Below are 135,030 nucleotides of genomic sequence, written 5' to 3' on the forward strand. Positions count from 1 at the left end.
GGGGCAGGGCAGGGTGCGTTTGGGTTTGTGTGATTAGACAGATGGCAACCCTAAAGGCAGGACTGTACAATACACCACTACATTAATTGTAATTAAGAACCGAAAGTGCACTTTCTTTCAGTTTCCAAGAACTCCAGCCTCCCATCCCTAAAATACCAAGAAGGAGATCCAAATGCAAAGGCAGCTTGGACACCAATCCTCTTAGTCTGACTTTACCAAGGTGTACTTGCTGTGTATGTACTTATCCCCAGCGGTCCTGTGGGAGAAGCCGGGGGTGGGGGGGACGTTGTGTGTCATGTAATTAAAGGCCACATCATAATACATATACCTAAGGGATTGGTACTGGGCATCGTAATTTTGGCACTTATGAACTGTTACTGTTATTTTAAATCCATCTAATAGTAACTATATGTCTCCCATTACCAAGGTAGCTAAGCACCTCATCATCTTTGATAGGTTTAGCCTCACAACATCCCTGTGAGACAGGGCACTGCTATTATCTGCATTTCACAGCTGAGGTCCAGAGAGACTAAGTGACTTGCCCAAGGTCACACAGGAAGCTTGTAGCTGAGCAGGGAAGTGATCTCAGGTTTCCAGGCTAGTGCTCTAACTACTGGCCCATCCTTTCTCCCACCTTCATGGAGGTGATGTACAGATAAAATCCTCCCATGCACTCTTCCTGCCCCTGCTGCCAGTCCTTTATGCCCATAGGTAGCAATAGCTGATCACAAAGCCATGCTGTGCCAGCTTTTGCAAACCCACACTTGCTCACAGGCATACAGGCTTAGGCCATGGCTCATCAGATTTTTGCAGTAACCTGATGGAAACTCTAGCAGAGGGCTAAAGCCATCATGACCTCAAATAGGTAGTGCATCCTGGGAATAAGGGGAAAAGGCTAATCAAGGCATGGAATGGCTGGTTCCTTCTCTACATCCCCTCAGGAGAGCTACTGTTCATTCGAATTCAGAACTTATTTTGTAAAACAAAGGTTTTGCGATCATGGGCCTGAAACGATCGTACCCTGCTCTCAAACAGTAAGTAGGGCAGCAGTCCGCCTCACTGGCATGGAGCCAGGCATGGGGTGTGAGCGTCCCAGATTGTCTCGCTGCTCCAGAGCACTAAAAGAGAAAATCCAATGTGACTGTAAGGCATCTTCTGCACAGCTGTGCTCCCTGGGTGAACACTGCCTGCTTCCTCACTGCTCCCTGGGCCGGGTGTGTGCATGTGTGGAAATTGCCTGGCCCACGTGGCAAAGGAAGAACACCCATCCTTGTTGCCCTCACAGCTTTATTAAAAATCCCACGTGAGGCAAAGTGAATCACTTCTTACATCACTAGCACTTCCAGCTGTTAATGTGCAATGGGCACCCACAGGGTGTTTGTGTTCTCTCTAGGATCCTGTTGGCAGAGATATTTATAGAGCACATACGAATTCAGGATGTTCAGGAAGACATCCTTATTCAGGCAGGGTGCTTAACATGAAACCTGGGCTCTCATTGAAGTCAATGAGACTTAAGCAACGTTTTTGAGCCTAAATTATATAAAACAATTCTTTAGCACCATCAATTTATGTTACACAGTAAACCCTCTCAGGAGGGAAAGGGGAGATTATCTATCTCCTCATAGACTTCAAGGTCAGAAGGGACCATCGTGATCATTGAGTCTGACCTCCTGCACATTGCAGGCCACAGAACCTCACCTATTCGCTCCTGTAATAGACCCCTCACCTCTGACTGAGCTACTGAAGTCTTCAAATCATGGTTTAAAGACTTCAAGTTACAGAGAATCCACCATTTTCACTAGTTTAAACCTGCAAGTGACCCCTGCCCCATGGTGCAGAGGAAGGTGAAAAACCCCCACAGTCTCTGCCAATCTGACCTGGGGAAAAATTCCTTCCCAAACCCAAATCTGGTGATCAGTTAGACCCTGAGCATGTGGGCAAGACCCACCAGGCAGATACCTGGGAAAGAATTCTCTGTAGTAACTCCTGCTGGAATTCATGGTGGGGAGTTGGTCTGACTGGGACACTCAGTGCCTGTGCTTGTTGAGAAGGTCCAGATGAGAGAAAGGAGTCAGTGAGTTGGAGACTCAGCCAAGTATCCTCCTGGCTCTCAGCCCTGCCTGCCAGAAGCCCTGGCACCATAAGTGGGATACCATCTGCATAGCCATCCTAGTTGTGAAGAATAATCATGTGACCAAAAGGAAGCTTGTGATTAGGGAGCCAGTGAGGTTGATGAGTCATATGTTTGAAAGAGGTTTAATAAAGTTGTGACGGGATGGGTCACAGAGACCCCCTTGGGACTGTCACCTGACGTGCTGAGATTACCTCTGAGCCCATTTTCCCTGCCAGCTTGGGACTCCAGAACTCTGCCTTGTTGAGCCAGACACGCCAGTCTGCTGAAACATAGACCCAGGTCTCGTCCACGCCCCAAAAGCTGCAGACTTTAACCAAAAACTGCTCAGCAGGTTTCCTATCTCCAGCACCCAGACACTCAGCTCCCAATGGGATCCAAACCCCAAATAAATCTGTTTTACTCTGGATAAAGCTTATACAGGGTAAACTCATAAATTGTCCACCCTCTATAACACTGATAGAGAGATATGCACAGGTATTAATCACTTACTCTGGGTTCAATAATAAACAAGTGATTTTTTTAAGAATAAAAAGTAGGATTTAAGTGGTTTCAAGTAATAACAGACAGAACAAAGTAAGTCACCAAGCAAAATAAAGCAAAAACATGCTAGTCTAAGCCTAATACATTAAGAAACTGTTTACAGATAAAATCTCACCCTCAGAGATGTTCCAATAAACTTCTTTCACATTTCCTCCTTCTAAATGGAAAAGCACCAGGTTTAAGATGAATTCCAGTTCAGATGGCATGATCACATGTCACTGTAAGACTTCCTTCTTCATTACCTAGGAGCTGGCCGACAAGTACGCAGGAAGGCTTGCAGGTAAACAAACCCATTCACAGTTCATTGATTCTGAAGCACCCTTAATGGCTTCCACTTAATATGTTTACATTAGTAATACAAGTTTATATCTTATTCCCCTAACACCAGACATAGAAATAATACATGCAAATGAATAGGATGAACATACTCAGTAGATCATAAGCTTTGTCATGATGCCTTACAAGAGACCTTTTGCATGAAGCATATTCCAGTTACATCATATTTACACTCATAAGCATATTTCCATAAAACTTTATGGAGTGCAAGCCAGTGGGGTTGATGAGTGATATGTTTGAAAGAGGTTTAATAAAGTATCTTCTGATGAAGGCTCCCAATGAGCGTAAGAGGGTTAACGTGCTCCATCTGTGGAGGCAGGGTGGGGAAAGGAACACCACCCCTTCAGTCAGCCCTGGTGACCTCTCCCTGATTCCAGCTCCTGGTGGCAGGATTGTTGAAGCGTTGCTCTATGTGCGCCTCTACCAGCCTCTCCATTTCTCCTAGGCCTCTGAATTTCTCTCACTGCCCCTATTGACTTTGCAGCTGAGTGCTTTAATTTATTCACAATACAGCATCATTACAGCTTTGGTTTTCTCTTACATTCATGACATTAGATTTTGTATTGTGACTTCTTTGAGGCAATGACTGTCTTTTACTATGTGTTTGTACCGCACCTAGCACAGTTAGGCCCTAATTCTAATTGGGGGTCCCTGGACATTTTCACAATGCCAATAATAATAAGCACATCTGCTGGCACTATGCTGGAAAACCTGAATCCCACGAAATGGAAGAGTACCAGGTCAATTGACACCACGAAAGCAGCCTTTTAGTGAATGGTAAAATGGCTAGGCTGGTAGTGGCATTCAAACTAACAAACAGCTGGACACACAGAGACGCTGCAGACACTCACACTAGCTCCATTGCACCGTAACGTGTGTGTCATTTCGTGGGTGGGCAGGGCTTTACCTATCGTGGTTATGTGCTGGTCAGTGATAGGGGACTGAAAATGACTGACAAGCTGGTCCAAACCCCTCCTGTATTCTCCCCTACAGTTGTGACTTTGGGATCACTAGTGTATGTAAAATGTGCTCTATGAACTGGCCAGAGGTGGTTGTATCTACAGCATCAGCAACAGGCAGGAGGAGAGTTCTCTGCTCTGTACAGCAAAAGCTTGAAGCCCAAGTATGGAACAGGAACAATGGCTCCAATCCCTCATGGTCCCGGCCTGCAGACCCAAAGACTTGGAGCTAATGGGTTCTAAAGCCACCCATCAGGCTCTTCTCCAGGGATTTAGTTCTAACTCAAATGTCCGGATGACATCCCCAACGCTCAGAAAGGTCCCAAGTCCCTGCAGATACGCACTGCAGCCACCGCCCCTGTTAGCAGAGAATGTCACATCCTCGGTGTGTTGTTCTGACTTATCTTCTCTGTGTCCTTGCTGGGAGCTGGGGCATCAGGGGAAGTGGCTAACACAGGGGAATTCTTTTTGCTCCCAAGCGAGGATGCGGAAGATAACCTCAGCTACTGGGGACCTTAGCCAGCCTCCGGGGGCACTATGAGTGTTACGTGATTTATGCCTGTAAAATGTGTTGAGGAGAAGAAGCCCTAAATTAGGTGCTAATTTATTATTAATAATTGCTCCTTGAGCAACTGGGCAGCAAACACGCACTCCCAGGGCAGCTAAAAAGCACCATGGACAAAGAAGATGCACCTCTTCCAGTCCCACTATGACTCAGACCACTGAGAAAATAAAGCTCCTGGGCCAACTCCTCCACTGGTGTAAATGAGCCTAATTCCATGGGCTTCAATAGCACTACACTGATTGACACCAGCTGAGGATCTGGCCCCCAATGCCAGGGGCTGAAGTTGAAGCCTTCCAATAGCAATACTGGGGGCAAACAACTGAACTAGGTTTGGGATGGAGTCTGATAAATGATGGACCTACATGATAGGGTTGCCTCCAATAGCAGGGGACTGGACTTCAAGACCCAGGAAGTCTCTTCTTGTCCTATGTCCCTCTGAAATATTCTGGCATCAGCAGGACATTCACCCAAGAAGCAAGGTGGAGAGCGGACCTTGCCTTTGAAATGAATCAAGTATCTTCCATCCAGGCAACTACTAAGTGCACTTTCTCTTATGTCAGGTCACTGGAATGGGGTGTGTTCATGAGACCACTTAAAACAAGAATGACTCCATCCCACCCATCCCCACAAAGTCCCTGTGCTTTCCCATGAGTCTGGCCATCAGGTGATGCAACCAAGCAACTGGAGAATGAGCCTGACCTCCCTCTGTAACATGTATATATACGTATCCATGAATCTAGTCACTGGAAGGGAGAGGGACTGTAAATCAGAAATCCCAGGGCAAAGACAACTGTAAGCCCTCCGTACCTCCATCTTCTTTCCTTTGAGCTAAGCTGCTGGGAGGGGAAGATGATGTGGCTACAAGACTCCATGGAGGGAAAGACTGCACTGCCTCCCACTACCAGGCATGCTTTTCTATCTGGCTGAATGCTAGGCGAGCTGGGTGATGTGCAAGTAGATAAGAGAAAAAAGAGTAGCAAAGTAAAAAGAGAAGACTCACCCTATAGAGAAACTAGGGCTGCTTAATTAAAAGAGACTATTTTTACACCGTGCCAGTTTCTCTTCGGGCTGGATCTTTTCTTCTTTGGCTTGAAGCCATCACAACAGCCATGATCAGTGCTAACTGACATTTTTCTGGATACTTTTTTTTTTCAATTAAAAGAAAGAAATAGCCTTTTCTGACACCCACATTTTTCATGTAACATTGTTGATGTTACAACCAACTGTAGGGCAGGGGTAGTCAATTATTTTTTGTCAAGGTCCAAATTTCTTGGTCAAGATATAGTCAAGGTTCAGACTCCAGAAAAAAAATTATAATAAATAAATAGATTTTGGAGTCCGTTCAAAAGTGTCTGCAGTGCGGATTTGGCTCACAGTCCACCTATTGACTCTTTAAGCAAAACTTTTATTAAAATGATTATTGAAATGCTTTGTTTACTGAAAACTACATTTCCCATAAATTAAACATTTTGATAACACTTAAATAATATCGTGAGAGTCGTCCTGACAAAATGGGTCCATTTTGAGCCAAGCAAAATGAAAACACCTTCCAAATGTCAAGTAATTCCAAAGGGATAAAGATCAGCTTTGTAAAGAAAATCAAGTATTTAATCTATTTATTTTTGTGGAACTAGGTATTATGTTTGTTGAAGTGCACTGCACTGACAGAAGCCCTGGGTACACACACCGGGTCTATTTTGGGTATGCTCATAATATTGTATGAGTTCCACTATGGTTTGTCATACCAATGGGCCACGCAGTGGTTCTTTATGATAGGTGGGTTACAGAACTGAAAATGCTGGAAAAGTATTTTGCTTATTTTTGCTTTAGAGTAGTTTGGAACACACTGTCAATATCCACAGTGCTTTGCCAGAGTGTGGGTATCACAATGCTATAATGCTCAAATTCACCACTGGTTAGTGCAGTATAAACACCTAGATAGATCAGAGGCATTTCCCTTTAGGAAGACATGAGAAGAAACACATTCTTCTCCCCGCTACACCTTGCTGCTTTAAAATAAGTTTTTTTTTCTGAATTCTGCCTGTTTGTAGTGACATTCAGACTTCACCCCCACAATTTTTATTTTTAGACTTTTCCCTCCAGGGCCAGTGAGACATACGCAGAGCAAACCCCTCCCAAACATCACTTGCCTCAGCGCCAGGAACAGGAGAAAATCCTGGATGTGAAAAAACTGCAGATTTGTCTCTCTCTCCAGTTTTTGTTGCATTTCGAACATTCTAGACTTTCATTAAAAAAACTGCAAAAAACATCCTAAGTTTTTTCTCTCTTTCTGTTGCCAAGATAGCGCCATCAAAATGTAAACAGATAGGCTGCTGCCCTGTGTTATTAACCCAGCTTGGGAGAAAACTGCCTCTAGCCAAATACTTGGGAAAGGATAGTTTTATGGTTAAGGTGCTACACTTACCTGCAGACCTGGGTTCAATTTCTGGATTTGCTACAGGCTTCCTGTGTGACTTTGGGCAAGTCACTTAATCTCTGTGTCTTAGTTCCCCACCTATAAAAGGAGGATAATGGCCCTTTCTCTGTGTATAAGTCTTTTAGGGTAGGGGCCATCTCTCACTCTGTGGATCTATCACAGTGCTGCCCCATGCTCAGCTGGTACCTCTAGCATGCTGCTATAAGGCAAATAACAAGCAACACTGGCAAAGACCTGCCCCTCCTCCACTCCATTCACTTCAAGGGGAGGTAGAATAGCTCCCTTCTGCAGCTGAGCCTACCACAATAAGGTGTGATCTTCAAAATGTAACTGGGACTGCACAAATGCTACATTATTCAGGGCAAGCAGTTTATGTTTTGTTTTTCTTCTAAATTAAAAAAAAGATAAAAGCTCTTTGTGCAGTGTTAAGGCTGCATGGTTAACATTTACCAAAAGGCAAGGCAAGAGTTAATGGAACATTAACTCCCGCACATTGCACAACCGACCCCTGGAGTGGGGCTGCCAATTGGCCTGGAGTCTCCAGGAATTAAAGATTAATCTTGAATTAAAGATTATGTCATGTGATGAAACCTCCAGGAATACGTCCAACCAAAACTGGCAACCCTAACGAGGGCTTGCTTCTCCACTGCCTTGTGCAGTCACTTACACCCAGGCAACACTAGTGTAAACGTGCTATCACACTGATTTGGATTATACTCACTTTGCATAGATGTAAAATCACTACTCAAAGGCATAAAGTAGGGGAAAATCAGGCCCTGGCTTTGACTATGGCTTTAACAACCTAAAATAATGAACATAAGCAAAAGAAACAGGGTGCGTACTACATATATGCCACATGGCCAAGTAATATTGCTCTAGCCTAGGAGCCTTCATTTGTACGTTTCTCGTGACTTTAAATTCTAACTCTGCAACCTTAATGTTGCATTAACCTAGTTTTTTCCCTTACATTTAATTATACCTTGGTTAAATAACATTAGTTTGAGAAAGGGATTTTAACTGTCTCTTAAATGTTGATCCAAGATCTTTCCTTACTGAGCTTGGTCATAAAGAGGATTTAGTAACTCTTCAATCTTTGATTAAAGAGCTTGGGTTAGTAGAGACCTGACTGTAGGAAAACATCCCCCATCAGGAATCATAACATTCAAAAACCAGTAGAACACTTCAATCTCTCTGGTCACTCAATAACAGACCTCACAGTGGCAATTCTTCAACAAAAAAACTGCAAAACCAGACTCCAATGTGAAGCTGCAGAACTGGAATTAATTTGCAAACTGGATACTATCAGATTAGGCCTGAATAAAGACTGGGAGTGGTTGGGTCATTACAAAACCTAAACTTAATTTCCCCAATACTAATTTCTCCCTACTATTACTCACACCTTTTCATTACCACTACAAACAGTTCTTTTTCTCTCCTGCTGATAAAAGCTCACCTTAACTGATCACGCTCCTTATAGTGTGTATGGTAACACCCATTGTTTCATGTTCTCTGTGTATATATATTTCTTCCTACTGTATTTTCCACTACACGCATCCGATGAAGTGGGCTGTAGCCCATGAAAGCTTATGCTCAAATAAATTTGTTAGTCTCTAAGATGCCACAAGTACTCCTGTTCTTTTTGCGGATACAGACTAACACGGCTGCTACTCTGAAACATCTCACACCTTTTTGTCAACTGTCTGTAATGGGCCACTCTTTTACCACTTCAAAAGTTCTTTTTCCTCCCTTGGTATCCTGCTGTTAATTGATTTATCTTGTTAGACTGACCTAACACTTGGTAAAGCAACCCCCATCCTTTCATGTATTTATACATGCTCCTGTATTTTTTATTTCATACATCTGATGAAGTGGGTTCTAGCCCACGAAAGCTTATGCCCAAATAAATTTGTTAGTCTCTAAGGTGCCACAAGGACTCCTCGTTTTTTTTGCTGATACAGACTAACACAGCTACCGCTGAAATCCCAGAATTGTCATGTTGCATGCTACCCTCCATCTTAATACACTGTCTTGGGTAACATTTTTTTGCTTACTTGTTGCCTTATAATTTTCTTTAGAGTTTTAGATGCAGTTTGGTTTTGGTCCTCTCTCCTCTTTTACTAATTACAGGATTTAGTTATGCTGACTCTGTTTCCTCAAGATTGGAAAAGGTGATCTAGCTATCTCCTTACATTGAGGATGTTTCTATTACTTGCTCATGCTCAAATAAGGGAATGTATTCACATGAATACAAGGGATATTACAAGTCCTGGAATGGAACACAAAGCTTTTCAAAAGCTAGTTAGGGGACAACCAGTTGTTTGTTTGTTTGTTGTTTCCGCAATAGGTATTAAAAAAGAAACACGAAATGGAGAGATTTCCAAAAGCTACAAACGGCGGCAGTTAGGCACAAACAGCCATTCAATTTTTTCTAGAAATTGGGTGTCTAACTCCTATTTGTGTCTTTGAAAATCTCCCAAGCTTCTAGTTCCCAAGCACAGTGTCTTAGAAATCAAACCGTATTTACACAGATTGATCTCCTAAAACATCCGAGCACTAGGAAACAAGAATTTGGCCTGACCAATACCCATTCTGTGCAATGTATTTTACTTAGAGCTAAGCAGAAAGATTATGAATGGGCTGACAAAAATAGTAAGCTGCTGGCTTGGATACTCAGGAGCGATGGAGTAGATAGATTCCTACTGCTCCATCTGTCATTGTCGAGGATGATACTATTACCAGTGATCCCACTCCAATAAATCAGGTTTGGGAACAGTTTTATAGTAGGCATCATACATCTATGGCTACTTACAGTCCAGTTAGAAGTGATGTGTTTTTTAGATAAATGAACTCAAAATACTTAGTGAAGAGCAAGCAGTTGCACTTGATAACCCTATTACAAAAGGGGAATTACGGTAACTATAGCTAGTCAGGTGCCAGTCTAGGAACACCCAAGGCAGCCTTGCAAAACTATCATGAAAATTTGCCACTTCCAACCATAAAATCTACTCTCCTGCCCTTTATCACGACGACTGATGAGAATGAAAAAAAACCCCGAATGATATGTTGTTCACCCATCCAAAACCACCTGTCCCCTCAATGGGAGTAGAATGTTGTAAGACAACCCAGAGTTAAATGGTCTATCCATCGGATTAGCTCGCTTATCTTCACCATTCTCTTATTAACTCAATATTAGATATATTTATGTGTTGTCAAAACAGGTCTTTCCTTCATACATCAACAAATCTCTGATTCTTGCAAACTTAGGGCCAGAGCCTAGAAACACACACAAGTAGGAAAACTCATGAGTTAAGTTACTGGTATATGTGTTAGAGAGCCAAGGTGGATGAGGAAATATCTTTTATTGGACCAACTTCTGGTGGTGAGAGAGACAGGCTTTCAAGCTTATGCAGCTAACTGGCTTGAAAAGAGACAGCTCGAAACCTTGTCTCTCTCACCACCAGAAGTTGGTCCGATAAAAGATATTACCTCACCCACCTTGGCTCTCTGGGACCAACATGGCTAGAACAACACTGCATGCAATGATGTATGTGTTTTCAGGATTAGAAAAATGAGTTACCTGTTTGCTCAAGCCACTGTGGTCAGGCCAGAATGACTCGTTCTGTAGGTGCTTCCTATCTATATTGTGTTTTTGAATGTGGCCCTTCATATTTTGTCTCTATTACATTACACTGCAAGCTGTTGTCCCAATACACGAGAATCAATCTGCTCAGCCTTCTGGCTGGTCAACCGCACAGAACGAGAGATTCGGCTAAAATACCTGCAGATTCCTTTCTCTCTAGTCATCAAGAAAAAGTATTTGCTTCTGCAGAGTGGGATTTTGTTGGTGATGCTGAAGAGAATAAATGTTGGAAATATTTTTTAATTAGACCAAATTGCTTCATGCAGCAACTTCACATTTCATAGGGAGATAGTTTCAGGTTTCTAAATGTTTTTGGCTGCACAGCAAGATCCATGAAGCAATAAAGTTAGCTTCCAATTAATTCTTTGCAGTTGAGTCTGGGAGAGAGAGCTGAGAACTGTAACACCTGAAGTACACAAAAGGAGATATAAACAATAAAAAAAATGTTGTCATTCAAACATGAGGCACTAGACGAAATTAACAAAGTAAATCCAAATGGGGCTGGTTTTGTATCATCCAATAGAAACAATCTTCTTTTACATTTATTTTCAGTTAACATTTTTAAATGCATACTCAGTTTTTAACAATATCACTCAGTTTTGAAGATCAGAGGCGCATAAAATGTCATTTTCAGTGTTCATGTGAAGCACAGATAAGGGCACCTCACAGGCACAAAAGAGGTTACATGAAATTTTTTGATGCAATTTAATTGTATTATTCTCCTACAAGGAATGTGTTTGAAAGGTACAGAGAACATAAAAGAAAAGAGGGAGGATTGTGCAGTTTTTAAGTCAATTAAGGAGTTGATCAGTGTATGCAATGAAGTGGGTTTTGTGGCTCTAATCCTGTAAATAAAAGCAGTATGTAATTTTATTCAGGTGAGTAGCCCCATATAATTCAATGGCAATACTCACATAAGTAAAGTTACACAGGAGTTTAAGAGTTTATGGGGCGTATGATATAAGATGTTATCATAGAATCATATCAACCTTCATTATCCACACATACACTTAGATAATTGAGGCCAAACAGTTCTTTATTTAGAAAGGGATCAGTGGCTAAGTATAAGTACTGTGACATGATCTGTATCCCAAACACACACACAGGCCAAGATTTTCAACCTAAAATCAGGCTCTTCAATCAGTGACAAAGTTTTTCAAAAGGGCTGAGCACTCAAAAGCTCCCACTGCCCTCTCAGATCCTTTGATCAAGTCAGGAAATTCCAAGTTGCAATTTAAAAAGTCATGATTTTTTAAATGTTGCAAAGAATGGAAAAACAGAATTTAGATACTTTTGCTTGTGAAGGAAGGTGCTATTCAATTGGAGTAATCTCACTGAAATCAATGGGATTACTCATGGGATAATGTTCTGTTTAGTTTGCATAAAGGCATAAAAATCTAACCCCTAGGAAGTCTATGGGAGGCAAAGCCTGTGGACTTCATAACTCTCAGCCTTTAGTCACAACCTCATTTCACTGCTTGATGTTGGGAAGGTGCTTATACATTTTGTGAACTCCTCAGTCTTCTACAGTGTGTTGCTCCAGTCTGGAGCGTGAACACATCAGGTTTATTATTACCCGCTACACATTCTAGAATTCATCAACTGTGGGTTCACATCACTGTAGCACACCTGTCGCCTCAAGCCAGAGAGAACGGTTCTTACACTGCCTGCAATTCATATGCAAGAATCCCAAAATAAACCCTAGAATTTAGAAACAAGATGAACCCAACCCCTCCATTCCCCACGTGGTTAGATAAGAATAACTGTGTGCATAGAGACGTTCCTTTTGTTGTGGAGAACCTTTTAAAGGTAGTACCTGCTCTTTAACAGTTATTCATATTCATTCCTACCTATTGTTTTACTGTCTTAAAAGCAAAACCTCAACTTTACAAATATCTATTTGTCTACCTATTTCTTTTTGGCCCATCTCCCCTTCAGGAATTATGCTCCAATGTCTTACTCTAGCCAACGGTTACTTTATTTCTAGCTTTTCCTCTCTTCTGCAACAATAAGCTACCCACCTATTCTTTTTCCTAAACCAGCCAACTGTTCTGACTGTAAAGGGCCTGATCAACTTTCACTGAAGTCCAAAGCTCTTATTTAACTTCAGTGGAAGAAAGATCAGGACCTTAAACTTCCCCTCCCCCTGAAAAACTTTCATCTCAAGAGGATCACCTTAACATAAAACATCTTGACTGGCCAGAGCCCGACTTCCATCTGAACAGCTTCTCCTCTGGCTTTCAGGATGAAGCTGATCCTTTTAGTAAGCACCCTTGGGCATTCATGCACAGAGACGTTTTAAGAATGTTGCTCTTAGTTTGAGTTAGCTGAAATTATAGACACACCTGTGTAAGTGTAGTATGTGTGTCCGTCCACCTGTCTGATACTATCCGACATCTGTTTGGCAGGACTATTGACAGCTAAAGTGTTGGTTTGTTATGTACCGGTTAAAGAAATTACAGTGTTCATGGAACTAGTTACACCCTTACACACATGAATGCCAAGATTTGCAAAAGTGTCTACATAAAATTAGACACCCAAATCCATATTTTCAAGAAAGCTGAGCCAAGAATCTCGTGCTCACTTCAGTGGGAGCTGTTGTGTGCACAGCTCTTCTGAAAGTCAGACACCTAAATAAGAGGTACCAACTGTTGAGACTCTTTACCCCTCTGTATACATTTAGGCCAATACAGATTTCATTGTCATGTCCAATTGTGACCCCTTCATAGGCTAGTTTCAGAGAAAACATATTATAAACACTTAATAGACAGAAAGAGTCACAAGATTATATCATACATTTTCCAGTGATTAATGGCAACAGGTCAGTAGTTTACAGTGAAGGGTTCCATCTCCTAGTCAGGAAGCTGTACAAATAATCGTGGCTCTTCCTCTCGAGCAGGTTTCTGAATCAGATTGTTGGCATGCTGTTCCCTTGTGCACTACTAGGAAATGGAGATGATGCTATCTTCACCGCACAGCGCCTCAGCAGCAGCAATCTAGCCCCTTTATACTCTTTCAGAAAGGACCAGATAAAGCATCAGTGTAGCATGGAATTAAGCTATCGTAACACCCCATCAGAGTGGAAAAGCCACTTGTTATAAAGACTTTAGTCGACAATAGGCATCTCTCTCCAGAGGAGCATAACAGGCTGCCAGTGAATGCAAGCAACACCCACCTGTTAGCGAGTGTGATTTTGCAAAACTCCTTGGTGCAGCTGGCTCATTTCCCCACCTGAGAATAAGGGAGTCTAGAAAACAGGAAGAGCACTAGTACCTGAGAGAGTCAGATCCTAAAGCCAGGGGATCCTAGGAGGAGATAAGCCTGGGCAGAAGGCTTTGCTGGGGAGGGTTCACGTATTATTTTTAATTATATTTTTGTTAATAACTGAGACCCTGGGAAGGTCTTTTTTGACTCTGCGAGCCTGCGGTTTTGTTTGGAACAGGGCAAGGACTCCACCTACATACAAGCTGGAGAAGACATCAACCTCAGCCTACACCTTTGCAAGCCAGTGGCTCACTCCTTCACAAACCAGACTTCGTTGCGTCGCCAGTACGGTTTCATGGGGGGGTCGTAGCCATTACACAAGTAGAAGTCCTTGCGGTAGGCTGCCTCGCTCCCCAGGGCAGAGCGCAGCTTGGCGGCATAATTCACATAATCCTCTTCCTTGGCATAACCACCAAACTGCCTGCAAAGGAGCCAAACATGAAGACACTGAGTGAGACAACCCTGAAATATGGTGACAAAAGGGGAAAGAGGGAACAAGATGCTAAAAGTACATAGTGATGTAGATCCGTGCTGTGGCTTTTCCCTGAGCTATCCGGTCTGAATCTAGTGCAGGCAAAAAGTGTTGGCTTGAGAGACCCCGAGACTAGACAGCTTTAGTCATCCACAGATATATAAAGCATGGGCATCACCTGTATTAGCCCCCCACGTCCTGCCCTACATCTCAACCCCAAGCTGAAGGGACAGCTTCTTGTAGTGAAGGGATAGGTATCTCCAAGCCCATTCAATTCTTGGCCTTTGTGCTGAGCCTGTCAACACAGATGTTAATTGTGGGATGAACTCTTGCCTGCTGGAACCTGAACTATGAGAGGAAGCCAAACTCTAGCTAGTTCAAGTAAGAGAGGGATAAAAAACAACAAAGGGCTGCTACTGATTCCTGCAGGAACAACCAACAGCATGCAGCTCATCTTTGTTGACAATACAGCCTGTCCCCATGGAGGCAACCAAACACAAAAGCTGGATTGTGGCAGCATTCAGACACACCGCAGGAGCTCGCAGACTGCAAAGGGAAAGGCCAGGCCAGATAGAAACATCTCACCAAGGGGGAATGGATTTGAATCCAGCATAAGTGTGTATAGCAACCAAACAAAATACCCAATGGCTGTTCAATCCTGAATGACAATTGATGGTTTGATTCTAGTTTCTAGAGGACACGTGTCCACATTACCACGTGGCACTAACTGACCCCTGAGTTAGACAGCTGGTGGGCCGTGACCACTATTTATCTATCTGTTCCTAACTCTCTCATTGTTACTGGCATACCCTCTTACGGTCTATGGCCAACAACTGTATCATCAATAATTTCAACAGAAATCTGCTGAGGGACCTCCAGACTGATATGAGAGACAGAGGAGTATTCTGCTCATTGAAAACTAACAACCACAAAGGAAACGTTAGAGGAGAAAACCCGAATGTATTTATTTTTACATCATATTTTATTCCTTTGTGCCTATTTCCAGCCCCTTCCTCCCTAAAAGAGTGGCAGCCCGATCACAGCAGCTGAACAAAACAGTGGTTTTCCTTGGCACAACAGTGACCAGGGCCGGCTCCAGGCACCAGCTAAGGAAGCAGGTGCTTGGGGCGGCCAATACAAAGGGGCGGCATGTCCGGGTCTTCGGCGGGAATTCGGTGGCGTGTCCCTCAGTCCCTCTCTTCCTCTCTGAGCTGCCACCGACGTACCGCCGAAGAGGAAGGGAGAGAGTGAAGGACCCATCGCAAAACTGCTGCTGAAGAATGGAGCTGCTCGATTGAGCTGCCGGCAATCGGCTTTTTTTTTTTTTTGCTGCTTGGGGTGGCAGAAAACCTGGAGCTGGCCCTGACAGTGACACCCCAGTGGCCAGTTAGGCCGACAGAGTGTTATTTCCTAGGGAGTTCACAACCCAGTTTCTTAGCTGAAAGTGGCAGTTGGAATTTATTCAGGTTCTCTCTCTTCAGTTTGCAGGAGCTGCCTTACAGGAAGTGACGAGGAACCTATTCTCAAAACGTTTGCTTTTGTTAGCAACAGGTTTAGGACCCTGGCACAACCGAGGTAGTGCCTGAAAGTTGTTCTTATCTGAAAGCAATTTACTGACTTAGGTTAAAAAAGTTGCTGATCTCAGTCCAGTTCCTAATAGGCAGGTATTCACTCCTCCCATATTCACACAAATTGTCACCACTATTGCACTAATATGCCACTTTAAGAGCATAAGAGCTGCCAGACTGGATCAGACCAGTGACCCATCTAGCCCGGTATCCTGTTTCCAACAGTGTCAGTACACAGCTTCAGGTGGGGTGTACAGAACAGGGCAATTTGGGAGAAATCCACCCCCCAGCTTCCTCTCCTGGCTTTTGGCAGTCAGAAGTATAGGGTTGCCCTGAGCATGGAGCTCATAGACTCAGAGTTTAAGGTAAGAAGGGACAATCGTGATCTCTAGTCTTGCATCCCTGACCTTCTTGGCTAATAGGTTAATCAGTGGCTATCCTCCAAGTACTGATCTAATTCTTTTTTGAACCCAGTTACGCTTTTGGCCATTACGACATCCCCTGGCAATAAGTTCCACAGGTTAATTGTGCATCACGTGAAAAAGTACTTCCTCTTGTTTGTATTGAGCCTGCTGCTGCCCATTAAGTTCATCTGGTGGCTTCTGGTTTTTGTATTGTGGGCAAGGGCAAATAACTTTGCTATTCACTTTTTCCACACCATTCATGATTTTATAGACCTCTATCATGCTCTCCCTAATCATCTCTTCGCTAAGCTGAACAGTCCCACTCTTTTTAGTCTCTCCTTGTATGGAAACTATTCCATACCCTTGATCATCTTTATTGCCTTTCTCTACATCTTTTCCAGTGCCACAATATCCTCTCTGAGATGGGGCAACCAGAACTGCACACAGTATTCAAGGTGTGGGCTCACCATGGATTTAGTGGCATCATGATATTTTCTGTCTAATTTTCTATCCCTTTTCTAATAGTTCCTAACATTGTTAGCCTTTTTGACTGATGATGCGCATTGAACTAAAGTTTTCACTATCCATGACGACTCCAAAAATCTCTTTCTTGAGTAGTAACAGCTAATTTAGACCCCATTATATATGTGTAGTTGGAATTATTTTTTCTAATGTATGTTACTTTGCACTCATCTATGTTGCATTTCATCTGCCATTCTGTGGCCCTGTCACTTAGTTTTGTGAAATCGCTTCGTAACTTTTCACAGTCAACTTTGGATTTAACTATCTTGATTGATTTCGTATCACCTCCAAACTTTGCCACTTGACTGTTCACTCCCTTTGTTGTCAGTCTCATCCCCTCTTCAATGGTGTGAAAAAGAAATCTGCACTGCTAGTGTCCACGTTACATACCGAGACCACTCTCATCTCCAGGATTGCAAGCTGCCGTCTTTCATAGACACTACATTTGCTTCCAAAGTTAAAAGAATTCTGTTTACTTTCTGCTGAAACATGAACAACATTAAGGGGGAAGCATTTTTGTTCAGTGGAGTAGGCTCCCTCAATCTTCCACTATTTGCACACACATCTATAACCAGTGATGAGTCAGCTGGCAAACATAACTGTATTCTTTAGAGCACCCTGTTCTTTAGGGCATCCAAACCGCAACACTTTCCAGCTGCCTGGGAATACTGAGATCTGCCCCTTACGTGGAGTAAATGGTCATTCCTTCTCGCTCTTCAATCTGAATGCTCTCATCACCAGGACGGGGAGGGTTGTCCTGATACTGGCTCGGAATCCGCAGTGAGACTTTCACTTTCTGCTGTAAGGAGCCGTCCTCATCAGGAAAGGCAGTGATGGAAACTGGCGCAGTCATGCCCATCCCAACCTCTAAGACAGATACAGACAGAGGTATTACAAGCGGAGTCCAGGCCCTTGAGAAACTAAGCATTAGGGGACAGATTTTCAGAGGTGCTGAACATTCACAACTCGGAGTGAAATCAATGGGAGGTGCCAGGGCTCAACACCTCTGAAAATCAAACCCTAGCACACAGGAGTTTCAATAAAGAGACAGACCAACGACCGATCTGGGCCAGGATCCTGTGTCCTTCAGTAGCCAGTGCCAGATGCTTTATGGATAGTTTAATCAGTGTAGGCCCTGAAGCAGAAGGCCTCAGCTGGGGCAGAACAAAACACTCCCTGCGGGAGCCAATGACTCAGAACTCTGAGCTGTTCTAGCTCCAGCCCCCAGGACTGTGTGTGATCCCACCCCAACATGGTAAGCTATTAATTTGTTGTCCTCGGAAGGTATATCCAGCAAGTTATGACTATAACTCACACTGGAGATGATTGTTTTTCCTTCTCTCCAGGCTGTCACCGGTTGTGAAACCTCAATCACTCAAAGAGAAATGTAGCAGAATAACAACAATGATCTAGCTGTCATACAGCACTTTTCCTCAGTAGATCTCCAAAGTCAGGGTCATTATCCCCATTTTACAGACAGGGACGCTGGGGCACAGAGAGGTCACAGAGAAGTGACTTACCCAAGGTCATGCAGCAGGCCAGTGGCCAAGCTAGGGCTAGACCCCAGCTCTCCTGAGTCCCAGTCCAGGGCTCTGTCCTGAAAGTGCTCTCTTACCTATTCATACACTTAGGTGCAGTACTTCTCATCTCAGTGCTATGGATTATGGCTAGAGGTACCTTCCCTCATCACCACATTTACTGACTAACTGTGCTGCTGCAATTGCTGTTCTTTCCAGAACTGCAACCTGCTCCCTCTTCCATTCATTCCCCCTCTTCCTGCCACGTGCTACTGGAGTCTGGATACCTGCCTTCCTCAGACATCTGGGAAAGATGCAAAAGCAGTTGTAGGTGACTTATAATTACGCTGTGACCCTCCCCCCACACCCTTGTTGTGGGATATTATTGAAGCACCTTGCTTAATAAGATGAGAATTGGAAATTCATGTAAGTACTTATGTAAAGCAAGTTTATTATTTACTACACTTTATTATTAATTAGACTAGCCTGTGCAATTACACTAGCTAAGATAAAAGCTACAAAGGTAATCTCTGCCATCACCACATAAAAGGGTGGGTCCCCTGCACATACAGCGAGTTAAGACACAAAAACCACACACCATATGCATACATGTTGGGAGTTCCCCTAAGAAGCCACTTAGAATGTCCTTTAGAAAATACAATTACAAATCCTTCTCAGAGACAGACAAGATGAAACTAGCAGTTGAACAAAGGAGGTCTGCAAAGTTTCTGACCCTTATCATTGGTTCCTCCCACGTATTTCAGAAGCTTCAGCACCGCTTCCTTGGAGGCCTCATCAAATTGTTTCCCAGCTACCTCCACCGTAGCAAATTTCCCACCTTCACATGTCCTTTCTTCATAGGTTACTTCTTCCTGGAAAAAGAACACAGGCAGATAACACATCCACCTGAGAGATTCAATGCTCCTCATGCCAAGGAAATTGCCTCCCTGGGGGAAATTAGATCCTAGGAACATACACTGCCCCCTACCTCTCTCCACATAACCCTCCCATGTAAAGACCAGTTTCAATGTTAAGTGGAGAGACTGACCATGGAGTTGTCAGTCTCTCTCCTGAGTGGAAGAAGCATTTCCTGCCTCTCCCCTGATGGCCTACGTTAGCAGCATGCAACAAACAGCTCTGATGTCATCATACCTTTGCAGCAGAGCAGATCTCAATATGGGGTTAACCACCGTTTGTGGTACCAATGATGACCGGGGCAGAGGGAAAAAAATGGGAGATAAAACAGGACAACTGTAACCTAGACTTGAAAGGCCTGGGTGAACTAAACACTCTAGGTCACCTTGCTCCCTTTGGAGCTGCCCTGCAGGTGAAGGCTCCCCTATCTACCCTGCATCCCTGGGAAGCACCAGCATCATAGAAAAATGCAGATCAAACCAGTTACACACAGCAGCAAGCCCTAGCAGATCACATCAGAGTTCTTCTGCAACAAGGAGCAAGTTGGATTCTGAACGAGGAAAGGCCTGAGCAGACCAGTTACTTTCACGTTACTATCCACTGAGGACTCAACGCCCTGCGGATTCTCTGGTGTGCATAGATAGTAAGGGAGGAGTGGTAGAACTTGATAGGCACAGCGTGTGTATGCATGAGTGCACGCATGTGTTTTGGGGGTGGGGAGAACAGGTAAAACCAGAACATTCTCTCTCTGCATGGACAGAATTCACAGCAATGGATATCGGCCAGAAAGAGGGCCACAATGCAAGGCCATCGTTTCTCAGCGTTTGCTGCATTAGCTCAATCCTCTGAAGCCCTCTGTTTGACAAGAGTGCTGTGTGCACCCCGTGCGGAGATAAGGCAGGCAGACAGGCCACCGCGCCCAGAACACTGGATGCAGGCGCTGTCTGCAACTTGGCCAGTTGTGCAATGGCAGTGACATAATTCCTTTAAAACGGAAGGAGAAATAAGTCACCGCCTGGAAGTCTGTGCAGGGTGATTGGTGACAGGCTGCACACCCAGGGGGAAAGGCCCCGTATTGACACCAACAAGCGGGAGTTCTGGAGGCGTGAGCAAACGTCGGGTTAAAGGAAAGGATCCCGACTCATTGCACACAGCTTCGTTGTGTGTGTGTCAGCCCCCGGGAACTGGATGGTTAGGGGAAGGAGGGGCACACGCTTCCCTTCTAGGCAGTTTACACGGGGGCGGCAGAGGCGCCTGGGGGGGGGGGGGGAGAGGGCGCATCCCCGTGTAACACCCCGCCCCCAAACTCCGGGGCAGATCTCGGGGAGAGAGGGGGGTGGTTCCTCCCTAGCTCGCTGCCCTCCAGCTCCCGGGCAGCCCGCTCCTACCTTCTCCCCTCTGCTCAGCACCTGGCAGGGCCACCCCTCCACCGACCCGAACAGGGAGTTCCTGATCATCCCAAACATGCTGCCGATGCTGTCCCCTCCGCGCCGCAGCTGCAGCTACTCCACCCCCCTGGGAGGCCCCGCCCCGGCAGCAGTCACTTGCCTCCCCCCTCCTTTGCTGGTGTGGGTGGGGACTGGGGAGGCTGGTGCGCGCGGGGCGGGGGGGGGGCACCTGACGAATCAGAGCAGAGGTGCCCTTCAGGGGCGGGTTGTCGCCCCCAGCTTCCACTCTTGCGCTTTCGCGGGGGCGACCCTCAGAGGGGAGCGGGCTGATCATGGGCTCGTGCACACGTGTGCAGAGATGCTTGACCCACGTGCCTTGGATTTTTGGCACACCCTTTGGCACCGAAAAGGACATATCCGGACATTTAGGCACGTGCATGCGGCTTCTGAGCCTAGGGTCTCTGTCTCCTGCACTTTCAGCCAGTGTGTGCCCGCCATCCGGAGGCACATCATCCTTCTCCCATCACCACCTCGGTGGCGTAGTCTGGTGGCTAACTTGTAGGACAGGCAATTAGAAGAGCTATTGCTAGCTCTGCCACAGACTTTCCATTGTGGCCTCGGGCAAGTCACTTAAGCCCAGATCCTTCAAGGTGTTTAGGTGCCTAACTCTTATTGACTTCAATGACAGGTGCTTACACATCTTTGAAGATCTGGGCCGTCAACTCTTTGTACCACCTTCCCCCGTATCAGTAGCACTGGACTACAGGGTAATATCTGCTCCACAATTATTTCTGTTTGTGTTTTGAGATCCTCAGGGGCTCGATGTATGTAAAGGAGTGGCTTGTACAAGGATGCAAATAGTTGAGCTATAGATTTTATTAATAGATTATAGGAAGGATTATAATGAGTGGAATCAGAGTTTGGAACTGGGAAAAACTGATGCCTCTGAGGATGAAGCAATGGAACAAATTGAGAAACTCTGGCATAATAAAGCACAAGATCAGATGGTATTCGTCCAGGGATGTGGAGGAGGATCTGAAGGAAATAGCAGGTGAAATACCGGAAATACTGACAAGGATATGTAATATACAGTATATGCTGAAGAAAGGTAAGTGGTCCTTAAGACTGGAAAATCATGAAGACAATGCTCATTTTAGAATGAAAGAAGCCAAGGGGATGCTGGGAATTACAGTTTCTTTCTTTCAAAGTTAATAAATGTTAGCTAAAGCCCTATCATTTATTTGGGTTTTCCAAAAAAAGAAGAACAGGAGGACTTGGGTTTTCCAAAATCTTTCAATAATGCAATAGATTTTTAAGGGTGCACATGGAAGTCAGGGTGGTTAAACACTGGAATAAACTGCCTAGGGAGTTTGTGGAATCTCCATCTCTGGAGATATTTAAGAGTAGGTTAGATAAATGTCTATCAGGGATGGTCTAGACAGTATTTGGTCCTGCCATGAGGGCAGGGAACTGGACTCGATGATCTCTCGAGGTCCCTTCCAGTCCTTGAATCTATGAAGTTAGGTGCCCATCTCCCAATGACATTAAGGGCATTTGAGTGCCTAACAATTTTAACTCCTTTCAAAATGCCAGACTGTCTTTCTAGATACTTATATGGTCCCCCTCATCTTGTTATCTGAGTGTCTCATGGTCATTAATGAAATGTATTCTTCCAACACACTTGTAAAGAAGTATAGCCCATTTTACAGGTGGGGAACTGAGGCACAGTGTAGATTAAGTGATTTACCTGAGATCACTTAGAAAGTTAGGGTGGACATGGAATCCACAGAAGGGACTTAGGAACTGTAACATTGAGCATCACAACACCTAACTTAGATGCCTAGTAACTAGGGCTGTCAAGCGATTAAAAAAATTAATTGTGATTAATCACACGGTTAACCAATAATAGAATACCATTTACTTAAATGTTTTTGGATATTTTCTACATTTTCAAATGAATTGATTTCAATTACAACACAGAATACAAAGCATACAGTGATCACTTTATATTTATTTTTTATTACAAATATTTGCACTGTAAAAAACAAAAGAAATAGTATATTTCAATTCACCTAATATAAGTACTATAGTACAATCTCTTTATAATGAAAGTTGAATTTACAAATGTAGAATTATGTACAAAAAATAACTGCATTCAGAAATAAAACAACATAAAACGTTAAAAACTACAAGTCCATTCAGTCCTACTTCAGCCAATTGATCAGACAAACAAGTTTGGTTAAAATTTGCAGGAGATAATGCTGCCCACGTCTTGTTTACAATGTCACCTGAAAGTGAGAGATGCACTAAAGATTCACATGTCCCTTCATGCTTCAACCACCATTCCAGAATACATGCGTCCATGCTGATGACGGGTTCTGCTCGATAACGATCCAAAGCAGAGCAGACAGATGCATGTTCATTTTCATCATCTGAGTCAGATGCCACCAGCAGATGGTTGATTTGTTTTTTTTGTGGTTCGGATTGTGTAGTTTCTGTATCAGAGTATTGCTCTATTAGGACATCTGAAAGCATCCCCCACACCTCATCCCTCTCAAATTTTGGAAGGCACTTCAGATTCTTAAACCTTGAGTCGAGTACTATATCTATCCTTAGAAATCTCACATTGGTACCTTCTTTGCGTTTTGTCAAATCTGCTGTGAAAGTGTTCTTAAAACAAGCATGTGCTGGGTTATCATCTGAGATTGTTATAACATAAAATATATGGCAGAATGCGGGTAAAACAGAATAGAAGACATACAATTCTCCCCCAAGGAGTTCAGTCACAAATTTAATTAACGCTTTATTTTTTCAGTGAGCATCAGCATGGAAGCATGTCCTCTGGAGTGGTGGCCAAAGCATGAAAGGGCGTATGAATGTTTAGCATATCTGGCACGTAAATACCTTGCAATGCCAACTACAAAAGTGCCATGCAAACACTTGTTCTCACTTTCAAGTGACATTGTAAATAAGAATCAGTCAGCAGTATCTCCCGTAAATGTAAACAAACTTGTTTGTCTTAGCAATTGACTGAACAAGAAGTAGGACTGAGTAGACTCGTAAGCTCTAAAGTTTTACATTGTTTTGTTTTTGAGTGCAGCTATGTAACAAAAAAAAATCTACATTTGTAAGTTAAACTTTCACGATAAAGAGATTGCACTACGTACATATATAAGGTGAATTGAAAAATACTATTTCTTTTGTTTATCATTTTTCCAGTGCAAATATTTGTAATAAAAATAATAATATAAAGTGAGCACTGTACACTTTGTATTCTGTGTTGTAATAGAAATCAATATATTTGAAAATGTAGAAAAATATCCAAAAATATTTAATAAATTTCAATTGGTATTCTATTGTTTAACTGTGTGATTAATCGCGATTAATTTTTTTAATTGAAGTAACATTTTTTGAGTTAATCACATGAGTTACCTGCGAGTAATCAACAGCCCTACTAGAAACTCATAGGAGCAAGACTATAATCAACAAAGCCAGAGCTAGACACTTAGGCTTCTATACACTGAATAGGGAGAGAGGTGCCTTAGAAGGCTATCCACAAAGCCAGCACCTAAGCTGTCCAATGGGAGACGCCAATGAGAGGAGTGTATGCTAAGCCCCACACCCTCACAGAATTAGGGCCTAAATCCATGCTGCAGGGAGGCATCTAGTGATTCATAAACCAGGGGAAGATGGCTGCTCAGCTGCCTAAGTCATGGGTGGAGCCTGATCTGATAGGCATACTCAGAGGCTGTTTACCAGACTGGACCCCTCAAGTGAGTTCACACAAAACAGCTGAGATGCCCAATTTTCCTTATAACCCAGTGGTTAAGGCACTCATCCAGGATATGGGAGATCACTGGTTCAGGTCTCCCTTTTGCCTGATGAGAAGGGATTTGAACAGGGAACTTCTATCTCTTGGGGAAGTGCCCTGGCAGCTAGGCTATAAAGTCATTCTAACTCTTTCTCTGGACCAATCAATATTTAATTAAAGTGGAACAATTTAAACAGGAGGGATTGAGGGAAACTCACATCAGACTTTTCTTGGACAACAGGAGTGAAAGAAACTGTCAATAATGACAAAGCCATAGCTGTACGTGATTTTAGTTCATTCACCATTTTATTTTCTAAGCTAGCTAATAATTTTATGAATTACCAAAAAAACAAAAACAAAGCAAAACAAAAAAACCAACCACACCTTGCAACTCCACATTAAAATTTATTTTATTCTTTAACAAAATATTATGAGTGGGTTCTGTGAGCTGAATAGTTTCACATCTGACCAATATTTTCCATCTGTACAGATTCAGGAAACCTGGCAATGGGATCTCCATACCTGAAAGATGAACAAATAATGAAAACTGACATTTTCAGTGTCTCTTATCCAGAGATCCCAAAGCAGTCAACAGACTTTAAAACCATAACCCCAGTCCTGCAAGCAACATGTGCAAGACACTACCACTAAGCAGAGTGGGAGTTCTGTGCAATACAATGTGAGAATTGATAATATGTAATAACAGAGCAAATGCTGAGATAGTCTTTATTTCCTGTTATTCTATTCAGTCATTTACTTAAAAAAATTATGAAATGTATTACTTGCAGTTCTTGACAGAAGATGAGGACACATTCATTCAGAGGTACAGTAGCATGTTCCTATCATCCTTTTCTGCCCCTTAAAATATTTTTGTTTATCATCCTTTTCTGCCCCTTAAAATATTTGCAAACAATTGTCATGTTGCCCTCGTACTAGCCATTTAGCTAATCTAGATACAATGCTCTTTCTTTTTTCATGTTATTCCATTCAGCCCTTTAATAGGGGCGGGGGGTCTTTCCTCTCTGAATTTTCTGCCAGTTTACTAACATTTCAGGTATGAACTCAACCGGAACAGAGTTCAATATTGTAGGTGAATTTCACTAGTTCTGTACAGGGCAGGACAATTACCTTTGGACTTATTTGGTCCATGGCATCACTTTTGGTAGCAATAGAAATGAAAGTGTCACTTTGTCAACTCCCTTTACCTTTTCATAAGAAGAGTACTTTTACCCAGGGTCTTGAGAGAAAAACTGTTATTTCCTGTCTTTTGTTTAGTCTTCTCCTATGTCAGACGGCAAGAGATCAGCCACTTCATCACCACTTTGCGTAATTTTCATCTAATTTTCGTTGGGTGAAATTCTCCCCTATGCAGAAGGTCCACACAAGGGCTGTCTACCACTTATGTCCCACCTAAACCATGTTGTGAGGCCTTAACTAGAACTTAAGTGATGCATAGGACCTGTGTGGCTCCTCTGCACAGGGGCAAATTTCTCCCATTGTGAGCCTATATTTTGGTCAGTGAGGAGAGGTAAGACACAGGAGTTTCATTGGCTCAGAAATCCAAATCATGATTTGTTTGTGTGCTCAATAGTCTCTCACTTTCTTCCCAAGGCTAGCAAGAGCAGAAACACTGCAGGGAGGGTGACTAAGGAAGGAGAGAGTGCATCATTTTCCGACAACTTCCTACTGCTATTCAAATGGAGTTTCACTGATCAACTTAAAGAGGGAAGTCCTGTGAGTCAAGGAAACTCCTGAGCTGTAAGGCCTTAGGAGGAGAAGTACTTCACAGAAGTTTACTGGAAAGAAAATCTTCCATTTTCTCCTAAATCAAACCCAGGTCTCTCTCATTACAGCTAAGAGTGCTAACCATCTGACTGGTCCAGAAATCCACATTAAAGTCAAACAAAACTAAATATAGTGGTTACAAGGGTAGGTATCATATGCTCACTGGGTGATAGATCTGTGCTATAACTGAACCAGGAAAACTCCTCTCAGAATTCCTTGGTTAATCATCTGGGGACAGACTGTAACCAGGTGAGTTCGGCACCTAACCTACAGAGGCACTTCTGAGAATCAAACTAGGCACCTATCTGCATCTTTAGGAGCCTAAATACCTTTGAAAATCTGGCCCCTGGTCTCCAAGACCCAGATCCTCAACTGTATTAAGGAGCCTAACTCCCACTGAAATCAGTGTGAGTGAGGTGCCTATATACATTTGAGGATCTGGGCCCAAGTGGCTTGGTTGGCCGTGTAGTGTTTTAAAGACTGCTGTCAAGATCAGGGCCTACATTGCAAAAGTGATTAGTGATTTTTGGCACCCCTAAATAGATGCTTAAAAGGGACCTGATTTTCAGCAGGTGGGTGCTTGGCACTTTATAAAAACCAAGCCCCATACAGTGTCTAAAAGTGGGCCCCCCAAAACTGAGGCACCCTAAACCACTAGCAATGTTTGAAAATGTAGGCACTGTTCCCTGTTATCCAATGCCTTGTGAAGTTCCTCCTCCCTCACACTCTAAAAAATCTGCTTATCAACAGAACATGCTTTATATGTACAGTTTATAGATTGAGACCAAAATTTTCAATTGTAGCTGCTTAACGTTACGCATCTAAATAAAAGTGGTCTGGTTTGTTTTCAGAGGAGCTAAGCAAGCACAATTCTCCCTGAAGTCAAATGCTCAGTACACTGAAAATCAAGTCACTTTTATTTTGGTACCTAAATGTGAAGTTAGGTGCCTAACATTTGAAAATTTTGGCCTACGTGTCCATAGGTATACATGATCCCCCAACCCCTGAGTCCATAGTTCTCTGTGAAGTAGGACAGAGAGAAAAAGGCATCTGATCTGCATAGAAGGAATATAGTTGGCAATCCAAAGGAAATGTGGGGACGACTGTATAGGAGAAATATACAAACACTTAACTGGATTGAGATCAACAACTCATCACACATGGGTAACAACACAGCCATCATCACAGAGCTAGACTGGGTTTGACCCAATGACCTACATTTGAAAGGCATCTCCATAACCCATAATTGCCAATCTCCTGAGGCATCCAGACTCTCACTCATACTTTATTCAGTCTAATAGTCTCTCATTGATAAAGGCTTGCAGAAGAGAGAAAGACAGAAATGTTTCTTTTTTTTTCTCTGTAAGAGAGCTAATTCCGCTGAACTCTCCTGCGGATGTACATCCTCCTCCTCTGGAAAGGGAGTCTTCTCAGCTGCACACTGCTGAGCCTCCGTCCCCTCAGGGCATTGAATCGGATAGGAGAGAAGGCCCTGCTCATTACACTGAGTCGTTCATTCAGCTCTTCCAGCCTCTTCTTCATTGAACGTACTTCCTTCAGAAGGTCATCAAGTGCCTTGGAGACGGGATGGAGGCTGTAGATAGAGGGGGCAGCACAGGTAGAATGACCACAGACCTGGAACCACTACTTAAGACAGAAAGTAAAACAACTAATATCTTACACTTTGATAGTGTCTTTCATCCTGGCAGATTCCCAAGTGAGCTATAAAATGGGCTCTAAATTTTCGGAAGGGACCTGGTGTTCTAGAGTCCTTCAGTTTTTGGGTGCCCAACTTGTGACACTTTCTGAAAATCAGGCTCCTTTATGGTGTCACAAGTTAGGCTTCCAAAATCACTAGTTACTGTTGAAAATTTAGACTATATATTCACCTCTACCCCTATATAACGCTATCCTCGGGAGCCAAAAAATCTTACTGCGTTATAGGTGAAACCGCGTTATATCAAACTTGCTTTGATCCACTGCAGTGCGCAGCCTCCCCTCCCCCCCGAGCACTGCGTTACCACATTATATCCAAATTCGTGTTATATCAGGTCATGTTATATTGGCGTAGAGGTATATATATATGTAGATAGATAGATATAGATATAATGTATTTCAGTGGTGAGCAAAGGGATATATATCTCCAAATACTGGTCTTTGTAGACCACTTCACAGCCTTTTAGGGCAGGAAGTGAAGAATAGTATTTTCTACTGAAAAAAGAACAGGAGTACTTGTGACACCTTAGAGACTAACAAATTTATTTGAGCGTAAGCTTTCGTGGGCTACAGCCCACTTCTTCAGATGCATAGAATGGAACATATATTGAGGAGATAAATATACACATACAGAGGGCATGAAAAGGTGGGAGTTGTCTTACTAAGGCTACGTCCTCACTATGGGGGGGGGTGTCGATTTAAGATACGCAAATTCAGCTACGTGAATAGCGTAGCTGAATTCGACGTATCCGACGTATCCGAGCCGACTTACCCCGCTGTGAGGATGGCGGCAAATCGACCTCCGCAGCTCCCCCGTCGATGGCACTTACTCCTACCTGCGCTGGTGGAGTACAAGCATCGATTTGGGGATCGATTGTCGCGTCCCGATGAGACGCAATAATTTGATCCCCGAGAGATCGATTTCTACCTGCCGATTCAGGTGGGTAGTGAAGACGTAGCCTAACTCTAAGAGGCCAATTAAGTAAGAGAAAAAACTTTTGAAGTGATAATCAAGATAGCCTAATACAGACAGTTTGATAAGAAGTGTGAGAATACTTACATGGGGAGATAGATTCAATGTTTGTAATGGCTCAGCCATTCCCAGTCTCTGTTCAAGCCTAAGTTGATTGTATCTAGTTTGCATATCAATTCAAGTTCAGCAGTTTCTCGTTGGAGTCTGTTTTTGAAGCTTTTCTGTTGCAAAATTGCCACCCTCAGGTCTGTTATTGAATGACCAGACAGGTTAAAGTGTTCTCCTACTGGTTTTTGAATTGCATCATGTGCCAGCAATGCCCCTCTGCCATGTACATTGGCCAAACCGGACAGTCTCTATGCAAAAGAATAAATGGACACAAATCTGACCATAACATTCAAAAACCAGTAGGAGAACACTTTAACCTGTCTGGTCATTCAATAATAGACCTGAGGGTGGCAATTTTGCAACAGAAAAGCTTCAAAAACAGACTCCAACGAGAAACTGCTGAACTTGAATTGATATGCAAACTAGATACAATCAATTTAGGCTTGAATAGAGACTGGGAATGGCTGAGCCATTACAAACATTGAATCTATTTCATCATGTTAAGTATTCTCACACCTCTTGTCCAACTGCCTGTAATGGGCTATCTTGATTATCACTACAAACGTTTTTCTCTTACTTAATTAGCCTCTTAGAGTTGGTAGGACAACTCCCACCTTTTCATGCTCTCTGTATGTGTATATATATTTCCTTAATATATGTTCCATTCTATGCATCCGAAGAAGTGGGCTGTAGTCCACGAAAGCTTATGCTCAAATAAATTTGTTAGTCTCTAAGGTGCCACAAGTACTCCTGTTCTTTTTGCGGATACAGACTAACACGGCTGCTACTCTGAAACCTGTCATTTTCTGAAACTGCCAGAGTAATTTGAGTGGGCAGAATGGAATTATCCAAGCTGAAACTTGCCAAGATAACCAGGCTAGCACCCCTAGTCTTGTGAAAGTGTCCGGGGATCTTTAATGGGCACAAATGTCCCGGACCGAAGTTTTACATCCTGTCTGAAAGACAGCACACCCGTTAGCACCATGCTGGACCATCTGGCTCAGTACAGAGTTAGAGGGAAGAGAGCTGCCCTGAATCACTAACACTGCTAGTTATACCAGCTTTTAGTTTTGTTTGGAGATCTTCCATCCAAGTCTCAACCCTGCTTAACTGGGTAGATCTGATAACTTTAGAGTCTCAACTGTTATTTGTTATTATTGTTGTTATTAATCCAGTAGCAGCCACCATGTGTTAGATTTCCCCCATATATATTTAAGTCACAGTCCCTGCCCTGAAGAATTCACAATCTAAGAATGGTAATACTATGCTATGACATTGGAGGGGGAACAAACTATACTGATACCAGTATTTAGAGGGAAATTCATGCCCCTTTTGAAGAGCCCACACATGACCTAACTACCAACTAAATCCCACTTGGACTTTAATTTGAATAGACATTGTACAGGCCTTCTGCACAAGTGAACTTCTCCCTGATGCCTAGAGCTGGGTTGAAAGTCAGAAAATAAACTGGAAATATATTGATGATATTTTTGCAACAATACTTCCTTCCTTTTTTTTTTGACCCAACTATAGAGCTTGTCAATTTTTTTTTCTAACTTGAAATTTTTGAAACAAAACAAAGCAGGGAGAAACCTTTTTGCAAATCCCTGCACCCCACCCCTCCATTTTCAACCAGCTCTGATTCTAGCATTTCCTAGACAGCTGTTTCTCGTTAGAGAAAAGTCTGCATTATGAATGAGAACCACTTGTTCTTCAATGGCAGCATTCAGTAGCATTGCTCTGAGTGAGATCTGACTTTTTATACATTGTCTATTTCCTTTCCTCTTTCTCTCTTCCCTATAGTTAGATTCATGCTTCACTATCTTTCAGTAGCCTGGGGCTACAGCAACATACGAAGACTGTGTTAAACTCATAGTGATTAGTAATTTCTGAAATACGAGCTGGGAAAATGTGAGTTGATGGACTAGAGAGCAGTTTTGTGTAACTAGAGAAGTTACATAGACTAAAATCATAGAGATTCCAGGTCTCCCCTTCACTGCCCTCTGGCCAATTCTAGATTTTCCATGCAACATAGTCCCAACTCGACTACTTTGTCCAGCCCAGTTTTCTATGTCTCACATGATGGGGCTTCCTGCTCTTCCTTTGAGATAATTTTTCCACAGTCTAATACTGGTAATTAGGAAATATTTAGCAATATTTAACCTACAGGATATTCAGCTATTCAAAAATTGTTCAGGGAGAGTTTTGTAGTACGTGCCATTTCCTCCTGCTTTGTGATGAGTAGGAGGATGAGGACAGTGGAATGATGCAACATACACAGAGAGAGGACATTGATCTGAACACTGAATCCTGCCGTTAGCTGATGGGAGTTACCTGGAGAACTCAGGCAGCAGAGTGTTAGGGTGACTCAACAAGGAGTGTTTCATTTGCCAGAAGATACTGTTCCCCCATTTCTCCAGCATACGAGTGACACTGTTAATGCCGTGGATGTTGACTTTGTCTGCTGCATTAGCAGAATGCCATGGGAAAGAAGAGAGGAGATTTGAGGGAACAAAGAAACTCATTAGCCATTTATCTCATTTGGTAGGAAGGTCCTTCACATTTTCCCCCTTAACTCTGAGGGCACTCTGGATGAGAACCATATGCTCATTTTCAGTAAATTACATTGATGTACTGAATACTCCTCTTGAGAGACTAAGTATGACAGCTTACCCTTCCCCAACAAATACCTTCCACCACCTCCCACTGCTTTACCCTCCTACTGTCACCAGACACCCCTCTTCCCCAGCCCCACTGCCCTGACTAATCACCTTACAATCCCTTCTCTCCAAAACATCCCAACCCAACCTCCCCTTCTCAGATAAGCACCTCTCAGCCTGATTCCCAGCTGCCAGGGTCCTCCTCCTACTTCTGGACAAAAATCCTTCACCAATCTCACTGGGTTCCTATCTCCTAAACATGTACTCTATCCAGCCCTACTCCTGGATGCAGGAACTCTCTTGTTTTCCTCATACATGGAGAACAATAGACCTTATTCTCAGCTGTAGGTTTATCTGTCTGAAAATACGGTAGTGTACTCAGGGCTACTTCCTCTCTCAAAACCCCTGCGTTAAACTGATCCATCCTCCCAGACAAAGAGGCCCCAATTCATCCTTGCCTCACAGACCTCTCACTCTGACAATGTAAAGGATTTGTAAAGCATCAGTCCCCTGGAGATTTCACTTTATATAAGGGGAGTACCTAGGGTGACCAGACAGCAAGTGTGAAAAATCGGGACAGGGGGTGGGAGGTAATAGGAGCCTATATAAGAAAAAGACCCAAAAATCTGGACTGTCCCTATAAAATCGAGACATCTGGTCACCCTAGGAGTACCAGACAGGTTTGGAGTCAGTGGAGCCTAGAGTATTTTCTGTGGATGTTCCCAGGATAATATAGATGATATAGATTCTTATGCCCTAGCTATTCCCAGCTGCCAGAACAGCCAGAACCAGGAAATGCTGAGAAAACCACACAATGGTTGTGCTGGGCATGGAGTAAGGGGGTGTTGATTGTGTTTTGAGTGAAGAATTATATCAGTTCATATTTTTATCCTGACCACATCTCTCCTGTTCCTAAACGATGAACGGTAACCCCGCTCCCACTCCATACCTTCTTCTGTCAGTAGGACCTAAAAAGAGCAGGCCACATTGAGGATCGCAGGTTTTACTAGGGATAAAATAAGAACTAACCTAAACCTTCATCAGCCACTTGAAGATAATCTTCTCCATACTCTTTCTCTGATTCCCCCTGTCTGTGTCTCTTACCTCCTTCTCTGTAGTTCCACCTCTGAAGCTGATTCAGAAAGTCCTTCTGACAACTACAGTTGAGTAGGAGGAGGAAGAAGAGGAGAACTGGGAGAACACCCATGATGGAGGCTAGCTGGGCCTTCAGCTCCTTACTTCTGCAGTGAGACAGATAATATCATTCATCCCTTTAATCCTTCCTTCTCTCTTCTCTTTCTATCCCTCTGATGGTAAATCCATTTAAGAGAATGCTGAGGTCAATTCAACTTCTATATAAGCAATGGGGCCTATCCTGCAATTCCCTGTAATGTCTTTCTCAAATAATTGAGGGGTACAGGGATCCCAAAAATATGCAGTAACTAATACAATATTTTTTCTTAATAATTCTTTGCAGTTTGATAACACCTTCCACCCAAGTACCTCAAGGCACTTTACAAATACTAGCAGAGTATGTCTTACTAGACCACCATGAGGTAAGGAAACATATGCCCATTTTACAGTTAGGAAGATTAAGATATGAATTGGTGAAGTGATTTGTCAAGCTTTAGAAGAAGATTATGATAGAGGCAAGAATGCAATTCACATATTTTAGGGACTAATTCAGTGTCCAGTGAAGTCAATGGGAGCTTTTCCATTAATGTCATTGGATGCTGGATCAAGCCCTGCATTCCCACACTTGTGTCTTACCTTCTATATTGTCCTTCCTCCAGACAGTCTGAACTATAAAGAGTTAATTTTCTAAGCATAATTTGGTGTTGGGTAAAAGGTATTAAGATAACTACCCCTGGAAACCAAAGTCCTCAATTTATCACCAGGATATATGTAACACAGAGGGCAGAGGGAAAAGCTCCTCAGATTCCTTCTACTCCAGGATCTTTCCCAGTCTAATTTAATTCATACTTAGCCTATAGGCCTTCCTGTGTAGAGATTATGTATAAATGTAAGAGGACAAATCAGTGTCTGTGACCTTTTCATTCTGTCCCTTTGTTAAGACTGCCAACACAGGGGTCAGGTAAACCCAGCTGTGGTGATGCAGGTAGTTTTTATAACATGGACAGCTGTCCGTCTAGGAAGTGGCTAGAAACACCAATTCTGCACATACTGTGTATAAATAGAAATCTGCTCCATTGATGCAATAGTACATTGCCAAGTTCATGTTACCATTCAGGATTATTAGCAATGATTTACGTGATCTATATTCTAGTTATTAATCATAGTCATGGAGGTGCCCATTTGAGAAATGGGCACATTTAGAAAGCCCAAATTATTGTGACATTCCATTCATACGTCAAATCGAAGACCTTACTGCAGACCTTGAAGAAATTAAATTACCTTTTCAGTGACATATGACCTTCGTCTCCTAATAGCCTGGGAGACGTTTCAGTCTAACCACTTAGCATTCTCAATGTATATCAGAAATTGAGCCAAATAAGGAGGAATCTGAATGCACCATTTTATTTCATTATATTTAAATAACTAATTATTTTTTAATTTTACATTGTGCTTATTTTTATGCCTATAGTCATATAAGGAATATAAATACAGTGATATTAATATTAAATGACACACTATTTAAAAAGTAATACATTGCACATGTCGAGGATATATTTTGTGATCAAAATTAATCCTCTTAATCATTTTTTAAATGGAAAAAAGGGAATTGTCCTTCCCGTAACACACACACACACATGCATGCACAGAGCTATTCTCGCCACAGGGTGCCAAAATGCAGAACTCTTTTTAAAAAGTTTGATTTGTACCAGAAATGCATCACTGTGGCCTGTGGTAAAAATACCTTCACTGACCTTCTCTGTACTGTTAAGTGTTGAAACCATGGCTCCCCCTTCTCTTCTCCTTTCTGAATAAATGAGCCCTAACCTATTGGGCTCATTTTGCTTATTGTCTATATAAGAAAATCTCTTTTTAAGCTTTCCCAATAGGAAAGGGTTTACTAAACTCTGGGGCTTCTAATCTCAAACCGTCCTACAATTCAGCCCAGATCAGGGAGGCTGGGTTGCTTTTCAACACATTTAAAAATATCCCAAACAAAATCTTCCACCACAATCCTTATCCCCAGCCTCCACCTGTTTCAGTAGTGGGTTACTTTGATCATTCTATATGTATGAAATAAAAGGTGATGATAAACTCTCCCCACATCTGGTATTGAAAACCCAACCTATTTGATCTCAAGCTCTTTGAAACATCAAATGGTCAAATAAAAATAAAAGACCCAGATGTTGTATTTCCAGGGCCCCTTAGACCAGTTCCCCTTCTACCCAATTCCTTGAATTCTTGAGAGTCAACTGTTATTTATTAGCATTTAAGTATTATTTCATAATAATAATTGATTTAAGGTCCCATGTCTCGGACCCTTACCCATGTAAGTAATTTTTACTCCCTTAGTTGTCCCATGGAAATCAATTCACTAGTAAGGACTACTCACACGAGTGAGAGCTTGCAGGATCATATTCTTTATAGGCCTGAACCAAAGACCTTTGAAGACATAGGCTTTGGAACAGGCATTATATTCCAAAGGTGGCATTAACAACACTATTAATGCTGTTTAAAACAATGTTAATAGACTGTTATATTTGTAATAATCAAAAAAATCCTAAATGCTAGAAATTCAGAAGACTTGCTGTAAGATTCCAACTCCATCCTTAGCTTTCATCCTCCCCACTTTCCATTTATAGGCTGGAGACCCGGACCAGTTGCCAAGCCTACCCTGTATAGCATGGTGTGTGAGGTCCCCAGTACTTTTTCTCTGTGTGTGATGATATAACCCTTCAGCCTACACCAGGTCTGGGACCTTGTCTGCAATGTTTCACAAGGGAGTCAGAGTGAATTAAGGACAGACCCTTGCAGCCTGGAAATTTGAACTCTGTGCTGGAAAGGCCCCCTTGATTTCTTAGCAAGTACCTTAGTACAAAACAGATTGCTGATGGCCTGCTCCCTGCTGCCAGTGCCACTTGGAGGGCATAGATTGAAAGGCAAGAGAAAGGGGTTGTGTCTCAATCGCACTCAGGTTACTTTGTTTGATATGGCGATTGACTGAGAGAATGGAGGTAGGGTAGATGGACTTTTTCAGTCATATGCTGCCTGAGATGCAAGGAGGCTGCCAAGCAGCTTTAGGACACACTCGCCAGCTCCACTCTTCCCTCCAGAGAAGTGGCAGAAGTAAAGCCCCCATTTGAGTGCATGGGATACTCTGAGGTCTGCAGCCCGTATATGTAAAATGGATAGGTCAAAGAGAGCTCTCTGTATCTGAAGGACAGGCTCCCCAACCTCTGTCCGGAGAGTGACCAGAGGCGGGTACTGTGGGTTTTCCTGCCTGTGCAGAAAGGGAGAGTGTGGAAGATAGACTGAGCTCTCTGGCCCACAGTGAGATAGCAGATGAAGAAGGGGGAGGGTTGATGGACTGTATATGAAGGGCAAGATGTTAGATGTTGCAGTCTCTGGTGTGTGCCAGCTGACTCGAGCTTGCAGGGATTGGGCTGTGGGGCTGTAAAATTGCCTTGGAGGTGTTTGGGCTGGAGCCCAAGCTCTGGGACCGTCTCACTCATGGGGTCCCAGAGCTTGGGCTCCAGCTGAGCCCAAATGTCTACACGTCTACACCACAGTTTTACAGCCCTGCAGCCTGAGCTCATGAGCCTGAGTCAGCTGACACAGGCCAGCTGTGGGTGTTTAGGTGCAGTGTAGACGTACCCTGACGTGATCAGTGTCTGAAGCTTAGACAATTTTGTCTAAATATTAGAACTCTCAATTAATCACAGTTAACTCATGTGATTAACTCAAAAAAATTAATTGCGATTAATTGCAGTTTTAATCACACTGTATACAAGAGAATACCAATTGAAATTTATTAAATATGTTTGGATATTTTTCTATATTTTCAAATATATTGATTTCAATTACAACATAGAGTACGAAGTGTACATTGCTCACTTTATATTATTTTTATTGCAAATATTTGCACTGTAAAAATGATAAACAAAAGAAATAGTATTATTCAGTTCACCTCATACAAGTACTGAAATGCAATCTCTTTATCGTGTAAGTGCAATGTACAAATATAGATTTTTTTTGTTACATAACTGCACTCAAAAACAAAACAATGTAAAACTTTAGAGCTTTCAAGTCCACTCAGTCCCACTTCTTGTTCAGCCAATCGCTAAGACAAACAAGTTTGTTTACATTTACAGGAGATAATGTTGCCCACTTCTTATTTACAATGTCACCTGAAAGTGAGAACAGGCGTTCGCATGGCACTTTTGTAGCCGGCATTGCAAGGTATTTATGTGCCAGATATGCTAAACATTCGTATGCCCCTTCATGCTTCGGCCGCCATTCCAGAGGACATGCTTCCATGCTGATGACGCTCATTAAAAAAATAATGTGTTAATTACATTTTTGGCTGAACTACTTGGGGGAAAATTGTATGTCTCCTGTTCTGTTTTACCCGCATTCTACCATATATTTCATGTTATAACAATCTCGGATGGTGACCCAGCATATGTTCATTTTAAGAACACTTTCACAGCAGATTTGACAAAACGTAAAGAAGGTACCAATGTGAGATTTCTAAAGATAGCTACAGCACTCGACCCAAGGTTTAAGAATCTGAAGTGCCTGCTGAAATATGAGAGGCACGAGGTGTGGAGCATGATTTCAGAAGTCTTAAAAGAGCAACACTCCAATGTGGAAACTACAGAACCTGAACCACCAAAAAAGAAAATCAACCTTCTGCTGGTAGCATCTGACTCAGATGATGAAAATGAACATGTTGGTCTGTTCTGCTTTGAACCATTATTGAGCAGAACCTGTCATCAGCATGGACGCATGTCCTCTGGAATGGTGGTTGAAGCATGAAGGGACATATGAATCTTTAGTGCATCTGGCACGTAAATATCTTGTTATGCCAGCTACAACAGTACTATGCAAATGTCTGTTCTCACTTTCAGGTGACATTGTAAACAAGAAGCGGGCAGCATTATCTCTTGCAACTGTAAACAAACTTGATTATCTGAGTGACTGGCTGAACAAGTAGTAGGACTGAGTGGTCTTGTAGGCTGTAAAGTTTTACATTGTTTTATTTTTGAATGCAGTTATTTGTTGTACGATTCCCCATTTGTAAATTCAACTTTCATGATAAAGAGATTGCACTACAGTACTTGTATGAGGTGAACTGAAAAATACTATATATTTTTTGTTTTTTACAGCACAAATATTTGTAATAAAAAATAAAGTGAACACTGTACATTTTGTGTTCTGTGTTGTAATTGAAATCAATATATTTGAAAATGGAGAAACCATCCAAAAATGGTATTTTGTTATTGTTTACCAGTATGATTAATCGCACAATTAATTGCAATTATTTTTTTTAATTGCACGATTAATCATGATTAATTTTTTTAATCGCTTGACAGCCCTACTAAATATTAAACTGTAACTGTCTCCCCACTTTGGCCTACTAATTCTGCACTCCCACGTGACAAGAGAGCTGTGTGAACTCACTAACTCAAGAGCAGCGCTTCCAGGATCAACACTTGTGCTTTCCAAGTCTCCTTTAATCCAGGCTCTACAATAAATTAATGTTGCCAGGATTTCAGTTTCCAGCCCCATCTTCCCTGCCAATTCACCCTGTCTTGTTTGTGTTAAACATTTGTTCCCAAGATACTGTGTTTTGGGTTTTTATTTTGTTTAAAATTTCCCAGGAATTTATCGGTGTTTATTATAAAATAATAAAAATCAGATGAAAATTGGTGCAAAAACTTAACATTCATTTTCTGGGTAAATATTGAGGCTAATACTGGGGCATGAGAGGATAAAAAAAAAGCAACAAATAGAGAAAAGTGAGGGTGTTTCTGACCCCACTCCCCACCCTAGAAGTAGAAATGGCAACTCAGTAAACTGGGTAGGTTTCCGAGCCACCATCTCTCCTTCCAGAGCAGGTCCAGAAGTGGAAGAGATTGAGGAGGTGAGGGTGCCATGCCTTCATGCTGCCTTCTCCACCTCTTCCATTTCTGGGCCCATCCTGGAAGGAGAGACAAGAGCTCGGTTACCTGGGCTGCCCAAGTTACAAAGCCACCCTCTCTCCTTCCTGAGCAAGGAGCCAGGTCCAGGGAGTTCTGCCACTTCATTTTTTAGGAGTTGAGCACTGATGTACACATGTGTGGGTGGGTATCTTCCACTGCATTGCCTTGCTTTGACAGACAGCCTCGCATTTACACTTAGACTAATTCATTACTAACATGAACACATGCACCTAATGGAATATGGATTGGATTTTCTTAACATAATCGGTATATTCATGTACCTGAGTGGTCCAAAATTTGTGTGAAAATGGGTGAAAAACAAAAAAGAACTTTTGCAAATTTTTTGTTAAAAACTGAAAACAAAGGGCCTTGCCGATGTGTTCTAATCCCTATAAATATCAGGTAAACAGAGACAAAGATATCGCAGGGAGATTTCCCTTGTGTCTGCCCTGAATCCCACAGAGAGAAAACATTCAACCACTCAGTTCAGTACTGTACACAACTAATGTTTTCTGCTAGTGCAGATGGGAATTTTCTAGGTTATCCAGTCCCAGTGCCAAATAGCCTCCATTTCAAAGAGGCCAACGCCTTCGGAAGCCTGATGAGTACATATTGTACTCATTACATTGGATCAGGACTCTGAGATTGCCTTAGAACAAGATAGGCTGAAATTGTTAACTCTACTTTCCACCTGCTCCTATATGCACATTGTCTTCTGATTCTACTTCTGAGCATACTGGGGTGATTGATGCTGGCTCGACCCTCGATTCAGTTTGAGATCAGGATTTCAGTGACTAGGGATAGCAATCATTATAGTTATGTCTAAAATGTGGGACCTATGCCTCCATTGTCATTCACATCAATATAAAGTGAATGCAAAGTGTGTGTAAAATATTCCCATTTTGATTTCACTGCAGAAAGTGAAGAGCAACAGTGAATTAGGCTTGTGCCTTCTATGTGAAACTCCTTTCCCTTTGTTTTCAGTTGCTCGTGACTTTCTCAAATTTCTTTTTAGGCTGAAATTTTCCCTGTTTATTTTCAGCCCAAAGTTCAATTTTCTTGAAAAATGTCAACAGTAGTGAATGAATATTTTGATTTATTTGCATAGGAATAAAATACACATAGTCTTATCAGAAATGTTGTGCTTGAGTAAATCAAAAACACCTGAAGTTAGAAAAATCAAACTAGGCTCATTTTGTAGATTTAATGGACTCTGATGCAGCAAGACAAATTTGCTTTAAAAAAATAATTTAAAATGTTCAATATATAATTTCTGCACATTCTGCTAGCACTTTTCTATTTTTTGTTTTTTAATGTGCAATATTTTGAGGATGCATTTCTTATTGAACACCCAGCTAATGATGTCTTATTCCACACGTAAAGGCAAAAGAGCTTTTAAAGTCCTCCAGCCAAATAGCTCCATATCTGGGAACATACAAGGTCATTAAAGTACACCTGAGTTAATGACAGTTCCATTAGAACTGTGAGAACCAGGATGTTGAAAATACTGACAGTTCCACAGGAGAGAAATCTGCCAGGCTGGGAAGTCTTTAACATAAGCCCACAATCAAAGAGTTTACAAGCTTCGCTTAAGAAATAATTCTGTTTGTAAGCTCCCCAAGTAAAAAGCAGGGAAATATAAATATAAATGTAATTGTTTATAGTTGAAATACCACAGAAATGTCAGAAAAAATCCCACAATATTAATTCAGCACATTGTACCTCTGCTGTGTTTTCTCTTTCTAATCCTTCTTAAATGTTAATTGTAATTGGTATCATTTGTTATTTTATATATATACATAGAGAGAGAGAATGGAATACCTTATTGAGTTTAGGTGGGAGTAACATTAACTTTCAGATTTCCTGACTTTTTTAAGGGCTTGCCATTTCTGCGTTAATGCCCCATTAACACTAGTGGTTTTTTGCATGTAATTATAAACGAATTTGTTCATTTTGCATATGGTCATTTGAAAGCAGACCTGTCTGATCTTGCAAATAGACTGACCATCCTGATAACCAGACAGATCCCCTGACCTTATGGAAGACCTGCAGGCTGGCAGCTAGAGAAACTGATGCTTCAGGCAGACAGGCATACTGACTGAAAGGAGTGAGCCATCCTGGTACCAGGCTGGTACCAATAAAGGTATTGCTGCAAAGCAGAGCAGCAGTGAACATATTGTTGGTACTTCCTGTCCTGAGGATGTGTACACAGTTCCTGCCCCTTCTTCAAAATGTGCACACTTTTTCAGAGTGCATATTCTCTCTCTCCTTCAGAACACATTCCCCTCTCTCTTTTAGGTCTCAGAACACACACACACACACACACACACACACACACACACACACACACACACACACACACACACACACCTTCAGAACTTGCACTCTATTTCTCCCTGTCTTTGGGACTTGCACATTCTTTCTTTTCTTCCTCCTTTCATTCTGCACACTAACACCCTCTCCCCTCCAATGCAATCCAGTAGCACTCATATAGCCTTAAGGTCTAAGCCAGTCCAACAAAGGACACAGGTGTTGAGACAGATTTTCTCTCCTCTTCCTGCATCTTCTTGCAGGTTCATTCATTCCCTTCTACTGACCAGGCTTTTTAGAAGGTTGGCTATGTCTCCTCATGAAGAAGGTACAACTTCTTTCTGGTAAGGAGGGCAGAGAATTGTAAATAAACTTTACCTGGACTCCAGAGGACAATCCTGTGATGAGGTTTCAAATTCTCTCTCTCTCTTTTTCTTCTCTCCTCACCGCCCACTTTGGATTTCAGCTTGTAGTGTGTGACGTGTCCCTCTTCATATCTCTGCTTTACACATTTCTCCAAGCTTTCTTTGGAACCTCTTCTAGCTGCTGTTTCTTGCCCTCCCCTCCCGCCCATTCAAGCTGAACATCTCCTCAGACACATGGGAGCCTTACAGAAGTGAAAACATCCATCAGTGGCAGTGGAGTTCCTTTTTAAAGTGGACCCTCTCTTGAGGGGCCTCCTCTCCTCCGTGCCCCTGGTTCCCCATTGCACAGCACACAACTCTTTGGCATCCAGCATGGTTGTGCAACCGCTCTTACCATCCATAGTTTCCACTATGCCGTGTTCCTTTCTGGCAGCTTGAGCCCCCTGGAGCCATCCAGCCTGGGATTTGTTCCTCGAGTTGTTTCTGCCTTTGAACAAACATGCCAATTAATTCTCTGCCGATTAGTTCATTCCTGAGCCATTGTGCCAGATCTATTTTGGTCAGAGTAAACAAGGAGGATATATTGTCGGCAGTGTTTTTCTCAGCTCCCAAGTTACTTGGCTGCCAAGCCAAACAGAGTCAGGCTTGGACAGTACTTGACTTAGAGACCTCCAAAGAAACATCAGGTGTCACAATAAGTGATGCTGGTGACTTGGTAGAGGGTGATCTTGTCCCTTCCTGTGAGTAAGTATTGAACAAGTATCGTCTTAGGATGTGCTGCACTACTACAGGTACTATCCTTTGGATAAAACTTTAACGCCATGTTCTGGCTTTCTGTGATCATTACCATATCCATGGCATGAGTTGCTAGTCCCCTGGCCAAATTTGAATTCTGCCTAATATTACTCCTATAGTGTCAATTGGCTGCAGTGCTAATTTCACTTCCTGTTCTAAACCGTTTGATGATTTTGCTGTGTGCTCTTAGATAACTGCACGTTCCACCCCTGCTGCCGCTGCATTTCAGGTCTGGTCTACATTAAGAGTTTAGTTTGAATTTAGCAGCATTAAATCGAATTAACCCTGCACCCATCCACACAACGAAGCCATTTACTTCGACATAAAGGGCTCTTAAAATCGATTTCTGTATTCCTCCCCGACGAGGGGAGTAGCGCCAAAATCGACATTGCCATTTCGAATTAGGGTTAGTGTGGCCGCAATTCGACGGTATTGGCCTCCGGGAGCTATCCCACAGTGCACCATAGTGACCACTCTGGACAGCAATCTGAACTCGGATGCACTGGCCAGGTAGACAGGAAAAGCCCCGCGAAATTTTGAATTTCATTTCCTGTTTGCCCAGCGTGGAGAGCACAGGTGACCACGCAGAGCTCATCAGCACAGGTAACCATGCAGTCCGATAATCGAAAAAGAGCACCAGCATGGACCATACGGGAGGTACTGGATCTGATCATTATATGGGGAGAGGATTCCGTGCTAGCAGAACTACGTTCCAAAAGACGAAATGCCAAAATATTTGAAAAAATCTCCAAGGGCATGATGAACAGAGGCCACAATAGGGACTCACTACAGTGCCACGTGAAAGTTAAGGAACTCAGACAAGCCTACCAGAAAACCAAAGAAGCAAACGGAAGGTCTGGGTCAGAGCCGCGGACATGCTGCTTCTACGCTGAGCTGCATGCAGTTCTAGGGGGGGCCGCCACCACTCCCCCACACCTGACCGTGGATTCCGAGGAGGGGGTAATCTCAGCCATGCCTGAGGATTCTGCGAACGGGGAAGATGATGATGAGGAGGACGACGAGCTTGCGGAGAGCACACAACACTCTGTTCTCCCCAACAGCCAGGATCTTTTTCTCAGCCTGACTGAAGTACCCTCCCAACTCTCCCAAGGCATTATCCCAGACCATGAAGCCATGGAAGGGACCTCTGGTGAGTGTACCTTTGTAAATATAAAACATGGTTTAAAAGCAAGCTTTTTTTAATGATTAATTTGCCCTAAGGACTTGGGATGCATTCACAGCCAGTACAGCTACTGGAAAAGTCTGTTAACGTGTCTGGGGATGGAGCAGAAATCCTCCAGGGACATCTCCATGAAGCTCTCCTGGAGGTACTCCAAAAGCCTTTCCACAAGGTTTCTGGGCAGTGCAGCCTTATTCCATCCTCCATGGTAGGACACTTGACCATGCCATGCTAGTAGCAAGTAATCTGGTATCATTGCATGACAAAGCCTGGCAGCGTATGGTCCCGGTGTTTGCTGGCATTCAAACAACATCCGTTCTTTATCTCGCTCTGTTATCCTCAGGAGAGTGATATCATTCATGGTAACCTGGTTGAAATACGGGAATTTAATTAAGGGGACAGAGGTGGCCATTCCTACTGGACTGTTTGCCTGTGGCTGAAAAGAAATCCTTCCATGCAGTTAGCCACGCCGGGGGTGGGGGTGGGGATCATTGGCGCTGAGCTTTTCACGTTTGGCTAGCAGGGATCTTCCCTGATGCCAGCCACGTGGTGGGGGGAGGAGTAAAGCGATCATCCCAGAGAATTGGAGGGGTGGGGGGTTAGTTTGGTTTCTGCAGGGATCTTCCCTGATACCAGCCACGTGGTGGGGGGAGGGATAAAGCGATCATCCCAAAGAATTAGATGGGTGGGGGGGTTAGTTTGGTTTCTGCTGCTGCACGTTAACAGGAAAACCGCAGCACTCAACGGGCTTTGCTTGGTATGTGGGAAAGGAGGGCGCTGCTTTTATGAAGGCTGCAGAAGCCGAAAGACAATGGCTTACCATGGCCGCATGCAAGCCAAATTCTGTTGCCCGGACCTGTGTTTGTGGTGTCTAACACCAAAGCCGCAGACACTCAATATTAAGATGCAACCTTGTACCAAAATCAGATGTGCTGTGTAATGTGAATAGTGTTGTTCACCGTGAAAGAGTATATGCATTGTTCTTTAAAATGTATCTTTTTAAATACTTCTCTCCCATTTTTCCCTCTTCCCGCAGCTGCACATTTTTCAAGCCTCCCTCCTCCGTCCCGAAGGCTATCTCAGATAAGGCGGCGAAAAAAACGGACACGAGACTACATGTTCTCGGAAATCATGCAATCAACCCGCGATGAAAGAGCTCATCTGAATGAGTGGAAGGACACAGTATCAAAGTACAGGAAAGATGCCAGTGAACGTGAGGACATGAGGGACCAACGTGAGGACAGAAGGGACCAACATGAGGAGAGGAGAGATGCTCGAGATGAGAGGCGGCAGGATGCAACGCTGCTGATGCTGCTGCGTGAGCAAATGGACATGCTCCAGTGTCTGGTGGAGCTTCAGGAACGGAAGCAGGATCACAGAGTGCTGCTGCAGCCCCTGTATAACCACCCTCCCCTCTCATCTCTTCCATAGCCTCCTCACCCAGACGTGTAAGAACGTGGGAGGGGGGGAGGCTCCGTGCACCCTCCCACTCCACCCCAGTGGACAGCTCAAGCAAAAGGTTGTCATTATTTTGAACTTTTTAAGTGGCCTTTTCCTTCCCTTCTATCCTCCTCCCAAACCCTACCTGGGCTACCTTGTCAGTTCTCTCCCTCTTTTTATAATCAATTAATAAAGAATACATGATTTTTAAACAATAGTGACTTTATTTCCTTTGAAAGCAAGCTGTGATCGAAGGGGGAGGGTGGGTTGCTTACAGGGAATGAGTCAATCAAAGGGGGTGGGTTTTCATCAAGGAGAAACAAACAGAACTTTCACACCATAGCCTGGCCATTCATGAAACTGGTTTTCAAAACTTCTCTGATGCGCAGTGCTTCCTGGTGTGCTCTTCTAATCGCCCTGGTGTCTGGCTGCGCGTAATCAGCGGCCAGGTGATTTGCCTCAGCCTCCCACCCTGCCATAAAAGTCTCCCCCTTACTCTCACAGAGATTGTGGAGCACACAGCAAGCAGCAATAACAATGGGAATATTGGTTTGGCTGAGGTCTGAGCGAGTCAATAAAGTGCGCCAGCGACCCTTTAAACATCCAAATGCACATTCTACCACCATTCTGCACTTGCTCAGCCTGTAGTTGAACAGCTCCTGACTACTGTCCAGGCTGCCTGTGTATGGCTTCATGAGCCATGGCATTAAGGGGTAGGCTGGGTCCCCAAGGATAACTATAGGCATTTCAACATCCCCAATGGTTATTTTCTGGTCTGGGAAGTAAATCCCTTGCTGCAGCCATTTAAACAGATTAGTGTTCCTGAAGACGCGAGCGTCATGAACCCTTCCCGGCCATCCCACGTTGATGTTGGTGAAACATCCCTTGTGATCCACCAGTGCTTGCAGCACCATTGAAAAGTACCCCTTGAGGTTTATGTACTAGCTGCCCTGGTGCTCCTGTGCCAAGATAGGGATATGGGTTCCATCTATCGCCCCACCACAGTTAGGGAATCCCATTGCAGCAAAGCCATCCACTCTGACCTGCACATTTCCCAGAGTCACTATCTTTGGTAGCAGCAGCTCAGTGATTGCTTTGGCTACTTGCATCACAGCAGCCCCCACAGTAGATTTGCCCACTCCAAATTGATTCCTGACTGACCGGTAGCTGTCTGGCATTGCAAGCTTCCACAGGGCTATCGCCACTTGCTTCTCAACTGTGAGGGCTGCTCTCATCTTGGTATTCTGGCGCTTCAGGACAGGGGAAAGCAAGTCACAAAGTTCCTTGAAAGTGCCCTTACACATGCGAAAGTTTTGCAGCCACTGGCACTCGTACCACACCTGCAACACTATGCTACCCACAGTGCAACGCTACCCACAGTGCACTAGCTACCCATAGTGCAGCGCTCCGGAAGTCGACGCTAGCCTCGGTACATGGACACACACCGCCGAATTAATGTGCTTAGTGTGGCCACATGCATTCAACTTTATACAATCGGTTGCCCAAATCGAATTCTGTAAATTCGGAGTAATCCCGTGGTGTAGACATACCCACAGTGGTAGGTACAATGATCCCTTTGCATAGAGTGAAGCACTTTACAATTGCTCAAGATCAGAAACACTGTATGAATGTACATGTATGTGTGTGTGCGCGCACGCACGCAGTATGTAGAGTCAGATCCTCAGCTGGTGTAAATCAGCAGAGCTCCTAGACTGACTTGAATGTAGTTATGTTGATTTACACCAGCTGAGGATCTAACCCATGGTTTGTAAATCAGTAAAGTGCTTTGGTTTCTTCTGGGTGAAGATACTATAAATGTCAGTCATTATTATTACCATCGTTTAGTCAGCAATTCAAACGTGCTAATCTCCAATGGAGAGGTGCCCCAACAGAGAGAGGATTGTGATTAGAGGACTGGCTCTTCAGAGCTAGACAGTACCAGAGACACATGCTTCCGACATTTCCCTCACTCCGTCTCTAAAAAAAAGTGCCTGCAGGGGGAGTGAGGTTTCTATGTAAATGTTATTGTCCATAGCACTGAAACACTGGGACACTTACAAAGTTATACAACACCAATTACATAAAGCAACCCACAATAGGAAATATTAAAACTACTCATACGGCCTCCAGAAATGTTAGCAACCCGTGTTGTCAGGGATAAAAACAAACAAAAACATGGATTTCTCACAGCTGTTCCCATTTGAGAAGGGACTAGCACAGTCCAGATGTGCTGACACAACAGTTCAATGGAAAGAAGAAGAAACAAACTCCTGGAAGGACTCACCACTTGAAAGCTCAGGGCACGGGCACTTGATGGTGCAGTAGACTGGGAAAGGGTCCCTGCAAAGCTCTGATGATCTACCCAAATCCTGATCACTATTTTTCATAGTAAATAGTGTCTTTTGGGCCCAGTCGGGCTCCCAGCAGAGTCAATGGCAAAACTTCCATTGACTTCAGTGTGCAGGACTTCAGCCTCTAAATTACCAGTTCAAATGCAGCCTGTTTTATTAGTGAATCAAAGTTATCTGTTGGCCCTTCTGGCCTTGTGCAGTTAGTTGTTAGTCTCTTGGCTAGTCTACACCAGTGGCTCTTAGTCTTTCCACACTACTGTTCCCTTTCAGGAGTCTGATTTGTCTTGTGTATCCCCAAGTTTCATCTCACTTAAAAACTACTTGCTTACAAAATCAGACATAAAAATACAAAAGCGTCACAGCCACAATATTACTGAAAAGTTGCTGACTTTCTCATTTTTACCATATAATTATAAAATAAATCAATTGGAATATGAATATTGTACTTACATTTCAGTGTATAGTATATAGAACAGTATAAACAAGTCATTGTCTGTATGAAATTTTAGTTTGTACTGACTTCACTAGTGCTTTTTATGGAGCCTGTTGTAAAACTAGGCAAATATCTAGATGAGTTGATGTACCCCCTTAAAGACCTCTGCATACCCTCAGGGGTATGCGGACCCTTGGTTGAGAACCACTTGGTCTACACTTCAAAGGCTCTGCAGATACAGCTGTATAGGTATAGCTATACCAGCGGAGCCCTCTAGTGGAGATGCAGCTTATACAGTCAAAAGGATGTAGTTAAACCATTTTTTGAATGACATAAGCTGTACCAGCAAAAGGACTCTTTACCTGTGTCTACTCGGGGGGGGGGGGGGGGGGGGTTGCTGATATAGTTATGTCAGTCTGGGGTGTGTGTGGTTTTTTTCCTGACCAACATAGCTGTGACACTAAGCCTTTGTAGGTAGACCTGGTCTCAGTCCAGTTCTTAGCAGATGGGGGTCCATTTTACAAAAATCCCCTGCTCTGTTGTCCTGTGTTATACATCACTAAAATGACACTGTAATAAGCATCAATCATAAACAGTCTGAGCAGAGAGGTCAAGGATCTTTTAAAAAAAATCTCCATATGTTTTTTGCCACATCTCAAAATGGTGCTGCATAGCAACTCCAGATGTTTTGTTCCACTCTCCTCAGTGAGGAGTGAGAGCTGGCTGTTTTCATAAGCCTTTGTGGCTTAAGTTTAAAGTTAGTTTATATGGGGTTTTTTTTTTTCAATCTACGGGAACTCGGTAGAGTTCTTAGACTATGAACTCTTCAGGGCAGGACCAATGTCTTTGTACGTGTTTGTGAAGCGCTTAGCACAACGGGCCCCAAATTCTGAATGGAGACTCCAGGCACTACTGTAATATAAATAGTAAACAATTATAATGGCAGAATTCATAAATGGTGCAGCCTGTATGAGACAGAATTGTCTGGAGTTACAGGCTGTGTACCTCTTAAAACCCCATATGAACCAAGAGGGGAGTCAGGGTTAAAGATGTCTACAACCACAGGCTTGGACACTCCTTAAAAGTCCACTCATGAGTCACCTAGGATGTTTACAGAATGGATAAGTTCCACAAAGATTCCTTTGTTGTTTATATGAACCTCAAGATCTACTGAAGCCTTTAGAAATGTCCCAGGGACTCCCAATGAGTTTATAATCTCCTCAGGAGTCCCACCTTCTCTGCTCCAAATTGTAGCAACTCCACCTACATCAACGTTATATAAAATCTGTCAAAAATGTCCAATTTCTGTCTAATGTCTTTAAGCTCTGAGCTCCATACATGCCTCCTCCATAACCACTCCTCCCATCCTCTTTCCCTAGATAAAACTGCATGGGACTGATTCACCTCTCATGTACTCAGGAGCAAAGTTGACCATTGAAGTCAAAGGGCTCTGTCATAACTGTAAAGGGAAGGATAACAGCCCTCCTGTGTACAATACTATAAAATCCCTCCTGGCCAGAGACTCCAAAATCCTTTTACTTGTAAAGGGTTAAGAAGCTCAGGTAACCTGGCTGACACCTGACCCAAAGAACAAATAAGGGGACAAGATACTTTCAAATACTGATTGGGGGAAGGCTTTTGTTTGTGCTCTTTGTTTTGGGGGTTGTTCGCTCTTGGGACTAAGAGGGACCGGACATCAATCCATGCTCTCCACATCTTCTGAACAAGTCTCTCATATTTCAAACTTGTAAGTAACAGCCAGGCAAGGCGTGTTATGTTTATCTTTGTTTTCTCAACTTGTAAATGTTCCTTTTGCTAGAGGGTTTACCTCTGTTTGCTGTAACTTTGAACCTAAGGCTAGAGGGGGTTCCTCTGGGCTCTTTGAATCTGATTACCCTGTAAAGTTATTTTCCATCCTGATTTTACAGAGATGATTTTTACCTTTCTTTCTTTAATTAAAAGCCTTCTTTTTAAGAACCTGATTGATTTTTCCTTGTTTTAAGATCCAAGGGGGTTGGATCTGGACTCACCAGGAATTGGTGGGGGGGAAAGGAAGGGGAATGGTTAATTTCTCCTTGTTTTAAGATCCAAGGGTTTGGATCGGTGTTCACCAGGAAATTGGTGGAGAAGTCTCTCAAGGCTACCCAGGGAAGGGAGTTAGTACTTGGGAGTGGTGGCAGCAAAACCAGATCTAAGCTGGTAATTCAGTTTAGGGGTTCAGATGCAGGTCCCCGTATCTGTACTCTAAAGTTCAGAGTGGGGAAGGAACCTTGACAGGCTCAATTCCCTGTTGCCCTCCCCTGTACCTTATATAGTAATTCACCCCAGTGCAAAGTGGGTGTCAAATATTACCATACCAGAATGACAGCATTTTACGTGCATGTAGCACTCACCTTATACTGGAATAAACAACTATACATGAGGAAGGGCAACAGTGAACTGACCCCATGGGGTTATACTGGTGTACAGTTGGTGTATGGGAGAGGAGAATAAGGCCATATATACCTACTTGGAAACTCTGAATCGTACCCACTAACTATGGGCTGAAGGCATGACCCTGCCCTACCCTCATGGTATGGGTCAGAGAATACAAACTTCTTACTAGAGCTACTTAAAAAAAAATGGACACTTTTTTTTAATGTGTTATACTTAGAAAATGAAAACCAGCAGGATTTTATTCAGGGGATAAGGCAATACACTGCATTTATTATGAATACAGAAAGAATCAGAGTAAGCAATCAGTTAGGGTTATAACATTCCATTCACTCACACATTCATTCACACACACACACAAGTTCTGCAAGGTTGTTATTATAATTACCAGCCTAGGAGTTGCTCGTGCCAAGTCACTGGCCAGGTGGCCTGGACACGAGGAGGGGGCCTTGTTGGATGCGCATCCAATGCTTCTGGAAGTTGATTGCAGAACTAGACCCAAAGTCCTCAGTCTTTAGGGTCCATCTTTATAGGGATCCATCCTCATACAAGTCTATGGGGTTTGCCTCCTCATGCTGTTCTCATGTTTGAAGTGATAATCAATCACGCAGATGGCACAGCAATGACAATTTGTTGTTATTTTGTTCTTCAGTTCTTTGGTCCCCCTGTCCTTGGGGCAGTTGGGGGTGGATTCCGGTGTGCCCTCAGGGTTATCAGGTTATCTCGCCCAGTGCATTCTTTGGCCAAACGGTTCTGGGTAGTTGTTTTTCTTCCTTCAGATGTGGTGTCGTTTATTATGATTCTAAGGCTGGCGCCTCAACCTTTTATTACCCATCCAAACATACAACCGCAATCGCACTCTATTTCACGTAACATCTTTTCTATCACATCTACATTTTATTACCTATTCATTCTTTACCATAACCATTCTAAAATCATTGGGGCATGACAGGCTTCAGTAGACCTATTCATACCACTAGTTACATATGAAAAGGAAACAAGCAAGATAAGAATGCAAGAGTGGGGGTTAACAGATCTTATTCCTGAGTTCAGGAAAACAGTTGTAACAAATGTCCTTAATGGTAATCTTATTACTTTGGAACAGACTTTTTGTCTTGGGATGTGCTTCTACAATTAACACAGACCTTGTAAACTGATAAGCGTATTTCAATGAGCACAGACGCAGCAGGCTGAGAGGCATATTTCTTTCTAATGGTCAGGCCAAATCCAGGGTCCGTCCTGGGCCACTCTTTCTCATACTTTCCCATAACATAAATGTATTAATTATTACTTTTATTCAACAAATGGAAAATGCCTTTTTGACCAAAATAAAAATTTAATTAAAAAAATAATTTTGATCGATTTTTCCCCATTTTTCAATGAAAATATTTTAAATGAAAAATTCCACCCACTGTCCCCCTACCCCCCCAACCCCCAATTGTGTTTTGTTTCTGGAGAGAAATAAATATTCTCTCACACTTTCACTTCCTCCTCCCCCTTTTTCTGGGGGGAAGTAAAAAATGTGTGAGAAAATGGTTTATTGTGCACTGAAACAAAACACACTTTTGGGGGGGGGGAATGGAATTTTTAACTTTAATGTTTTTATTGAAAAATATTTTTTTGACCAACTGAATTTTTTGAATGAAGTGAAACATTTTCATGTTTCAATTTTTTCATGAAATATACTAACCTTGTTTTGACTAGCTCAGCTTCTCCTACATAACCCTTCACATATGGTACAGAGCTTAGTCATCATTCTGTTGTAGGGAAAAAACCTCACTCAACCCTATTTACCTTCCCAGTATTATCCAGGGACTTCAAACTTTAGCTACAGGCCAGAAATCAACTTTTGCTCATGATCCTGAACATATGGGTGTCAGACCATCTGTTATGAAAGAGATGTATGTCACGGAGTGTGGGGGGACACAAGGCCCTGCACCCCCGGCTTCCTGCGATTCACCATGACTCTCAAACAGCCAGTAAAGCAGAAGGTTTATTTAGACGACAGGAATACAGTCCAAGACAGGTCTTGCAGGCACAGACAACAGGACCCCCCTCGGTTAGGTCCATCTCGGGCTCCCAGGGCGCTCCAGCCCCCTTGGGAGGTCAGAGCCCCATCTCCCCAGCCAGCTCCTGAAACTCTGCCTTCAGCGACCCCTCCCACAGCCTTTGTTCAGTTTCCCGGGCAAAGGTGTCACCTGGCCTCTAACTCCTTCCTGGGTTCTCATAAAAAGAACAGGAGTACTTGTGGCACCTTAGAGACTAACAAATTTATTAGAGCATAAGCTTTCATGGGCTACTGCCCACTTCTTCGGATGCATATAGAGTGGAACATATATTGAGGAGATATATATACACACATACAGAGAGCATGAACAGGTGGGAGTTGTCTTACCAACTCTGAGAGGCCAATTAATATCAAACTGTCTGTACTGGGCTAGCTTGATTATCACTTCAAAAAAAATTTTTCTCTTACTTAATTGGCCTCTCAGAGTTGGTAAGACAACTCCCACCTGTTCATGCTCTCTGTATGTGTGTATATATATCTCCTCAATATATGTTCCACTCTATATGCATCCGAAGAAGTGGGCAGTAGCCCACGAAAGCTTATGCTCTAATAAATTTGTTAGTCTCTAAGGTGCCACAAGTACTCCTGTTCTTTTTGCGGAAACAGACTAACACGGCTGCAACTCTGAAACCTGGGTTCTCATGTTACATGCTCAGGTATTCTCCATCGGTCAGTCTCCCATCCCTCAATGCAGACTATCTTAGCCACACTCCCCTGTCAGCATTCAAAGACCACAGTAAGAACAGTCCCAGTTCATCACAATACGTAATAGCTCACTTGTTATGAGTTGTTGAAGTAGTCCTCCAAGGAGAAACCATAGGCAGTATGGATTCAATTCAGGTGACTACCCCATGAGTTGTCAGCGGGGACATATGGGAGGGACATATGGGTAATGACCCATTCTTATCTCTGGAGGCTGGCCTCAGAGGAGGGAGTGTGGAGGTAGCAGATTTTCCAGCTTCCAAACACAGGGACAATGGGCTGCAACAAGGCTGTGGGTTAAGCAGTTGAAGTGAGCAGGCAGGCGTCTCTGTGTCCCTGGAGAGAAACAAAGGCAAAAATGGCAGCTCCTTGTTGGGAGTGGGTTTGGAGTGATTTCAAAGGGCATAGAATCTGTCGCCCAAAACCAAACTCAGTTGTCAGGACAGACTCAATTTCTTTCATGTGAAGTAAATAGGGTCTTCCCTCTAGGCAGAAGAGAATAATAGAGGGTAAGGCTGCAGAGTGAGCATTGGTGATGGAACTTGAGCAAATATTCCCAGACTTTCTGGCACTTTAGTTTTATGAATTGCCTTCTAAACTCCTGGCATTGAAACTTTTAACTCTTCAAGCTTAACTGCACATTTCTTGACTTTCAAACTTTTTTTTGAATGACATTTTAATATCATTGTAAATTAGTGGTCTGTTTGCAACCTTAGTGTTATTTTATCAAAGTTTGTTGCTTGGGCTTAGTAAATTAGATGTGTCCAATTTATATGTAAATCAGTGCATATCACTAGCTCACATTCACAATGTAAAGTAGGTAAGTTTCATTTTTCATGCTTAGTACATCACTAAAATCCCAAACACTATGCTCTGCCATCCATGCATCAAATTGCATGAATTTGCAGCACAAACTATTTGCTCTTACTGGAATTTGACCCCACATAGCACCCCCGCCTAACTCTGAAGTTGGAGAAAGAGACTTTTTTGCATTTATTTAAGCTTTGGGATGCTGCCCTACAAATTGACAAGTATTGTAAACCAGGGATTGCTGAGGGCATGGGAGCCAGATATCCAGAACACAGAAATGAAGAGTCCAGATTCTCCGACTCCTCCATCTGCCTGCCTTCTGCTGCACTCTTGCTTTCAGCTCTAATCTGTTCCAGAAGCTGGTTCTTAGAAAGTACTTCTCTGCAGGACAGCCTTTTACCTCCTATATCACAAGTTTCCTTAACAGGTATAAGACTGATCCTGTCGGATTCTCTTCAACAAAGCCCTACATTTCTATGGTTCTAAAAGGCTTACATAGTCACAAGACTGTCACTGCCCTTAAATCAAGAGGGCAATGGGGGAGGAATATGGGGATTGTGAAACTTCATGTGCTCAGGTTTCAGAGTGGGGCATAAGCTTTGCCCAGATAAATGTGTTAGTCTCTAAGGTGCCACAAGGACTCCTTGTTGTTTTTTCATGTGTTCAGGATCCCTCTTATCCAGAGAGAACTGAAAAGGAGAGGGAAAATAACTACTCTTGGTACAAAGGTCTTTGCCTCTGTAGTTTCTGCTGTCTGGAACAGCCTCACTATGGGCCTCCACCTCATGAAGGTCCTGATCCTAAATCCACTAACATCACTGAAAAGTGCCCCAATGACATCGAAACCAACAGGCTTTGGATCAATCCCTAACTCTCCATCTCTTTCCAAATCGTATCTGAAAACATCTCTTCTTCATTGCGTAGACAGCTTGGCTTCACTCTCCCTCTGCTCTTCTTTTATTATTATTATTCATAGCATTTCAGGATACAGTTTGAAGGAAAGGTGCGAAATAATTATTTTTGTTGGGGCAGAGCTTGAAGCAGAGGAAAGCAGAGTCTGATGCTAAGTGGCAGAGTCTGTTACGTGCTTCTGCAGCTCTGACTGCTACTCTTTTATTTGCTGTAAAACTGGCTTTTTCTTTAGTAAACAAAAACAACTCGACAGCTACCAAGCTGGTCACATTTGCAAGAAATGATGTTGTCTGGTGGATTCAGTCCAGGCCTGGGAATTAGGAACACTGACTCCTGTGACTTTGGGCAAGCCATATATTCTTTCTGCCTTGATCTCCCCACTGTGAAGCAAGGACAGTGAAACTGGCCTGCCTACTTCACAAGGCTGTTGTGAAGATTACTTATATAATGTTTGTAAAACATACCATGAAAGCACTCTAGTGTTATATATTATTATGAAGAAAAGAAAAATGCCCTAAAATAAAACAGAATAGAGAAATAAGATTTTGTTCAACCATGAACTTCCCAAGCTCAGGGCTAAGACATATATATTACACAAGCAGAATAATGTATGGGCTTTTGATTGTAAACCTTTATGGGCAAGGATTGTCTTCCTGTGTGTGTGTGTGTGGACATTGTCTAGCACATTATGAGTGCTGCTGGAATACAAATGATAACAATAAATAAATCAAGTGTGGTTGATTTGAATTAAGTTGCAGGGTCAATGGGGAACTCTGCAGGTCAGGGAATTTCAACAGCCAGTTAATGTCAGTGGGGCTCTGCACAGGTGCAGAGGTCCATCAATGTGTAACAACTTGCAAGATTCAGGCCTTAAGCCCAAATCCTGCTAACACTTACACATGTTTTTAACATTACCTACATGAGAGTCCTCCTGATTTCAACACTACTCCTGTGACTAAGTTTTAACGTATGTGTAAATGTTTACAGGATTGGGTCTTACAAACTCACTAGCATCTCCAGCCCCACAAAAAACTCATCTGCAGCAGTAAAATGCTGCCACCACTCAACAACATTACCAAGTCTTGTACCATGTAGTGATTTACTTAAAGATATAGCTGCCGGAATGATTTGATTATGTGAGAATCTCAGGTGTTTTTTTTTTTAAGTAAATTTCTAGCCTCATGGTTGTGAAAAAACCTGGAAAATGAGAGCCGTAAGGCTCAAAAACCAGAAGGCAAATACAAAGAACCCCACATTACCCATTATTTAAAGCACAATCTCATGATTTTTGAACACTTGGGTCTGGCGCTGCTGACTGATGGTAAAAAAAATGCTGCTGTCAGTTAGTATGATTCTGTTTGTCTCTCAGTGTGCCTGACATTTGATCCTTGTCTCTCTGTATAGGGCAGAGATCAGCAGTTCTGTCTTTGCACCTTGTACAGCGACGAGCCCAGTCTCGCACAGAGAAGCCGAGGGGAGTCCCACGTTAAATGTACTGGTGGTCCTTACCCCCACCGTCCATTGTTTTATTTTAAAATAGAGCTTCAACTTTAAAATAACAATGAAAGAGAAATATAACAATAGCAACTACCAGGAGCAATGGGAACATGACCCAAGGGCTCCGAGTGCCTGGCAGAGGTCTCTGCCCCGCTCCGCCCCGCCTACACCCACGCCTCCCGTGTGTAGCGTAAGCCTGTGTGACCATCCGGCTGGAGAACTACACTTCCCAGCAAGCCGCGGGCGGCCGCGCATGCGCACCGCGCGCTTTCAGCATGGCCACGGTGCTGTCCCGCGCGCTGAAGCTGCCAGGTAGGGAGCCCGCTCCGCAGGGACAGGCCGAGGGGGGAGGGCGGGGCAGGAACAACCCGGCGGGACCCTGCGCGCAGGGGGGCCGGGACCGACCCGCGACTCCCTCGGGGGCCAAAAACATCCGGGTCTTTCTGCGGGGAGGGAGAGACCCCCTCAGGGACATCCGGGTTCGGGCAGCTTGGGGGGTGTCAGTGCCCCTGAGGTGGGGGAGAAAGGAGGGGTCACTGCTCCTGAGGTGGAGAAGGAGGTGGGGGTGGTCATTGCTCCAGATGGGGGGGGGGGAATAAAGAGGGGGGGTGTGATTGCTCCTGAGGTGGGGGGAAAGAAAGGGGGGTTGCTGCTCCCGAGGAGGAGGAGGTGGGGGTGGTCACTGCTCCTGAGGTGGGGGGGGGAAAGAGAGGGAGGGGGGTCACTGCCCCTGAGGGAGGGGGTCACTGCCCCTGAGGGTGGGGGGAAAGGGGGGATCTCTGATCATAAGCGGGGGAGTAGAAGCTGAGTTGAAAGCCAATGGCGGGGCTGGTCCACTTGCTCATCGGATGCCCCTGACACTGCTTCTGTTGAGTATCTTAGTCTCTGCACCCTGTCATGCACTCTTATAGCGCTATATTCTGAGATTAAGTAACAGTACATTTTTGCATACTCTTTGCAATACTTTGCTCTCCATTTCCTACAGCTCATATTATTGTGGAACATATTTGATTTTGAACAGATTTAGAACAATGTTTAAATTGCTGCCTTTTAAATACCTTTTGCAGTAAACTAATGCAGCGTGTAAAAAAATAAATAAATGAAGGAGAATGAATACCTAAAAAAGATAAAGAAATGTTTGTCTTTGTCTCGTTCGCTAGTATGTGTCATTCCTATAAATAACCTACTCTTGGAAATCAGGCTCCAAATTCAAGTTCTGTCTCTATATCAGGGTAAATATAAAAAGCCTGCCAAATTTGTTTGTATAATTTCCAGTAATCTCTATTTTATCATTTGTATTGAAAATGGGAGAGAAGAAATATATCTATACCCTGGTAATAGGGTATTCAGGAAAAGGGGCTATTAGTTTAGAGAAGCACGTATTTTCGGAGGCATAGATACAGTCAACTATACATTTCTGAGAGAACATTAAAAGGGAATTTTACTGAAAACACATCTTGAGTGTCTGTATTTACTGTAGAACAGGCTGCCAAGGTTTTGTTAGAAAACGGGTGGAGCCAATACAGGTGGCAATACTAAACCAATGGGAAAGTGCCCTATCAACTTTCATATCTATTGCTTGCACTCAGGAAAACTGGAACAGAACCAGCTACTGGCTGCTGGAGCTCCTCCCTCCTGCTGGGTCTCACCAGCTTCTTAGTGCTCCCATGGCTTTGAAGTGGAACCTAGTAGGCAGTTGACATGGCCTTCCTTCAGTGGCCCATGAGGACCAACCATGATGACACCTATAAGGCCCCACCTCGAGCAATAATCAATCCAGGGCAAGGTCTTCTACCAAACTGAAGCTCTGCTTTAGTGCTTTTTTTCATTTACCAAACAATTTGTTTGTTTGATTAAAAAGGATGGAACAGTTGTTCAAAGCTGTTTACTTGGGGAAAAATAGAAGTACAAAATGGGAGAGTTATAAATATGTGAGCAAAGGGGCATTTTGCAACTGCAAAGACAAATTTCTCCCTAAATTTCTTGACATAACTAATAATGTGTATCCACCTGCAACTGGAAGACATTAATTTGAGTACACAAAGTAAGCTATTTTTAGTTGAACCAAGGCCTTTCAAGTGGATTTACAAAAATAATCCTTATATCTGTGCTCAAATTAATTTGTACACCTAAGACCCTACTTGTGTGACTAACACATAGTCAAAATGTAGCTTTCAACAGCCATGAAAAGTCTGAACTGTTTTTCCTATAGCTGCTTTTTCTTTCACTTTTCATTAATTTCGCAAATATGTGCTATCTTATCTCCCTAAGGGTTTAGATATGTATATGTTGCATCAGCCAACTCCTAAGAGCAAAAAATAGAAAACAAAGTATGGCACCAAAGAGGGTTCAAAGAATATTGGAAGCAGATTCCTGTTTTTTAATAATCAAGAAAAACAAGCATTGAAAATTACACTGGTGTAAAGTTCAGGATTTGCTCTCTTCAATCTAAAACCAGTGCTAAAAAACCCCACTGCTATTGGCCAAGAGATCAGTGATAGCTTGGTAGCTCTCAAACTGGCAAACCTTAAACTTTTCATAATGTTCATGTAGTTTTAATACAGGCCTTAATGGATGCCTGACCTCCAATGTATAATTGCATGAATGGAACACCTTTTCTCCCATGTGAGATCACACAATACCCCTATGACAACCACAGCAGTAGCTTGCATAGAAAAGTAGTATTAGGAAAGTAGGAGATTTTTAAAGGCACAAAGGGCTGTTAGGTGCCCAGCTCCCATTGAAAGTCAGCAGGAGTTGAGCTCCTAACTCCACCTTCGGCCTTTGAAAATCTCCCCCTTAGTATTTGATTATTTTTAATGTCTGGAAACAAAAAGCCCAGTAGCATGTGATAAGTAGCTTGGCCACAGACTACCTGCAATTGGTCTATGGACCACAGTTTGGGGACCTCTATTTTATATCATTAGAAAGCTGAAAACCTTTTTTATATCTGATACTGCACAAGGTATCAGATTTTCTGATCACTGATAAATCAGAACCGGACAGTGCTAGATATTCTTTGGAAGACCAGTCAACTTCTCCAAGCGCTGGTCCAGGACCAGTGATCAGAAAACAAATAGTTTGATCTCTGGAGAACTTCTCAATAAATCAAAATTTCTTAAATGGGTGAATGCTTTGACTTATACAGATCTTAGTGCTGTTTATGTGTCTCTGCTTAAAGTTCAATTGGGGGCTTAAATAGATGGCCTGAAAGCATGGCTCACCCACTTATTTTCATGCTTGTTTGGTCATCTAGTGGGCTTTGCATCTTTAAGTATGGTGAGTTGAAAATGTAGCTGCACACATGATCTTGCCTGAATGTAAAACTCAGGCACATCTCTATGAAAATTTGGTCCAGTGCTTGGAGCTGCACTGACATGTCTGCTGCAAGAAATACAAAACACTGACAGATTGTAACAATAAAATTAGAATTATTGCTTTGACTTTGTAGAGAATCACATTTAATTGGTAATGGAAAATGGAGCCTTTCACCTTTAGGTTGTCAATTTCAGACTGGACCTTGGTCAAGGGAGATAATAGATGGCTCAAAGGATTAAGAATATAATATGGAACTTCTAACGTACAAGTCACTGGTTCATTTTTTACCTAGGTCATTAAGAGCTAAAATCCATTACTGCATCTATTCGCCTGTGTCAAATGTGTTGGGGGACATCAGACCAGTTCGTAGCAGGAAAGGTGTCCTCGTTACAGAACCTGTACCACAGTTGACATCTCTGTGGTTGCTCCCAACAGGGAGCTCATGGACTGATTTAGTTATGGAGTCTGAGCTCTTCTCTCATCCCTGGAGGTGACCCTTCCAGGACAGGGGTGATTGAATGGAGAAAGCTTATACTGCCAATGTTGTGACTGCTCGATAGATTTCAATCTCCAGAGTGGACAACATGAAATCTTTTATCAGCCCTGAATTCTCTTTAAATTAAAGTGCCACTGGGTGAAGCATGGGGTGCAGGCACAACAGGAGAAAGATATTTATATTGGTGGAAATATATGTTCCTATTCTGCATTGTGGTCTCTCTGGGCAGACTGCTTTCCATGCACCGAGCTCCATGGCAGTCAGTGAGGCTCCACGCTGATGCCAATGCAGAACTAGGAAGTAAGAGGTAGTCTGTACACAGGCTTGCACCCAAATGTCCACAGGTGTGAATGAAAACTGATTTAGTTTGGTGCAGGTCTGTGTGTGGACAGGCATAGATCACAATAGAAGTGGCTTTAGAAGTGAGTTTAGATAACTGACCTTAGCTAAATGTGACACTTATCTCCTTTGGTAAGGCTACGTCACCTAATGCAATGGCAAAAAACTAAGTTAAGGCAGAGGCAGTGTTGCTTGGTGACATGTCATCCTCTTGCAGAACACTGAGTTGAGCAAAACTCAAAACATCTGAAAATCAGGAAATGCACAGTTAAGGTTGCCCGTGCCACCTTAACTCAGCCCTCTTTCTGCAATGCCCCACTGTGCTCCATTAATATATATACCTTTACTCTGCCAACCCCACAGTTGCTGAAATGTAAAAGTAGGTGAAAAGCTTGTACAACCCATTCACTCTCACCCACAGGATTCCAGCTAACACTTGCTGGAAGTGGGGAAGGGTTGTCCATGCCACCTTCCCTCTACCCTCTTTCAGCAACATCTAAATATGCACATACTCACACTGACCCTTGGCATTATAAGATTCAGGAGGTTGCAGATCCTGACACACTTAGCCAACTTCCCAAAAAGAGTACCACGTGTGTACAATTTAAGAACCACTTCACAGCCTTTTACAACTCCACTTACTCTCAGGATACCGTCTCAACCTACACTTTCACTTAACCATCATTAAAGTATTAGAATCCCCTCATATTCCATTTCACTGCTGATATCCTTTGTAATAAAAGCTCTGTGCCCTGCTAGTGGCAAAACCTACACTGTTCTGCATAGAAATGGTGCATACTTCATCCTAAAGGTACACATGCATCTCTTCCCTTTCCTCACACACATGAGAGGGTGCAAACCATGCTTCTCATATCACAGACACTGCTGTGTCACACACCTCTAAGTAATCCACAGATCTCACAAACACACCTTTACCAAGCAGAGCTAACTACTCCCTCCACCATTCAGTACAGCTACACCTGACACACACATTGCCTGGAATGCATGCAGATAATAAATGCTTAGACTGCTGTCATATCCCAGCTTGCTATTGACAATACCCTTTGTAATAAGAGCCCTGTGCCCTGCTAATGATAGAATGTACACAATTCTGCATTGAAATGGTGCATACTGGATCCTGAAGTTACACATGTAGCTCTTCCCTTTGCTCACGCACATTGGAAGATGCAAAACATAGATTTTGTCATATTATGACTACAGGTCTGCCACACACCTCAAAGTAATCCACGCCCTCCTATCACAAATACACTTTTACCAAAAGCAACAGAGAGTCCTGTGGCACCTTTAAGACTAACAGATGTATTGGAGCATAAGCTTTCGTGGGTGAATGCCCACTTCGTCGGATGCATGCATTCACCCATGAAAGCTTATGCTCCAATAGATCTGTTAGTCTTAAAGGTGCCACAGGACTCTCTGTTGCTTTTTACAGACCCAGACTAACACGGCTACCCCTCTGATACTTGACACTTTTACCAAGCAGCCCCAACTACTACCTCCACCATTTAGGGTAGGTACATGTAACACATTGACTGCATTTTGAGTGTATGCAAATAATTCCCGTTGGCTACTGTCAGCTCCAAGGGAACAGAGGAAAGATTACATGGGCAACCCTTTTTTGTCCTTTAATAGTGTAAGATGGAATCCTGTGGGTGAACGTGAATGGGTTGTCAAAGGAAGTGAAGAACTTGTACATTTCAGCAACTGTGGGTTGGGTAAAGGTATGTGTGTTAACGGCATATTATATTTTCCACATTGTTGAAAAAGGGCAGAGTTAAGGTTGCTTAACGCTGCATTTTCTGGGTTTCAGAAGTTTTGAGTTTTGCTCAACTTAGCGTTCTGCAAGGGGACAACATCCTACCAAGCAACCTTAACTCTCCCTTAAGGTACATTTTTGCCTTTGAATTTTCTAGTTTTTTGAGCAGGAAAAGATATGCTGGTGATAGGAATTAGTAGTCATTTAGGCAGTTGTACACATCATGTCCTGCAATTTGCATACTGAGTCAGCTTGCCTCCACGCACGCACATCAGTCCAGACCTCGCCAGCCATGCCCCTGACCTGTTCACTGCATTCCCCATTCCAACCTGGCTCTCAATCCACTACTGTACCCAGCACCCCCCCCCCCCCCCCCCCCAAGCAAGGAACACATCTCCCTGAAGTCTTCACTCCCTGGTATAGGAACACTTCTGTTGCTTTTCTTCCTCCCCTCCTATAACTCAACTCTCATGCAGTGCCTGGAGCGAAGGACAACTATGTTACAGTGGAATGGTATTCCTGGTCATGTTTCAGAGTGGTTGGAGGGTGGAGTTTGTGGCAGGACTGGAGAGAGAAATCACAGACAGACTGAGACAGTGTTTTTGTTCCCAGGTACTGACCGTTTTATGTTTGAGAGAAAGATCTTCTGACCTCTGTCCAATAAATGTACCCCAATGCCAAGAAACCGTGAGGTGTCAGAGTTCGTAATGTTTCTGTGTCATACAATACCCTTTTTCCAGGCAGCTATGAACCTTTCAGTTTCCCAATTAATGTTATTGGAAACACTTATTCATAACTTTCATATTATATATAGCAATTATTCAGGCGCTCAGCCAAATCAGAGAAAACTATCAAAGATCCTGGATATAGATCTCTGATGCAGTTTAAATCTGCTCTCATACCCAGATTTTGCCTGAGTGAATCACCACAAAGTCCGGTAGATCATCTCTTAAATCACCTGTTAGACATTGCAGCGATTCTTAAATAACTGGTTGTTAGACACTGCAGAGAGGGCAAAATATGGTGTCCCAGTGCAGGCCACCTCTCTCCACCCAACTCCGTGTGTAGTCAGCGGTCCCCATGTCATGGTGTACTCCTGGCTCTCCCACAAACTCATGCAGTCTCATGATCCAGGAATCGCCCAGAATCCACACTTTGGGAACCCTGGCAGCGCACATATTTCTTTTCCCTCTGCAGTAAAGGCATAGGCGCCGACTCCGTGGGTGCTCCAGGGCTGGAGCACCCACGGAAAAATATTAGTGGATACTTAGCACCCACCGGCAGCCAGCTCCCCCATCCTGTCCAGCGCCTCCCGCTCCCCGCAATCAGCTGTTCTGCAGCGTGCAGGAGGTGCTGGGGGTAGGGAGAGGAGCGGGGACGGGACCCGCTCAGGGGAGGGGGTAGAACTGTGTGGGAAGAGGCAGAGTAGGGGTGGGAAGAGGCGGGGGGGGGGGCGTGTGTGGAGTGCGGGCAGGGCCTGGGGCAGAGTGGGTTGAGCACCCTCGTGGAAAGGAGGAAGCCGGCGCCTGTGAGTCAAGGTACCTGTGCTGTCAGTTTCAAACCTCTGTGCCTTTGAAAACACCACATTCATCTGCCCTGAGATCAGCAAGTAGCCACTTGCTCCTCACCCCTGTGTCTAGTAAAATACAGATTTTATCAAACCACCAATCTGAAGTTTGCCTACACCTGTCCTCATTTCTCACCTTCTCCAAAGCCGTAACCTTAACTGTGCATTTCCTGGGTTTCAGACGTTTTCAGTTTTGGTCAACTCAGTGTTCTGCGAGGGGACAACATCCCACTAAGCAACCTTAACTCTGCCTCAAGATAGATTTTTGCCATTGAATTTCCTAGTTTTCTGAACAGGAAAAGATAAGCTGGAGATAGGAGTTAGGAGTCATTTAGGCAGTTGTCCATATCATGTCCTGCAATTATCGTACTGACCCCAGAGGGGCAAGACCTCCCATATCCCAGCTCACATGGGGGGCTCAGACTGCCTTAGTGGTTCCAGCTCTTCCTTCCTTCCCCCGCCCCCCTGCAATCTGGGCACACAGATGGGAAGGGAGAATGTGGGGCTGACAGGTGCCCTTGCCCGTATTCCACCCCCTTCTCTGCCACTCCTCCCGCACATCCTCCTGCCCAGTATCCCACCCCTCCACTCCCCCAACCTCCATTTCTCCCTCGCTTGAGCCCTCAACCTCTCTCCACTCTCCTCTATCACCTGCCCTCATTTAACTCCCTCTCAATAACCCCCCTCTCTTCGCTGCAGCCTCAAATCTCTTTTCCCCCACTTCCTCTCCCCTCCCTGGAAGCATTCACATGTCTATTTTCCCCCTCAAAAACTTTGATTACATTTCCTCCAAAATAAAATTGCCATCCATGACTGTCAGATTGCAGCAATCTCTGGCCACTCAGTCCAAAACTCATTTGGTTTTAGGTGGGGGCTTGTGATTAATTTATCCTTCGGTATGTTAATTGAAGGGTGAGTTCACAGCCATCAGTCTCAGTGAGGTCTGTGATTCAACCAGTCATTAATACCTCTCAGTTTAACAGTACAAGGCAGCAGAAGGAAACTGGGTTTCCGGAGGATCCTGTAAATCAGGAATCCCTTTGTCAAATGTCCCCAAATTTGGATCACTATTCCTACTCTGCACTGTCCTGAGGCACACAAAATTTCAAAGGAATCTGATTAAACATGTAGATTTTAGAGGAGTTGGAAAGATCAACTTTTATACAGAAGTTGTGACACAGCCTTAACTATAACAGCGCTCCCATGTTGCCTTAGCTAAGCCTGCTTCTATTTAGAGTGAGGCAGTTAAGGATTTACTGTGATTTAACAGTGTTATTTGATTGGCTTTTACATTAAAAAATCCTATCGTTTAAGTTACAATTTCAAACATAAGAGAAGAAAGGAAAATGTGAAGGTTCTTTTATGGTACACTGGGTGCACTTCCAACATTTCTACTAGTTGGAGAGAGATTACTGGTTTGGCTGCTCATACTGCTAGAATCTTTCCAAACTGAAGAATTTAAGGATGTTAACTCTGCTGTGTAGCACAGACTGCATATTTTATACATTTAACAACATGACAGTTACGTACTAAGCTGTGCATTTAAAGAGAAAAACAAATAGGAAAAATTACTTCTGAGCAGTAGGGTTGAATTAACATTACCATGAGAACCTAAAACTTTCTGATTTCTCTTCTTTGGATCATTCCCATTCATCATAGTATCGGAAGGTGGATACAATACACATTTTTGCAGTTACCATATATATATTGTTTATGTCTAGCAAAGTTTTCCTTTAAACACCTTGAGGCACAGTTTAGCATCTGGCATTACAGCTCGTTCCCATGGAAGCAGCTATGGTGTCACAGAAATTTAGATTGTGACATCACTGAGTGGATCAGGGAGGAGGAGCAGATGAAAAATGAGATATAGAGAGAGGACCCTGCCATGGATACACTATAAAGGCTATCATGTGAGGAAGGGCTCTTTCATGATTAGAGCTTTGAATTAGGAGATTGCTGAGGAGAGTCTGGGACTTAGGTATGCAGAGGGTTAAGCATGAAGATATGTAGGGTTGGCAGAATTCAATTTTTATTTTTAAAATGTTGACAGATAGTATCGATGGTTTTTTTTAAGCATTTTTTTATTCTTATCAATTTACATTTTCACAGGTGTGGAAAATTGTGGGTGGGGGGGATCCGACATTAGTGGGGGTCCACCAATAATTGTTTAATGACACTAGATGTCAAGATTGAAAAAGTTAAAGCTTTATAACTATTCAAACCCAAATTGTCAACATCACATTTCAAAATACACAAGGTAATATCCTTAAATCCAAACTCTAGTAAGTTCACAAGTAGCATTTTTCTTACTTTGCTTCTCTGTAAATTTCAGTTATTATCGATGGAAATATTTTTTCATGGGTTTGTGTGTGTACAATGAAATCAGCATTTATCAATGTATACCGATGAGATTCTAATCCTTTCAAGCCTAAAGACATAGTACGTTATCTCCATGGAACTGTTTCTCATTACAGACCCAGAAAGCTTTAGAGGAAATTAAGCAAATCCTGGAATTGTTTTTTTGCCTTGGGGAACTAAACTGTGGGGATCTGTTTTCTTGTAGCCCTCACTCTGAGACCAGGTGGATGTGCATGGACCCCGCCTTCTCCCTTACACCTCATCCCCTCCAACCATGCCCATCATCTGAGTAGACACAAAATACAGACATCCTGTCTTCTCTCTCTCACTCTCCTCCCTTTGGGACCTGAAAGCGCAGAGATCTTGTTCTTTCTTTCCTTCCCACCAGCCATGCTTGATTCTCTCTCCCTGCTTCTCTCCTCAGGAAAAAAGAGCCCGGACCTAGGGGAGTATGACCCCCTCACTCAGGCTGACAGCGATGAGAGTGAAGATGACCTTGTGCTCAACTTGCAGAAGAATGGGGGAGTCAAGAACGGGAAGAGCACCCTGGAGGAGGTGCAGGACCCAGACTCAGAAGTGGAGGTCGAGGTGACAAAGCAGCGGCTGTCAGAGAGTGCCCCAGATGGGTACCCTGCAGAGGCCACTGGCAGCCTGGAGCAGAAGGCAGCCTCCTCCCTGATGCCATACCTGCGCACAGCAGTCTTTTTGCTTACCATGGTTATCTCCATGATTCTGGTGCTGGTGTGTGCCTTTCTCATTCCTTGTCCTCCTAGAGACTTGCATAACACCTGGAACCGCAACCTAGGCCAGGAAGCAGGTGAGAGACCATTAGGAACAGCAGCTGTGTGAGATTGGGAAGGGGGTAGCTCACAGGCTGGGTGTGGGGGAAAGACCCACCTGGGAGAGTTTGTTTAGAGCAGAGGAGCAGCAACTTAATCCTCTTCACCACTGCAGATGCTCTGAGGCCATAAACAGGCATATGGCTGATGCACCCAGCCTTCCTCTGATGCCTATATGGTACATGTCACGGGCCAGTCGGAGATAAATCTGTTGTCTAATAAGGTCTTACTTTCTCCAGTGCCAAAAAAATAGCAGGGTTCTTCTGACTCTCCTCCCATGTCACCCCTCTGCCTGGATGGCGTTACCCATTTTGGAATTTGCCCCAGATATAGATGGGCAAGTCCACTTTGGTCCCCATCACTTGCCTATCCAGAGATTGCATCCACAAGCTTCTCCATTCACATGGGGTTGGGGGAGGCAGAGACAACCCATGCCTGCCAATAGTGGGGGGGCAGAGTGAGGTCAGTTGGCTTCAGCAGTATTAATGAGCATGCTCAATACAAGCCAAGCAGCAAATCTCGGGGGCGGGACATGACGCGTCTCCTGGGGTGGGGAGGAATGGATTTTCCTTTGTGTCCGCAAATTGGCTTGACTAAAGTTGTTTCCTCTGCATATTTCTCTCCCTGTTAAATCTATAAATCAGTAATTTAAATGTTCCGAGGTCTTTGTCTCTCCTCAAACAGCCATAGAATAGCTAGCTAATCTGTGGTATTTTCTAAAGTGCTTCCCCTCTTGATATCTCCACTGAGACAGCAATGATCGGTGACGTGATTCAGTTAGGCCCCGATGGGATTCTACTCCTTTTCCTTCTTTCCTCCTCCCATTTCTGGGCTCTGAGAAGCCAGTCAGATGTGGGGCCAGATCACTGCAGTGGGTGCAGATAATCATCTCTGCTGGCTCCTGTAGGCCCTTGCTGGATCTTTGGCTGAGCCCAGTGCTGGAGCTGTGCCGTGTGGGGAGGGACATGACACAGCTTGGCTAAACAGTGAAATCCTTGCTGATCTTAAACGCAAAAAAGAAGCTTACAAGCAGTGGAAGATTGGACAAATGACCAGGGAGGAGTATAAAAATATTGCTCAGGCATGCAGGAGTGAAATCAGGAAGGCCAAATCACACTTGGAGTTGCAGCTAGCAAGAGATGTTAAGAGTAACAAGAAGGGTTTCTTCAGGTACGTTAGCAACAAGAAGAAAGTCAAGGAAAGTGTGGGCCCCTCACTGAATGAGGGAGGCAACCTAGTGACCGAGGATGTGGAAAAAGCTAATGTACTCAATGCTTTTTTTGCCTCTGTCTTCACAAACAAGGTCAGCTCCCAGACTGCTGCACTGGGCAGCACAGTATGGGGAGAAGGTGACCAGCCCTCTGTGGAGAAAGAAGTGGTTCGGGACTATTTAGAAAAACTGGATGTGCACAAGTCCATGGGGCTGGATGCGCTGCATCCGAGGGTGCTAAAGGAGTTGGCGGATGAGATTGCAGAGCCATTGGCCATTATTTTTGAAAACTCATGGCGATTGGGGGAGGTCCCGGATGACTGGAAAAAGGCTAATGTAGTGCCCATCTTTAAAAAAGGGAAGAAGGAGGATCCGGGGAACTACAGGCCAGTCAGCCTCACCTCAGTCCCTGGAAAAATCATGGAGCAGGTCCTCAAGGAATCAATTATGAAACACTTAGAGGAGAGGAAAGTGATCAGGAACAGTCCGCCATGGATTCACTAAGGGGAAGTCGTGCCTGACTAACCTAATTGCCTTCTATGATGAGATAACTGGCTCTGTGGATGAGGGGAAAGCAGTGGATGTGTTATTCCTTGACTTTAGCAAAGCTTTTGGTACGGTCTCCCACAGTATTCTTGCTGCCAAGTTAAAGAAGTATGGGCTGGATGAATGGACTGTAAGGTGGATAGAAAGCTGGCTAGATCGTTGGGCTCAACGGGTAGTGATCAATGGCTCCATGTCTAGTTGGCAGCTGGTTTCAAGCGGAGTGCCCCAAGGGTCGGTCCTGGGGCCGGTTTTGTTTAATATCTTTATTAATGATCTGGAGGATGGTGTAGACTGCACTCTCAGCAAGTTTGCAGATGACACTAAACTGGGAGGCATGGTAGATACACTAGAGGGTAGGGATCGGATACAGAGGGACCTAGACAAATTAGAGGATTGGGCCAAAAAAAAACCTGATGAGGTTCAACAAGGACAAGTGCAGAGTCCTGCACTTAGGACGGAAGAATCCCATGCACTGCTACAGACTAGGGACCGAATGGCTAGGTAGCAGTTCTGCAGAAAAGGACCTAGGGGTTACAGTGGACGAGAAGCTGGATATGAGTCAACAGTGTGCTCTCGTTGCCAATAAGGCTAACGGCATTTTGGGCTGTATAAGTAGGGGCATTACCAGCAGATCGAGGAACATGATCGTTCCCCTTTATTTGACATTTGTGAGGCCTCATCTGAAGTACTGTGTCCAGTTTTGGGCCCCACACTACAAGAAGGCTGTGGAAAAATTGGAAAGAGTCCAGCGGAGGGCAACAAAAATTATTAGGGGTCTGGAGCACATGACTTATGAGGAGAGGCTGAAGGAACTGGGATTGTTTAGTCTGCAGAAGAGAAGAATGAGGGGGGATTTGATAGCTGCTTTCAACTACCTGAAGGGGGGTTCCAAAGAGGATGGAGCTCGGCTGTTCTCAGTGGTGGCAGATGACAGAACAAGGAGCAATGGTCTCAAGTTGCAGTTGGGGAGGTCTAGGTTGGATATTAGGAAACACTATTTCACTAGGAGGGTGGTGAAGCACTGGAATGCGTTACCTAGGGAGGTAGTGGAATCTCTTTCCTTGGAGGTTTTTAAGGCCCGGCTTGACAAAACCCTGGCTGGGATGATTTAGTTGGGAATTGGTCCTGCTTTGAGCAGGGGGTTGGACTAGATGACCTCCTGAGGTCCCTTCCAACCCTGATATTCTATGATTCTATGAATAGTGCTGCTTCGGTGGTTTCCTGTGGATTCCATGATGCCTGGTTATTCAGACCCCTTTTCGTTCATGCTTGTCCTCATCCCCATTGTGCAGAGTGGATTTGGCAGCCATTCTGATAGCAGCTCCTGATTTGCTTTGACTGTCACAGGTGGAGTGCTGTTCCCACTGGAGCTCTCTGATGTGAATGGTGATGGGCTCCCGGACATCTTGCTCTCCTTCACAGCCCTGATGAATGCTAGCGTATTGGGTAAGATTTTAACTGCCAACTTCGCTTCGCCAGGGATGCCAGCCTTGATGGCTCTTTTGTCGGGTTGTCCAATGATTTTTTTCTTATTTTCTCCCTGCCAGCCTTTATGAATGGGAGGAGTTCCCCTAACCATCTGCAGAGCTGCCATGCTGTCCTCCTTCAGATCTCTCCTTAAAACAGCTCACTTCTGCTGTGAAAGTCCCAGCTGATATATTGATTGACAGTAGTAATTTTACCACACCTGGCTGTTTAATGTTAAACAGCCCACTCTCCCTCAGCAGGCTGCTTTTCATTTCTCTGCTAACATTTGCATGGAAACACATGGGATACCCCATCAGAAGTCTAGAAATAACTTAGCTTGTCACTGAGTTCTGCTGGTTTCCCACTGCTCCAAGCTTCCTGTTTCTGGAGCTTCCCAGCTGTCGTTGTACTGCATCTCCACAGCCACCTTCATCTTGTAGTAACGTGAAATCTGTTCCAGTCCCACAGACACAGTCAAGAAGCAAGGGCCCATTATGCTGGAGTGTATTGGCAATATCTGGTGTCTAATTACAATGATTGGTGTAATAGGAATACAGATAAGAAGGAAATTTTCCCTTCCCCTATGGCGTAGTGCTACATAAGTAAGACCCCATGTACTCCATTACAAGTGAGATGTAAATTCCACTGCAGGTCCCTGGAGTCCAAGGAATTCTGGTGCAGTAGATAGAAAATCCGATGGCAGGGTTCATTTCAATTAAAAAATTGTGATTATACTGAATTAAATATGAAAATGACTCATTCAACCTGTGCGGGATTCCCCGTGTTCTTTATTTTACACTGTTCCCACATTTTCAGTTTTCAACATGAAGCAGATTTTTGTACTGGCCCCACATTAACTGCACTGTAGATGCTGTTAGGGAGAAGCTGGAAATTTTGCCATCTGGATAAGACCCATGTGGGGCTCTTAGCACCTTGGAAGATGTGGGGACTTTGTTTGGGGTTGTGACATAAGCACATTAGCTGGATGTTTCTGCTAAAATGATGAACAGTATGTCTGATGTTAGGCTGACCTTAAACTTCTCATTATTAGGCATCAAAGTCAACATTTGATTAAAACATATTGGGGTACTTCATACTCCATTTAGCTATTATTTTGTGCTGTCTGCAGACTCAGGCAGACAACACTGTTTGACACTGATTTGCATGCTTTCAAGGTGTTTTTCACAACAATGAAGGCTAGAAACATGGGGGGGGGGGGGTTACCAAAAAGGAAAAAACTTAAGATTGTGGAGCAAAATTCTGCTGCCACAGAATCACAGAACATACAGGACCCTGTGCATAACTAGCCAGGTTCCTAATAGAAGGGTAGTTGCAACTTCTAAGCATTAACCATTGGTCAGCAGAAGAATAAGCATTAAAAACAACAGTAGTCTAGTCTGGTGTGACAGCAGTTAGGGTGATGAATTGAATGGACCAATAGGTGCTCGGGTAGCGCAAATATTATGTTCCTTTGCCAACCAAGAACAGAAACGTAACTTCAGGTGTTTCTATGGACAGTTACTGCCAGTTCCATTCCTGTGAGCTAGCAAGAGACTGACATAACCAAACTCATGGGATTCTTCTGAATGCAACTACTTTAACCTTTTCCACTTGGGGACGGCACAGAGTAGCAGCATAACTGAATGGAGTGTCCCCCTGAGATCACTTTGCCTTGTTCCTCTCTCTCCTTTGATTGCAAGGGACCTCACTGCCCCTCTTGTGTATCTGCAGGTGTTTCTAGGCCATCGGTAACTGTGATGGCCCTTTCGGGTGTGAACGGCAGCACCCTGTGGTCCAGCCACATTCCAGAAGAGACTCGGAGTGTGCAGTGTAAAGGACTGACTCTCACAGCCCCAGCTGAGCCTGTCTGCCTTGTGACTGGAACATCCAAATTCCTCAGCCTTCTCCAGGCCTCCTCAGGTAGTTCCAGGCATGAATGTGTGGATGAACCGATCACCTTGAATAATTCAGCACCATGGTAGCAACATAGGAACAAGTCCATAGCTAAAAGAAAACGGCAGAGTAATACAGAAGATGATCTAATCTAGAGGTTCTCAAACTGTGGGTCGCGACCCCATTTTAATGGGGTTGCCAGGGCTGGCTTAGACTTGCTGGGGCCTGGGACTAAAACCAAAGCCTGAGCCCCACCGCCTAGGACCGAAGCCCAAGCCTTGTGCGGCGGGGCTTAGGTTACAAGCCCCCTGCCTGGGACTCAACCCTTTGGGCTTTGGCTTTGCCCCCCTCTCCACCAGGGGCGGTGGGGCTTGGGCTTTGGCTTTGCCTCCCTGCCGCCCTCCTCTCCCCCCCTGCCTGTGGCGGAGGGGCTTGGCTGGGCTAGGGCTTTGGTCCGCTCTCCTGGGGTTGTATAGTAATTTTTGTTGTCAGAAGGGGATCACAATACAATGAAGTTTGAGAACCCCTCATCTAATCGTTAACAAATACCGAATTACAAGGAATAATATGTAATGTAATCCTTTGCACTTCATTAATGTAGCCCTATAACATCCCTGTGATATAGATAAAGGATATAGGAGTCATTTCACCTACCACTGAAATGTAGCCACCTCTTGAGTGGAATGCAGCAGCTCTTTCACAACAACACAGATGCACTAAACATCATATCTAGAGAAAGAGGTGAGGAAGTATGCTGTAGCCAGTTCCAGATTCAGGAGAATTTAGGTTGATAAAAGTATTTACTAGATCTGAAAGAATATTGCATTTTTAGTCATTTTGATTATGTTCCTTTTATGTTTACTCTTAATGGACATCCTTGCAAGTGAATTTGCTAGCAGAAATGTTCATGGGAACAGTGAATTTTAGGCAAATGTTGGAGAATATTTTTGGAGCCTGAATGAGCATTTGCAGTGGAACCCTGGTTCTGAGAGTTATACTTATTCAGTTAGGGAACATAGAAATGTTGCATGACTTCTGTGCCCAACGAAAACTAACCAACACAGCTTGACTTTCAAACGGTTGTAATGAGTGAATCCGGTGAGACTATTCACATGTATAAGTGTTTGCAGGGTCAGGGTAGTCTCTCTGAACTCAGTACTACTGTTTGTGTGAGTACAGTTACTTGTGTACATAAGCATTTGCAGGATCTGGCCCTAACTTTGTTCTGTACTTTGGAGGGGTGTGGAGGCTTTCCCACAGCAGAAGAGGGAGAAAAGCATGTTAAAATGTGATTGTAAAAGTATAGTAATTGGCAGAGGGACTCAGAGGGCAGGGAGAGCATCTGGAATTACTTTGAACTTGTTTTTTAATTTAGTTAGAAAATTTGTGAATCCTCTTTTACTGGGCCCCTCTGCGGTTCCCCACTGACAAACCATGTTTAAAATCACTTCTGCTCGCATACCTTTATCCCCCCATGTGGAGAGGATAAAGATGCAACAGGGGCTGTTTCCTGTTGGAAATTTTTCAGACACAGATTTCCATTTCCAAAATCTGTCCCTCCAACTATGAGTTCCCAGTTAGGACAGCTGGTATCCTGCAAAGCCTCTCTTATTTAGGATCTGATCCTGACAGTTGAACCCCAGAAGAGTTGCAGGTTCAGAACCAGACCCTGATAGAGATGTCAGAACGCTAATAAAGCAAAGCATTGGCAGGCTGTGACTCAAAAGCAGTTCACAGCAATGGGGAGGAAAGAATTCCACTTTCCACTGTGTGTGAATTCCACGGCCACTTGCTCTAGGTTGGATTTGTTACTCATGCTGTTGGGCGATAGTGTCTTCTTTCCCTTCCTCCTTCAGGAAGGTTTAGTTGGACTCTCTGGGGATTCTCATGAATTCTGCTTTCTTGACGTGCTGCAGTGCTCAGATGTTCTCTCCTCCTATAGGGAAAACCATCTGGACACTGAACCCAGCCCACCTGCCAAGTGGGACCCTGGCTGCACCAGCCGTCATGCTGCCAGATTTGGATGGGGATAAGGTTGGAGATCTGGTGGTTCTGGCCATCGGAGAGACCCAGGTATGATACATCCCCACCAGAGCTCTGAATGGGCTTGAATCTTTGGAGGGCGAGCAGGGACATGGTCTAAAGAGAGTGTAGTGGGGGAAGGGCACAAATTCCTTCATCCAAGTAGTTTTCTTACCTCAGATTCCCCTTAGGTACAAACCTGCCTTCCTTCTCTTGCTCTGGAGAACAGTATCAAGTAGTAATTACATTGTCTGTATCTTTTATCAGTGACAAATGAATGTCGTTGTTAAATTAATCATTGCCCACTGGCTGAGACGTGAGAATTGCTCTCTCCTGTGCTTCCCCCTTTAGCAGTTACTGCTTTTGTTTTTAAAGTGGTTTTAGAGCACTAGTGAAAGCTGACAATCTGACAGCGACAAGGATATCGTAACATAAGGAACTAGACCAAGACTGGTAGCTCACACAGGAAATCAAATAGAGGAGGTGAGAGGGAGGAAGAAAGATGCCAAATGATTTGTCATGTGATGCATGCTGCTGTGTGGGGAGGGAATGGCAGAGCTTTTCATTGTGGGGCAGAGAGGCTTTCTACTTTGTGTGAGTCAATTCCCAGAATTCCCTGCATCTCTGTCACCTTTGCAGCCAGACCTGTGCTTTATCCTGGTATCGGGTAAGACGGGAAACCCTCTGGGTGGCCCCGTGAAGTACAGCATCAATGGAGAAGGAAAACTGATCGGCCCCCAAGCCCACATTACCAGCCGCGGAGCCATCTATATCCTGTTTGGCTTTGGTAAGATGGGCCACTGGCCTCTGCCACTTCCATTTGATCTCTTTTCTAAGGCACTTTAAAGCTGGGATCACTGTGAGCTCTGCCAGGATGTTCCTGCCATGCCTTCCACTGGTGGAGGCTCAGATTGGAGAAGATGGGAGCTCCCCACACCAGTGTAGGAAATGGCGCAGGAACAGTGATACCTGCTTGGAGCTCCTAGGACTGGAGTGGCTTGAAGCTCTCCAAAGCCTTTGATGCTCCTACGCATCTTCCTACATTTTGTCCTTCTCGGAGAGGCCGAGACTCTCCTCCTGCTTTTGTTTGATCACTATCCACCGGCAAATGGTCCCAGCCTCTTGTGCTCTCAGGACTGTCATCCAACAAGTGAGAATCTCAATCTTTGCTCTCCTTGTCACGTATCTGTTAGGTAATGTCCAAGCAGTCGCCCTGAGGGATCTCTTTGCCCAAGCCAGAAACCGTGACAGCTTCCCTCCTGTGCTGCAGCGGGAGGAGCCGGAGTGGGAGAAGCGCAGATCTGTCAACTTATCAGAGCTCATTGACATTTACAGGTGGGTTATGGTCTCTCCATTCGGGCTAAGCTGTGGTTCTGCCTGGGCACTGTTTGAGGTTCCCCTTCCACTTGAATATCTCTGTCCATCAGAGTCACCTAGGCAATGCCTGTGACATCAAGAACTTCAATTCCCCCCCTGTTCCAGTGATTGCAGTGGGCATATGCCATGTGTTATAAAGGGAACCTCGTGTTCCTCTGAGCCCTTGTTCCCCCCTTACAGCCACACATGTATAGGAATATGCCTGCACAGGGTAAAAAAAGTGTGTTTCTAAATCATTAAGAATCCAAATTAGCAGCTCTGTCTACACAGCAGAGTGGGCCAGGGTCATGTAGCCCCTGCATGTCCCTTATTCTCCATGCAGTGATTCAATGCCCAGCAGAGCCTGGGAAATCCTTTAGTGTGACTGCAAACAAGAAGAAAGCAGCAGGCCCCAATTTAGATGAGGTGGTGAAGTGGGGATTCAGTCACAGGAAAAAACCTAGAACCCATACCTCTGTGGATTAGACTCTCACATATTCAAAGGCGCTTAGAGCTTGGCATTGGCTGTTTTTATTTAAATAAGTAAATAAAACCTGGGAAGCCCAATTGCCTCATGTTGTCTTTCTTCCTCTCCCAGCGGGGGCGTTGAGTTCCTGCAGATGGTGACGGCTTCAGATACTAACTGCAGCGACCTCCTCATCACCACAAAACACAACCTGACTCTGCTGCGAGGAGAGGACCTGGAGCCCCGCTGGAACCTGGAGCTGCAGGACATTCACAGGTTAGCTACCCTTTTGTTTTTTCTGTGTCTCCTTTTCCTGTTTCTCTCCTCCAGACGCGCACACTCCTGTGGGAATCATCTGGAATTATTCCCCAAGCTTGCAGGGATACCCGGGAGCTGGAGTCATGTGTGTGTCGGTATGTTAGTGCTGTGGGGAGGGGAGAATGGGAGAGGGAAGGAATGAAAGAAAGGGACAGACTGAATCGCCAACATACTAGATTCAAAGAGTGACGTGCATCTTAGTATGTTGAAAGGAAGAAATTCGTCCCTGTGCAGGCAGCCAGCATGTGGTCTATGCAGCACTTAAGCCCCTTGAGATGATGGTGCATATGCTCTGTGCTGGACCTCTGCACAGGGATATATTTCACTCAAAGAGTTTAAGGAAGTTGCAAAATCTCCTGGGACAATAACAACAGGTGATTTCCCCAGCAACCCCAGTATTAACTGGTTGAATGTACACCTGGGCATAGATGGCAGAAGTAATTTGTTGACAGCATAAACAAGAAACTTGTTTTGGTACCTACAAAGGTGGAAACAACTGTGAACTTAGTGTGTCCCTAGCCTCTGTTTGCCAGAAGCTGGAAATGGGTGACAGGGGATGGATCACTTGATGATTACCTGTTCTGTTCATTCCCTCTGGAGCACCTGGCACTGGCCACTGTTGGAAGACAGGATACTGGGCTAGATGAACCTTTGGTCTGACCCAGTAGAGCCGTTCTTTTGTTCACTATCAGGTAGGAATTTATCCAGGAGGCAAGTGTAGAATCTTCATTAACCAATAGCGATCACTGTACAGTTGGGTGTGGTGTACTAATAGATGGCAATACACCTACGAGGATACAGTGATTACTTTGAAAAGGGCAGATTGCAAAACTTATGCAGGAAAATGGTGAAGATGAAGTGAAAGATAAAGGTGGAAACATAGATCATGGAATCATCCTGCAGCCTGTACAGGATCACTGTGCTAAAGGCCCAGATTAGCTGTTCGGTTTTTTTTTTCTCAGTGGGTAGATACAAAGAGTAAAAAGGGGAACAAAACATGCATAGTAAAGTAGAGAAGGGGATTAGTTTATTAGGGCTAAAAGAATATCATTTAATAAATGAAAACCCTGCTTAAACAACATAGCACAAAGTACAAACTCTGCCAGGAAGTGTCACACATGAAACAGCAGGAGGGATGGTGTGTCAGACATACAATATCTAAACCCAGCAACTATTCCTGAAGGCTAAAGAATTTTGGTAAGGGGAGCAAAGGAAGATTCTGGGGATAACAGATTGGGAAGCCTCACTTCACTACTAAGGATAGTGATGGCAATTCTCAAGTCTTGTCTTCATTGGAGATTGGCTCCAATTAGAGCCGCCAGTATTGCCATACAAGCACAGGCATAGGGGAGACAGGTTAAGCTGCAGTTTCCAAATGTGCAGCTTACGCATCCCAGGTTCAATCAGGGACAAGCGCCACAGTTTATAGTGCTTTGCCCATTTACCCTAGGGTTTTTGTACCGGTGCAGTTACACTGGTGGCTGGAATCTGCACAGCCCCCCAACATAGACAAGGCCTAAGGATAGAATAGTAAAACACTTGGATAAGTGTCACTCAGTCGAGTCAAACCCACACAGCTTCTGTTAGGGAAAATCTTGCCCTTTTGGAAAAAGGTAACAAAATACAATAAATGATAAAGGTGGCCTGGTCGATATAATTTTATTGGCTTTTCAAACAGCTTTTGATAAGATCCTTTAAGATCATAAAGGAGAATCACTAGCCAGAGGGTAAGGGACAAAGTCTGGTGGACTAGAACTTGGTTAAGCAATCGAAAATCGTGTTGTAAATGGATGATTTTCAGAAGAGAGAAGGTTTAATACAGGCTATCCCAGTAATTAGTGTGGTGGCAGAATTGGTTTGTTACACCACTGATTTGAAAGGTTTCAGAGTAGCAGCCGTGTTAGTCTGTATCTCCTCAATATATGTTCCATTCTATATGCATCCGAAGAAGTGGGCTGTAGTCCACGAAAGCTTATGCTCTAATAAATTTGTTAGTCTCTAAGGTGACACAAGTCCTCCTGTTCTTCTTTTCACTGATTTGAAAGTGGGAGTTGATGTTGACTGATGGATGACACCTAAAGTATATTTTCAGTTTGGGGGAAAACGCCAGATGAATTCAAACCCACAGGGGAATCAGGAATCTTGATGGCAGAAGAAATTCACCTTAAATAAATGTAAAGTAACACGCACAGGCAAAAAGTAGCCTCCACTTCTTGTTTATGCCAGTGTACTTTGAAGATACGGGATTCTCCACGGTCAATGACTTGGGAAACATTGATGCTAGTTTAAAGATATCTGTGCTGGGTTCAGAGGCAATGCAAAAGGAAATGGCATGCTTGGTGCACTACAAAGGGGATGAGCAAATACAGAAAATACAGTGGTGATAATAAATTTGTTAGTCTCTAAGGTGCCACAAGTACTCCTGTTCTTTTAGTGGTGATATTGTATGAAGAATTGCTTGCTCTTATTTGGAGCATTGTGTCCAGACCTGTCCAATTTAAGAAAGATAGAACTCAGATTCAAAAGCCAGAGAGGCAAGCAAGATGGTTAGAAAACTCAGGAGTTTACATATGATGCAAGAGATCTAAATCTAGAATTATATCGCATAGAAGGAGAAGAGTGAGAGGGGACTTGAGCTGAACTATTAAAGATTAAGAAGGGTTTAGTAAAAAATGGCCAGTGACTCTTTCTCACACTGGCCCATAATAAGGGAACAAGGAGTAATGTGATAAAAATAATGCCTCATACATCATATAATCCGTCTGTGAAACTTACTACTGCAGGCAGTCTGACAACCAAAAACTGTTGATGGATTTTAGAAGGTCTGGATAATTTTATGACTGCTAATACAAATGTGTAGTTGTGCATGCTAAGGAAAGGGTAATAAAATGTCAGGCTGCATTATGGTAAACTGATTACCATATGACTCAGACAGGAATTTCCCTCTGTGTTTATGGCACTAAAGAATTGCTTAGGAGCACTGTGGTTATTTTTCCCTCCTCTGATATAACGGCAAATGGTTGCTGCCAGTCAAGGACTATGCTTGGTGAATTAAAAGCCTGATCTAGTTTGGCAAATCCTGTGTTAATAGCAGTGGGATGAGTGTCAATCAGGGGAAAATTACCTAAAAGCGGGTGCATTGTCTCGCTCAATATTCCATGCTTCTCCAGTCACTGTTACTTTCTCAACATTCACAGCCAGCCTGCCCCTGGCTACTTCAATGCTGACCAAACCCTGGACTTCATGGTGCAGGCTCAGAGCAACGGCAATGTGAAAAAGGTAAATCCTGGGAAAGTTACCACTTGGGGAGGACTGTGGTGGGACAGAAGAGAGGACAGGGTATGTGCTAGCTGTAAGGTCCCTAGTCTCTGCCATAATCATCTGTCTTTTCCCATTTCCATGGCTCATGGTGCTCACGCTGTGTCCCCCTCCCTGTTTTCAGATTCTGGTGGTGGATGGTAAATCAGGCCTCCCTGTTTGGAGCTATGATCTCCCGTGTCACATGCAGGAATCTGATGCACTGTCAGTGATGACTTTGGAGAAGAAATCTGTTTTTCTCTTCTGGGCTGACGAAATGCAGCCTGCATTACAAAACTTGGTAAGCGAGAGAGAGCCCTGTTTCCACTTGGAAGCTTTCTGCCTGAGGAGTATTCAGTCTCTCCCCTTTTTCTTATTTCTTCTTCAGTTACAATGTTACTGAACTTAAAACCTTCCATATGGGATGGGTGGTGAGATGGGGGGTCTCTTGGTTCTCAATTCTGAAGGGTGCATGTACACACACACATACACATAGTCTATTTTTAAATCTACTACTAGATTATTAATATTTTTCCATAAATAGCTACCATTTTTGTAGGCTCCACACAAATGTGAGCTCCCCTGTACCTGTTCAGCAGTTCAGATCCATGCTGTCATTGATAATGATGTGGAACGCAATCAAGACCCCTCACATATTAGTTTTTGACATGGGAGACAAGGTGAGAATGAAGTATATGTAGGCCAAGAGGGAGAACAGAAGTGAAGGAAATGCATTTTTGATGGCGTTACGCAAACCCACATCTACATGAAGAGGAATAACATAATGAAATCTTCCACCTGTCTAAGGTCCGGTAAAGTCAGCCATCACCATGGTATCTGAGTGAAGGGAAAGAATAAGTGTACAAGGCCTTCAAGCCAGTTCTATCTAAATTCTGCATTGATTGTCTACAGCAGTTGAGTCTCACCCCCTAGTGGTTGTAGCTAATGGCTGCAGGGCTTGCTGTATGTCTAGGGGAGAAAGCAGTGAGAGAGCTCTGTGGGATGCCGCAGAAGCCTTTCCTAGTCCGAGTGTCACTGGGACAGTGTGCCGTTGGGCTCCCTCCTAAGAATACAGTGTTCCTAAGCCCAGAACTCTTTTATTTGGAAGAGTGGGGGGGGGGGCGGAGGGAGGGTGAACGTTCAGCTAAACGTGTGTTTTCCAGGAACTCCAGGGCTTAGCTTCCATAATCACTTAAACTAGCATTCCATAGCTTGGTGGGCAGGCTGCTAGACTGATCCAGGAGAGGGGAAAGCAGTGTGGAAGGGAGAACTAGTAGAGTCAAAAAAAGCTGCATGATCTTGGATCAAAACCACAGCCGTCACTTGCACTTGTGACAGTTCTCAATGGAGACAGCCCCATGAAGAGCTTGCGTGAACGAGCTCAGACAGCAGCCTGCCAAGCCAAGCCTCCCTTTTCTGCTATTCAGCATGCTTGCAAGAGCAAGTGCAGCCTGGCACTATGAAGCCACCAATGGAGGGCAACACCCAAGAGAATGTAGCTTTCTGAATGGAGGCTGGCAAGGGAGGAAAAGAACAGGAGCAAAAAAGAGTTTTAAAAATATAAAGCAAAAAATAGACGGAAGACAAGAAAGGGGGAAAAAGAACAGAGAGAGTGAAGGAAAGGAACGAGAAATGTGCCAGGGCATGGTGTGAAGGGACATAGGGATGGGAGGAGGAATGCCTCACAAAAGGGGTTCTAGATAAAGAAAGTTGATAACTGCTGCCTTACGGCTTCTACAGAGTTGCCTTTCAGGGCAGGCAGTAGCCTACAGGAGCCTGAGGAAGGGATTCTTGTTTGCTCTAGTGACTTGTTCTCCTAGGAGCTGGGCTTACATTGGTCCCTGCCCACTGGATGGTTGTGCCAGTTCCTGAGCTTCTGTTGCATTTGCAAAGTCTCACCTGCTGCCCCTTTGCCTCACAGCATTGGTCCCAGTCCTCTCAGCTAGTTCTCCGGTTTTCCCTGGCTGGAGGAGAGATGGGTTCTTAGAATGTTTCTTTCTTTTGCCTGTCTCCTCCCTCGGCATGAGTCCATAGAGAAGCTGCATGGGCTCACACGTTATTCTAGACATCCTCCAGGGGCTCCTTTTCATACTGAGAAAGAGCTTCTTCCGTTTGGGGACAGCTGCTGTGGAAGAGCTGTGCAATCAAAGGGGAGACTGCCTGAGATAAAACATTGTGGGAGAGACCTCATGTGTGAATGGTTCTCTCTCTGGAGCAGGAGAGCCCATCCAGGAGAAGAACTGAGCTTTTTATAGCAGCAGGTCACAGATGATTTCTGTAGCTCATGTCAGTCAGTGTAAGATGGGGGTTCTCAGCAAATGGAGAGTCCTTCCAAAGCAGGAGTTGTTGTGGAGGATGTAGCCATCCCTTTTTTGCCTTTCTTTCCAAAAGGAGCCTGGCCCAAGAAACAAGCATCCAGGGCTACACCACCTCTACCTCCTGCACCCTACCTTTCCTGCCCTCCTTTTGGACCTCACCAATGTAACAGACACAGTGACTGCTTCAGCCAGTAAGTATGCGAGGGCATGGGGTGCTTCTTAGTCTCATCTCAAAGGGAAACTGAGGAAGGCCAAATGGATGTTAAAAATCCTTCCCTGTTCTGAAGGAGAAGTTGGCTGTGAGGTGGTCTGGGGTCTTGCTGTGCTTCAGAATAAGCAGGACTCACGGTGTCCACCAAGGCCAGTCACAGAAAATCAGTGAAAACTGCCACCAAGGTTCAACTCCCACTCCTCCTCTCTTGCCCAACACCAGGTCTATAGGCTGGCAAGTAGAAAACTCACCAAATCGCTCTTAACATATGATAAATACTAAGGGCCTGATTCTGGTATCACACTGGTTTTACTTTGGAGTAGATCCATTGATTTCAGTGGAGTTATTCATTATTTACCTTGAACTGGGTAATCAGACCCAATCATCTTGCTGCCCCCAATACTGTGCCCGAGGCAGTCACCTATTCTGCGCTATGTGGTAGAACCTGCTCTGCTTCCTCCTCATTCGTTTGAAGAGGTGATTGAAAATTAAGTACTTTGTTTAAATATTAGTTTTTCCTTTGATGGTTAACCTGGATTTGCCTCCATACAAAATTACACAATCAGTGGAATGTGGGAGTTTAAATTACCTCCTAAGAGCATCAGCTGGACACCCAAGGGAGCATACCAGACCAGTTGGACCAATGGCCTGGCTGGTGTGGCAGGAGGCAAGATATGGGATTAGATGAACTGGCAATCTGGTGTGCCAGGAGGTGGGGCCCAATGCTAGACATGCCACAACCAAGTCTGCTGTGGTGTAATGATTCTAAGATTCGTAGCACTGTTGAAATAAATGGCTGCCTTGAAAGTAAGTGTAAATTCGTGGTTGGAGCAGGGAATTGGAGATGATGGTTCCTGGGTTTTGTTCAGATTATTCTATTCATTATGGGGCTTTGGACAAGTTTGTTACCCTCCCTCCCTTTATGCCCATTTCCCTATTTGTAAAATGAATAAAATGCCTACTGACCTAAAGAAGAGCACTGTGTAAGCTCAAAAGCTTGTCTCTCTTATCAGCAGAAGCTCATACAATAAAAGATATTACCTCCCCCACCTTGTCTCTCTAAAATGCCTACTTACAGGAGTACAGAGGATTACTGTTTGTAAGGTGCCTTAAGATTTGGGGATGAGAGGCTCTTTACATTATGCAAGTATGCGTAGCTGCCAGCGTAAGACTCAAAAATGCCAGTTGAGTCGCAAACTTCATATTTTGATCTGCATTGCAATTTATTTCCACTGCAGATTTTCACCTTCAAGATTTTTGAACAGAATTATCCAAATTTATATGTGACTAAAGATCCACAGTCCTTACGCAGGGTCTGTCTACACTGCAGTCAGAGGTGTGACTGCAGCACATGTAGACATACCCGAGCTAGCTCTGATCCAGCTAGCTCCAGCACCAGTAGCAATGAAACCATGGCAGCACAAGCTGAACAGCCTGGTCTGGGGCCCTGTGTATGTACTCAAGAGGCTAGCCTGGGCTACCATTGCTGCTGGTATTGAAGCCAATTAGATCAAAGCTAGCTTGGGTATGTCTACATGTGCTTCAGTCACATCTCTGATTGCATTGTAGACAGACTCCCACCCAGACATGACTTACACTGAAGTCAGTGGGAATCTTGGCTGAGTGAAGACTATAAGCTTTTGCCTAAAGGGTGTAATTTTCTCAGTGTTCGCCAGTATTTTCTCTCCCTTTTTTATCAATCAGTTGGAATTAATGATCTCCAAAAAGATGCATTTTACATCACCATGACAACGAGCCCGACCTCCGAAAACCAGCCAGGCCTGCTGTTGGTCAGCAAGCTGGGCCTGCGGTGGGCCATGCTTACTCAGAGCCGAATGGTGCCGCTGAGGGAGACCACCCCAAAAATCAGCCGTGGGGAAGTGAGGAGATTCCTCTCCAGGCTGAAGTTTATTGATTTTCCTCATAAGGTGAGACAGTTCAGAGGGAATCCTTTGCTAAGTCACAGGGGTTGGACAGGCAGTGCCCCTCCCCTCATGGACAAGGGTCGGGGATCTTTCTGCGCTGGCATTTGCAGGATGCCATCCCTTTGAGCGTAAATTGAGTGGACTGTCAGGGCATGCAGATGCTTTGGTAGTTAGGACATGACAGTTGGACTGGAGGAATCTTGGGAGCAGGACAAGGACAGGGGATGGTAGCTGGGGAGGGGCAGAAGGGCAGTGGGAAACATGGGGAAGGCAGGGGTCTCCTATCTGGACTTTGGGCTAGTAGAGTCCTGGCTGATGACTTTTCTCTCTTTCTCCAGTTCTAGCATGTTGGCCCATCAGGTTTCAATAGCCAGGTGGACGTGTGGTCTAGATGGGGCATGGGGAGCTGCTTGGTGATTCCTCAGGACGTCCGCTGTGCCCAGGGAGTGGGGACTGAGCACTCTCTCTGTCCCCACCACGCTTGCTGAGGAATGGGAGCAACTGTGTGTGACCCCTTCCCCCCCACACCCTGCCTGCATGCTTCCTTCTGGGTAACATGGCAATGAGAAGGCAGAGAGGTAGAGCTGTGAATAGAAATGTGTATATTTTTGTATGTTTAATTTATGAACTGGTTCCAGGAAGCTCCCATTTGTGTCCAACCAGCATTTCCTGCCATTCTGCACTAATCTCTGTATTTTTGTAGTGGAGCCTCTGCCTGGCTCCTATATGGCAGGGCTGGTCATGGACGCTCCACCAGCTGTCCTACCTCTTTATTTTACAGACACCAGGGCACTCCCCTTTTCCATGTCCAGTTCCCAGTCTCCTGAACCGTCCAGCCCTCTATGACCTTGGCAGGTTGGGAATGCGCGCTCCAGAAGAGAAAGGTTCCACACCCCCATTCCAATTACCCCTCCCAACCGGGTTGAAGTGGCTGGTGGAGAGGCTTCCCATTCCTAGGTCGCCCTTTCCCCTTGCTTTGTTTGCAGGCCCAGAGCTCCATAGAAACATGCCCAGTATTCACAAGAACATCACACCATTTGTATCCCAAAGCACATTTGTTACCTGAAGTGGGCCAGATCCTCTGGTACAGGGGAGTGCAGCCATTTTGTGCTGTGCCTCTGGCAGACTCTAGCCTGGATATGTGGCCCCAGGAATATCTCACCAGTGTGAAGTGGTTCCTCAGATGGTGTAAAGGCTTTTCTGCACCCCCCTGCTTCTTCCATAGGAGGAGGGGCTGGAGGCAAGGGGTAGAGCCAGGAGACCCTTTCCTGAACTGATCCCCAGCTGCAGTTTTGGTCCTTTGTGGCCATCACCAGGTAGCATAAGTTAGAATAGCCAGAAGGCTGCTCTGACTTAACAGTGGGGACCTGTGCTACTCACAGCTGCCCCAGAATCAAGAGAGGGTTACGGCAGGCTTTATATTATCACTCTCCCCTGACCTCCCTCCCAGTGCAAAAGCCAAAAGCCGGATCTGTCCCCAGTATGTTTTAATTCTTTGAAATGTAACCTCTGTGTCTCAGGGCGTGCAATGGCCTGTGCGCCGATTCTGGAGTGTGTCCGTAAAGCCTCCTGTGACATAGTGACAACACCTCCTTGGTGACGTCTGGTCCCTACTAACTCTTCCCACTGCAGGGTGCCCTCTTATAGGAACTGGTTTCCCAGCATGCCTCTCTCAGGCTGGCCCTTTACATTTGGCAGAGCCAAGCAGCTGTAGCCCTAAAGTGGCTAATTGGCTGCTGCTTGGTGCATTTTTTCTCTCCTCCAGCTAGTACGTCCCCTTTGTTTTCTTCCAGTTCTTCTTGTCTTAGTGCTGAGAAAAGGGCACAGCTTGGCACCTCCTTTTAAAAGGGAACATGAACCATGGGTGTGGTTGGCTCTGTACCCTGGGCTCTTGGCCCAGCTCCTCACTGCTTGTTTCTCTTGCTCTCTCTCCAGTGCAATGCTTCTGTGCAGTCTCTTCAGGGGTAGCTGCAACCCCGAGGCTGGGCCTTGGGCCTCTCCTTATTAATGCCAGAGCCTTTGAACAGTTTGTATATGCTTAATGGTATTTGTGTGTAAATAGCTTTGTAAATATTAGCACAACTGTAGCAAGGGACTCTGGTCCTGGAACCTGCCTGGCCTCTACTCTCTTCTAGCTGGGTGTGGTGTTTATATGTGTTGGTTGGTTTGTAAATCAGGCTGGCTGGTGGTGGCTGAATGTCTAAGTACCAGTAGGCAAGTTAGGAACAGGGATGTGCTTCCTCTCCACCCCCAGCCCCTTGCTGGGAAAGGCTGGTGAGTCACTACCCGAAGGAGTAATTCCCCTGAGGTGCTTCCTTAAACTCCTAGGCCTGATAGTCAGTGTCCAGTGATGCTAGCTCTCCCACAATGTGAATTTCTCCCCTGCATTCCCACTGTGAATAAAGACTCTGTCTGTATATTGTTGGGAACTGTGAACTGCAGTGAAACAAATAAATATCATGTACAACATCCCCTTTGTGTTTGACCCTTGTTTACCTTAGCCTGGAAAGGAGACTGCTTTTTGTTACGGGACGGGCTCCCTCGAAGGCATTTGGGGAGTGAAGAGCGAGCAGGACCTCACCACTGCACCTCTGAGGAGACTGTGTGGGAACGAAATGGACAGGGGTCCTGGAGGGGGAAAGAATGGAGCAAGGAGCATAGACGGGAGCCCCAAAGAGAAGGGGGTTGGGTGTACAGTGTGTAGAAGGAAGCCTCACAGGGGACGGGAGCAGACAGGACTTGGCCGGAGGTGATGGATACAGCTGAGGGGTGCTTTAAAAGGGGGATTGGTGGGTGGAGGAGGGAAGAGGTGACTGGAAAGTGAGTGGGAAATGAGACCCTCTTTCTATCCCTGTTCCAGTGGGAAACTCCTGGTTTGAAGCGATTTCTCTGGCTATTCTGGAGGAGGGTCTGGAGCCAGTTTAACTCAAAAGGAGTTTGACTGTAAAATCCAAAAGGGCCTGATGTGACGTTCTCCAGCCCACTGGGTGTTTTGAAAAATGGGAACCATTTCAAGTTGTGTGGCAAATGGAGCTGGGCATACATAGCCCAAAGCCTCAGGGGTTTATTAACATGGAAGTCAAAATGGTGTGATCAAAAGGAAAGTTCCAGACTCTCACCATTCTAATTGCTGACAGCGGCCATTGTCTCCACTGGGTGAGCCCTTTCCATTTTTGTGGTACTGTTGGCATTGGAATGGCTCCATAGCACCCCTGTGGCAGCAGAGGAGCCCCAGGATACAGGTGGCATAAGAGTGTCCAGTGGAAATGGCCTGTGTGTTTACCATTCACGACTGACATGGTAACATTGCTCTCAACAGAGCAGACCAGCTCCAGTAGCACAAGCCACAGTGTCACTGTGAGTATCCCTGCAGTGCTGCCCAGAGACATGGATAGCAGTGACCACATGCCTTCTCCTCCTCCCAGCCCCCCAGAAGGGTTAAAGAAAGGAACCAGAACACCAGAGAACTTGATAACAATGATACTAGTATTTGGTTCAGACCTCAATCTCCCTACCGCTTCCCAAGCGGCCTGCTCCCCCCTCCCTAACAGTGATCTTCTTCCATGGACTGTCCCAAGACCTCATCTAGCTCCAGTTCAGGTTCCCGCTGTAGCACCTTCTGCTGCAGCTCGGAGTAAAAGTCGACCCCCTCTGAGACGGAATGGAGAGGTTTGTCTCGCTGCTGGTAGTAGCTGCTCATCTGCTCCCTATGGTGCTGCTGCTCCATGAAGCACTGATGGTGCTGTGACTGGTCCTTGAAGCTTCCATCATAGCCTTTGATATGGTTACGCTTGAACTCCAGCACAGTCTTGGTGTAAGTGTTGAGGGTGGTAACAGCAGAGGCCATGCAGCAGGTGAAGGAGGCCCAGGCCATGCTATGAGAGGGGAAGGAGAACAGCACATGCAGTGAGGATATTAATAAAGTCTTCCATTGTCAGAGAAGTATGATGGGGTCAAGAAATGAACCAGATGCATTGCAAGGAGCTAATGGCTTTCTTCTGGAATACCAGGCAGAGGCCACTAACTGGAGATGGACATCAACTAGATAGACCAGAGCTGTAGCCCAGACCCAAACCATTCTAGCCCTTAAGCTTTATCCTGCCTCCATTACCCTTCCCTTCCCCCTGAACAATGGAGTAAAATGTTGCTAGAGTCATAACATATGGTAGAGAAAGCGGGGGGGGGGGGGGGGGGGGAGAGAAATGCCATAAGGAAAAAAAAATTGATGCAGCGAGAGAAAATGACAGGAGGACGCTGGAAAATTTGCATCTGGAAAGCACGATCACGAGGCAGACCCCTTAGAGTAATAGGCCAGCCAGGGAGATCCTGAGTATCTTGTTCATTTTGCAGTCCTCAGTTACATTAACCACTCTCTATGGCACCTGTTGGACACTTTGTTTTGTCTTGTTTTCAAATAGCTTTTGATACGGTCTTTTCATAGGATCATTACAGAACGAAAATAACCCTTCAAATTCAAGTTAGCCAATATGACGTACCTGGCCAAAAAAAAACCCCTAAAAATAAAAAACTTTTTATATGTATCTAGGTTTGAAACTGCAGGATTCTCCAAGGAATAATTACTCAGGACTTATCATAGATCACTGATACTGCCCAGCATGCAACTGCAGTTAAAATGAAAAATGGCATTTTGGAGAACGTCATAACAGACAGAACAATGTTAATCATTTGTGTTCATTTTTGATCACATTATTGTAAGACATAGCTGAGACTAAGAAGCTCCACATCAGGGCAGCAAGGCTTGCCGAAATGAAATATGTAAATAAGATTATTTAGAATGGCAGAAGTGAGGGACTTGATCAGAGAAGAGGTTAAGAAGGGCACAGTGAAAACTGATCAGGCCATCTTTTTTTATACTGTCCCATACTTTGACCTGGGATTGATTTGAAGTCCCTTGAAGTTAATGGCAAGTAAACTTAAAACCAATGCAAAAAATACTTCACACAGTAACCAGACAGTCAGTGGAATACAATGCAGGCAGAGGTCCAAAGACAAACATTGCAACTAGATTTAATAAGGCCTGGATCATTTTATGGCCAATAATGTAGTTCTGATCATCTAATCTCATGCTTCAAGCTATTAGCTGATCACTATCTGAGTCAGGAAAGAACCTTCCTGCTTCCCTCCTAGGCCTGCAACATAGCACCGTTGGCAGATGCTTTTATTGGAGTTCTGTGTTCCTCCAAAGCACTAGGTATGGGCCACTGCTAGAAGAAGGATCCTAAATTTAATGCATCAGTGATCTGGTCAAGTCTGAAAGGTTTTGTATTCTGGTTGTGTCCCTCAATCCCAGAGTTTCCCAACACCTCTTTGAGCCACACCCACAGACTCACAAAACACCATTATCGGGTCTACATGTTCTCTAACGCTATGTCTATTTCCCTCTTAAATAGGTGGCTCCTGTTATCCTGTGGAAGAGACAGTGTTCCCTCTGACTTATGACTGTATACGGACAGTAGTGAGCAGTAGACACTGTGCTCAGTATCTTGGATGCACCAGTACCAGCTTCCTTAATGCATGTTCACTACACTTATAAGGATCTTTTGCACTGTGCATAAATGGTGATGGAACTTTATAGAGCCATCATGATGCTGTATATGGAGAAGTACGTTGGATTTAGCATTAAGGTGGCTATGGTCAGGACTACAGACACATAACTGCAGAAAAAGTGTTATACTGACTGATGTGAGCAACAGGAAGACCAGGTAGAAGGCGGCAATGGAGACAGATTGTGAAACCACAGGAGAGGAGGGATTCTGGTGAATCATTTCGACAGAGCGCCAGGCACTGTAGTGTCTAGGCACGAGTTTACAGACAAAATGCAAAATAACAACTAAACCATCCACGCTGGTGGGTTCAGATGGCCATGTGGGATGTGATGGGAGGCTGAGCCCTAAGCTTGCCGCTGTGTATATGAAAATGCGGGAGTGTGTTAGTTTTATGAGCAAACCGTGATGAAATGGAGAGGATGGATGAATCCAATTCTAGAAAAACGCCTGGTAGTGAAGGTCAGGGCACTTTAGCCCACAGCTCTAGGTGGTCGTCAGATCTCACAAGCTCAGCAGGATTGGACCTGGTTGGTATTTAAATGGACTATGCAGGGAACATTGGGAAATTAATTTGGTGATGCTTCCCCCTTTGATTCAGTACTAAGCCTGTGCCCTAGCATGCTGTCAGGGGGCACTGTGCTGCTGGAGAAGTTGGCTTTTAGGCTACGTCTGCACTATGAACTAAGGGGTATGATTTCCCCTGCTCGTTTACACATACTTGCACTAACTCTCATTGTGCTATCGTGAGTATAAATAGCCGTGTAGCCACAGCAGCACTGGCAGCAGCAACAGAGGCATGACTGAACTGTGCTGAGTACATACCCACCGGTTTCAGGTGGGTCTGTACGCACGGCTCAAGCCTGCCTCTGCTACAGATACCAGTACTACCACGGCTACACTGCTATTTATACTCACGCTAGTTCTCGTTGCGCTAGAGCGACTGTGTACATGAGCAGGGGAATCATACCTCTACCTCGTAGCATAGACATAGCCTTAGATATAAATACATGTAAAAGAGAGACCTTCACAATACGGTCATTAAAGGCCCCATGGCACCTTTTGGAAGCCAGCCAGTTCCTGGCCAAACGTCAGTTTGCATAATTACATTTAGTTTCTGTTCATTCCCCTGGCAGTCTCAGGTGGACAGTGTTCTTTTCCTTTCCTAAAAGGACAATTTAGGCTTAATACCAGGAGATATTTGGTAACCATAGAAATGAAATGTAGGGCTGAACGAGACCTCAAGAGATCATCCAGTCCAGCCCCTGCATTGAGGGAGAGCCGTGTAAACCTAGACAGACCTAGACAGGTGTTCATGTAACCTGTTCTTACAAACCTCCAGTGGTGGGAAATCCATGACCACCCTTGGTAGCCTATTCCAGTATTTAACTACCCTGAGAGTTAGAAAGCTTTTCCTAATATCTAACCTAAATCTCCCCTGCTGCAGATTAAGCCCATTACTTCTTGGCCTACATTCAGTGGACACGGAGAACAACTGACCACTTTACATATTTAAAGGCTGTTATCAGGTCTGCTCTCAGTCTTCACTTCTCAAGACTAACAAGTTTTTTGTTAACTTTCCTGATAGATCAGGTTGAAATAGGGAGGTCTATTAAACTGTAGGATAGTTTCTCAAGGTAAGGGGTGGAAGCTCCATTTCTTGGTTCAATCAAAATTGGACTGGACAAAACTCTGGGGAATATATGTTTCAGGGAGCAATCCTGCATTGAGTCAGGGGAGTGGACAGGATGTGACCTAGCTAGTCATCCTCCATCCCAGATCTATTACGTTAACCATGTGAGGCAAGGGTTGAGGCAAACACCTAAGGATCACAGAGAAGCAGCACTGGGGAAGCCATACTTTTGACAAAGCCCTGGCTGGGATGATTTAGCTGGGAATTGGTCCTGCTTTGAGCAGGGGGTTGGACTAGATGACCTCTTGAGGTCCCTTCCAACTCTGATATTCTATGATTCTATGATTCTATGATACTGGGGCTGTCTTCCGGGCTAAGTAGGAGGGAGCTGGAGAGGTGGACTGTGACTGAAGCCTACAGCCATAGGGATGTGGAGAGCCTCACAGTTCACGTACTAGAAAGCCCAGCCATAGTCCCACGAGTGCGGTCTCCAGTCCTCTGGCCCCAGATTGACAGTTGCTTGGAAGACTTGTGAGTACATCATGTGAGCCACCATCCCCAGCAGGCCTAAAGCAAGAGGACAGGAAGGCAAAATTGTCACAGTGGAGGCCAGGGCCAGCTGATTTGTTCTTCTGTCTAGGAACTAAGGCTTAGAATCAAATTCATCCTTCCACTCAGCAGGTTCAGCAGCTAAGTGATCTCCACCCTTGGGCCCTGTTCCCCCACCCTGTGTCATCGTCTCTCCTCTGATTCCCCATTATTCTCCCCAGCTCTGCCCATTTCCTTCTCTCTCTCACTACCACATTCTCTCCATGGCCCCTTTCCCCTTCTGCCCCCCGATTGACACACTGAGGCTAATGAATGTGTGAGGTCTTGGCAGCACTTTCTTCCCTGAAGGACTTCTTGAACCCTTTCCTTGATGAGTTTCACTCCCTGCCCTGGGCCACTCATGCTGCCACCCAAGAATGCTTTCATGACCCCATGCCTGCATGGGGGCACCAACCAGACAGCACAGAGGAAACAGCAGCGAAGGCATTGAGCTTCAGCCCGCAGACCGGATTCCCAGTGTACAGCATTTCTATCAGCAGCAGGATGAAACTAATGAGCAGCAAACTGATGTAGACCATCTCCGACCCCAACGACAGCCACAGGATTCCTGCCATGAACCAGAGGAAAGAAGAGACCTCTCAGAGTCAGCACAAAATAGGGTCATGACCTGCCACAGCCCTCCCGACCCTGACCCCCCCCAAAGGATCCCCACCATAAACTGGGGAGAGAGAGCAGACTCCAGACATTCCCCACAGCCCGCTGAGTAATGCAGAATGAATACAAACATCGGCTAAAAAGAATGTGGCTATTCTGCAGGGACGACATTCACCCCTGTGCAGATGGCCTGAAGAGGATGTATATACCACGAAAGCCTTCGAATTAGGGTTTAAATGATATACATAGGTCTTGTGTGGATCCTCTACACAGGTACATCTAGGGCAGTTGAGTAGACTCAGAAAAGTCAGGAGATGACCTTATACACAGGGGTCCTGTAACATCTCTGTTCTGGGATCGCCTATCTCCTAGTCCCCTGCTCTAACCACCATTACTACTAATAGACACCCTAGCCCTGAAATTGAGCTGTACCTTTCACTGCAAGGGAGGGGGAAGGTGGCTTTAGGACTGTCCAATAGCTCAAATTAGCCAGAGTCCAGTGAATTTCAGCTACACTCCCTCCTTCTCCCAACATACCCACCTCTGGCATGACCCTATGCCAGGAGCTATAGGGAAGAATGCAACATAGAGCCCTTATGCCAGCCCTATGCCACCCAAGGAGTCCCCTCCCCTCACTCTCTCCCCCCTTTACCCATTTCCAGGTAGGGAGGACCAGTTGTTTTCCTGAAGTGAAAAGGGGATGGAATGCAGCCAAGATTTGGCACCCCATCTCTAATTTTATATTGTAGTATATAATAACAACAGATGTGGATATTGTATTAAATAGGAGATACACTGTACGCTACACTAACTTCCATAGACATTATTCTGCTTTCCTACAGGATGTTCTAAGCTACTCCAATTATATAAAATATGGATACTAATTGGGATCTGTACAAGACCATTTGAAAATCAAACATTCGGGAGCCCTGTTTCATCCCCTGTGCAATTAGCAATTAGTTTGGACTGTGATGGAGTTTGGAATCTTAGCAGGTGACATCACAGTGTCTTGACAGGTGACTTCACAGTGGCATCTGGGAGACCAGGGATGCCAGTTCCAGAAGCTTCTTTCAGCCTTGACTAAATAACAAGGCTCGAACATGATTGCCTTTGAGCACAGAAGCTGAGCTCCTATGCATCAGGAGTCTGGCTTTGAGCTAAGAACGTGAGTGCCAACTCCCTGGAGCTGGTGGAAGGTGATTGTATGGGGAAAGACTGAACTGCCTTGTAAGCCTCGCGCTAAGGAGGGCTCAAGACTCCAGTTGCCCAGCTCCTCCCTGCTACTCCTCCAGTGAAGGAAAAGTGATCTCTGGGTTGTCTCCAAATAAGCCATATAGACCCAATGCAGGAAGAGTTCAAGGTGAGCTTGGAGACTATTCTCCCTATTCTACAGTTCAGGTTCTGATAAGTAGCAGAAAGCATCTAGTTATACTAAGTTCTTCCATAACTGTTTCTGGATATCATTTTCCATTCTGTAAGTTCACAAGTAATTCCCACTCCTGGTTTTGGTCCATCTGTTGTTGAGTTGACTTAGCCTGTAGTTCTACCTGTTAGAATAATTAATAACTGTCATTTAAATACAACAAGCTTTCTGCCTGTTCCTTTAGAGCAGAAGGGAATCCTATTGTGAGGAAGGATTGAGCCTAGTAGTTTATCATGGATAACACATGCAACTCTGTTAAAACTAATTAATACAAAAAGACTAGGAAGATGACCTTGTGCTTGAATAATGTATCCATGCTAAGTTGGTTGGGGGATAGGCAAAGCACAAACATTTAAGTTACCCTGTAGAAATAGCTCCCATTGTGACTACAGGTCAGTTTTTAACTAACAAGTGCCATCAGTAAAAAAACAGATTTGTTATTCCCAAGGAGAACAGGGCACTCTATTATTTATTTAGATTTATATATTAATATAACAGGCTACATATCCCAGGGTCTGAGTGCCGCTGACACAAGTTGCTAGAATAAAGATAAAATGAAACAGCATCTTACCCCCTCCCTGACCTCCACCAGAACTCAATCCCTCTACAACAAAACACAAAACTCCCCTCCCTTGCACAGATCCTAACCCATAGCAAACTGCCCTGAACAGCAGCCCACGGAAATCTGGCCACAGGCCCTGTCTGTGTGGTTTAGATTTTGACACCTACAGTAGAGATTTCTGACTCAAACTAAGAATGAAAGCAGGTTTCATGCATGCTTCTGGGAGAGTAGCTTGTTAATACAAAGAATTCTTTGCTCACATATTCTTCGTTTCTCTTCTGTAGATTTCAAGGTGCATTACAAAGGTGGGGTATGCATTATTAGCACCATTTTAAAGAGAAAGTAGGACCAACATTTTCAAAAGTGGATGCCCCAAAATAGTGGCCAAACAAACACATAGGATGAAATCTCTGAAGTCAATGGAAGTTTTGCCATTGGCTTCAGTGTGGCTAAGATTTCACCGTTAGGGTCTAATTTACAGATGTTCTGATCACCCACAGCTCCTATTCAGCTGGAGTAATGGGTGCTCAGAATGACTGAAATTCAGAACTCTGGTGTCTCAGGTTGGGACCCAAAAATTAAAGCACCCAAAATGGTGGCCATGTTTCAACTTTTTGACAGAAGTGACTTGCCCAAGATCATATGTCAAGTTGATGGTACAGCTGTGTTACTATTTATCACTCACATTGACTGTTTGTGTGCATTCCGGGTTATGACCAAGATTGGACATGCTGAAACACAGCAAAAAAGCTGTCTTTGTCACATTGACAGTTGGGCTGACAGCAGGAAGTACCAGAAATTATGTGAGGAAGGTTGAGCTTTCTAGCTTTTGGGGGCTGATGCCAGATGTTTTGGGTAAACATTTGGGGTGAAATCCTCAATACTTTGACTTCAGTAGGCAAGGATTAGGTGCCTACAACACCCTCTCAACCTGCTGAAGTTCCCCAATCTCTAGAAGGTGCATTGGGCAACTTTAGTGAGAAAAAGAAGAGACTCATTCTTACCTCTCTCTGCGGGGGGTGAAAGCTCAATGAAGCTACGACATTTCTCATCTGAAATACAAACACAATCAAGCTCAGATTATATGGATTCTCAAAAGATGGTAGGGGAGGATGGAGGAGAAAAAATTCCACCTTAATTGCCTCTTCCATTTCTCAAGCTTGCAGGCTCTACCTATTTTAAGGCCTTCTAGAGTCTGCTGTCTTTCTGACCAAAGAGATGGTTGCTTTGATCTGTTGTGGGAGTCCAGTGCGGAAAGATAGGGAAAGAAGGACAATGGTCTGTCTGTCTAGTGCAGATGGGGCTCTTATGAGAAAGCTGGTATACATTCACATTCACAAAAAATTAAATACAGCTGAGTATAAGTAAATAGCTATAAATTCAAAACATTAAAAGAAAGCTGTGATGAGATAAAATGCTCCTTTGCTGTCATAGAAGTTCCACAAGCTGCTTTAACTCTATAACTTCACCCCTCCCAGCTTCAGCTTGGAGATCATAAACTTTCTTCCATCCCACTCTTCTATTTCATGATTTTCCAGTATCGGCTACAAACCCTCAAACTCATCACATGGCCCATGCTCTATTTGCAAACACACCAACTCTTTTCCTCTTACTCTCCATAAACAAACCAGAGAGGTGCCTCTTGTCCCACTCCAACTTCCAACTATCCTAAGAAAACCACAATATATATCCTAATCTTCATAGAAACTCCATCAACCTTTTTTTACTATGAGACATGGAACTCTAATCTACCCCATCCACTTTCTATATATATAGACTAGAAACTTCATTATAATTTTCATATATAACTTTCTGATGTGAGTCAGAGACATTGCTCCAGGCCACTTATCAACTGCCATCCAATCCACTCAACACACACAGGCCAGAATACCCTAGGCACCAAACTAAGCTAAGCCATTGCTTATTGACAATGGCAGAAAGATGAGCATTGACTTGTCTGTAAAATGTATTATGTTCTCATTAATTGGCCAAGATTTTAAAAATACCCAGAGTTGTATCCAGTCTCTGCTGCACCTATGAAGGAGCCTGAACTCCACCAGGGCCCTCATGCCAGTTATAATCTCAGCTGCATTCATCAGGTTGATTCCAGCCTCTGCTAAGGAGCTCATGTAACAGGCACCGGAAGACCCAGCTCCCACTTAGGACATGGAATTTTCACTTGCCACTGGTCCCGCAGAAAGTAGCTCACAGCTCCTTCCCAATGAAGGATGTACCTTCTCTTAAGAACAGGACACCCCTTCTCCAAAGGAAACTCTGACTCTCCCCTCAGTACAGAATCACTATCACTTCCCTACCCTTAGGCATATACAATCCAAAATTGCTTTGGCCTCCATATCCCAGTGCAAACTTTTGTCTAATCTGCACATCCATTATAATCCCTAAAAGTCTCTTTTAGCATGACGGCTTGCCAGAGTTCTCTTTCCCACTGAATCTCCCCTGGGCAGATTATTTCCCCCCATATATATTAACTTGCCTTTTTTCCCCAGCTGAATCTCAGTTATTTTCTTATTTTTATTATATATCTTTCTTTTAGTTCTATAAAATCTTGTTATTTTCTGCCCACAATTCTAATCTCTGTAAACCCCTTGTATTATTTCTTTCCTCTCAGTGGTGTTCAGGATTCCTTCCAGCTCAGTACCATTTGCAGATTTCATTAACTCACTGTTCACTACCTCATCTAGACTTTAATGAAGTTATTAACAACACTGACCCTAATGCTGAGCTGTGCAGTGGCCCCATGAGACACCTTCCCAAAATTCAATACTTTGCAGCTGATCATAATCCTTTGTTTCTGGTCCTTCAACCTGCTGTCAAAACACATAACAGGGGCTATATGCAAGCCAGTCTGAATTAATTTTGAGTCTGATTTCATGAAAAATTGTGCCAAATGCATTACTAAAATCCAAATCTATCAGATCTCCTTCCCTTCATGCCTCACTGTTATTCCAGTATTGCCAAGAGGCCCATTACATCTCTGAAAACACCTTGAACTCAGTCGAATGATGCAGTCTCTTTCCCAACTCATACCCGCTATTGCCATGGAAATTAATCACAGATTTAAGCATTCCCACCTAAGCGCACCCTGTTCTGAACCACTCCTGACAATGCCAAGAACAAACCAGTCCTCTCAGCAAGACCTGAGAGTGACTGAAGCTTTTTTTTTATTGTTGTCCTGCTTTTAATTTGTAACCTCTCTGTTTTCAAGCGCTGATCCCAGTGGATCGCAGAAGGAGCAATAGTGCACAGAATGCCTTCTTGAACTGACAGGTTCCATTGTGAGTGCCTTTGAGGAAGGGGGAATGTTGGCTGGCACAGAGGAATGGGGATGGGCTAAAACGCCTTTCATTTCTGTTTTATGAGTTTCAACCTAGCTGTTTGCTGCCTTTGGAGCTAGTTCTGACCCACATATGCCAGGCCATAAAGATTGGCTTGGGGAGAATTCCCCCAGAGCACGTGTGACATGGGGCTGACGAAAGCCACAGCACAGGAGTTGAGGCAGGGGTGGGGGTAAGCAAGTTGGGGTGATAGGAGGCATTTTCAAAGGGCTCTGGGCTGCGGAGCAGTCCATAGGCAGCCTGGGTAAGGTTGCCATAAATTAGACCAGCGCCACCAGTCTAAATTGCACTGGGGGCCACACCAGCCTCCCAGCACAGGCAAAATTTGGTTGGCACAAAGGTGGCATGAAGCGTATTGCCGGTGCCAAGCATTCAAAAAACATGAATGTGTCGTCCCACCCCAAACCACGAGCTTCTAAAGATAAGCCTCTTGTTCATACTCCTTCTGTCATTTGCACCTTTGGGGTTCAGGTTGGCAAGCTTTTCTCCACAACTTTGAGGGAGAGAAACTTTGGAGGGGGGGGGGGGGGTTAAAATGACAGTTGAAATTCTCTCTTATTCACAGGACTCCAGGGCCTAGGGCTTTAAGAAAAACACCTCCTGTCATGGTACTTGCAATGAAAACGGCGACAGTTGTCAGCACTGCATAAAGCCATCACCCTGTCTCTCACCGCACAGGCTCCATCCCCTACTGAACGTGACATGAACTGGGGAGGGGGGGGAAGGGTGTTACTCCAGTTCATGCTGGGACAGATGTGAACATTACAAAACCACCCCCCACCACAAATAGCACTAAGGTGCCTTTTGTTAGCAGTCTCATCTTGTCTCCAAGACCCATTCAACTCCCACACATCATTCCCCTCACTGAGGGATGAAGTATGGTGGTGTGGTGTGTGGGTATGTGTGGGAGGCGGGCACTGCCACTGCCCCAACTCTATCCATTGTGCAGGTATGGAGAAGGCACCTTTCCCTAGTTTTGTCTGCCTGGCACCTATCATTGACACTAAAGACATTTTGCTGTAATAAGAATGAGGCTGAGGCTGCCTTGATGGAGATGCTACCTGGCCCTTCCATGTTCTCCTCACAGGAAAGCCACATGCCAGTGTGGAAGTATCGGAAGGCAAAGCGGTCGTCCCCGGTCTCCCAGCTGTAGTGCACTACGTCCTGGGATGAAGAATTGCTAGCACCTCCGTCTGCGGACACGTGCACACCGATGCACTTGGTGGCTTTGCCCTTTCCACACAAAGGCTTGGGCACCTTCTGGGTCCCAACACACCAGTAGCTGCCAAGCAAGGCTGTGGTAGAGAGGCTGAGAGCCAGCAGATTCAGGACAACTGCCAAGACAGCACGACGCCAAGGCAGGATCTTCAGCAGTTCCATCTGCAACAAACAAACATGATGGACTCACATACCAGCCATGCATCTCTCTTACTGTGCACAATGTCCCAGACCCTCACTGGTATGTAGGCTTCTCACTTCCACTGATTTCACTGGGAGTCAGAACCTAAACACCTTTGAGTAGTTGGGCCTATGTCGTATCCCACCAAAATGTGTGTGCATGTGAGGGCAAGGAGGAGAAACAGGACAGTCTGCCATCCTCAGGGCATCTTATTACCTCACTCAGGAATGAGAAACCGTTTCCTGACAGCATGATCCCTTAGACTGTGGAATAGTCACTTGAGGGAAGTGGTTGCTTCATCCATTTAAAATTGGACTGAACAAAGGAACTGGAGAATATACTGTAGGGAATAATCCTTCAGTGACAGAGTGAGTGGAGTTTCTCTCTTCAGAGAAAGCTGTGTGCAGAAAACTGATGAAATGATCAGGGCCATGAAATACAAGCACCTCTGAGGTGGCATGCCGCAGCAGTTAAACAACTCCCAGAAACACCAAGCAACAGCTTTGAACAGGAAGTGAAGAAGACTATTGTATCCCAATAAAATGCAAATTTGCAATGCCATAGCACATTTTATTGAAGGGTTGCAAAGCATTTTTTTTCAAATATGGTTAATTAATTTAGTCCCACATTGTGAGAGGTAAACATGATTATAGTCATTTTGCAGATAGGGAAACTGAGGCAGAGAACAGTTACATGAATTAACCAAGGTCACACACCAGATCAGAGACTTAGGAAGAGAACCTAGGAATCCTGACTCCCCAGCCTCACTCCCCACTAGACAGCCCTTCCCACACAGGAAGCTACCAACCCTTAGATCAGAATCTGAGTGCGGCACTGGAATGGCAATACCCCTGCTCTTGCAAAAAGTGTAATGAAGATCTTAAATGACAATAAAAGCCTCCATGTTACAGTTCATTTGAAAGCCAGCAACTCCAACAGCACCTTAGTATACCAGGGCACTGGCCACTGCTCACTCTGAGGGAAGAGTACCCCTGCTGAATAACTCACACCACTTCCCCTAGAACCCTGGGGTTTTCTCTTGAGGTCTCCCAGCAAAACACTCCCTAGAGCATTTAGATGTTACCTGTCCATCTGCCAGCTTCTCATGTAATCGTTTCAGTGCCTTCTTCCATGGGGCACCCCCAACACGTGGTACAACCTTGCTGAGTTCATTGGCGTGGCTCCTACCTTTCCATATTTAAGATTCTCCTAAAGCCCTAGTTCAGCTGTGCTGCTCACCATGGATAGAGTTGATGGTATATAAATTGCCTCCCGCTGTTCCCTTTCCCCATACCTCTGTCTGCTTGTCTGTCTGCCTTTACGCTGCGAGCTCCCCAAAGCAGGGACCACCCCCTTTTCAATGTTTGGGAAACACCTGTCCCATCTGGGGCACAACCAAAAATAAATAATATGTGAGACGGAATGCTGCTTCACTCATGATAAATTACAAGGACATGGCCCACAGAGGCCACAACCCCTGCTTTGTTAACCAGAAAGCTGATCAGTAAAGGACAGTGCCTGAGATGGAGCAACTTTCCCTCTTGGGTGGGAGTAGGATTGACTAGTCTTGCATCACACACAAGGCCTTGTCTACACTGATGGCAGCATGTAGGGTCTGCATAGCTGCAGGCTGCAGTGAAAACCAGGCTGCATCCACACTGCAGTTTGTAGCTACACAAGGCAGTGAAAGACCTGGAGGGATTGGAGCAGTGGGGAAAGGCTTCAGCAGCAAGGAGCCTCCCACCTGCCAGAGTCTTTCCCCTGGGCCAGAGTTTTTCCCTGTGGTGGGGAAGGGCTGCATTGAGGCAGCGGGACACTACAGTGTAGACGTGGGAGGCACTGCCTGGGCATAGAGAGACTGTGTGGAGTACATACCCTAAGGTTCTGGCATGTCTTTATACACCTAAACAGTGCCTTGTCATCTACACTGCTGTGTATACCTGTGGTAGGAAGTGTGCAACGTCCGTACTCTATATGCTGCCGTAAGTGTAGACATAGCCTCAAATAGGGTGACCAGACAGCAAGTGTGAAAAATCGGGACAGGGGTGGGGGGTAATAGGAGCCTATATATGAAAAAGACCCAAAAATCAGGACTGTCCCTATAAAATTGGGACATCTGGTCACCCTACACTGTGTGCCCAAGTAGAATGCATTGAGCAAAGGTAAGAAACTACCAACTACTGAGAATGCCCTTCCCTCTCCCTTCAAAGTCTATTGCTCAGGCTTCTGTTTCCTGTGAGCCACTCCAGTGACAATTACTCAGCAACCTCCCTGTTCAATTACACTGGAAAAGGTGTTGCCAACACTACAGAGTTACTCATTCAATCTCTAATCTGAAGGCATGTTTGACCTTACCGTGTCCAGGAAGCAGATGATTGCCACCTGCACAGTATTAGTTAAGGGGTTATGGCCAGGGCTGGTGGGAAAAGTTTCCAATAACACTTTTTTCTGATGAAGATAAGATTGTCAAGAAAACAGTTTTTTTGTGGAAAGTGTCTGCTTTCCTCAAAAATATCCAGCTTTTCATCTGAAAGCAGAAAACCTGAAAACTGAAAATTTTCCTCTGACAACAGTTTTCCATTTTTCAGCATTTTTTTGGTCAAAATTATTCTGTTTGCACTCGCTAAAAAGGGATTTAGCATCAATCGTTATTACTAAAATTTTGTCAAACACAATTTTTTTGATTTTCACCTAAATTTTCCACGAGAAAAAAATTCTGTGCAGCTGTATTTGTGTCAGTATCTTAGAATCTGCATAATTTTCTAAATACCTTAGGACTGGAACAAAGGGAAGAAGAAGGGGCAGAAAATGGTGGTGCCAGGAGGATGTAGAAGAGCGGAGAGAGAGGACATTGGTTAGGAAAGTGAGAAGGCAACCTGAATTACTTCCTTAGACAAACACACCCGGAAAAGTTTCCTTCTACGAAAGCCAAGCACTTACAGCCAGTAACTGGTCAGACAACTTCTGGCATCTGGAAAGCCTCTGCAGCTAACCTCCTGAAATAAAGGAGAGTAGAATTTACCTTGCTGGTGGGTCTTTTACGTGCTGTTGTTTAGTTTGTGGACGGCACAGCTGTACGACTCACTCTTTGCCTTGCTCTCTCCTGCATCTATCAGCTAGATCGTTCAAGAAAACAAACTGCTTCCAAAGCTCTTTCTCCTTCATCTCCTCCCAACCCCATCCAGCCCCCCAACACCCTGTGATTATTAAATGCTCTCCCTTCCAGCCAGCAGCTGTTTTGAGCTGTTTTATAATCCACAATGCAATCATGGCACAGCTGTTCTGGGAGATTATACGGGAAGAGATTGGTGTTGCAGGCTGGGATTAAGCGCAAAGAGTGACCTGCATTCACTGAGGAAAAAGTTTCAATATAATACAGAGGAGACTCCAATTACTCCCATCTGATGGATGTTTGGTAGCCTGTCCAAAACGAGTCGGAGTTTCTCAGACTAATGCCTAGCAGCCCAAAAAAACTACAACCACCATTGGCACTAGCTGGTCCCATTGTTGGCAATCACAACAGAGTGGCAAGGGACTGAATGGTCCATGGAGGCTGAGCTCCCTTGATCCTTAGAGATGTATTCTCCTTGGCAGAACTGAGGCATGTGAAAAGGAAAGGGCAGCCGTTCTGAGGATGGAAGATTTGAGACGCCAAGGGACATCAATCCAGCATCTCTCACAACCTCTTCAAATTTTAATGAAAAAGAAATAACTGGACGGCAGGACAAATATGTCAGACAGCCACTAAAGGGCATAGGGGAGCTTTCACTATGACGCAAGGAACTTGTTTTAAGTTAGAACTTCATTACAGAAAAGTGCCCGTAAGGCATTCCATGCACACCTGCCTATCTGGGGCCAGGAGGAGTCCTTGTACAGAGTGGGCGAGTCTTCCAGTGTTGTTCGGAGTTATCAGAATGGATTGTGTGTGTAGCTAGCCTACTCTCCTGCCTCTTGTCATACCAAACAAAGCAATGGTCTATCTAGTCAGGGGTCCTGGTTCTTATAAATCCCATTGCTAGATGCTTGAGAGGTAGATATAAAATAATATTTGACACTTGTATAGCACATTCCACCTCCAAAGTACCACACTGACATTAATGAAAATGCCTCACAAATGCCCCTACATGGTCAATAGCATAATTTCCTCCTGATCAATTATATCTTGAAGCAGGAGGACTGATAGCCCTTAGATCACTTTAGTCCTAGCTATTGCATAGGCTACTCTTATGTATATATTTCTTTCTGAGGTTAATTGGCAGCAGTATTGAATGTTTGGACACCACAACCACTGTCCCCAGATCCTTATATTAATTACTGAGTTGTGTTGAATACAGATTCCTCTGTCTGAGTGAAGAGGGTGAGGCCCATATATAATATTAGTTAGGAGTCTTCTTCTAGTGAGAGAGGCAATTCTTTCCATAGGCCAAAACATTCAAATGGGAGTATGTAAAGTTTGGCGTCTAAATCCATATTTACAGACCTAAATAAAAGTGGCCTGATTTTCAGAGAGGGCGAGTCTGAGAGGTGTTCAGCCCCTCTGAAAATCCTCTTGCAACTCTGAGTCAACTCTGGAGCATGCACCTAACTTTTAGCATGTTAGTAGTCCCATTATAGTACATGGAACAACTCACATGCTTAAAATTGGGTACATGTTTAACTCTATTGTGGAAGTGAGTTCTAATTTATGTGTCTAGATATGGATTTTAGGTGTATACCTTTAGGTGCCCATGTTTAAAAATACTGGACTTAAGGGCCAGAATTTTGAAAGTATTTAGGTGCCTAAACAGCTTTAAAAATCTGGCCGTTAGTGTTTTTGATGGCGGCAGAATTTATCCTACCACCAGGTGGCAACTTTTCCTCACTCTTTTCTCACTTGCTGCTCTAACTTGTATCACATGTATCTGGGAAGCAACATCCCAGTTTATATCCATCTTCTCTCCCTTTTTTGTTCTGTCTTCTCTCAAAGAACAAATTCTCTTTCTGAGTCTCTCTCTCTTTTTTTCTGTGTTAGGTTTTTCTAAGGTGCTTATCTCTATCAGCTAAGCCCCAAAGAATTATAAAACCATGAAAATTATCAGTGGCAAAGATCTAATAGGTCACCTGCTCCATCTTTTGGCTAATGCCGGATTGCGCCCTGTACAGTATTTTCCAATGCTTCACCAAGTCTCATTTCAAATATCTCAAGCAATGAGGTTTCCATCCGGAGATTATTCCACCATCCAGTAGATTTCAACATTGGAAAATATTTCCTGATATTCAACCTAAAATCCCCTTAGCTCAATTTCATGCCATTGCTACTAGAAATACCCTCCCAGACATCCTAAACAATTCTGCTGCCTTAGCATGCTGCGGGGAGTACTGTTTCTTCCACAAAAACAATGAGGAGTCCGGTGGTACCTTAAAGACTAACAGATTTTTTTGGGCATAAGCTTTTCTGAGTAGTGGGTTTTTTACCCACGAAAGCTTATTCCCAAATAAATCTGTTAGTCTTTAAGGTGCCGCCGGACTCCTTGTTGTTTTTGTGGATACAGACTAACACGGCTACCCCTCTGATACTTGTTTCTTCCAGTTTTCTCCTCTGGGTATCTGCAGCTTCACACCACTGACCATTTTAAAAGTTTCCTTTGCCTAGTGAAGTCAACACATGAAGCACTTTGACTTCAATGCAAGACACAATATTAATGCAACATCTTTGAGGAGATTTTTCATATACAAAAGTCAGGTATTTTAAAAGTTAAATTTCCCACAGCATTTTTAGCTTGGCCTCATCGCACATACACATTCAGGGTCAAATCCTGCAAGGAGGTGAGCACCCTCAGTGTCCAAGGACTACAGTGGGATTTGAGGGTGCTGAGCATCAAACTGGATAGCACCCTAAGTCAGTGATACTCAACCAGTGGATCTCAAGAGGTACATGGCTCTTCATAGCCCTGTATGGAGTTCTCTTCTGATGGGCAAGTGAGGGGTCATGCGACGGTCTGACATGGATTCTTCAGTTGCCCTGGGGGAAAATGGCAATATCAACAAAAACACGCATGTTCACTCAGCTAAACTTACATAGACACACTCATACCCACAAACCATTCTCCAAGCTCCTCAGACATTACACCTCTGTATTACCTTCTACCTATAGCTCCTTCTTCTGCTTTTATATGAATAAAGTCCAGAGAAGTGGTCTCCTCCCTTAGTAATACATACACAGCGGATATCTCCGGGTGGTGGTGACATTAGAGCCGGACTTTTCAAAACCAGTGACAGACTGCAAATGCCAGATTTCTCCCTGAGCCCTAAATAATTCTACTCAGATTGAAACCTTTATTTAGCTGTTTGTATGTATGAATTAACTCTTACTTTGCAATGAACTAGTTAGGCATATGTTTGGATTCTAAATCCATTTAAAGGTGAATTTTTGTTTAAAACCATTAAAATTGGTTATACTGTTAGGGACACAAGCTCACTAACAGAATATACGTGTTGAATATACATCGTTTACACATTACAAATATATTTTAAAGGTGAATAAACAAGCTTTTCGCCTCTTAAGACTTGATTTTAAGTTCCTGCATGTCTTCTGGAAAAGGTTCTGTTTGCAGGGGAATTGTTTTTTATTCATTTATATCTTTATGATTTTGACCTATTTAAGAAGCACACAAGGTTACAGGAAACAAAGGAAAATTAAATGCAGCAGTCTAAATGTTCAGAATTTACTAGGGATGTTTTTGCCTTGAGTTCTAGATGCCCAACTTAAGATACCTTAAGGGATCTCAATTTACACAAAGCATCGAGCGCCTGCCTTCTTCAAATCGGGCCCCTTTAATGTGGCTCAGATTGGGCACCCAAAAATGGAGGAACCCCAAATCACTAGTCACTTCTAAAAATTTAGGCCAACATATAATATATAGGAAAAGAAAAAAAACAGTGTCTATAGCTCTATAGTTATATTAAATAAGATCCAGAGGTTGCTTGTGTGAGCAAGGCATTCGGATACTACAGTGGTGTGGGCCATACAAGCCCAAAGACAGACAGATTAGATTAGGTAAGGTAAGCATTTATCTCCATCAGCTCTTTGGGGACAATACCCAAAATGGCAAGTATGAAAGAGTGGAAACATGCAACTATTCTTTTTCTTTCATTAAGCATACATCAGTCATGAATCTCCAGGAAATGTGTCCAGCTGCCTTGAAATGTACCACATTTGTCATTTTGTTGATGGGTTAATTCTTTCTAAGCTTGCCAATTCATGCATTGTGTAATATGTCACAGAAGCTGCAGGATTTCCACTTTTGCAGAATGTCTCTCTTTGCATTTAGAAATGCTCTTAAAATTAATTGTTGATAGTTTTAGTTATACCTATTATGGGATCCCTTCTAAGAATAAATATCCTCACGAACACCTAAACAGAGCAAAGAACTGTCATAGATTCATAGATGATTTTAAAACCAGAAGGGACAACTATGATAATCTAATCTGACCTACTGCATAACACGGACCATAGAACATCAGCCATTAATTTCTGAATCAAGCTTATAATTTCTGTTTGAGCTATAGCAGATATTTTAGAAAGACATCCGGTCTTGACTTAAAAGGACTGCAGGTGATGGAGAATCCACCACGTCCTTGGTAACTTGTTCCGAAGAAGTGGGCTGTAGTCCACGAAAGCTTATGCTCTAATAAATTTGTTAGTCTCTAAGGTGCCACAAGTACTCCTGTTCTTTTTGTTCCAATGATTAATTACCCTCACCTATCAAAACTTTGTGCCTTCTTTCTAGTCTGAATTTGTCCAGCTTCAGTTTCCAACCAATGGAACTTGTTATGCCTGTCATCATCTGTGCCAGAGGAGATACAGAAGCCTAAACTTGGCAGGTGACATGCAACAAAATGATTTTAAATATTTTATTTTAAATGCCACAAATAAAGGCATTTTATTAGAGATGCTTAGTGTGAGCTAATGGTATAGCAGGGAACCCAAATTCCTGAGTTCTGCTCCCGGTTCTGACACTGACTCTATGGTAGTGGCTAAGTAATTTACACCCAATCTTAAATGAGATCTGTGTGGGCTGACCCCATTGCACATGGAGCCTCAATGAAGTCAAACAGGCTCTTCTTAGGAGCAAAAGTCATCCCTGTGGAGTTCATTGCAGGATCGGGATTTAATCTCTGCCTCTGGTTATGCTGTCTTCAAAATTAATATTATTTATTTATTACAGATTAGCGTGGACAGTGTGCTCACTGATGTACAAAACACAAAGGTAAAGATTGTCTCTGGTCCAAAGGGCTTAAAATTAGAGCTGGCCAGAAAACAGAATTTCCACGAGGTGGAGAATTCTTACATTTCAAATTTTTTCATTCCAAATCAGACTGAAAAGCCACCATTTTCCACAGAACAAAAATGCTGAAAACTTTTGATTCAAAACCATAGAAGTGTTTCATTTACATGTTGTTGAAACATTGTAATATACAAGTAATATATATACATATTGTATATAATATGAAAAGTAATTTAAATATAATATAAAAGTGAAAACAAAATGAATCAAAACCAAAAGTCGAAAGAAAATGTTTTTACCTTATCAAAACTAAAGGTTTTGAGGTTATTGAAATCAAACAAGAAAGTTGAAATGAACCATTTTGAATTTTTCCACATCAAATTTTAATCCAACTTGTTTTGACCAGCTCTGCTTAAAAGCTAAAGGCTCAGTCTGCATGTGAGTAACTTTACTCATTGATGTCTGTGGGACTAACCATGTTATTAAAGTTACATTCATGCATAAGTGTTTGCAGGATCTAGACCTTAAAGAAAGACTCTGAGTTGACAGAAGACGCTCAGAACATTCAGAGGAGAGAGTAATGTAGAGTTAGCTTTTTGGGGGTGGGAGGAGGTGTTATTGTCCTTTGGTTATTACAAACTGCCTACCGGTGGGTGTTCATGCATAAAAGACAAGATGGCAAGCGGTGCAGAGACTGGAGCAGTAGGCGGTGGCAAAAAAAGGCATTGAGGCTGGCAGAACTGACAAAGTGGAGCAGGCAGAGGGTGCAACAAGAGACAAGGCCAGAGATTTAGGTCTAAGTGACGTAATAAGAATAGATTGCCCGATGGCGGAGATGGAGGAGGATTAGTTACGGCTGATGCTTGCTTTGAAAACAAAAGGTGCTGAATATTATTCCTGCACATTTTAACTCATGTAATCTGTTAATTATCAGGGATTGTAGTTTTGGGGTTTTGTTTCTTTTTAAATGAGGATTTTAAATCCCCTGTAATTCTTTCGTGGCTCTCAGAGGTCATCTGCTCATTGATGGTCTGCATGTCTGGTAAATACCATGTGCTGGGTCACGGCATTAAAGTGCACCTTTAACAGCACCAAGTGTAACCCGGAAAACTGCCTCTGTGAGTGCAATGGGGCAGGTTAACATGACAGAGAGGGGGAACCTCAGTGTTTGAATCCCATAAATTGTGTGTGTTGGGAACTGTATAGCTCAGTGCTGCAGTAACACAGGTAACCCCCCCCCCCCCATTAATATAAAGGGGAAAATCTGTTAACCAAAAGAGGCTTGGGGAAACTTCCCCCAGCCTTGTCTTCTGGGGGAGGAGACACAGCTGTGAAGCCTCCGCTCCCTGCTTTGGAGTCCCCCTAGCAACAGGATTGGTGTGTAGTGCGATGAGCAGGATGGCTTTCTGTCCATTTCCCAGCCCCCTGGGAGAATTGCAGATCCTGCCTCTGCACAGCCTGTGGCGCGCTCGCCTCACGCGGGCTGATGACTGACATGGACAGAAGCTCATGCAGGGGGAGGGAGCTGGGGGCCTTCACCAGGCCCCATGGAAAGGGAGCGGCCCACTCAAAGTGAGAACAAGGAACAGTCATGGAGCTGGGCGTCTCCCTCCCTCTCTCTATTTCTCTCTCTCTCTGTTTACTCTGGAGTTGCCTCAAAGCCAGTCATTCTGTTGCCAGGGCAACCCCAGTACCACACTGAACATGTTGTGAATTCTGGAGGCAGAGAACAGGCCTTAGAGTTCCCAACTAGTCGGGCAGCAGAAGGGGCTGAGATGGGTGTGTGGGGGATGTTTCTTCCTCTCCATTTCCTGCGACCGGTACTAACGGCTTTCCTGGAACACTCCGAAGGCAGACAGCGTCCAGAGGGGGCAGGGAAAGGAGACTGGACAGAAATACCCCCAAAGAGTAGAATTCAAGTGTAGATGGACAAAAGTGGAGGGAAGAGCGTTGGATCAGGCTATGAAGGTGACGTACAAGGAAGGCCAGTAGGCGTTAGTGGATAGGCTGGGAAACAGAGATCAAGGCAAAAGGGGCTTTCTACTGCTGCTGCTGCTACTGCTTTGGGAATGGCTGGGTGTGAGAATTGAAGGGGAACACCCAGCTGATAGTTCCTCACACTGTGCCAAGGGAAGAGGGGGAGGGTTGCTATAGTAATGGTCTCTGTTGTGTAACCCCCCCTTCCTCTCATTCACTCCCTCCACTTCCAGCTGTGTGTATGTGTGTAAGAGAGCGAGAGTCATGGGTATTATTATTTCTTTATACAGCACCACGTGTGCGTGTGATGCGTGCATAATGTGTCACTGTCCTGCTCTGGGGCTCAGACAGCCTAGGAGAACAAGCCCCCTGGTTCTTTCTGGGTATGTCTACTCTGCAATGTAAAGCCCAGGGTTAGTGGGACTTGAGTCAGCTGACCCATGTTAGGGAACCTTGGGCTTGAGCATCTACATTGTATTTAAACTCCATGTTAAAACTTTTCTAACCCGTGCTAAAACCTAGGGCTCTGGCATCCCCACTGCAAAGCGCATACCCGTGTCAAAATAACCATATCCCAGAGTCCCTAGCACCTCCCCCCACTCTCCAAAATGTGGTCACTTTAGCCCTAGGATTGTGGTGCACTGTGGATAAACTTTACTGCCCACCTTGCAGGGGTGTGGCTTTCATTTTCACTAGAGGGGATTGCAGACTGTTGGGATAGAGGGGACTAAGGAAGTTGTCCCATGGAATTGTAGGATACTTCTAACTGACTCCCGGGACCCAAGTCAAGCGGGTTTGCATCTACGTTGCAAAGCAATAGGGCTCAGACCCTGGGTCCCAGCTTGACTTGAATTTGGATCCTCCAGCCCTGCAGGGTCCTGGGACCCTGGGTCCGAGCCCTGAGTTAACACATCTACAGTGTAGACGCAAGGGGGTGGGGAGGCTCTGGGGGCGGTAGGCTTGAGTCCAAACTCAAGCACAGGCTGATGTTGCATTGTATACATACCCTTAGAGGGCTTTTCTGGAGCTCATTAGCTAGGGTAACCAGATGTCCCGATTTTACAGGGACAGTCCTGATTTTTGGGTCTTTTTCTTATATAGGCTCCTATTACCCCCCACCCCCGTCCCGATTTTTCACATTTGCTGTCTTGTCACCCTATCATTAACTGAGAGGCCGAGTTCACAGGACAGGATTGCAAAAGTCTATGAAAAACCCCAATGACTTCAATGGTGCCGGACCACTTTAACCCAGCTGAGAATCGAGCCCTAGATCTTAAGTTACACACCAAAAATATTATTAAAAACATTATTAAGGTTGCAAGGTCAATCAGTCAAAAGTTAAGAAATGCCTGAATGAAGCTTGCCTGTGCAGCCATCATTCAGTCCTCTTGTGCGAATGCATTATGATATAGTCAATAATTACATGATTATGTCCTGTTTTTGCCACAGATCCCTGCCTCATTCACTGCACAGGACGGATGATACTCAATTAACGAGCAGCTATTCAATATTTTGTTTTCTCTTCATTGGTCAGGGTGTGGCCCTAGGCCTTATTTCCTGTGCACTATCCAAACCCTGCTCTGCAGACAGAATTATCAGTTTCCTCATGGGCTTTTCTATGGTGCTCACCTGTGCCTTCCACCTTCTGCAATAAGTACGGCAGGGGTCCTACAGACAACAGCCTCCTCCACAACACAACCCTGATTCATCCCCAGATCCTTGTCCACTCTGTGCACTGAATGCGACAGGAGTCCTGTAGAAAAAAAATAGCATGTTGTCATGTAACTAAAGTCAATGTACACACACAAGGGGACTGAATTACGGTTGCACAGATAACCTTAATTATGGCATTTTCTAATTTGACTGCTTGACTTAGGATCCTTAATCTGCTTCTAATGTAGTTTGTTGCAAGTAATTTCCTAGGTTTATAAAAAAAAGCAAACTGAAAAAACAGAAATTCCATCATGTGGCATCATATTGACCCCCACATGATTAATCAACAGGGTTGGAACATTTAGACTGAACACAGAGACATCTGCCATTTCAGCTAACAGAGAAACCAATAGCAATAGCAGGTTGTCATCTTTTATATGGACAAGCACTAGAGGGGGACGACACACACACTTTGCCAGTGGGTTTCAAAGATATTTTCTGACAGCAGAGGAATAGTGAGACTCAGGAAACTTGGGTTCCACCCCAGCCTCTGGAGAGGCATATGGTTTAAAAGCCACAGACTCTTCTGCTTTTTTCCCACAAGCTTGACCCCCTTCTAGCCCATCCCCATCAGCCTATCTCTGTCCCAGTCCTGTCTCCTTCCTACCCATAGGTTCTTGTCCCAGTCTCATCCTACTAGCCTACTGTGACAGACTGCACCCGCATGTTCACCACTTTTACAAGACTATGGCTACATCTACACTACGGGGGGGGGTGTCGATTTAAGATACGCAAATTCAGCTACGCGAATAGCGTAGCTGAATTCGACGTATCGCAGCCAACTTACCCCGCTGTAGGGACGGCGGCAAAATCGACCTCTGCGGCTTCCCGTCGACGGCGCTTACTCCCACCTCCGCTGGTGGAGTAAGAGCGTCGATTCGGGGATCGATTGTCGCGTCCCAACGGGACGCGATAAATCGATCCCCGAGAGGTCGATTTCTACCCGCCGATTCAGGCGGGTAGTGTAGACCCAGCCTAAGATACATTTTCTACAAAGTATGCCTTGTGAGGTATCATTTAAAAACTTATAATGTACTTATAGTCCTGGTAAAATGTGTGTAGCAACATTGTATGTAAAGATTCTACTCTATGAGATTGCTGAGACATGATCCAAGCTTAGAAAAAACAGCCCAAACCAATTCCTCAGAGGCAAAAGGTTAGCTAGCACCTCAGTCAGGTGTCAACATAGTCAAGTGGACTATTACTGGGCTGAGCAGCTATTCTTTGGCAGGAAGAAGGGTGTGAGCAAGCAATTTACATCTTGGCAGACAGACTTGCTGTTGCCTGAATCCCAGCTGGAGATGATTCTCAAAGAAGAGAAATGTTATAAGAAGGAAGACCAGAGGACACAAATCACCTCAGTGGAATGGTTGTTCTCAAAGCAAAACAGTGTAAAAGGTACCCAATAAGAGAGTTAAGGGAACACAGCTATTTAACAGTCCAGATTGTACCCTTGGGAATGTCACACCTACCCAGTCTCCACTCTTCAGGCTTCTCATTAAAGTCTACTTGCCCAGCCAATCCTACTCTCCCTTTCTGGGTTTGCTGTCTGAGTCCCAGTCTTCCCCCAACTCCCAGCCTCTCTCCCTTCCCACACTAGTCCCAGTATCCTTGCCCAGTCAATCCGAGTACCCCCTCCCAGCTCATCTGACCTGCCTCTCCCTACCTCACAATGGTTCCCAGTCCTAGTCTCCCCACACTAGGATCCTCATCCAATCACAGTCTCTCCATATCTCTTTGGCCCAGTCTCTGCCCATCCCATCCCAGTTCTCTCCCTGCACCCTAATTCTTTGTTAGATCTGTCTCTCCTCCCCACACATGGCCCCATTCTCCTCCCTCTGGTTCCTAATCTCAATCTCCTTGTCTAGCCAGTCCCAGTATCCCCTCTTTCAGATCCTCGTCTGCTTTCAGTGTTCCCATCCCCAGCCAAATTGTCCTATTCACTTTCCCTCACCCGCTCGCAATCACAATCTCTACCTCTCCCCCATTGTTACTCATCACAGTCTCCGTACTCAACCAGTTCCAGCCTCCCTCTTGCCAATTCCCAGTCAGAGTTTCTCTTTCTCCTCCATTCCCAGTATCACCAGACTCCTTGTCCCAGTCTACTCATTCTCCCACCCTCAGTCCAACTCAGTTATTCTGTGGGGGTGACACATAAGAAATCTGCTCAAAGGGAGGAGCTAAGAGAGGCCGGAGCATGCTCAGTGAGAACAGAATCTTCCAAGATTTTAGCTGTTAAAATCAAAGATATCTCCGAGCATGTGTGAATTGTGATTTTACAAAGGTGTGTACCTTGACCAAATCCAGGCAGATTTCCATGAGGATGGTAACAGACTTAATCATCCCTCATGCAAAGGTGACTCCCCTGTCAGAATTCAAGTCCCTGTTTTAAAGCAAGGTGGCACTAGAGCTATTAAAAAAAAAAAAAGGACGCATGAATATTCTAACATAAGTAAAGCAATGTGTTTTTTAGCTTAGCCTCATTCTCAGAAATGGCTGAACTGTTGTGGCAGATATCTTCCAAAACAATTCTGCCTGAGGCAGGCAATGCATAGAGAAAATTTCAGTCCAAAGTGTTAAAGTTTGGCAAAGTAACATGCAACTGAAAACAGTGTCTCCTAATGGGAATTATTGGGCAACCTTAATAACAGGCGATGCTACCAACCCTGCCTATAATGTTCTGTACAAACACTAACTAATTAATCCTAACAACAATTCCCGTAAGGCAGGCAAGACTTATAATTGCCAGACTTCATAGCCAAACACTAAATAGCTTGACTAAATAAAGACTATGTGGGAGACATGAGCAATATTTACAGACATCTGCAAGGTGTAAATACAATGAAAGAGATAAATTGGTTAAATAAATATAAATATATGGAGATATACCTATCTCATAGAACTGGAAGGGACCTCAAAAAGGTCATTGAGTCCAGCCCCCTGCCTTCACTAGCAGGACCAAGTACTGATTTTTGCCCTAGATCCCTAAGTGGCCCCCTCAAGGATTGAACTCACAATCCTGGGTTTAGCAGGCCAAGGCTCAAACCACTGAGCAATTATAAAGGGTATAACTAGGAGGACATGGATAATACTGAGTGGAAAGTGATGTTCTTTCTACCCCAATCCAATAAAGCCCTTACACACATGCATAAGAGCTTTGCTGGATCAGAGCCTCTGGTCTTACCACATTATCTGGTTTCCATCCAAATGTGAAAATCCACTCCTGAAGGATTTAAATGAAAATGAAAATCTAGAGTGTAGCTAGGAAATCTTTCCAAACAGTCTCCTGAGGAAAGTGATGGATGCCCCATTGCATAAGCCATATAGACAAAGCTCTGGAGATGTACTGTAAGGGAACAGTCCTGCTGTGTTGAATGTAGGGAGATTGACAAAATGCTCTAACACGACTTGCCCATCTCTAATTTCTATGATATGCTGTTTTTATATAATGCAGTTAGCACGGTTTGAGTCTCTTCTGAATGAGCTACAGAATCTCAGAGGGGAAAAGAAAATGGATCTGTGAACAGGCAGACAGATGACAGAGAGACAGGAGGGCGTGGCTAGGAAACAATCAGAAGAAGCCTGCAGCCCTGCAGTTGCTGAGGAGCCAGACAGCCTACCTGAAAGGAACAAGACGTCCCAAGAGAGAAGTCAGGGGCAGCAACAGCTGTGGCTGCCGCTCTGAGGGGCTGCTCCCAGTTGGGTGAAACGTGGAGAGCAAGACAAATGAGACTTGCAGTGAGGATTACATGTCGCAAGAATGTTACAACAGCTATGACAGGGAACAAGCCTACCCATAATCAGGTGCTGTGATCTCCAGCCTTGCTCCGCCTGACTCAGACCCACTTCCAGCGAGAGCTGTAGAGAGGGGGGAAGGCACAGTCCCAGCCTGGCTCTCACCCATCATTTTTCACAAGAGGATTTTTATTTTAGTTAACTGAATTTTTAATGATTTCCCTCATTTTCTCAAAGTAAAAGGGTTTTTAAATCAGGGTTTACAAGAATGGATTAAAATCTAGAATGCAGAGTTTGATGTCTCACCCCTTTGCTAAACCAGTGTGGGCACACCAAACAGCTCTGCCAATGCTCTCCAGTCCTTGTTGTTCCAGGCCTGGGACTTGGCTCTCAGCTCTGCCAGTGCACCTCAATAGTGGGCGCCAACACCCAGACATTACACACTTCAGCCTTGGCATTCTGTTATTCAGCGGTGGAGTATTGCGCTCCGGTATGGGCTCATTCGTCTCACACAAAGATGATGGACGTACCGTACGACTTAATTCCACCATGCTTATTATTTCAGGCACACTTAAATCTACTCCTCTACCATGGTTACAGGTTCTCTGCAATATTGCTCCGCTCAGTGATTGTAGAGAGGAAAGCATAGCGAAGCTTGTGACAAAAGTAAGTAATATGCCACATCTACTATTAATTAAAGACTTGTTTAATCCACCACATGGTCGTCTGCCCTCAAGTTGCCCGTTGTGGATAAGTTTACCGGTTGAGGTATTTACAGTAGAGGATGTGTGGCGGGCTTCATGGTCCACAGAGAAAGTGACAAATAATTATCTTGTCTCAGACCTCACTCAGCTTCAACCCAGGTTTGATTTTCCGCGAAGGCAATGGACCCTTCTGAACCGGTTTTGTACTGGACATGGAATTTGTGTTGCAGCGGAATTTCGATGGCATTGTCAAGACAGTCCACGATGTCAGTGTAGGCAGCCACAAACTATGACACCCATTGTCGAGAACTGCAAAATGACTCAACGTCCTGGAGGTCTTCATGCCTTGAACTTCGTTGATAAAGAATGCTGTGGCTTGGCTTGACCGGATTGCATACGCCAAATAAATAACCTCAATTGTGACACTGGAAAATCTGATATTTCAATCCTAAGGATGTCCCATGGCTCTGCCAACATGCATTTAGAAATCTGACCTGCAGCACTTCAGTCCTACTGTGCAGCCGCCCCTCCCATTCCCTCCCTTGGCCCGCCTCCTCTTTAGAATTAATATGGGATTCTAGAACAATGCCCTCTCTTTCCCTCTGACAATAGTGCTACTGCAGGCTTGAGTGATTGTTACAGAATATTATAGCATTAGAGTCGGAACAAAACTGTTCCAGAATGTACTTGTGGTTTTTTTCCTGTCTCCAGTCCATCAAGGCCCTTAAGCACATGCATAAGCGCTTCGCTGGATTGGAGCATCTGTGCCTACCCCATTATCTGGTTTCCACCAAGAAGTAAAAAGACACTTTCTAATGATTTGAATGAAAATGAAAATCTAGACAGAGTAAATTTCCCCATTCATAGCAGTTTCATCAGCTTTACCTCAGGCCAGGAGAACTGGAGGCCTTTCTTCGGAAAGCCCATATGGAGTCTGCAGGATGCTTTGGGATCCTTTCAGATGGATGGTGCTAGAGAACCCTATTACGTGTGGCTATTAGGAAAGAAATTGTTTCCCTGTCACTAATAGGCTGCTGCTAGCATGGCAACATTTTCAACTAGCACCTTCACATTTGCTTATTGCCTCAGGGGTGCCCTCATTTTGGTGGGCAAAGGGGAGGGACCCTGGGAAAGCCACTACTCGTACCTGACCTTTGGCCTCCCTCACTATATTACATGGGGGGGGAGAGTGATTACTATAACATTCCCCACCCATGCCCATCCCTCAAGCCTGTGGCTCAGATGCTTCATTGCTGGTGAACAACTTACATTTATATCCAGAGAAAATTATTTCACTTCTTCAGGCTCCCAGCCAGCTATTTGATCACTGCTTGGAAAAGAATCATTGCTTTAAATGTCCAAATCCACACCAAGAAAGTTTTGTCTCCCATTTTAGAGGGCTCCGTGGCTCCTTTTTACTCCCAGAGTACGCCGGGGCTGCACACTCCCCAGAGGATGGACCTGCAGGCAAGCGTGGCTTCCACCTTCTGCACTGGAGCAGGTTTGTCAAGAGATTTTATCAGAGCACTTTCACTAAAGCTGAGAGCTCTGTTTAATTACTGTTGAGAATTAATTATTCTGTTTCCATTTCCCAGGGATTTCTTGAGGGCTCTGTCCCAATAACCACTCCTCCCTTTGTAATAAACTTGCTGTACTGCGGGAGTTCATAGATTTTAAAGAGACGATTGTGATAATCAAGTCAGACCTCCTGCATAGCACAGACCAGGGGTCAGCAACCTTTCAGAAGTGCTGTGCCGAGTCTTCATTTATTCACTCTAATTTAAGGTTTCACGTGCCAGTCATACATTTTAACATTTTTAGAAGGTCTCTTTCTATAAGTCTATAATATATAACTAAACCATTGTTGTAGGTAAAGTAAATAAGGTTTTTAAAATGTTTAAGAAGCTTCATTTAAAATTAAATTAAAATGCAGAGCCCCCCGGACTGGTGGCCAGGACCCGGGCAGGGTGAGTGCCACTGAAAATCAGCTCATATGCTGCCTTTGGCACGCGTGCCATCGGTTGCCTACCCCGGGCATAGACTATAGATCCTCACCCAGTAATTCCTTCATCAAGCCCACAACTTGTCTGAGCTCAAGTGTACCATTTAGAAAGAGATCCCATCTTGATTTAGAAACTTCAAGTGATGGAGAATCAACCATGTCTCTAGGTAAGTTGTTCAAATGGTTTATTATCCTCACCAGTCAAAAATATGTGCCTTATTTGTAGTCTGAACTTGTCTGCCTGAGCTTCCAACTATTGGATTTTGTTAATGTCTTTTTCTGCTACGTTAAAGAGCCATATTCTATCAGAAATCTCTTCCCCATGTAGGTATTTGCAGACCATGATCAAGTCACCTCTTAACTTTCTCTTGGATAAGCTAAATAGATTCAACTTCATAAGTCTCTCACTATAAGGCATGTTTTCCAGACATAGGGTGTGTCTACACTAGAAACGTAAGTCAACCTATATTATGTCGATTTACTGTTACCATGGACCATATAGATCATTGTTGCAACTGCTGTTATATATTTGCAGCAAATCTTATACAAAGGTTGTCAAGTGAGGTGTCTATGAAAAGGTTATGATTTGCTGATTATGATTTTTGTATTTGAAGTTATAAGTATTGGCTCTATACCTGGATTTCAAATATTTGCTCCTGGGGTACCACCCACAGGGTAGCTAGCCAGCACATCTTGGAGGGACTATTCAAATGGAGTGGGCCCATCGAAAGGACACTTAACTCACAATGGACCATGGCAGGCGCCCATCTACACGTAATGGTATTTCCTGCTGTGACTAGGCGAAACGCATGGACATGTGACTTGCCCATGTGACTCCAAACTCCATCTTGTTGCTGTAATTTTCCACAGTAAGAACAATGGGATTCCCTCCACATGGCAGAAACTATAAAAGACCCTGGAAACACCTCCATTTTGCCTCTTTCCTGCCCAAACCCTCTGGACTATACTAATGGGATCATTCTAACCAAGGGACTGAGGTCCTTTGAATGATTTGGAAGCAACCAGAGACTTAGTAAGCCAGCACTTGAACCAAGAACTTTGCAATTACTGTATGTATTTGATTCTTTTAACCAATTTTAACTCTCGTCTTTCTTTCTTTTTATTAATAAACCTTTGATTTTAGATACTAAAGGATTGGCATCAGCATGATTTTTGGGTAAGATCTAAGTTCTATATTGACCTGGGTGTGTGGCTGTTCCTTTGGGATCAGAAGAACCTTTTAGTTGATGAGACTGGTTGTAAAGAACCACTCATCTTATCCAGTGTTGCCTCAGGTGTTTTCAGTGTTTTCGGTGGTAATACACCGACTGGAATGCCCAAGGAAACTGCTTTTATGTCTTCTTGTTAGCCAGTGTGGTGAAACAAAAATTTACTTTTGTTGCTGGTTTGTTATATACTATGAGGGATTAGTCACCAGTCTTGGGGTGTATCTGCCCTATTTCTCAGCAGTTCGTCCTGAATTTGGCATTCTCAGTTGTGACCCACTGAGGCATGGTTACACCAGACATAGGGTGTGTCTACACTAGAAACGTAAGTCAACCTATATTATGTCGATTTACTGTCACCACAGTGTGTGCATGTCCACACTACCCTCCTTGGGTTGATGGTGTATGCAGGGCCAGCTCCAGGCACCAGCAAAGGAAGCAGGTGCCGGGGGTGACCAATAGAAAGGGGTGGCAGTCCATCCGTTGTTGGGGCGGCATGTCTGGGTCGGGGCGGTGGCAGTGGTGGCGGCACTTCGGCGGCAGCTCAACCGGTCTGCTTCAGTATTCGGCGGCAATTCGGCGGTGGGTCCTTCACTCCCTGTCTTCCTCCTCGGCAGAACTTTGGCGACAGCTCAGTCGTTTTTTTTTTTCCTTCTTTTTCTTTTTTTTTTTTTTTTGCCGCTTGGGGTGGCAAAAAAGCTGGAGCCAGCCCTGGGTGTATGTCCTCACCAGGAGCATTTCCACTGACATAAGAGAGGCAGTGTGGGGAGCTGAGAGCCTGGTCTCTCAGCTCCACTGGTAGCGCTCTGTTGGGAGACCCGCTGCCCCACAGGCTCCTGATGGGCTGCCCCCCCGCTTCCCGTTTCCCTCTGGGAGTGAGGAGAAGCCACCTGGGGCTTCTTGCCTCCCCGTTCCCCACTGGGAGTGGGTCCAGCTACATGGACTTCTCACCCCAGCTCCCAGCTGGGAGCGGGGTCCAGTCGCTCGGGCTTCTCGGCTCTCCAGGGGAGTGGGGGCAGCTGGGATCTAGCTGCCTGATTTTCTTGTCAATTTCATGGCTCCTGCAGTGAAATTGACAAGATAGCCAACAGCAGATTTAAGTAATGCAATGTCTACACAGACACAGCCTCACCTTAAATACACCGACATAAGCCCTGTGCCTCTCATGGAGGTGGAGTTATTATGTCGATGTAGTAGGGCAGTTACATCAGCAGGAGCAAGGCTGTAGTTTGTACAGTGACATAATTTGGTCGACATAACTGTGTAGTGTAGACCAGTCCATAGATTCATAGATTCCAAGGCCAGAAGACACCATTGTGATCATTTAGTCTGACCTCCTCTATCATACCACACAGCCACAGAACTTTGCCAAAAGTAATTTCTGGAGCATACCTTTTAGGGGGAAAAACCCCATCCAAACTTGATTTTAAAACAGGGATTGAGAATCCATCACATCCCTTCATAAATTGTTCCAAAGGTTAATTACCCTCACCGTTAAAAATTTATGCCTCATTTCCATGAATCATTCTTGTAGTTCTTTTCTGAATCCTTTCCAATTGTTCAATATCCTTTTCGAAACATGGACTCAAGAACTGGACATGGTATTCCAGGAATGGTCCTGCTACGAAGTTAGCAGAGGTAATACCATCTCCCTACCTTAATTAATAGTCCTCGTATACATCCAAAAGTGTGCTCTCCCCCATTTAGCTCCGTTGCACTAGAAGCTCATGTTCAGGGGGTTATCAACAATAAGCCCTAAGTCCTTTTCAAGGTCACTGCATTCCAGGATACTGTCTCCCATCTTGCAAATGTCATGGACATTATCTGTTCCGAGATGTATGATTTTGCATTTGGCTGTCTTAAAACACATTTTGTTAAAATGAGCCCACTGTACCAAGCAGTTCAGGTCAGCCTGTATAACTGAACCGTCCCCAACATTATTTATCACGCAACTATTTTTTGTGACATCTGCAAATTTTACAAGCAATGATTTTATATTTTCTTCCAGATGATTGATAAACATTTTGAACAGCACTGAGCCAAAAACAGATCTCTTCAGAAACTCACTAGAAACAAGACCACAGGCTGATGAGTCCACATTTACAATTACTTTTTGAGATCTAGCAGTTAACCAGATTTTAATCCATATAATATGGGCTACACTCATTTTGTATAGTTGATATTGTCCATGTTCTAAACCTCGACCTCTGGGGGAAAGTTTATGTTTTGTGACAGGGAGAAGTTACATTTCAATGGCTTGACTGTTATTATCATGATGTAATAAAGCAAAAATAACCACATTAGAAGGGGAAGGATGTCCTTGTGGTTAAAGCACCGAAATGGCACGCAGGAAATCTAGGTCCAATTCCAGGCTCAGTCATCCACTTTCTGCGTGTCCTTTTTACTAAATTTACCCTCAGTTCCTCATCTGTAGAATGCAGAGAATATTTCTCTACCTCCTAGCAATGTTGACAGGATAAAGCCAAATAAGGATTCTGAGGAACTCCGATTATAAGGCTTTGAGGACTACGTAAGCACTAAGGCAGAATGTAAATGTCACCATATTATTACACCAGCATCTCATGATGGCTCCACATACTCATGCAAACATCACTATGTTGCAATGCAACTATTACTGCGTCCAACACGATTACCCCTCAATGATATCACAAAGTCTCAGCACAGCTATTACTATGTTGCTAGGCAACCATCACAATGTGATGATGCTGTGTCAACCCCAAGTATATTTCAGGACAGTTGTGAGGTAAAATTTTCAGAAGCAATTTTTAAAACTACACCTATGTATGCCTAGGGCGTAGATTTACTCCAGCAGGCAGCATTCACACACGTAGATCAAACAGAAGACTAGCTATGATTTGTATGCACAACTGCAGTCTTCATACACAAATCTGAGTTTCCAGGTTGTCAAAAACTTGCCTGTGAATTATCATGCGCTGTAAACTGCAAGCAAAGTTTTCGACGTTAGCCCAAAGCTGCTTTGAAAATTTAGACCCCAATGTTGTATGGACTATCCTTCAAAATAAGGGCTCTCTTGAAAATGATGATAGGAACGTGCAACGTCTAATGTGTGGCACAATGCCAACTAGTTGAACAGAACATTCCTTCCATTCTGCAAGTGTAGCACTACAGGGCTCAGTGGTCTTAAGTGCTGAAAGTTCAGATCAAGCTGAGCGAGGACGGGGGTCATTGAATTAGCTCTTATCTGCAAGAGCACTTTGACATGTGGCATGTTTGCTCAGCATGATTATCTGGGTGGAGAGATCCATAGAGGTTACTATTGCTCAAATAAATTCCTTATTCATGAAACCACAGTATTTGCCTTCACCTTTTCCCTCCTGCTGTCTACTCCAAACACAAATATACCCTAGTGCAGCGGGCGTGCCTGGGGAATACCAGGAAAGATTAGACAGATTGGAAGTAGAGATTTTTCACCAAGGAGTGTCCAGAGAAGTCCATGGAGAGGAAATGTTTGCAGTCATTATTCATAGGTGGGTGGGGCCAGGCATTTCAGAATGAGGCTTGGTGGAGAGGAAATCCATAAGAATCTACCAGACAGGGCGGAGGAGGAGGGGGAGATGATTGTGTTTTAGGATAGGCCTCTGTTTCCCAACATTTTGCATGACACTGAGCCTCTTGTATCTTCTGTTTATTAATAAAACTGGCCCTGAGGAAAGGGAAGTAGAGTTGAACTTGAGAGTCTGGGCTTTATTTGGACTACCCCCGAGCCAGCGCCACACTTTGGAGTGTAAGAAAGAGATCTGTAAGAAAAATTATCATTAGATCATATAGGGCATAATCATTGTACATTGACCATTGAAAGTAATGGCAAAGTTCCCATCGGCTTTGATGGAGCAAGATCACATCCATAGTCTTTCCCCCAGCCTAGTTTCCAGTATTTTGTCCTCTGTCCAGTCCAGTTTGAAATTACTGAAGTGACTGGGCTGACATGACAGTGCTCCCCTTGGGAATCTATTCCGCACACTGATAGTGTTCACTGGTAGGAAATGTTTCCGGATAGCCAAATGAAAGTTTCCTTTTGCTCAATTTTATTCCATTACTTCTAGCCACATTTTCTTGGACCACCTAAAATGATCAGTGCATCCCATGTGCACTGATCATTTTAGGTGGTCCAAGAAAATGTGGCTAGAAGTAATGGAATAAAATTGCCTCCACATTTCACTTTCTTCCCCTTGAGAAAGAACCCAGGTTTTCAGAAAGACGCCCTTCTTCGTCAATCAGAAATTAAATAGCTCAATCAAAGAGAAGCTTGAAGTTCTAAGAGTTAAGAGCCTGATTGGCAGAGTTGCTGGGCATCCAGAATTCCAGCTGCAATCAATGGGCACTGCAGGTGCTCAGTACCTCTGGAAGGCAGGCCACAAGTGTCAGCAAAAGGTGAAGGGTCACAGTCCGGGGCGGGGTTGGGTGGAGGCGATCATTGCAATTGCAAACACATGCAGCACTGATTTAAAGGCGAGTCCAACGAACGGCACAACTGATAGGATGAGGCCCTTGATGTCGCAATCAACATCACATGCCTGTAATAAAGCCCAAATTATTCAGAGTGAAGAATACGGAAAATCTAAATGACTTTTCACCTTTTAGGCTCTTTTGTTCACATTTTCCCTGGACCTCCATAACTGCCACGCTAGAGGACTGCCATACATTCTCCCAGGGGCTGCCCCTCCCACTGCCAGTGCGGAGAGATGCACCATTAGACTGTACACTCTTTGGGGCAAGGGCTGTCTCTTTGTATATGGTTGCATGGTGCCTAGCACAAAGGGTCCCTGGCTTCTGGTGCTACCATTATACAAGTAGTAATGATGCTGACTTGATGGTTCAGCCTGACAGAAGAGGGGTTAAGCAGTGCATAGGTGTCATGCTGGCCCCTGCACAAGAGTAAATTTCACCCTAAGTGCCATAGAAGTTCTTACTTTTGGCATATAAAGCCTTAGGAATACTGGGACCATCCATCTGAGGGACCAGGTGCCTTACCTATTGGCACAGAAGGCTAGATCTGCAGACGCTCTCATGATACAACCTGGAGAAAATAGGAGGCATGGCCTCTCTCTATCAAGGCCTTGTAGCTGTGCAATGCTCACTTCTTGTATATAAGATTCAGCCTATAAGGGATTTCTTTCCATGCAAGGAAGCTCAATTACACTTGGAGCAAAATGATGTAAACAAATCAAAGGGAAAAATTCTTCAAAAATTATACCAACACAGAGGAACATAAACCACAAAATCCACACGCATTTGCAATGTGAGCAGCAGCCAGAGGTTGTGGTTTCAGACAGGGCAGATGCTCAGTATCAGAGGCAATGTTTACCTAAACCTGATACTGTTACACACCCTGGTTGGCAGGGTGCCAGGGATCCAGCACGCAGCCGTTTGCACATTGCCAAAACTGTTTACTCAGGGCTACTCTACACTGGCAACGTTAAAGCGCTGCCGCGGCAGCACTTTAACATGGCTTGTGTAGTTGCGGCACTGGTGCACTGTCTACACTGGCGCTTTACAGCGCCGAAAGTTGCTACACTCGGGGGGCGGGGGGGTGTTTTTTCATACCCCTGAGCGAGAAAGTTGCAGCGCTGCAAAGTGCCAGTGTAGACAAGCCCTGGATGTGAAAGGTTGCTGTCATCAATGGTATTTATAGCAGAGAGCCATTGATGATATCAGAACATTGAAACCGTGGGATTCACCTGGGTGCAGGGGTGCAGTGCTAGTGGAACATGATGCAGGATCAAGACCAAAGGAATGATCTTGCCTTGACCACACCTCATGTTTGGACACGCTGACTTTCTCTACAACGAGCCAAAAAGCAAGCAGGGTCAAAATATTCCAGTGCTAGTGCTTGTGATGGGAGCATTTTTATTAATATTTTTAAAAAGAACAGGAGTACTTGTGGCACCTTAGAGACTAACAAATGTATTTGAGCATAAGCTTTCTTGGGCTAAAGCCCACTTCATCAGATGCATGTAGTGGAAAATACAGTAGGAAGATAGATAGATAGATAGATAGATATACTGAGAACATGAAAAAATGGGTGTGGCCACACCAATTCTAATGAGACTAATTGATTAAGGTGGGCACCTATGGGCCTCAATCATAGACCAGGGCCCCGCTGGGCTAGGCTCTGTGTAAACACAGAATAAAAAGACAGTCCACACTCCAAAGAGTTTATAATCTAATTCATTGTTCCTGGTGTAATTTACACAATGTTTGAGAGGGTTTGATTGAACATGCACCTATATAACCTGCCTGTGGCATACCAGGTTCACCGTGTTTAGGTTATTTATCAGATTACTTTCAGAACAGGCATTGTGTGCACTTAGAACTATGAAACCCAATTCCCATATAACGACTACATTCAGGAAATAAATGTCACAGTGCATATCATCCTTGTGTTTGATTCCTGCTAATCAATCATGCAGGCAGGGGCTCCTTTCCTGGACCCCTTCACATAGTCCTTTTCCAGCTACACACATAATTCAGGAGGCCCATTTGGATGGAAGGTTCCATCCATGGATTGGATTTCAAAAGGAGGAATGTCAAAAGAAATCTTCCAGATGTAAATGGCCTCCAGATGTGGCTGTTTCTCCTCCAGGCAGGAGGGGGAGGAGACTGCCTTGTGAGTGTCTCTCAAGTGAAATGGAAAAACATTCTCCACCAAGAAGGGGAGGGTGTGAGAAGAAGAATAGAAACAGAAGAGGAGAGTTGAAGAAAGAAAAGGACTGAGCTACAGCTAAATGATTCAGGACGTTTGTTGTGTTACAAATAATATTCCCTGTGTGTATATTAGTAGTTCATATGGCACGTCAAACACCAGAAATCCAACTGCAAACAATTTAAAATGGGATGGGCCCAGTGAGTGAAGGGAGAAACAGGAAGGAATTTTGCCTGCAGGAAGTTCACGCTCCCCCTAAGGGGTGCTTCTGGTTGAATCTTACATTCTGGAACTCCCCGAGATCCTTTCGAGCCAGCACTCAGACCATGACCGCATTATGGTTCAGCCGTGTTTATGTAGGCTCATTGCTAGTCCGGCTCCATGCATATTTTATAGACAATCTTCTTTTTCTCTGCAAAACTTGTCTGTAAACAGCGTACCCGTCTCTCAGATTTACAGTATTCACTACTCTAAATTATTCACCCAAGGTGAAATTCCTCCCAGGGCAGAGGGCCAGCACAAGGCCTGTTAAATTCCCCAAAGGGAATATCACTTCAAATTGTTGCTGTGAATAGTCTCCCAGTCTGCAATTCGCTGTGAGTGGTCTGGATGGTGAAACTCAGTCAGGCTTCCAGAGAAAACTGTTCATGTTTCCTGAGAGCAGAATCCAGCCCTGTTTGTTTTATAAAGCGCCAGGGGGCATCTATTGCACTGTAGATGTAAATAAAAACAGCAGGTTTTCTCCAGTTTTAAAACTGCATAGCATGGCATTTGCTCACCTTGCCCCATGTGTCCCCATCCATGCGGCATTAAGGCACCTCTCAGCGTGGTTTGTCAAGCCCTAAGTGACATCTGATGATGTGGGAAGGATTCGGATGCCTTGTGGTAGCACACAACCACTTCGGTACCTCTGAAAAAGTCCATAAGAGATCTCAGCTGCCATACTCTCCTCCTGCTCGTTGTTTCACACTCCCCTGCAAGGCTCTATGAAATGCTGGCCATGAGAAAGATGTTTTCGCTGAGGGAAGCCTGCAGCCAAAAGGTGTGTTCTTTTCTGTTTGATCTGATCACAGTTGGCTGTGACTCAGTCTGATCTCCTTTGGCAAAGCATCCCACAGCCCAAGTCCTATCGCCAAGAACTTCCTAGCCCCCACGAGCCTGATGCTGTGCTTCTCCAGCTTCAGTGGACTTTGTGCTTCCTGTTGGGTAAGAAGATCTGAGAGTTATCCAGATCCTAATCCACTGAGGTTCTTTGCCATTAAGACTAGGACACTCAGATCTGGCAGAGAAGGGTAGCTGCAGGACATTGGTTATGGATCCCTCATTCAGAGCCACTCAGCTTTGTGCAAGTTAGGGCCGCACAAGGGCAACCTGACTCTGGCAGGTCCTTACACCAGAGGAGGGTTGAGAGTAGTTCCACTCCACTCTGCCATGCCATCTCCACCCTCCCTGTTCCACCTGCGCCCTGCCCTGGAACCTCCCTGACGCAGGGCCGGTGCTACCATTAAGGCAAACTAGGCTTTTGCCTAGGGCGCCAAGATTTGGGGGTGCCAAAAAGCGGTGCCCCCAATTTTTTTTTATAGCGTTCCTGGGCTGGGCTGCGGTGCGGTCGCCGCTCCACTTCTCCCGCCTCCCAGGCTTGCAGCGCCAATCAGCTGTTTGGCACTGCAAGCCTGGGAGGGGAGGAGAATTAGAGCAGGGGCGGTGTGCTCGGGCAGGAGGTGGAGCAGAGGTGAGCTGGGGTCGGGAGCTGCCGCACGGCTCACGGGGGGGAAGCTGCCTCAGGGGTGGGGGTGGGGGGCGGGAAGCTGCTGCAGGGCTGGGAGGGGCGCAAGGTGGAAGTTTCGCCTAGGGCGCAAAACTTCCGTGCACCGGCCCTGCCCTGACGTGATCTTGAAACTGGCAGTGGGGCAGAGGATGGCTGGTGTAAGAGGCAAGGGAACTGCTTTTGCCAGATTTACACCAGCAGAGAGCTCCCTGGCCCAGGGAATTGCTCCATCGGCCATCTCAGGATATTGTAAGGCCACTTTGCATGGTTTACCCAGTGCAAAGTGGTTTTAGCCAGCTGGAAAAATCCAGCTCTAAGTCTGTAGAGTCGACGCCGAAGTGGACAGGAAGCCCGAGAAGAATGCAGAGCACATGCCAGCCTCCATTGCCAAATCTTAGGCTCCATCTTTCAGCAGAACTCACACACGGATCATTGTCACTCACTTTCTGTTCCAAAACATCTCTTCTCCACAATCCATCCCTACGGCTGGAATGCTGGCCGGGAGGAGGGGGAAGGGGTGTGTGTGTGTCCTCTTGAACTCTGCAGCTGCAGATGACAGAAAGAGTTAAATCACATGACCTGGAATTTCAGGAGAAATGCCTCCTCTGAGGTGAGAAGCAGCTGTTCCAGGGTACAGCAAATAGGAATGTATCCCAAACCTGCAGACACCTCAGCCCTTCTCCAGCTTCCCCACACCCATTTCCTCCTCTCTTCTTTCCACCCCAGCCTCTGCACAGCTAAACTCAACAACAGAAGAGTTTGTCACCTAGCCACGGGAGTACTGATTGTATAGTCAGGTGGAAACCAAGGAATCTAAAAATATGTCAGCCACACCAGAGGAGTTTATTTATCTTCCCTTGGGCCCGTTGCCAGTCCCTCCCCACTGTGTTTCAACATCCCAATTGCTCACATGACAGCTTGGCAGGTGGCAATTCAGGTATGGCCATTTCGCCTCACATGCCTCTTGCATTTGTGGGAGGGGTGGAATTCCAAAGGCCGTTTTCTCTGCCCCTGAGATTGGACACTGGTCACCGGGCAGGGTTGGCACACAAGAGCTCCTCTGTCTGCGCGGCAAACACTCCCGTTATCTGTCACTGCATGTTGGCATTTGCCCGCCCCCACAATGCAATGGAGAGTTCCAATTACAATTGGAACCAGTTAGTCCTGAATTAAGGGCTCCATTGTACCAATTACATATGGCCCCGAGGCAGGGATGGGCTGATCAGCAGCCTGCCCTCAAACTGCACAGCAGCCTGTGCTCAAATTCTTGCACACAGTCATGAGGAGTTCCCAGAGAGCTAGTGTTTGTTTCCTTGCTTTTATGACTCTCCCATCACTGTTTCCCATGCATGATCTGGGTACAATGTGTGCTCTGCGGGACTCCTCCCAGTTACACATGCTCGCCAGCAGCCGCTGTGCAGTTTGAGAGGCACACTGGCAGCACACAATGGGAATAACGGGACCAGAGCACGGCCGTGGGGCTGGACGCGAGTGGATTGGAGTGGCTCTGGTTCCATTAGGAGAGACTCTAGAGACACAACCGTCAGGTGCTTTGCCCCATCTATTTTTATTCACAAAATATACCTACAGATCCTGTTTTCCCTGAATGAAGATGGCAAAAAACAGCAGCAAAACCCCACACAGGCATTTGAAAGAAGCCCACGTGGAGACACAAGTACCCAGCCCTATAATCTGGAAAACAGATGTTTATTTTCTGATCCTGGCTCTCTCAGACCTGCTTTCATTATTAGTATTAATATTATTTATTGGTATTGGAGGCATCTAGGGCCTCAGTCCTAGATCAGGGCCCCCCTGTGCTAGGTGCTGTACAAGCACATGACAAAGAGATGGTCCCCTGCCCTGAAGAGCTTACAATCTTAAAATAAGTCAATAAACAACAGCTGGTGCTGTGGAAAAAAATTAGTGGGTGCTTAGTACCCACCGGCAGCCAAGCTCCTCCCCTCCCCCCAGCACCTCCCGCCCGCCAGTGGCCCCACTGTTCAACTCCTCCTCCTCCCTCCCAACACCTCCTGCACACCGCAGAACAGCTGTTCAGTGGCATGCAGGAGGCACCTGGAGGGAGGGGGAGGAACAGAGATGGGGCGCGCTCGGTGGAGGGGGTAAGGTGAGGTGGGAAAGAGGCAGGGCGGGGACGGAGTGGGGGCAGGAAGGGGTGGGGGCCTGTGGAATGGGGGCGGGGTAAGGCAGGGCAGGGGTGGGGCCAGGGAAAGCGGTGGAGTGGGGGCAGGAAGAGGTGGGGTAGGGTGGGGGCTCGGAGGAAGGGATGGAATTGGGGAGGCCCTGAGGCGGAGGGATGGTGTCGAGCACCCTCCAGGTAGAGAGGACGTCGGCGCCTATGCTGGGATATATTAACAGGAGTGTTGTATGTTAGACACAGGAGGTAATTGTCCCTCTCTATTTGGCACCGGTGAGGCCTCAGCTGGAGTTCTGTGTCCAGTTTTGGACACTTTAGGAAAGATGTGGATAAACTGGACAGAGTCCAGAGGAGAGCAACAAAAACGATCAAAGGTTGAGAAAACCTGGTCTAGGAGGAAAGGTTAAAGAAACTGGGCATGTTTAGCGTTGAGAAAAGAAGACTGAGGGGGGACCTGGTAACAGTCTTCAAATCTGTTAAGGCCTGTTATAAAGAGGACTGTGACAATCTATGTCCACTTCAGGTAGGATGTTAAAGCAACTTCTTAGATAATCTTGCCATTATCCCTCCACAAGCCACTCCCTAAAACACACACTCTCTCTCTCTCTCTCTTTCTGCAGGATTGTTCCCTACAGTCTATTGTCCTTTGCCCAGTCCATTTGGAAATGACTCCAACAACAAGGCTTCCGTCACACGGTATAATTGTCTTCCGGGGGACGTATCAGAGCTCACCGTTAGGAAACGTTTCCTGATATTCAAGCTGTGCTTCCCTTTGCTCACGTTCAGCCTCTTACTCCCTTTGGGCCAGCGCCTTAACTAAAACCCCATGTCACTGCATGTAACAGAGGAGGGAGTGCTCGTTCTGAGAAAGAAGCACCAACGACTTCAGGGCTATTTAACTTGCAGCCTGCTGATTACTAAAAACATAGTGTATGTGTTTAAAATCTCATTGCTTATCCATTTGTCCTGGAACATTTCTTTGGGCTACCTTAAATAGCCCCTCCTCTCCCCCTTGGTGTTTTCATCATCATTTTGCAAAGTTATGTATATTTACTTGTGTTCACCTTCATACGTTAGTCCCTTCAGGCTCATAAGCGTTTGGTTGCTCTTTTCTGAATTGTCTCATGTTTGCCAATGTCTCTAGGGTACTGAGGTAACCGGCATTGCACACGGTATTCTAGGGGCTGTAATGAGCCATTGATATTTAGACAAGACTTGCCATTGACTTCAATTCACCGCCGGTGAAGCTTCATTACTGATAGCTACAGTAGAGACTATAGCACAGGCAAGGTTCAGGCATTTACCCGTCATTTCATCTACCCTGTCTGAGAGCAAAGTGAGACAACATGGTGGCAAAACCTTCCTGAGCCCAGTCTAACACTACAGCTTCTACCATTGTTACCATAAATGGCGCTGCAAGGATGGTGAATGATGGCTATGAAGTTTGCTAGTGTGATCTCAGCTCCAGATATCACAGGCCAGGAAGACAATAGTCCCTCTTGTAGCACTGGTGAGACTCCACTCAAGGCCACTGATTTTGAAGCACAACTCCCCAATGATGAGAAAGTAGAGCCTTTGGTATAGAGTTGCTATCAAAAATAGGGCTGGTGGTGAAATACATCTGTGAAGTTTGCTGATGTAGGAAAGGCCACGGTCTGAACAGCTTAGAATTGCGTTAACTTTCTTTGCACCCCTCTCAGATTCCTATGTCACATTGCAAGCTCATAGCCAAGTCTGTCTGTGGTCCCCACAAGTTGCTTTCATCTTACTGCTTTTCAAGTTCCATTATCTCTCAGTGAATAGCCGAGTTTCACTTGATTTCCCCCCAGATAATATAGTTTCATTTTTCCAAACTGACTCTCATGTTAATATTTCCTGCCCATATCCTGCTGCAACAAGGGAGCCACAAATGTGGCGTCAGTATCTTATAAAGGAGAAAGACTTAAAACATGAAAATGGAGAGTGTTTCCTAGCAAGGGAGAAAGGTCAGGGTGGAGAGACAGCGAGCAAGAGGCAAAGGAGGGACTCCACAAGAGAGAGAGATTGACCTGCCCACCCATGTTCACATTCTCTTGAGAGTTTTCCCCCAAACCTTTTAACTACTTTTAATTTCCTGAAAAAAAAAGGCACTGCTTGAAATTCTGATCCCACCTATACTGGTGTCAAACCAAACTTAAGTCACTGGCATCAGTGGAATTTTTCCAGATTTACATGGAAACTGGTCCAACGTACATTGTGTTTTCTTCTTTACAAAGGGACAAACGTCTCTATATTTGGAAAAGTGATTTCTGTGTCTCTCCCCTTGTTGCTGAGTGTGTGGTTTGTTGGTTGTGTGTGGGTTTGCATGGAAACTGAGTTCTCCCCCCTCCCTCTGCCATGTGGTCAACAGCAGCACCTGGGAGGACCCTTCCCTGTCTCCTGCCATCTTGCTTCACTCAGCTCTGATTTTTTCTCCTCATTGGCTCTATCACCATTGCTTGTTCAACCCCCATCATTTGGCCCCTCCCCTGCCACTGCAGCCCTTCAGCTGCCCAAGCCCACTCTCCCTGCCTCTGTGCCTTTCGTCCTTCCCTCACCTCCCATGCAGTTATCCTCTTCCTTTACCCCCACCCTGGCTTACTCCCACATTCCCTTCCTTTCCCACCGTTCCTCTCCCCCCACTTCAATCCCAGCAAGTGACCCCCCCCATAGAAAAGAAACCCATCTCTATGTTCATAATATTAATAATTCAATAAAGCATAGAACTACTTGGGCCTGTCTCTAGCATCATCCTGGTCACTCTGCTTATATGTCATATCCCTTTTCCCCACCCTTCCTCTGATTCTTGAGACATGGTGGGTGAGATAATATCTTTTATTGGACCAACTTCTATTGGTGAGAGAGACACACTTTCAAGCAACACAGAGCTTTTCTTGTCTCTTGAGGCTGCGACCGGGTCTTCCTGTATGTTTGCAAAGCACCTGGCACATTTTGCTGCTGTTCAGTATAAATGAATCTGCAGATAAAAGGGAAGCGGTTCAGAGAGGGAGCAGTGAGGGCATTTTATCTTCATGCACCACCCCTGGATCCTACCTACCAAACACAGAGCTAGATTGTAACCTTACAAACTGTCCAGGATGCAAGGATAACATCCCTGTTCTGGACAGAAAGGCCACGGGAACTCTAATTAGTGCTGGAGAAAGGCACTGCTAACAGTCCAGTGGAGCGGCACCAACTCACAGGAGAAAAATGCCACCTAATAAGCCATCGGCATCAGCTCAAGTAGTGCCTGGGTTTTTATGGGTCTCCCAGCCAAGTAGAGGCAAGGCCTGACATGTTTAGCTTGTAGAAGAAGACAATGTTGCTACAAATCCTTTGAGCCATTTTGTTGAATGTAAGGAGAATAATGTGGCACTATTAACTCTGAAATTCCTGTCTGTTGACAGTTTAGACTCGGCTAACACAGGAACATACAGTCAGATTTGTCAATACCAGGACAAACGACACATGACATGTCTGCCTTGACTCTCGAGGTCCCTTCTAACCCTATGATTCTATGATTCTACTATCCCACCAAAACCAACAGCTGATCCTTGATGCTTGTGAGGATGATGAATCTCCGTTCCAGCCTTTCCCTCAGCCGCCAACGCACCCAGCCAGCTGTGCAATGCTCAGCCACAATTCAAACAGGTCCACACAAAAAAAGCTACGCTAATTCACAGTGTGGACTGGTGGCTTGAGCATGGGCCCCAAAACCAGGCAACTCCTGAGTTCTATTTCTAGCTCTGGTAAAGCCTTCCTCTCTGGCCTTGGGCTAGTCACTGATCCCTCCCACCTCAGTTTCTCTAGATGGCAAGCTACATCTAACTATCTACATCTCATGAGATGGGTGTGAGGAGTAATTAATGTTAATTAACACCTGTAAAATAATCTGTATGGGGCAATTACTACTATGTTGTCAATTGACCAGGGCTCACCAGACAGCAGCTCTTGTCTCTGTTTTCCTTGCATGGGAGTGATGTTACCTTTGTAAAGCAGCCAAGAAAAAAGGGGAGGACAATGCTTTGATAGGAGCAGCCCAGGGCAGGGCCTGCATTGTCAAAGAACCATCTATGACAACAAGTGCTGGAACGGACTGATGTGGAGACTGGTTTCTAGGCAAGTCTCCCAAAGTCAGTACTTAAGGCATTTCTTAAGACACAAGTGGTGTCACCTAGTTATCTTCATCGCATTCATAAGCAAACACTGCACAATGCAGCATCCCGGAGGGGGTAAACCAGCATGTGCAGAGACATTCCAGGGGTCGCCAGGGGGCAATAAAGAGAATCAGCTCCACTGCCAGCATGGGAGAGTGAGGAGCTCCAGCAAGGGAACTGGGACAACCTCCACCCATCATCGCTTTGACAATGGAGGCATGAGGCTCTGGGAGGGACACTTGGCCGGCCCACATGGGAGAGCCAGTGCAAATGCACCATTTGTAGTATAGTTAGTGAGCTTCTTCACCAGGAACGTTTTCAGTGTCAAAAGGAAGACACTGGGGCTGAGGTTAAAATAAGGGGGAGTGGATGGGAGCATAGTTCCCTCACCTCTACTATGACAGAGAGGGAGAGCCCTTCCTCCTCTCCATCCCTCAGGAGAGCTGTGTTTACACCTAGCTCCCTCTCCTCTTTAGCAGGTGTAGTGAGAGCTCCCCTTCTAGTTTCAATCTACTTTAACCAGTGCATGGAGAAGAGCTGTAATCCCCCCAGTTCAGACATCATTGCTATGTCTTCACTACCACAAGCAGCCTTGATCTGCCACTCCCATGGAGTCAAAATCTCAATTTGATGAAACTCATAATCTCCCAGTCCAACAATTTTCCAATCCCGATGGGCAGGGCTATAATCCCCAGGTCCCATGTTAGCGATTCATAATCACCCAATATTATGCGAGAGCTAGTCTAATCCCTGCACTCAGAGAAGCATAATTTCCTCAGTCTGCTGTTCTCCTACCTGATGCAAAGACCACAGTCCATTCTAGCCAAGGTCAACATCGTAAACCGTCTAATCTCAAGTGAAAAAGTCACAGTTCTCCAAGACAAGGTGAGAGGTCAAAATTCCCCAGTCCAACCCCAGACCACAACACCAGAAGAATGGCTGTATCATTTTCACATTCTGGGAAGACAAGTTGTTCTAGTGACTCTCAAAGTGACTGGGGAAGTTAGTTTCTCATCTGGTAAATGGTTTTATGTTGTTTAGAAAAAACACATGCAGGTAAAAGATTTTTGCCATGACTCTGGGCTGGCCATATCGTATTACTCTCGAGTAGTGGAGTCAAGAGTGAGTCATTGAAGGTCATGTCAATAAATGCTTCATACCACACCATGCCAGCCTGAATTCTACAGACCTCAGGTACAATTCTCCACAGCATAGCCCCATTTTCAAAAGGTCAATGGGACTTAGAGTCCTTCAGTGCTAAATTACTTTTGAAAATGGGACTTGGGCATTTTTGAAAATTTTACCTTTCATGTGGTTTGCAGAAATACTTGAGCTTGTTGAGCCAGGGATCATCCCTTTTTGAATGTCCAGAAAACACCTAGTACATCATTGGTACTACCATAAAAAAAGCCAGAACATTGTTGGAGAAAGACAATGAGTTTAATGTTGACAGCTATTACGTCTTTTCATGTCCCTCAGCCTGTAAAGCCAGGCTCCCTTAGTACCATGAGTCTAACTGCATAGGCCTCAGAGGGAGAGGAAAATTACAACAAATACATTTGAGAAAGCTCTAAACATTATTTACAACAACATAATGCTCCTGTGATACCAAATAGCTGTTACCTGAAAACCTAG

At 44.6% G+C, this 135,030-nt stretch overlaps 4 protein-coding genes and 2 long non-coding RNA genes across 8 annotated transcripts; 3 read left to right on the forward strand and 3 right to left on the reverse strand.

Annotated features, from left to right (window-relative positions):
* Window positions 1–11,116: 11,116 nt before the first annotated feature.
* HEBP1 (heme binding protein 1) lies at window positions 11,117–20,960 on the reverse strand. Of its 2 annotated transcripts, XM_005308921.4 has the most exons (4): window positions 20,662–20,960; window positions 19,092–19,230; window positions 17,528–17,708; window positions 11,117–14,296 (listed from the first exon to the last, which is right to left on the reverse strand). In XM_005308921.4, the coding sequence occupies exons 1-4, from the start codon at window positions 20,737–20,739 to the stop codon at window positions 14,125–14,127; spliced, it is 570 nt and encodes a 189-aa protein (XP_005308978.1). In that variant the 5' UTR covers window positions 20,740–20,960; the 3' UTR covers window positions 11,117–14,124. The 2 variants fall into 2 exon arrangements, with proteins under 2 accessions (XP_005308978.1, XP_042715671.1); XM_042859737.2 differs by lacking the exon at window positions 20,662–20,960 and having other exon boundaries at window positions 19,092–20,568.
* A 102-nt stretch (window positions 20,961–21,062) lies between these two features.
* Window positions 21,063–26,220, forward strand: LOC135974409 (uncharacterized). The gene is made up of 2 exons (XR_010591661.1): window positions 21,063–21,769; window positions 24,963–26,220. It is a non-coding gene; the product is annotated as an uncharacterized LOC135974409 (long non-coding RNA).
* On the reverse strand, window positions 24,861–41,661 carry LOC122174636 (uncharacterized). Its single transcript, XR_006176719.2, has 4 exons — window positions 41,521–41,661; window positions 32,819–32,955; window positions 31,389–31,518; window positions 24,861–27,851 (listed from the first exon to the last, which is right to left on the reverse strand). It is a non-coding gene; the product is annotated as an uncharacterized LOC122174636 (long non-coding RNA).
* Window positions 41,662–42,303: 642 nt separating this feature from the next.
* LOC135974406 (uncharacterized) lies at window positions 42,304–45,101 on the forward strand. Its single transcript, XM_065562156.1, has 2 exons — window positions 42,304–43,452; window positions 44,519–45,101. Exons 1-2 carry the CDS (start codon window positions 42,912–42,914, stop codon window positions 44,911–44,913), a joined length of 936 nt encoding a protein of 311 aa, XP_065418228.1. The 5' UTR covers window positions 42,304–42,911; the 3' UTR covers window positions 44,914–45,101.
* An 11,182-nt stretch (window positions 45,102–56,283) lies between these two features.
* FAM234B (family with sequence similarity 234 member B) lies at window positions 56,284–86,317 on the forward strand. Its single transcript, XM_005308920.4, has 13 exons — window positions 56,284–56,440; window positions 66,405–66,797; window positions 69,923–70,021; window positions 71,774–71,962; window positions 73,878–74,008; window positions 74,597–74,744; window positions 75,151–75,292; window positions 75,912–76,055; window positions 79,295–79,376; window positions 79,540–79,695; window positions 81,786–81,903; window positions 83,628–83,851; window positions 84,187–86,317. Exons 1-13 carry the CDS (start codon window positions 56,404–56,406, stop codon window positions 84,190–84,192), a joined length of 1,869 nt encoding a protein of 622 aa, XP_005308977.1. The 5' UTR covers window positions 56,284–56,403; the 3' UTR covers window positions 84,193–86,317.
* Window positions 86,318–87,313: 996 nt separating this feature from the next.
* Window positions 87,314–111,018, reverse strand: GSG1 (germ cell associated 1). 2 transcript variants are annotated; one of them, XM_042859735.2, is made up of 8 exons: window positions 110,862–111,018; window positions 104,883–104,989; window positions 101,929–101,984; window positions 98,651–98,969; window positions 95,238–95,285; window positions 92,049–92,201; window positions 91,501–91,612; window positions 87,314–87,723 (listed from the first exon to the last, which is right to left on the reverse strand). In XM_042859735.2, the coding sequence occupies exons 4-8, from the start codon at window positions 98,967–98,969 to the stop codon at window positions 87,393–87,395; spliced, it is 963 nt and encodes a 320-aa protein (XP_042715669.1). In that variant the 5' UTR covers window positions 101,929–101,984; window positions 104,883–104,989; window positions 110,862–111,018; the 3' UTR covers window positions 87,314–87,392. The 2 variants fall into 2 exon arrangements, with proteins under 2 accessions (XP_042715669.1, XP_023966513.1); XM_024110745.3 differs by lacking the exons at window positions 101,929–101,984; window positions 104,883–104,989; window positions 110,862–111,018 and adding an exon at window positions 102,011–102,210.
* Window positions 111,019–135,030: the final 24,012 nt, after the last annotated feature.

The sequence above is a fragment of the Chrysemys picta genome, chromosome 1 (genome assembly GCF_011386835.1).
Source record: "Chrysemys picta bellii isolate R12L10 chromosome 1, ASM1138683v2, whole genome shotgun sequence".
Taxonomy (NCBI): domain Eukaryota; kingdom Metazoa; phylum Chordata; order Testudines; family Emydidae; genus Chrysemys; species Chrysemys picta.

Coding starts and splice junctions, on each gene's coding strand:
- LOC135974406 (XM_065562156.1), top strand. CDS start 42,912: ATGCAGTCCGATAATCGAAAAAGAGCACCAGCATGGACCATACGGGAG. Junction 43,453..44,518: donor AGCCATGGAAGGGACCTCTG/GTGAGTGTACCT, acceptor CTCTTCCCGCAG/CTGCACATTTTTCAAGCCTC.
- GSG1 (XM_042859735.2), bottom strand. CDS start 98,969: ATGGAACTGCTGAAGATCCTGCCTTGGCGTCGTGCTGTCTTGGCAGTT. Junction 91,613..92,048: donor TGTTTCCTCTGTGCTGTCTG/GTTGGTGCCCCC, acceptor CTCTTGCTTTAG/GCCTGCTGGGGATGGTGGCT. Junction 87,724..91,500: donor GACTATGGCTGGGCTTTCTA/GTACGTGAACTG, acceptor CCCCTCTCATAG/CATGGCCTGGGCCTCCTTCA.
- FAM234B (XM_005308920.4), top strand. CDS start 56,404: ATGGCCACGGTGCTGTCCCGCGCGCTGAAGCTGCCAG. Junction 74,745..75,150: donor CTATATCCTGTTTGGCTTTG/GTAAGATGGGCC, acceptor CGTATCTGTTAG/GTAATGTCCAAGCAGTCGCC. Junction 76,056..79,294: donor GAGCTGCAGGACATTCACAG/GTTAGCTACCCT, acceptor CAACATTCACAG/CCAGCCTGCCCCTGGCTACT.
- HEBP1 (XM_042859737.2), bottom strand. CDS start 19,332: ATGTTCCTAGGATCTAATTTCCCCCAGGGAGGCAATTTCCTTGGCATG. Junction 17,709..19,091: donor GGGAGGAACCAATGATAAGG/GTCAGAAACTTT, acceptor TATCTGTCTTAG/AGGTTGGGATGGGCATGACT. Junction 14,297..17,527: donor GGAATGACCATTTACTCCAC/GTAAGGGGCAGA, acceptor GCTCCTTTGCAG/GCAGTTTGGTGGTTATGCCA.